Source organism: Anguilla anguilla, chromosome 2 (genome assembly GCF_013347855.1).
Source record: "Anguilla anguilla isolate fAngAng1 chromosome 2, fAngAng1.pri, whole genome shotgun sequence".
Classification (NCBI taxonomy): Eukaryota; Metazoa; Chordata; class Actinopteri; order Anguilliformes; family Anguillidae; genus Anguilla; species Anguilla anguilla.
In genome coordinates, this window is record NC_049202.1 from 25,899,086 (window position 1) to 26,043,264 (window position 144,179).

Here is a 144,179-nt window from a genome sequence, read left to right on the forward strand (position 1 = left end):
CCGCCGAGACGGAATTGAGCCCATAGGTACACCTGCTGATAAATATTCTCTTCACGTCTGTGGCTGCAGAAGCATCTCTGTGTAAACAGCAATAGTATTAAGTTACTCAACAACAAAAAAATGGTTGCCTTTACTTCATAATTTTTTTATTGTTGTACATTAAAAATTATGTATAATAGTTTCTCTGGATTATTAAGAATATGTGGCGTGTACTTAATGAACTGAAGTCACATGGCCTACTCAACAATATTGCGTCCAACGATTTATTTTGTTTTGGGTGTATGTTATGTTTTAAAGGCTTATGTTATATGTTTTGAATGTGTTTTAGCTGGTGTTACAATGTTTTATTTGTACTGTCAAGAGCACAAGTGCAAGTCGTGGATCTCAGTGTGTTTATTGTCAAGGTAGAAGCAAACGAAATCGATTGCATGTTAACGCACAACTTCTTTCTTGCTGACTTTAGCAAGCCTAGTGCGCTCACATGACAATACAAGTTGAAATACAATGTTGGATCATTTTGTTATTCGTGTACACGTGCTGTAAAGGTAGGTACGTAGGCTATGTGCTATCAGTCGTAGTTGCATTGTGTATGAATAATTGTGCTTTTTAAAGATATGTGCTTATGTGTAGCCTATGCGAATTCTTCCACATTCTTGCGGTTATCGTCAAGTCAGTGGTAAACACTGGTCGCAAAACATTAGCCGCTTTCTTTTTTTGTCTGGAGTTCATTAACAAAACATATTTTCCCATTTCCCCCGCAAACGACTGTATTTGCATGGGTTCTTGAGCGTTTTAGGCCACCCCCATTACGCCCCTCGATACCACCTGGTTTAATTAAATATCACTAGGCCTACCTTACATTATTTCGTAAGTGAATGTTTTTATAGTTTTAATTGGCACGACGACTAGATATTCATGATGTAACTTCTTCAGTAAGAGTAGGTGTAATGACAATAAGACATTAATTCTTAGGAGTAACTGGTGTATTTAATAACCATCCCTTACCGTTCTACGCTAGTTTACAGTGCGTGCACTTGCATAACGTAAGACGTAAACCGTTTAGAAGGAAAATTTATCGGTGTGAGTGTAGCTACTATCTCGGGTACATGGGTGTTTGAAAGACGTGAAATTTTTGTGTTCGCCCCATCATTTCGAGAGGTTGACGTCCTTCTTTGCGCGGCAAGAATATTCAACAATCCACGCCCAGCGGAACGCTGTAGCGTCTGATCTCTGCCAGTCAGCGCTACCGGAGAACTGTTCCACTAATAGCACGAGGGGCAGCGACTAACATCAGCAGTCTTCAGGCATACAGCGAATGGGCACAGTTGGGACACATTTCGCTTTGTAATCATGGCACATCAGGACCATTCAATCTACTAGTGTGAGTATTCCATGTCTCTTCTGATGCTCTCTCACGCTGTTATATTGTTATCGTATGGTCAAGGAATTTAGCCTACATGAGTGCGTATGTGAAAATGCAGAGGCTGACGTTTCACGAGATGCTCCGTGTATACAGCCATGTTGTGCTGTTCGCAGTAATAGTTAATAAATAAATAAATAAAATAAAACGAGGACAGGGATATATTTTTGAGAGGCATGTATGGACGGCGGGCCGTGATGTGATGTCAGGTTCATATGACCCTTCTCTTAGTTATCTGAGTGTCGACGTTCTGTTTGATAAATGCAATCGCGGATCTGGTTAGACTGTTCTTGTACAAAGCTGAAGCATCTCCTTAAAGGGGACGTGTGGGGTTTGATAACGTCAGCACCTCCGCGCTGGAGTTGCAAAGCCTAGCCGCAGAAATCGACGAACTTAAGAGTGTAGGCTACCTAGTCCATGGTTTATTTTGTTCTTGTAAAACAAGCATTTAACAATTTAGGTATATATTAAGGCAGGAAAAAACGAGGCTCTTCATTAATTTAAAACACTCGTATTTGTATCCAATTGCAATGTACTTTTAATTAGCTATGTATTGTTTAAGAAAAAGCCCGTAAATGGTAGCCGACTGCGTTCAGTAGGCTACTTGAAACAGTAGGCTATAAATGACCACCATTTCGTTTAACGATGAACAAAGCAGAGCTGTTTCGTGTTGCTACTCATTTAGTTCAACCAAGCACTTCTCTCTCTTGTCATCAGCGCTGCAGAAACAGAGAATTTGAAAATGACTAAATGTGCTAACAGAAGATATAAAATTTAGAGGTCTCGGCTGCAGAGTGCAGACCTCGCCGGCCAGCAAGTCAGTAATTCATTGTAGCCTACATTGATCGGTTCCAAACGTCAGCTCTGGCCATCAGCAACAACACATTCAGCACCTTTGGCTTTAACCCAGAAACTGACCAGTGTCACTCGGAAAGGGGACAACGGGTAAAATGGAGACCTTGTTCTGTGATGAGCGTATGCAGATTGACGTACCACGATTTTTATGAACTTACTTGCACTTTTTCCGATGCTACCTTTGTTCATCAGTGATAACTATCGGCATTTCTTCTAGTTATGTTAACTGCTGAATTTCAGATTTGACGTCGTGCCATCCAAATGCTTCTTGATAAATGCATGGTTTCTTCAGGATGAAGTGTGGTTTTACTGGCTTTGACGTTAGTGTTTTCTGGTAATTTGACTGAATGATTCACAGCTTGTTTCAAAAATGAATTTACTGAAGAGGCAAAAACCTGTCAATCCGAGTACAGTGCATACTGGCTGGTTCTTTATAGCTGTTCATTGCGACCATTTGTATTTGATGGGGCCATTTGATAGTCTCATCGCACTGTAACGTCTGTGTGAATGCTCTCACCCAACAGTAAGTTGTCCTCTAGAGAGCCTGGATTTTTTGTGTTGACAGTGTCAGTTCATACGGTCTTCAATGGTAGCTTTGTGTCGTCAGGCATGGTGTTGGGACTGATAGCGAATGTTGGACAGCTCCCTGGTTCTGAAATGCCTTTGAATCACTGGGCAGAAAGTTGGAATTGGGTAGCACACAGTTACAGTACAGGGACCTAAAGCCTGGTTCTAAGTGTTCTAATAGTAGATGCCTGCAATTAGGACTTTTTTTTGGAAAAAGCCATTGACAGAGCAGCACGGAAATTAGGATATGACACTCAACTCTTAATATTTGCAAAATTAATGAGAACTTTTACACTCAGTCCTCAGCCATGTGAGTTACCTATCCTGTGGGTCTATGAGACGTCTTTGAAAATGCCAGCTTTGTTCATCGCAACGTCCCCTGCCACTTTTTTCCTAACCATACTTTATTTAGCTTATATATCTACTTTTATGTTTTGGGCAGATTTCCATTACTGTCTTCTAGTGCATTTTGAAAATGTGTCATACAGTTATGAATCCTGGAAGAGGGATTCAGATTACCTTCCTAGGGGTAGAGTGGGTAGAGTTGCAGACCCTTTGCCTGCCCACACACCATAACCCAGTCCCACACAAGGGTGCAGAATGCGGTGATATCAGAGAAGAAGTGTTCGGAGAGCAGCTTGTTCATGCCTTCCAGTTGATTGGTCAAAACCTCTGCCATTCTGCTTATTGGCTGTTGTTCCAAATTTGGTTGATCCAAAATTCTTTGGTATTTCCATGGGGAGTGTGGAGCAGAATCAATATTCATGTAAGGTATGGCTGCTTTTGTAAAATGCTGAATGAAAAAAAAAACATAGGGTAGTAGTTTGATATAAGAAAATGAGCCAACTTCTTGAAACAGTTTTAGGTAGCAATTTTAGGAAAGTATTCCTTATTATGTCTGTATTTTTGAAAATTTGATTCAAACAGGGAAAGCAGACAGGGATGCAAACAGATTATATCACAGAGTAGTAGTGCCATGGGGGAATCAAACCCATGCTTGCACCAGGGATTAGTATACTGACTGACAGTCAGCCACCCTACTGACTGCACCACATGGCCCCCTATTTCATTGCATTAAACAGAGCAACAAACTAACAAAAAAGGCTGAATACATTTTAGTTTGATAGACTTTTTAAAGAAAGATAAACAACGGGAAAATGCACTGAAGCTGCACATCTGTTTTTGTCTAGTTTGTCTGTTTTTTTTGTCAAAGTAGTCCTCAACTGCTGATTTTGTCTCACAGATCAGTGTGTCAAAAATAAATAAAAGCAACTGAGCTCAGGCTTTACCTGCAAACACTAATATCAAGTTTCCACGTACAATGAAATACACCTGCATATGATATAAAAGAATGCTTTGCGACTTGCAAACGAGTCAATATAAAAATGTACATTGTACTTGTAAAATGTTCTTTCCTTATCAGTATAATTTGATTTTCCTTTTCTCTAGTTTGCAGCATAAGCCTAGTTGTTGCATTTAGCAGATACTCTTATCAACTTACAAGTCTACTTACACTGCTTATATTTTTACACAGCACCAATTTATGCAGCTAGATATACAGTGCTGTATACTGAAGCAATTTCAGGTTAAGTGCCGTGCTCAAGTGTACAATAGCAGTGCTTTACCTGGGCTTCAAATCCCCAACCTCTGGGCTATAAGCGCAGGTATTTTAGTACAGTTCTTCAGCCTCACTTGAGGAGATCTTGAGTGCGTCCCATTACTTTTCACTCCTCACCTCCTTTCCTGCACTCCCCCACTACCACTCATTTTCTACCTGGAAGTATGTGGAGGAAAGGAGGGGAGGAAATGCGTGGGGGAAAAGACAGAATGAGGAGGCATGAAGAAAACTGGGACAGCTTATCTGCTTCTCTGTCATCAAAGCCTACAGTATGTACACTCTTGATGAAATAGCCCCATCATAAACATTTTATTTATACTGTTACAGCCTATATTCTATGGCATCCACATTCGAAGCATCTCACATAAGCTAATTTAGAAACATTTTTGTAGATTAGGGAAACATCCCGTTGCTTCATATTTTATCTGAGTTATTGTTTCCCAATGTTCAGTGTTCACATACATAAACACATTTATTTCTCACTGTAATTTGTGAAATCTGATTTGTTCATAGTAAATACAGTCTTTGGAAATGGTTGAATAAATGAATCCATGCATACTATTCACATATTGAACTAATGAGAGTTGCCCTGCTTTATGTTTAGTCACATTAATTTAATCAACATGCATACAAGCAAATAAAAAACTGCTTCCCCATCTTCAATTGCCAAATTTGTGTGTTAGATTAGAACTACAAATATAATGGACATTTTGTTATCCATTATATATGATCTATCTTTTGGGTAGGATGCTATGTGTGATAATAACCCTCTGAACCATACATAAATGTGGCTAATATCTTCATAATTTGAGAAATTCAAGTTCTCAGCCCTCTCTGCTTACCAAAGTTTGGATAGTGTCAGATTCTGTGGGATGGTCTTTCAATCTCTGTTGGTGTGAGCTTGATGATGTCACATAGACATGTGAAAAGACTTCCGCGGTAGCATACATCAATGTATCCTTCACCGGGAGGAGACAAGGAGCCGAGTTTACTGCTTTACTTGTCTCCTCCAATATTGGGACACTGGCGGGAGAGAGTACACAAAGATCAGTCTCTGGAGCCCGGAGGAGACGAGGTAGTAGTGGAGGAAAGGAGGATACTTTTTTTTATTATTGGGATGCACCACTGCTGTTTCACACACATTTTCAGAACAGGGCCTTCGGTGCCTATTCTCCCTAGTTCCTTCAAAGATGATGTACTCAGTCAATTTTGTACATGAAAACAGATTAGCTTATGTGCTGACAACCTTCGCTCACATTGGTTTGCAGAACCAGGAGGTATAAGGCGTCCCAACCAGAGTGTATAACATTTTTGAAATATGTGCTCTGTGGTCCTTTCATTAGCTTCACCATCAGCACAGTGCTCATCCAGTATTCCATTTTAAGCATTCTCCATTCCTTTTTTATGACTTCAACATTGCTTCAGTGGCTGCCAATGAGCATGAAACAGGAGAGGTGGGGACTTTACCTTTAAATGGATTATCGACCTAGATCTTTTTCTGTATTGTTTTTTTTTTTTTTTTTACTGCAGATCTATTATACCTTAAAACCAACCAGGTGTTTTTTGTTTTACAGTAGCTAAAGGATTTTTCATGAAATGCAAAAGGATTTGCTATTACATGAGATGCAGTCTAACCAGCTGCTGGCTTGGTATGCTTGTCACTTTTGTAAAACATTCACATTTGAAATCAGGAAAATTATTATATGAAGCTTAGTTTTCTTCCTCCCTAAGTTCACCAGCTGCCATCTCAGTGAATCTATTTGTGATAAGTTTCCTGTAGCCTATTAGTTGAGTAATATGTCTGTCTCATTCTCACCAAACGAAGAAACACCATAGGGTCATACATGTCAGCTCAGAAAAGCACTGAATGACTGTGGTCCCCCTCCCCTCTTCTACTTATAGGCTACTTCATTTTTATTAGCACTTATCTCCCTCAACATAATCTCCACAGTTTTCACAAGCTTTGTGATTAGGGGATATTAAAAAGTGCTTTGATGTCACTTTGGTCACTTTGATGGCACTTATGTTTGATGTTTTGAAATGTAATTCTAATACTCTCCCTTCCTCTTGCTGTCAGAATCTGCCTCATCATCCTGTCTTCTGAAATTACCACTGTTACTTTCGTAACATTCTTTCCTAACATTCACATAACATGTACCACACAGCTCTCAATATAAAAAATGTGGAAAATGGAAACTATTCATCTAAAACTATGCATCTGAGAGTTTTGTGATTGTTGAAGCAAAGTTACAAAAAAAAGGAAAAAGTGAGAACGAAACCCTACCAAGGACAATCAGAATATTTGCTGTTAAATGCTACTGACTCTTCATTTGAACTCTTTGCTTTTCATGAGATTGCCCTTGAATGGTAGAAGGTTTTATATGGAATAGAAAATAGGCGATGTCCAATAAATGTGTGGCAGTCAGCAATGTCTTCACAGCTAATGCTGTTCTTATTGCACAGCCCACTTATGCAGACTCACTTACTTTTACTGTGCCAGCTGCTCAGGGTCATGTCAAGGACTTTCTATTGACATAAGATTTTAAACTGGCCTGTGAGGGCAATATTTTATGGAATATGAGACCTTTACTTAACAAAGGCAGCTTTTAACAGGGACACTGACCGCTAGTTGCTCTCCATGGCAGCTGAACCATACATGGCAACAAATGTAGCCTATTTAATATAGTGTGCCTACCCAGGTCTACTGCATACAGCATTCAGATATCTTAGGTAGCATAAGTACAAGGCTCATTGTTTTCCATTTTTATTAAAATAAATAAATAAATAAAAAATAAAAAAATCTGTGAATTTATTGGTGTTAATTTTCAATATTACAAAAACGGGCGAACATTGGTTGAAAAAATAGCCTAATGCAAACATCTGGGTGAAAATCAGATCATAAAAATAACAATGCAAAGATCAAGTTAGATTTTAATTACAGACATTGATAACTTACTGCTTTTCATCACATTATCAGCAGCTTGTTTGCTCCTTCTCCCCATTTTTCTCTTCACTTTCTATTTCAGGAAGCTTGTTCCAAGCTGTCCTGCATGTTGGCTTTGTAGTATATGGGGCTAGGCAGTCCATTACTATGTTGTGCTCTAACAGCCAATCAGAATAGCTTTGGGGTTGAAGGTCAAGTATGACGTAAATGAGTGGAAGCAGTATGTTTGTTACGGGCCCGCGTGCGCTGTTGTATGTTATGTCTGCCGAAGAACGACCTACATAAATGGTTTATAAAATAATGTCTGGTATCCTTTGTCTGGCAAATTCCCACAGTGTGTCATAGAACTCTACATGGTGTCAGAAGCGGAGAAGCAAACGGATATTTATTGTCAAAAAACGGACACAACGGAAGGAACATTTCCAGTGTTAGCTACCGGCGTTAGCTGCACGAGTGAGACCACGGACTTCACCAGCAGGCTACAGCAATGACTGGATTTTCTGATAACATTGGCGTGAGTTAAACAAAAGACATTGACATTGCTGACAATCGAGTTTGGATTATACCGATGCAGTCGTTCACACCACCGTAACCGTTAACACTGACGGGAAACTTCGCAGAAAATTGGCGAAAATAGGATCAAAGACTGAACCTGTATCTTGTAGCCAGCGGGCTAAATGGTAAACCGGAAGCAAGGAAGATCGCTGTGTTGCTGCACTGCATTGGTGAGGACGCGTTAGAGATCTACAACACGCTGGAGATTCCTTGTGTAGATCCTGAGAACAGGAAACTGGAGGAGGTGATGAAGGTGTTTGAGAACTACTGTGCACCACGACGGAATACTGTTTTTGAGAGTCATCAGTTTTGGGCGCACCAGTTTAATGAACAGGCAGGTAATGACAAGTTTGTCACTAAACTGAGGCAGAGAGCACGCAACTGTGAGTTCAAAGAGACTGAGGACCTAATGCTAAGGGACAAAATTGTATTCAGTGTAACAGATGGAAGAGTGAGAGAAAAGTTACTTACCATTTCAGATTTGACCCTAGCTGAGGCCATTGATGTATGCCGTGCGAAAGAAGTCACATCAGCTTAGGCTAAAGTTATGTCAGCTAGCAGTGGTGCAGAACAGTTTGTTCACGCTGTAGAGAAAAATGCCCACCATGTTCTGCCATCAAGAACTCAGTCTCCTAAGCAAGGCATGCACTCAACCAGTGAGCAGCAGGCAAAGACTTGTAACAGATGTGGAAAAACACACAAACCCAGAAACTGTCCCGCATTTAATGTTGAGTGCAGAAAATGTGGTAAGAGAAACCACTTTGTAGCAGTGTGTCGGTCAGGAGCAGGTGTTGCACCTATTGAGACAGAGGCCATGGGTGTAGACACACTGTTTATAGGCACAGTCACACAACTGCAGGCTCGCCCAAAAGACACTAGCTGACACACAACCCTGCGTATAGGGGGACAAATGGTCAACTTTAAGTTAGACACAGGCTGAAGTTAATGGACTCCCACTAGCAATAGCAGACGAACTCCCAAAACAAGGCAAAGTGACAAAGACAGCGCCTGTACTCATAGCCTTTGGAGGCACCCGCATCACGCCCAAGGGTGTGATGTCATTGCTAGTGCACACCCAGCACAAACAGGCCCACTTGCAGTTTTATGTCCCAGACGCATCCGACACACCACTGCAGGTGGCAGGGAGGCCTGTGTGCAGCTTGACCTCATTAGAAAAGTAGGAACATTAGCACACCAAGCGCCACCCCACACCAAAGAGGAGCTGCTCAAGCGCTACGCTGCTGTGTTCAAAGGGCTCTGCGAATTTCCAGGCGTGCACCACATCTACAGGAAAATTGTTCAGGAAAATTCCTTTTGCGGTGTTGGACAGACTGAAAGAGACATTGGACAATCAAGAACGGAGAGGGGTGTGTCGTAAAGTAACAAAACCGACGCCATGGGTGAGCAGCCTAGTAATAACTGAAAATAAAATGGCACTCTAGGGGTGTGCTTGGAGCCTAGGGACCTAAACAAAGCAGTGCAGTGCCAACACTACTCCATACCGACACCTGAGGATGTGCAGTGCAGCCTAGCAGGCAAGAAAATATTCACAATCCTCGATGAAAAGGACGGCTATTGGCAGATAAAATTAGACGATAAGTCAGCTGATCTGTGCACATTCAACACCCCGTGGGGGAGGTACCAGTTTACACGCTTGTCTTTTGGCATCAAAAGTACCAGTGAGGTGTTCCAACGGATCAACTCAGAGAGCTTTGGTGACATTAGTGGATTGCAGATGACATGATCATAGCAGCAGCTACAAAGGAGGAGCATGACCACATCCTACAGCAGGTGATGGACAGAGCGATCAGGCTGAATGTGAAGTTCAATGCTGACAGGATACAATACATGGTGAGTGAAGTGACATACATGGGGCACATCATCAGCGCAGGCGGGGTCAGAGCAGATGACTCCAAGGTGACAGCGATCACACAGATGCCCCCACCAGAGGACAAAAAGGGTCTACAGAGGACACGATTCCTAGCCCAGTACATCCCAGACGAGGCCACGCTCACTGTACCACTGAGAACGCTGCTCAGAAAGGACATAATATGGCAATGGCACCCAGAGCACCAAGCAGCACTGGACAGGCTGAGAACAGCGATCTCTCATGTAATGGTTCGGTCTCACTGAAGATGTCAAGATGATGGTTGAATCATGCCCTTCATGTCAAGAAAAGTTGCCCAGCAATCAAAAGGAACCTCTCCTTCCTCGCGGTGCCTGATACACCATGGAAGAAATTAACTGCTGACATCTTTGAATTCCAGGGACGCCCATTCCTGCTGATAGTGGATTACTTCTCCAAATATCTAGAGGTACTGAGGCCTAAAGCTGTTTTTGCGAGACATGGCATACCTACTGAGCTGATTGCAGATCATGTCCCCTCTGCTAGTGCTGAAATGTCTCAGTTTGCTAAGGAGTGGGGCTTTAAGGTAACACATTCCATCCCAGCCTTTCCTCAGTCAAATGGATTAGCTGAGAGAACCATTCAGTCTGTAAAGAACATGCTCAAGTCCACAGCACAGACAGGTGTTGACCCTCACATGGCTCTCCTGCACCTGAGAAACACACCAGTCACAGGGCTGCGATACTCACCTGCACAACTACTCATGGGACGTGTCCTCTGCTCTGACCTCCCTGCAAGCAAAGCGGCCCTTAAACCAGCGACACCAGAGAATGTCCAGCAGGGTCTGAGACAAAGACAGCTTCAGCAAAAGAAGAGCTACGACAAGTCCGTGTCACCGCTTCCTTCATTCAGGAAGGGCGAGAGAGTGTGCATGGAGACAGCAAAAGGATTGCATCCAGCAACAGTGGAGTCAGGGATGAGCCAAGATCGTATGACATCATCACACCTGCAGGAGCTCGGTACAGGAGGAACAGGAAGCATCTCAGATCTGAAAGAGTGGCTAGGTACAGAGACAATTATGAAATCACTGACATGGAGTCTGATTCTGACCAGGAGATTGGGCAAGCACAAAACATTCCAAATGGCAGAGCAGAACCAGAGCTGGTCACAGAGACTCAAGAGTGCCAGACAACCTGAGCAGGCAGGAGCACAAAACTGCCAGCTAGGCTACAGGACTATGTACTTGAGTAAACCAGTGGTACAGCCAGGTATTTTTTGAGTGTTGCTAGGGTCACAGTTCAGCATGACTCTACAGCGGTGTTATTACCGTGTGAGTGAATGTTGTTCATGTTTACAGGTCTACAAAGAAAAGTGAAAGTGTTTCGTTTGTTAGTATACTCTGGCTAAGAGGGGGGATGTAGTATATGGGACTAGGCAGTCCATTACTACATTGTACTCTAACAGCCAATCACAATAGCTTTGGGGTTGAAGGTCAAGTATGACGTAAATGAGCAGAAGCAGTATGTTTGTTATGGGCCCGTGTGCATTGTTGTATGTTATGTCTGCTGAAGAACAACCTACATAAAGGGTTTATAAAAGAATGTCTGGTATCCATGCGTCATAGAACTCTACAGGCCTCTTGATTAGCTTGCTGAATCAGAGCGCCCCTGTGCATAGCAATCAATGCTAACCACCACAAAGTCCATTTCGAAATTATTAACTTCTATGAGGATTGTAGCTAAATTGAGGAGTTGTAGCGAGCTTTTCTGTATATACTAACTAAAATTTAAAATGTCACATAGATTATAATGAATGTAAATATTATGTTCAGTAAAATTGTTAGCTAGTTACCCAACAAAGCACAGATAGCTAACTTTTCCTCATTACATATAAATTTCATCGCCAACTATGGATTATTGCCATACTCATATCTGTGAAAGCAGCTTGAAATACAGGATTTTTATTATAGTAGAATGAAAGAGGCAACCTTGACTATGGAGCACCATTAACATTAGGCTAGCCTACTTAATGTGACATTAGGAGAAAAACAGCCTAACGTTGCGCAACTCTGATCTCTAAGGTGGTGGGAGCACAAATAGAAAGAAACAATGATGACACAAAAAATAATTTGATTTGATTACCTGGAAACATTAGTTAGTCACGTGGATACAGAGTCAACTGGTCGGCCATAGTAAGTATGGTAAGCATTGGTGGAATACAGTAATGGTAGCCTCCGTTAGGCTACTTAGTCAGGAAAATAAAAAATTCTTCAAGATGACTGTGAAATAAAATAAATGCAGTGCACTGTGACATACCTGGGAGTTGCTTGATTAATGAGGGATAGTCTGTGTTCAGTCTGATAAAGGTAAGATGATGCATATAACTGACAGGTCCTCTCAATGGGTGTTTCCGAAGCAAAAGCTTGACGGAATTAGCAACAGTAACTAAGGAGTGAGGGACTTGGGCAGGGCTTGACAAAGGGTGAAGTTTGTCACAAGAGGACGCTATATAATCTTACACAAAGAGGAACAACTTTTTTGATGTGTGCAAACATAAAATCCAGATGGAAATTGGTTTAAACCGATCAGCTTCTTTAAAAAAAAATCCCCATATTTTTTGGTGAAAATTGGTAAAAAACCAAAAACAATTAGCCTTACATGGGTAGTACATTGTGGATTGGTCATTTTGAATCTCAGGCAAAAATCAATTACAGTCTGGGAATCAGTTTTCATATTTTGAAAATTCTATTTCATTCATTAATGTTTACACACATACACACACACTCCAGGAGAGAGAATGTATAATGCAATGCTATGTATGATGAGCTTTGTTAAGTGAAAAGGTGGTTGACTCCCAGACCAGCTTTCTGTTAGATTCAAGCATAGGACTTTATGCATTTGCTCACATTATAAGTTTATACTTGGTCCAATTTTAAGATTTTTCTAATTCATCCCAATGTGTTTTATTTGTAATGAAATTGCAGTTGTACTATCTTTCCGGTGTTAATCAATGCTTTTTGCCCTCACACTGCATGTAACCATTTGATGTTCAGCATTGCTGATTTCAACTTATGAGGTAAACAATTCAATTTTAGGATGTTTGCTAAGTAAATCTTTCCAGAAGTGGTCATTTAAGTAATCTCCTCCCACAAGATCTACTCCCCCTGTTAAACCATTGATAAGACTTTCAGCTTCATCTAGTCCAGAAGTGTTGTTTATGTCAGTTATGTCAGTAATGAAGGCCAGGCAGCTCAATCAGACAATTTACTGCCACACCTACAGAAATTTGCCTGTGGTGTGAAGCAATATTTTCTATCCCAAATACTTTTGTTTCACAATCAGTCATTTTTGAAATGTTGTCTGCTTTTTGCATCCCATTCAGAATGAGTTCCTGAAATTCATAGCAGTTCTGCCCACAAATTTGTGCATGCTGTGTCACTGTCATAAGCCTGACACGTCCTTACCATTCTGCTTCATCAACTGAAGTGGAGAGCTAAATTTGGTGAATGGCAGCCTCTCAGCAAAATCATAAAACATTTGACTCTGAGTTTCTAAAATTTTTATGACAGTTTTCAGAGGACTCTAAGCCCAAAAAAGGGGGTCTCTTTTTGGGAAGCATTGTCAAATAAGCAGTCAGGAATTTTCAATGGCAGTCTAGATTTTACTGCAGTTGTTTGGGTTGTTGTATAGCAGAACTCATGAAACATGGGATGTCCTAACAAAAAACACTTTTGAATCTGTCGTGTCTAAAATGTATGCAAGCATAATGGACAAAGACAATTGACTGTGGATATGGAGACTATTTATTCTTAGCGCTAGACCAAGTATGAATCTGTGTTGCCAATGTTCAAGCTTACAGTTACAGTTAGGCAGGTTACAGAAGCTACATAATACAACATAGTCAGAAGGTTACAAAAGTTTTGTGTGTGTGTGTGTGTGTGTGTGTGGCGGGGGGTGGGAGGGGGGTAGGGGGGTTTGAGTTTGCAATTGCAAACTGAGGGGTGGGGGGTTGAGAGTGTGTTTGCAGACCTCCTACAGTACCTTTGCGTTAAAAACCCAGGGTCTAAATCTTCAAAATATACTGTACTATATCTATATGAACTATATATAAATATATTCTAAATTCAGTAGTTTTGTAGAAATTTTATTTAAATTGAATGGTAAACAGAAATTAAAATAGGTATTTTAACACCTTATCTGTGTTTTTAATAACACCCTACTGACAAGCACCCTCAATGACAACCCTTCAATGGCCCTGCATTCAGTCAATCACTGCTCGGTGTTGGCTCTGAATCTCACAACATCATGCTCGAAAAGGGAAAACATGGGAGAGTACAAGAAGAGTATCACCATTATAAACATTGGTATCACACTAGGGTTGAAGAGTTTGCGTATGGACCATTTTCAATTTCTGGTCATTTTGAAAATCCTGATTCCTGAAATTTATGTACAAACTGGAAGCTGCAACAAGAACAGTTAGAGATCAAAAAATATTCTAACTGATTTGTATTTGAACAAATAACAATGGTCATAACAATAATTATAATTATTTTATTCTTCAAAAAATAAAAAGTATCGCGCAACTAAGTCTGCTCGGCTTGCTTATCTCAATAATAAATAACCGTAACCAACCAGATAATAAATGGGTATGTGTAGCCTATTCGAGAAACATATTTAAATCTCATGTACAACCTGTAAAATGAGGATTTAAATAAAGTGTCAGCTTCTGTCATTAAAAAAATCTAGTTATTAAACAGTACTTTATCATTAAGCTGCCTATTAAGACAAATCTCTTCATCACCTATTCTAATAGCCTACTGCAACCTAGTTAAAAATTGCAAGTGCCTGCAAAAAATGTACACTGACTAAAATAAGGATATTCACTTTGGACATGATTGTATTTTTCATGACATCATGCATGGAACCAAAAGAAAGAAACTGGCCTATTTTAACCCCAAATGTATGCATAGGAAAACTAATGCCCAGCCGTTTAAATGTAGTTTGTATGAGTGGAAATTTCACACGCATTTTAACAAAAATGTATTGTGTCTATTTATTTGTTACATATGCATTGCATGTTAAATTAGATTTCTCCCACTTTCAGGAATGTAAAAATATCTGGTTCTCCTGTTAATTTTCTTGGGGAACCAGACGGGGAATCCCATGATCCCGGATCTGAAGATCCAACCCTATATCACACTTTGTTTTTATGTAATCATCTTCAATATAATTATGACACTCAGGGTGGTGATATCAACATTAAATCATTGCCGTGAAATTGTTCAAAAGAAACATATTACACATTATGAATAAACATATTTCAGAATGTTTTCTACCATCAGGTTATCAAGGAAAAATGCTATTTTTCCATTTTATGCTGTCTATTTTTATTCATTTTGAAGACGCTCTGGCATTCAGCACTTCTGGGACTCATTGGTTAATAGGACCTCTGTTCAATTATACGGTTAATGAAAATCTGTTAACTGGTGACCCCCAGTGCCAGGATTGAGAGTCCATTATCTATGGAAATGCAGGCCCCTTGGTCTGAAATGTGTAGGGAATTCATGGCAGGCTTTGAAGTGTGGAATTCTGTGGTCCTCCTCTCATTACACCTATTTACTAATGGTCATGACTTGATGGCTGTGCACTTAATTTGCCGTGCTGTTGTCCAAGCCCAAGAGGACTACCAGCCAGTTCTAATTTCAGGGGTTGATGCACAGGAGTGAATCACATCTTTCAGTGTTCCTGCTAATCACAAGTCACAAGCCAGTTTCATGTGGGTGCACTTTACTACTTTGAAGCCACTTCTTGTTTCTTGCACAAATAGAATTTGCAAAGGCTTTGACCTCTGTTGGCTGTTGCGGACAGAGGGAGTACAATAGTACAACAATGAATAAGAAAACCTGACAGTGGCATCTTAGATGGTCAATTAGGAGCCACTTAGAAAGAATACTGTACCATACTTTATAGGAAAAAAAGACTGAATGTTTTTGTATGTGGACACAAAGAGTTTGTTTATATTTGTTATACTAAGGGTCTGTTTCATTAGAACTGTTGCCTTAGGCTTGCTTTTGTGTGTGTGTGTGGGGGGGTTAGGCTGTAAAGCGTTTGTGACAAATGTTTAGTGAAGTGCAATTTTGAATGTACAATGTTATACAGGGGAAATACTGAGTTTTGCCTGTGAATTTGCCTTTCAATTTACAGTACAATTACACATATCCAACCCTGTTAGGAGCAAAGGTATGTTGAATAACTCAAGTGCTTTGTTTTGGCTGCCCTGTTTGCAATGAAAAACAAGCAGGACTCCCTAAACAGATTGGGATACTGAATGTGTGATTTATTAAATGCAGTAAAACATATAACAAACATTTGGAAACATTTTGGTGAAGAATTATTAAACGTAAATACCCGGAGGTGGATTTTACATGTGACAGATGTAAGGCTGCCCAACCTCTTTTCAGGAATTCAGGAATTTAGGAATTCTTCCAACAGTTATAGTGTAGCCATAGCTGGTAATGTGATTACCTTGCACATCAGATTTTGCACTCATGGCTGTAATTATTTAGCATTTCATGTTTGTTAAACAATTCATTTTTTAGCTGTGACTGCTGCTCTATAGCTCTGTCTGTCGGTCGGTCGGTCGGTCGGTTGGTTGGTCGGTTGGTCCACAAAAGTGTCCCACCCCGTAGCGGCCACAGTTTTCGCCCCAGGAGGCTGAAATTTGGCATGGACATTGGTCGTGACCGAAGGTAGAGCTGCGTAACTTTCAGGTCGTGGCCTATCACAAAAAGGCACATAACTCCCGAATGGATTCACAGATTTGCACAAGATTTTGTGGAAAGGTTGGTCATGAGCCAAAGAAGAGGTCACTTGTTTGTGCGAGGGTGTGTGCGTGGATGCATGCACGCAAGGATGCATGCACGTGTGCGGTCGCAGCTATTGCGGATTTGCGCTTGTTTCACGCTGATGCTATCACGTGCCATTTAAACCATGTTTTTTAGTTTGTCTTGCAGTGTAGACTTTGTCTTATACAATATGTTAATACATCAGCTCAATTATTTATATCTAGACATTAAGAACTCATATTTCAGAGTAGGCATTAATAGTATTAATAACATGTATCCAGATGAGCTCTGTACTGACCAATGCATTTACACGGGCTTATTCATACACATTATGTTCTTTAAGTGTTATAAGTCCTGAGAGCTGGGAAAATGTTTGTCTCATGTCTGCAATACAGCTACATGACAAAAGGAACAGGGGAGCTGCCTCTCCTGCTCACACCCATTGGATGGCAAACATTATACCAAGTTGTTGTTAAGTTTGTGAAAAAGTTATACCTCCTCTGAGGGACAGTTATTTCAGAATACAGTAGTTGTGTATCAGAGCAGGTGGTGGTCAGAGAAATTCTGTTGTGTGTAAATTGGCAAATTTCACAAACAAAATCAGAACTTTCTAATGACCTAATAATACCTTTTGCAACTTAACTCAGTATAGCTAATGACAAGGATACAGTGTTCCAAGAGCGCACTATTTCACCTCACCTTTAGTGTTCAGCACACTACTAGAAGAGGGGTGAAATCCACTATTCCTTCTACAGAAGGGCGATTATGTGTTATTTTTTATTCAGTTTTCACAAACTGTATTCACAGACATTGTCAGTGTAATGTTTTGCCGGTTACTAAGTGGTTTTTGTTTAGTCTGCATAGGCATTAATAAGCGTTTCAATTTGGTCCCTTTGACCTTTTTTTTTTTTTTTTTTTTTAAGCAGTGTCCCTACTTTTTTTTTGGGGACATTTTATCACAAGACTTGCCTCATTGCTTAGACAATTTAAAATGTGGGCAAAGGAAATTTGAGTAACAGCACTGTAATTTGAAAGTGATGTCCCCATGTTTACTCCATTGTCTTTACACAGGCATTGCTGTTTGTTCTGTTACTCTACGATAGAGAATACACACAACAAATTACATCGGATAATCTGCTATTTTGGAGGCTTCGTGGAGGCTTTCAGGATGTAACCCTGTGATTTTATTAAATTAAGCAATTCACGTATTCTTCTCTCATCAGAGATCTCCAGGGATCATTGTCTCTTTCTCTTTGACAGCGTGTTCATTTCTCTGATTTTCAGTACACCATGTAACAAGTCTGAGCTCATCTGTACAAACAGAAAGAAATGCCATTTATAGCTAAAATGGGACTGTGCTGAAAGTTGCCTACTTTACAGAGGGAAGACTATTAGTCTTATCAGGCAGTGGTGCCATATGTTGCTACTAGTACATTCCTTGCATGGCTCTTGCACACTAGATGTGTGCACATCATGTGGGCCGTGAAATATTTCTAGGTTGGTTCCAAAAATATTGAATAGAATTTGAATTAATGTGCAAGGTCCATTTGAATCAGTTTTATTAGGAACAAGCTTTTTGACTAAACTCTAAAATGGACAACAAAGAAGTGTCCAGTTATTCATTTTGTTTAAACACAATGCTTAGACTTTTAAAAATATTAATTATTTGTTAGTCGGTATCTCCACAAGGTTTCTTCTTAATCCTATGCGAGATGTAGGCTAGGTTAATCAATATGATTGCTGACTGAACTGTCGTGTCCTGGGATTTGGAACCTTATTACAGGTGCCCTCATCACTATTGTCATCCAGAAGCCTCAGCAACAGATACTGAAGGCTTTTTAATTATGTGGGCACTGCATACTCAACAATGAAATGGCATGGATCAGTAACTGAATTTTTTCAAAATCTAGATGTGTTTTTATGACCTTCTTGAAACAATACATTGAGTACATTCTTGAAAACATGGGTGATAGATAGGCTTCATGACTAATTATACAGTGTGAAATTAATTTAGTATTTCTTCTATTCTTTCTCCTGCTATATTCTTCCATCCATACAAAATTAATATAAGTGCACATTTATGTAAGCCACTTCCACTTTGACAAATTTAGCTGATTAGGAGCAAGAACCTTGATGCACCACAAGCTCTCTAGCCCTGGCAGGCAAAATCCCATGCTGTTGATTATTCATGAGCAGCTTTGTGAGTCACGAGGGGCATTTAGATGTTCTGAGTGCTTGGTACAAGTGACATGAATTCTACTTTTTTATTTCTGGTTTTAGGAGTTGTCAGACAGTTGTGTAGTGAGACAGAAGCAGCTGTTTTTCTGGTTTTCTTCAAATAGAAGTGTGAAGACACAACAATAATAAACAAGTCATAATAGAGTCCGGCTTCAAATTTAATCATTTTTAGGGCAAGGCCACCTTGGCCTTGGCAAAGAAGAAATTTCATCAGTCCAAAATGGGACCAAGCCCAGATCAGAAAGCAGTAGGCTAAGCCTTCAAATTTAAGCTCAAAATTAAATTTAATGTGAGGGCATCAATGCCAAAAAGCACACTGTAAAATCGCTTAAATTCTATTCAATCAGTCACAAGTCACAAGAAATAAGTATACTCACGAGGAGCAGAAAAACTGTTTATACCATAAAAATAGCAGGTACTAGTAAGTGCACATATTCTTTTTTAAACCAGCCCTTTCTATACCATAAAGCAAAAACATGGCAGGTACTACAAAGTTCTCAATGTATGTAGAGTGGATGCACATCCTCTATGTGTATCCTCTTTCATTGTATTGTATATGCAATGTAGTCTGTAAGTATTTGGACAGTGACACAATTTTTGTTGTTTTGGCTCTGTATGCCAGCATGTTGTATTTGAAATGAAGCACTGAACACGAGGTTAAAGTGCAGACTGTCATGTTTAAAAAAGTCTGAAATACTCAGGTCATCCTATATAGATGTAAATACCCTCTAAGCTGACAGCCTGCTCTTTAACCTCATATTCATTGTTTTATTCCAAATCCAATTTGCTGGAGTACAAAGCCAAAACAAAAAAAATTGTGCATCACTTATTATAAATGTACCATTTACACTGTAATATTTTGTTCTCTGATTCTCTTAACCGAAACTAAAATATGCAATTACCTGTAACTTTTCAGATTGCGTATGAATGGCTGTATATTTCTACATATATTTATACAAATATTTGTCCTGCTAATCCCTGCCTAGCTTGCTAAATTGGTCCTAACGTAATGCCTGGTAGTTAGCTGAGGATTATTGATAGCTTAATTGATCATTGAAGAAGCACTAATCATTTTATGAATAAACAGTTATTGGTTATTATTAAAATTTGCTATAGCTACAGCCAGCTAAGTAAAATTTGTGATGTTTTATTTGGTTTTTCATTTAACAAATTAACTTTCCTATAAAAATGCATATTGAGTTTTCACACTTAAAGAGAAAGATGGAATCCACTTAGGCCAGTGTTCTATTTTCTGCTGACAAATGCTGACATACTGTTGTAGCTCTTGCCAGAGGGCAGATCAGTGCATTTGACTTAGCTGAACATGATAACTCAGCCAGTTTTAATGAAGAAGTATCTCATATACTTCAAAGCATTGGTTCTTAGAATGCCAGAACAGTCTGGCATTCAAGTAATACAGTATTCAGATTCCTTAGTTAATTTATTTTTGGCTGGACCGCAACAGCAATGTTTGTGACTGAGTGACTGACTGAGTGACTGAGTGAGTGATGAAGTTACACCATTGGTCGGCCGAGTTATGAAGGTACACCATTGGTCGGCCGGATCACGTGTGTTAGGTCCAGCCATATACTAGGTTTTGACCTGGTCTTGTTTGTGAATTTAAGGATAGCAGAATGTATTGTTGTCCCTTGTATCTTTTCCAGGGCAAAGGCCTTGGTCAGGAGCCCAGTTTCCCATTAACTCAGTTGATAACAAACCCACAGCCCTGGCCAATACTGATGCACATTGCAAAGGTGGCAGTTCCTCTATCCATTCTAAGTTTCTGTCTCCTTAAGGTGGGCTCGTCCCCAAGATGTCCCAGGGCTGAGCTCTGCTTCTGAACATCATACTTGATGTGAATGTTAAACATAATTTTCTTTAGCCTTTTGATCCTTTTCTCTGTTGGTGCCCATTCTGAGTATGAACAACCCAAGATCTATCTGAATAGTCAGTGTTGATGAGTACTGTGACAATGACGACCATCAAACCTCAATCTTTCTTGCATTTTTGATGTAACTATATGACTGTGCTGTCAAACATACCGCAGGAAAGTATGACAGTATATTTAGGGGGCTTCTGATGTCTGGGGTCGTAGAGCAGTCCCAGTTAGATGGTTGATTATGTGATGAGGAGTGATGTAACCATTCTGTGATGGCACTCACTGCCCACTCAACCTCACAAGGCTCCAAGCGTTCTGTGGAGGCGTAATGCAATATAAGCGGTAGAAGAGATGCAAATGTAAATGTAAATGTCAATGTGTTATTGTCTGATGGTATATGTTGAGAGGAAAAGAAGGGGTACATAACTTTCACTTATAAGTGGGACTGATTGTGTGTATTAACAAAGGAAAGGAGAGTGCATCTGTGTGGGAATGAGGATTTAGTGTGTGTGTGTGTGTGTGTGTGTGGTTCTTCCTTGGTATTCATGCTGTGCCCCTTTGAGCTCCCAATGTGTCGGCCCAGGAAACCAGGTTAGCCACTTGCCTCACTTCCAGTGGCGGACTGCCAAATTCCCCCAGGTGTCCCTATAAATAACATCTGCTGCTAAGAGGCTGTCTTCACAACGCAGCTGCATTCCACTGTGCTACTGAACCAGAACCCTGTAGCAGTACAGTCATTAGTGTAATGACTAGTACTCTAAACATGCAGCACACCTACTAACTCTGCAGTCAGTACTTCCATTGTTTATTAATGGAATATTACTGTGTTGAGATATCAGCCTGTCTTGTTCAGAAGATCTCAGGTCATTAAGAAGCTGGTAAACGGAGCCATAATTATAGTCAGATTTTAGAAGTACTGCGCATGTTGTTTGTGAATGAGTCATCTCTGCTGTAACAAGGATGATGATGTCATTAGCTGAGTAAAGCTAGATTATAAGCGGTGCAGCTATGCCACCTTAATGCTGTGAAAGCATTGCAAGATAGGTGGGACCAAGGTGGAGAAATAAATCTTTTTATGTGGTAATTTAACCAATGCTTTTAGCCAATGTGATGTTTTTTACTTATCACCTTTGACCATTTTTGCTATTTTACTCTCTTCTTTAGTACGTAAGATTTTGATTAACTCTTGTTTTGATTGTGTCTCTGTGTTTTATCATTCTGTTTTCATTTATTTGTATTATTTCTTCATTCTTGTTTCAGTCTTCTTTGTGCATTTTTACTTTTATTCTGTCTCATGAAGTACTTTGTTACTTTGTTTTGAAAGGTGCTATATGAACAAAGATTGTTATTATTATTATTATTATTATTATCATTTCATGTGCTAAGCAAACACCAGACAAGCTAGAGATATGCGCAGTTACGATCAACCGCCATCTTCAAAGTGCACTCTCAGAACAGCAATAAGGTACAGTGAATAAATTTTCCAAATGTACCCTGAAAGCGCAATGTTTTATTTGTGTAAAAATTGGTAATTCACAAACAAAAAAGGTGAAAATGAATTATGCATGTCTGGCAAGGGGTATAGGTTTTTGTACCTATAAAGTGACAACTCAGTTACAAGAAATTTTTTCTGAGAGTGTGCAAGCCTCAAGACCTACGGGAGAAAATAGTTTTTTAAATATTTAATATTCAATATAAGCACTGATGTGTTGTCTGAAAAGGGGAGTTTTTAGATGCCTGCTGAAGATACCCAGTGGATGAGTCCCTCTGATTGTAGAAGGTCGTTCCACCACTGGGAAAAAAAGGGCAGAGAAGAGCTGGGGCTGAGTGGAGCAGCTGTCTGGCTCTTGGAAGAGATGGATCAGCCTGTTGGCGAGAGGATGCTGAACAGAGAGCTTTGAACGGAGAGTATGGTGTAGCCGTTATCTGAAGATAGGAAAGGGTAGTACTATTCGCAGCTTGGTGTGCCAGCATGAGACATTTTAATGCTTGGCAGCCACCGTAAGCCAGCAGAATGGTGTGGCATGTTTGAATTTGGGCAGGCTGGAGACCAGGTGGGCAGCAGCAGTCCACCTGCACTGGCCTGATTGCACAGTCCACATATGAGATTACAAGGGCATTTAAGGGTCACGATGAACATCTGTCTGCACAACAGTGGCCACTCAACACAAGTTCCAGTAAAATCAGTTCCATTAATTCATGGCTGTGGTATTCTCTAAGTATCATTATTATTATAAACTCACTGGGCCTCATTTATCAAAATGTTCAAAGAAAGGTGTATATTTTGAGTTCATAAGAAAAAGTAATACTGAATTAATAAACACCTCAATTTTGTTCTTATTCATGTTCATGTTCATCAATCCCAAATGTAAATGAGGTGTGCCTGCACATTATTTATAATTGGCATAAGTACTCATCCTACGAAAGCCATTTAAGGATGAACGTTCCCGGTCCAATTATGCAGAAATGGCAGGTTACAGCAAAAGGGCAAAAATAGGAAATTGCAAAAAATAAATAGACAAATCAGAATATTATTAAAACTTGAAGCTTCAATGACATTCTGACATTACAGACCTGTAAGAGATTTCCCATCTTATTCAATGGGTCAATGAACAATGAAGTTCAAAAAATTATACCAGACATGTTAAAACAACATTTTGAGTGAATAACGTCCGTGTTTTACAGCTGAAAAAATAGCTATTTAAACACTGCTTAAGTAATTAATGAGTCCTATTAGGCTACTTATTTTAAAATAGGTACATGCTTTTAAAATGGTAATTGAATAAACCTCTGTCAATATTATTATTATTATTATTATTAGTAGTAGTAGTAGTAGTAGTAGTATAGTAGTACTAGTAGTACAATCCAAATATTAATTGAATAAAGCAGATAGTTAAAAAAATAAGGCCAATAAGAAAAAAGTACAAAAATACAAAAGCAATCAGACAGTTTTTGAAGGGTAAGATGTACTTTAGTGCCACTGATGAACAGAATGGTAACAATGATGCTAACAAAGTACTGCTGAAAATGTAATGAAAGTGTGACTGTGCATTAGTTAGATTTGAAAGTGCCAATGTTCTGACACTATCAGATTTACTGTGGTATGATAAGTTATAATAAGATGCAAGTTATGTGTAATTTCTCACAATCACCAAAAGCTCACCATCTGAGAAAGTTTCTGGCTATCATTTAGAGATGAAACATACTTGTTTTTTCTTGGATATATGAAAAAAATAAATTGTTGATATTAAAGCCATGAATAAATAAGAAATATTTCTGAGAATATTGTACACAATTATGTTATTGTTCAGAATAGTTCAGAAAGACAAATTAATTTAAAAAATTGAAGACAAATTTTGTCAGATTTTGGTCTTTCTTTTGATTATGAGTTTTTTGTACATGCTTTGTGCCTGGTGTTAATATAAACTGGAATGTTGTACTGGATTGCTGATGATCCTGTCCACACTATATAATCAAGTTAGATTATTGCGTACAAAATACATATCCAGAACATAATCGTGTGAATGCATAAGAACTGCCGGCAAAGCAGGGATGCTGCTCTGTAATATTTCATTTATGCTTCTGAGTAGACCTCTGTGCTGTGAAGAGGTAAAGGTGGGGGACAATGATGGTCCAATGAGAGCCAATGAGCATGCAGGTGTTTGTTGTCAAGGGTAACCCTCGCTCAGCTGGTAATAGCTGCAGGCCAATTATTCAATTCTAATTTGTAGATTCGACCACAGTAAAACTTCCCTGTAGTGACACAGAATTTAGCTGTCAATCATAAGCTTTTCAATAAATTTAGCTAAAATCTCTTAATTGGAAAAGTTAAATAACTTAGAAAGTGGTATGAAACTTGGTTAATTCCTTAGTAATTTGGTATGAAATCCCAATTGATGTTGTAGCCATTGGTGTAGTATACAGTTTAGGTTTAGATTTAGAGCTTGCATCAACAAATAATGCAACATGATTAATCAGTGGGACCATTTTTGTGTAAAGGGCTCTGAAAATATTATTGTATCACACATTGAAGTCCAGATGACTAATATTGAAATTTTGTAATTATTACAATTCCCATTGCTTCTAAAAAACAAAAAGCAAAAAAAAAAAAAAGAAAAGAAAATGGAAATCAAAATCTAAAGCTTTACTGTCTATAACGAGGAAAACATCTAAGCAGTGAAATCAGCATGTGAAAGTGTGATAACATTACTCTCAGTGATGGCGTGTGCATAATTAGTGGTTATGGATGTAGATCATGGGGGAGAGGCAGTGTGATAATTGACTGAAAAGACCTCTATCGACCTCTAGCTGAGGGATGACTGAAATGTAGGAGAGATTTCCCAAGATAAACCTACATCTCAGGTTAAAAATAAAAATGAGTAAGCTTGTGTTTTATATTGCATTAAATAACATTTTATTTGGCAGATGCTTTTATACAAAGCAACACGCAAGTGCATATCAAAGGTCATTGGAACAATTACAAAACACAGGTTAGATGAAATACAATTCTCATAAAGTACAACCATGCATAACCATGAAAATTAAGTCTAGCGCATACAGTAAAGCACTAACTATACTGTAAAGCAATAGAGTTATGGCTGTGTTAAGCTAGAGGTGAGCCAGGTCATCGCTGTAAATGAGATTCCAGTCTTAATTTACCTTCTTGGTAAAATAAAGGAAAATAAAAAAAAACTAAAATAAAATGTACACAAGATATATGATAAAGAACTTCAGCATTGCACTGCTTGAAGATCAAGATCCAAGATCCAAGTGTTGATTGAGTGTCATACTTGACTGGGGGTGGCCCTGCAGAGGGGTGTAGTGTTAGTCAAGGTAGAGTCTGAAGAGACCATGGTGGAAAATGGGCAGTGACTGAGCGCTTCATATAGGAATGGGGGGTTTGTTCCACCACTGGGAAGCTATAGGTGGAACAAACATTTAAAAACATTTTAGGTTTTATTGTGTACAGTCTAAAAGGTATATTGCAATTGTGCGATTGGATTTTTTTTCTTGATTTGGCTCTGTACTCCACAATTTGTAATCAAACAATTCACGTGTGGCGAAAGCGCAGCGGCCACAGTAATGCAAAGGGCATTGTATCAGATGGTGGTGGGGAAGAAGGAACTGAGCCGAAAGGCAAAGCTCTGAATTAACCAGTTGATCTTCATCCCTACTTTCATCTATGGTCACGAGGTATGAGTAGTGACCAGAAGAGTGAGATTGCGAATACAAGTGGCCAAAATGGGGTTTCTTCATAGGGTTACAAAATATTTCTTCGCAGGGCTTACTCTCCTTGAGAGGAGCTCAGCTGTCCGGGAGGACATCAAAGTAGAGTAGCTGCTCCTTCGTATTGAAAGGAGTCGTTGAGGTGGTTCGGGCATCTGATAAGGATGCCTCCTGGGCGCCTCCCCCTTGTCTGGGCTGCTCTGCTTGCCCAGTTGCCACTGCGACCCTGATCTGGATCCAGCGGTTAGAGAATGGATGGATGGATGGACAGTTCATGTGTGGTGAAAGTGCAGTTTCACAGGTTTATTAAAGGCTATTTTATACATATTGGTTTCACCTTGTAGAAATTAAAGCACTATAATGTTAGAGGCAAATGGCTTCCCAGGTATTACTGATTAGTGCAGGTATAAGAGAGCTTTCTGTATCTACTCTTGATTCTAGGCTTTTCATTGCCTTTGGAGTCTGTTATTGGCATTTCTCAACATGAGGACCAGAATTGTGCCAATTAAGTCAAGGTAGCCATTATGACGCCACAAAATATACATAGGTCAAACCATATGCTTACAAAAATCAACTGTTTGCAACACCATTAAGAAGAAAGAGAACATGTAAGGCCTGGTAGATGACCAAATAATTCTCACCATAATGAAGGAAAAAAAATGGAAACACCTGTCAGACAGATCCGAAACACTCTTCAGAAGGCAGGCATGGATGTGTCAGACTTCACAAACAGAGGCTACACTGCAAGATGGCAACCACAACACAAATCCTGTTAGTGCTATCTGAGAAGTATGCAAACTGTTGAAGAGAAATTATTGATTGTATCAATGCCTTATTTGTTAGAAGACATAAAAGTAGAAAGAAGGGATGAAGTGTAACTACTATGAATCATTAAAAATGAGAACAGCCCCTTTCTTTAATAAATCCGTAATGATCTTACCAAAACAGGATTTTATATGACTGCCAGAGATGATATGTAAATAAAATAACACCTGTAAAATATGACTGCCTCTTGACTGGTAAATATTTTTTTCATAATGTTAATCTTTTGTACTATTATTATTTCATAATTTATTTTTATTTTGTATCTCTCTCTCTCATCTCTAACCCCCTCCCCATTTCCTGGAATTGTTCTCCCCTTTCCACCTTTCTATTAATTACACTTTCCTCCTTTCTCTTCCTTTCTCTTTTCTTTCATTATTGCCTTTGCTAATGCATTTGGATCTTAGATAAAAAGATGAACAGGAACGTACAGGAAATTGGCTTTTTATTTCATGGGAGGAGTTGTCTAAGTTTTTACTGTTTCTGTAAAATAAATATATACGCATGTAAATACCACATGATAAAAGCTGATTGTCTGTACTTTGGTCTCGTATACATCTTTTGATCTCAAATCTAAATGACTTATGCAAACAAACCAAAATGACTTTCACACTACCGTTGCCATAATTTTGAAGTCACAGTATGTGAACTGTGTCTGAATAGTAGGAATTGCAAAACATAATGTAGATGACTTATGGATAACACAATAAAGTATTAAACAAATAAAATGACTGCCTTTAAATTTGGATGGAATTATATAGGTATATGGTTATAGAGAACATTTCTATTTTAAATATTTAAAATACAGCAAATATACTGCAGTATTGAACATCTGGGAGCAGACCCTGCAACAGTATCTCTTATTTACAAAGGGTTTTGAATTATTGGCTTGTTTACAATAGTTTTTGCTTTTTCATTTCAAAACAGGGAATATGCAGTATACCAATTCATATGAGCAAAAATCAGAGCTCTCAATTTTTTCAAGTTTTTGATTATTAAACATATTAAACATCCATTGTCTAAGTGATTGTAGTAAGGAAACCCAGTAATTAAATTTGTGGTCGTCACAGATGCACTGCCTTGTATAATAAACTAAGTATAATAACCTGATTCTTATCCCATGTCATTTCCCATTCTCTCTCTCTCTTGTTCTCTCTCTCTCTATATATATAGGCTATATACATATAACTAATACATATTCCTTGTATTATTTTGTTAAATAAAGGTATTCTGGAACAAAAGTAGGTAATGGAAAAAATGACTTTTTATTCTGAAATAAAAATTTAAGCCTTCCTAGAACATTTTTTAAATTATATTTATTCTACCCACAAGAATGAGTAGCTAAATTTGGTATTAGGGATTTTGGTATGTACTAAGTGTCTTGGCAAAAAATCTCCCTGAGGAGTGCGCAGGCCAGCATAGCCTGTGGGATGAACACATCTTTAGCCCACCATTTCGAACACAGCTCTTATTGCTTAAGCAAGAATGATTATTCAGTATAGTTTGTTGTTATTTTGAAGAGAAAGTCCAACACTTTGAGCCACTTCAGCCTGATGTACATACACATTGGAAGCAAGAGTAATTATCTTTTTGATATATGATAATTAGTGTGATTAGTTTAAAGAATAGTGCTTTCAGTTAGCAGAGTGTTAGCTAGTATAGGACCTCTGTGGGGAATATATAACAACATGAAGTGTCATATGTGAATAATTGTAATTGATCACATTTCTGGCCCTGAGCCAGGGACAGAGGCTGTTGGCATTTAGTTAATGGGAACTTCTGAGGGAGTCCGGCTTATCTAACCAATGCTAACTGTTTGTACAATGCCCACAACTCTGAGCTAACTGCTTGATGTCTTTCACTGCAAGATCACAGTTTCTGCTCTTAAATACTTTGATTAATGCATGGTAGGTCCATTCAAACCGTAACCTATTTCTTGCTGTGAAACCACTTATAGATTACTGTATTAGCAGAGATCATGTTGTAGAGTCCATGTTAATATAGTACTACAGCATATCCAACCGGTAAATACTAATTTTTACATGTCCTTAGTGATCTCTCTCCCATGTTCTGCTAAAAGCTCAAGGTGACCCTTACTTTAGGCAGGTTAAGAGACAATTACCCTCTTCCTCTCACCTCTGCCATTTTCCTGTATGGTGAAGCTGTCTCACTTCTATGTGTCCACCTATATTATAATAATTAACTTATATAATGCATAGAACTGTAGTTGATTCAACAGAGTTCAAAAGACTCCAGAAAGTAGACTTATTTGGCCCCAGTGTGATCAGAGTCTCTCTGATAGGCTAGTCCTGGGTGTAGTGTCTTGCTGTCTCTGCCTCTGTAAGAGGTTCAGGTTGCAATGCCAGAGGAGGGATCAGTGGAAGGGACAGTCTTGAGTCTGGAGAGGTGTGTGTGTATGTGTGGGTAGTGCGATAGAGACTTAGGGGCCTATTTTTGCAACAAGGCGCTGCCGAATTTAGCATATCCAACTGGATTTCAGTAATTTTATGATTAGAGACTGCCGCGCACCTGCAGCACGGTTATAAGAGAGGATTGTGAAAAAAATGACCTGCGGTTATGGTGGAGGTTTGAACTCATTGTGGCCAAACAATCTGTCAGGTCTGTTTCTGATATGCTTGTTTGGGAGATACACGAGTCATCACATGCATTTTTGGCACTTCAAAAAAGCCTTCTAGAGCAAATGATGGTGTCAAATAGGCTGGAAACTGGCTTTTTTTCATCTCAGCTGGATATAATGCTAAAGTATTGTTTTTTTATTTGTAATTTTTTCCTTTTTATTATAATTTGTAACAGTAAACTTATTTATAGATTGTACATTTTTAGTTTACCAGACACAATGCTTCTCTGCAGGAGAATGGGTCCATTGCAGTCACCAATCAAGTAATAAAAATGAGGTAGCATATGCCTTATAAAACTCATACAAAAAGTATTAAACTGATATATATATATATATAAATCCTTTTAATTTATAAGAAACCTAAACCCTATGAAAATTAGACAGGGCACTATTGCCTAAGAATACAGTTTTTGTAAAATAAGGTGTTTGACAAAAAAATTATTATGTTGGAATACAAGACAGACTAAAAAGAGTCAGAGCTATGTTCAGCAGAGTGGCAGATTAGAGGAATTCTGCATTTTCGGGTCACGTCACTGCAACTGGAGTTTTTAGCAAGTAGAATGATGAAAACAGCACTGATTACAGTTGGTTTGATTATTGCTTAATTTAAATGGATGGTAAATGGACTGCATTTACATAGCGCTTTTATCCAAAGCGCTTTACAATTGATGCCTCTCATTCACCAGAGCAGTTGGGGGTTAGGTGTCTTGCTCAGGGACACTTCGACACGCCCAGGGCGGGGATCGAACCGGCAACCCTTCGACTGCCAGACAACCGCTCTTACCTCCTTAGCTATGTCGCCCCATTTAGACTAAGGTCTATTTAAAAGTAATGTAACAGAAATGTAAGTAGCATTTAAAATCCAAATCTTTTAAATGAGCTTTCTTTCATTTTGAGTGGAATGCATATATTAGACAATTTGACAAGTATAGAGTCTATCTCTGTCAACTAGTCTTGTGTTTTCCTTTTGCGCAGGATGAAATTTGCTATTACACTGGCACCCAGGCCTACTTGCACTACCACTGTCACCAATCCAGCCCTTCATGTACGTGTGTATTTGTGTGTGCGTGTGTGCGTGTGTGCGTGTGTGTGTGTATGTGCGGTGTGATTATGTCTGTGCTTGTTTTTAGAGAGTAAGTGAGTGCCGGTGCATGTGTACATTTACATAAAGATAAAAGTGTATGTGAGCATTGTTGCGTTTCTCCAAACTGTGTTCTGTGCTCACTTTCTGTGTCAAAACAAGCCAAAGTCTCTGTCTGTTTGCCTCTCTTTCTTTCTATCACCCTGTGTTCCCTGTTTCCCCCCAAACGCCCGCCCTCTTTCCACCTCCCAGAAGCCTGAGTGTTGCGTGATAGGTGCCCACCTGGGCCTCCTAGATAGGAACTTGTCAGCGTTTGCCTGTCTCTGCCTGCAGCTGTGTCCCTCTGCCTCTGAACGCATGTGTGGCTGGGTGTCCGTGCACACTCGCTTGCATGCCTGCATGCTCAGGTCCCTTAGAGAGGATCCTGGCTTTGTCCACAGCTGAGGTTTCCGGGTTGTGGATGTGTCACTCGTCCGTGTCTGCTTCAGTCACCCGTCAACCCCCCGCACTGCATCTGAGAAAATGCTAGCCCTCAAGGACATCTCCCTACTCCCTTCCCCCTTTCTCTCCTGCCCCTCCCTCTCTGCCAATCCCCCTCCTTTTTTGGAGGGGAGCATTTAGGGCTACACTGAGGCAGTGGAGAGATGACCTTGCCAAGGACACTTGTGCTCTGCATTCATTCCTTTGAATGGAAAACAAACAATACTGCCACATATATGTAACATACAGCATGCTGTCACACAAATCTTATTCTAAAAGATGGAATACCACGTATATACTGTATGTGCATACTCAGCAGCAATTCATGCAATTCATGTACACAGCAACATGGACAGTTTTCACTGGATATCTGTATCTGTGATATAACCTAGTAAGGAATATTGATATTAGTGCATAGATAATCAGAATTATTCTTTGCAATCAGATGTGCAGTGTTCTCAGAGCAGTCAGAACAGATGTACTGAAATGAATGTTGTAGGAAGTAGTCATGTCTATGCTGAAAAAGTAGTGCGGGGTTTGCCTGGGTCAGCCATTGAGAAACAACGCGTAGCCTCTGATATTTAGGGCTCGGAAGCATTAATATATGAATTAGCCATGTGACATAAACATATGGACACCCTGGGGTGAAGCTATTCTGCATTGCTGCTTCCTCCGTGCTGTAGTCACTTCAGCATCGCAGTCGCCGTTACATTCTCATCTCTTTTCTGCTCATCATTTCCAAATGTTTTTCTTAATGTGTGGGCTGTACACGCTGTTCTCTCGCAACTGCCGGGCTGAATTCACAGAGATTATTAGGACCAGTAAACATTGCAAAGAGGATATTGTATAAATTTGGTGCTGAGTCACCAGGTGTTCGGGAAGAGGGTGGAAGAAGTTGGGGTTTATATGGAAACTGGAGTAGGCTGCGTTCACGTTGCAGGCTGCAAATGCTGGATTTGGAGCAGCAGGCGGGAGAATGTAGACAGTGTTCCTCCTTCCTTGGTGTTGCTAGGTACCTCGGAATCAGAACCCAGTTGGCTGCTTGTGTGTGGTGGGTGTGATGAGAAAGGGCGTTCACAATAGGAGGGGAGGGGGAGGGGCTTGAGAGCCTCCAGGAGGAAAACGCATCTCCGGAGGGGGAGAAGGCGCAGGATATTGTCCCCATAAATCGCCCCTGTGACGGCCCGAGGCCTTGTCGCCCCCTGCTCACGGTGCGTGAATTGGTGCTGAATAACCCCTGCAGCGCCAGACCGCCGGACTGGGGCTGCGGCGCACGTCCGCAGCGTCGTCCTGGGATAAGCCCTCACCCCCGTTCCTCAGTCCCCCGTCCGTCTTGACTGATGGAATGTCACTGCACCACTGCAGTGTTTAACTCTGAGACATAAATAATGAGCCATTTCCACTAGCCTGGATACCCACACTTTTCCTGACATGGCATTTCTTGATGATTGCATTTCCAAGCAGTTGAAGACCCGGACCAATCTCTCTGTCCTGCTTTCCATCCTTCATTTTGAGCATAAGCCAATCCCTTTTGCTATCCACAGCCATCTTTGGCACGGTCAGATCTGAGTTCTGGACTGTGAGGCACACCAGTGCATCTTGAATTTGTGCTTGGCTGGACATGCCACATGCTCATGCCATTTTCATACAATTCACAAAGAGGCTGAGAGCAGGTAGGTTTATTGACCCCATGTGTAATGAAGAACTGTTGGAACTTGCCTCTCATAGGGCTGTATTAAAGAAGGGTCTTCGAGGCCTGCTGGATGGCTCATCCAGTTAAGGCCCATGTAGTGGTGCAAGGATGAGCCCCACTGTCTCAGATCGTATCTCAGCTGTGCTTATGCTGGCTATAGCCAGTAGTAGATGTGCGGCATTTTATGATTTTTGCGAAACGATTACAAGCTGATTTGTCCTTAGATTCCCTCCAGTACTCTTTTATAGCTGTCCTTACATTCCCTACAGTACTCTTTTATAATTGCTAGAGAATGCAGTGTTCCTTTGAGGTATATTAACATTTACATAGATGCTAATACCTGATTTTAGGGCATCTTTACTGACAAACTCGTAAAGGTTTTATAATTGCTATCATGAAACTACTATTTGTAGTATTGTTGAACTACACTTAAATGCAAAGATGGCAGAAATGGTGAAATGTAAGAATGTGAATGAACAGTCACATAATAGTCACAAAGCAAGAGTGATAGAGCTGTAACATTACCATAACAAACCTTTTTCATGATACGTAAAAAACATTAAAAACAATTTACAGAATGTAAGAAATACTAAGGCTATTTGTGGTATGCAAAGCCTTCTCACATACTGACAAATTACCCAGAAAATGTTCTTCTTCCCCCTTGATGTACTGCCCATGAAGAGCTGTCTGCCCCAAGCGTGGCTTTCACTGCCCCCCTCCCCCATTTGTAACCTGGCAATATTGCCCTCACCATGCTGAAAATTCCAGCTAAGACCAGCTGGGATTCTAACCTGGTTTAAGAGTTAGTTTAAGCTGTGTTTTGCCACTTATAGTTGGTCATAGCTGGTCTGTGACTGGTCAAAGCTGGTCTTCAGCTGGTGGTCCAACTGGTTTCCTAGCTGACTATATAGGCTGGTTAGCTGATGAACAGCTGGTTGACCAGCTAAACCTGTCAAAAACACAGCTAAAACCAGCTTGACCAGGGGAGTATTTAAATAAGCTGGCTAAGAAAATCCAGGCTTAAAATAAACTAGACATGAATTAGTCTATGGGTTACATAGCCTGGATCGGTTCCCTTTCACAAACCTAGATTGCTACTCCAGAGATGAAGCTAGTTCAAGCCTAATGAAAGCCAGGTTTGGGCACTTAAGTTTTGTGCGCGTTCATGGGCTATTTATACAATCCGAGTCAGTGAATGTCGATTGAAACAACATGTCGATCAGAGTAAAAGGGCAAAAAAAGTGTGGTATTGTTTACAGTAGGGGAGCTGGTACTCATTATGGGGTTTTATGAAGATTATAAGTCAAAAAAGGCAACTCCACAGTAATTAATAAAACGAAAGATGCAGCCTAGGAACCGATTGCCGAGCACATAAATACTTTAGGTAGTCCTATTGCATCAGTGCTAAAGTTGAGGCCAAAAGTTTACATACACCTAGGCTAAAGACATTCAAACGCAATTTTTCACGACTCCACATATTTCATGTTACCATACATTTCCTGTGTTAAGTCAATTAGGGTATTTACTTTATTTCCGTAAGAAGAAATTTCTAACTAGGCTAATAGCTAAGAGAGATTTATTTCAGTTTTTATGTTCTATATCAGATTTTCAGTGGGTCAAAAGTTTACATACACTTTGTTAGTATTTGGTGGCATTGCCTTTTAATTGCTTGGGGTAGCCTTCCACAAGCTTCTCACAATACTTTTCCAGAATTTTTGCCGATTCCTACATAATCGGGTCCATTTGGTCCCATATTTTTATTAACGACAATCTACATCATATTGAGAATATGTCTATGTTGTAGGCACACAGACCCCTATACCTGGTTTACAACTCTAAAGAATAACAGAATGTCCTATAATTAAAAACCAGTCAAAAACATTAATTTTAATTTCAAGCTTCAAACACGTTAGCCTGCTCCAGACCAGGCTAGCCCCAATGCATATGTTGCCTTAGCGACAAAACTGGCATCTTGTCAAGTTTGCTTCATGAAACAGAGTTATCGAGAATCTATACAGATTGCTGAAATAAGCAAGGTTTACAGAATAATCACGCTCTGTGAAATACCCCCCTGCTTAGGCTGGATTAAACTGGACTTTTCAGCATTGGCCATCATGCCTCTCTCCACCAAATTACTGGTCCACCCATCCCAGTAACTGCTAGACATAAATAAGTGATACAAAATCTGGGTTGCAGCATTAAACAAACTGTCTGCAAGCATTTTGTTACGTAACCTCTCATTTCCAGCTAAAAAAAGTTGTGGCTTTTAGTCAAAGCATCGGAGTATAAATGGAATAAGATCGGGACAGCATCGCTTGCCCATTAGTAGGCGACAGAAAGCACTCTGCTTCCAGATCCCCACACGTTTCCTGTGTGCTACAAAAGCCACTGCTGACTCCAGCGGGCCTGCAGCATCTTTGGCGCGTTGCTACAACATTGTAGCAACTTGAAGGAAACGTTCTGTGGCTCCTCGATCCCCCAGCCTCTCAATAAGTGAACTGCCTGATTAGCAACAAAGCTGCTTCCAGCTCCGGCAGTTCTCTTTCATTTATTCCTGCTTTATCAGGCCAATGTCATGTGATGCAGGCTCTCCAAGAAATCCGAAGGATTACAGGCGGTGGAACATTGGCCAGTGATTACTGGGGAGATGAGAACCACAGCTGCAACAGAAGAGCAGAGGAGAGGACTAGGGGATCAAAGAGAGAGCCTCAGGATCTCCGAGATGCCAAGATTGAAGATTAATGGAAATTTTATTTCAGTATGTGTGTGTGTGTAGGTGTGTGTATGTGCATTTCTGGCATCCCAATCACCTGACAAAAACAAAACTTGACAGGGAGTGCGAGCGATCATAATAACAGATTCCTATTTTTTCCCACGGTGTGTGTGCTTGAGATGAATGGCCAGCTCACGTCTTAAGCTATGTGAAGAGGACAACGGCTCTCATGCTTTTGAAAAAGGTCCTCACTGCTTTGTGCCATGCCACTGCAGCTCTGACACCAAAGTGCCTGCTCTTCCAGATGGTGTCCGGCCCCCCAGGCCCTTTGTGGGTTACGGTGTGATGTGACAGGCTGGGTGCACTGTGCTGAGAGCAGCCGCCCCTGACTGTGCATTTCTGCACCGTGCTTATATTCTTTCTTAACTGGGCTTTGGGATCTTTAAGTGGCTGTCTCCCTCCGAACTTCGCTGAGCTCAAGGTCGCAAGACCTACATGCATAGCGTGTTATAACAGTGAATATTGAGCACAGGACTCACCTATGGAATCTGGGTTCATGCAGTGTTATAGGCAGGTTTGTATATTGAACTGGAGCTGTCTTCTGTTCATGCAATCTAGAATTACACAAGTTTGTATCATCTCTTGTCTCCGGGCTTTAGGCTTTTCGGTTTCCTTTTCCCATCACTGAGTAGAACACTGTACACTGTTTACAAAATTACAAAATTTACATATATTATGGATCAACTGTATTTTTGTTTCTGAGATTTTTAGTTTCCTATGTCACATAACACAGTTGATGTAAAACTGGAAATGAACACATGAAAGCATGTTAGGTAGGCTGTGCACCCATGGTAACAGCCAGGCCTGATAAGAGCCATGCAGGAGAGCGTGTGAGGCAGCTGGGCCTGCTTGCTCAGGCAGTGGGCGCACATGACGCTACAGCACCTCGCTGCCTGGTCCTGGCATCGCTGACATGCTCCCCTAATGTGCTTGTTAATGGGCTCCCAGCACGGGTGCCAGAGCCTGGCTCAAATCCTCTCAGCCTTACCAGCGCACGCTGCGGGCAAAACAGGTGCAGCGACGGGGCCAGGAGGCAGGCCGGGAGGGGGCGTCGGCCTCTCGGAAACCTCGGCCTGTTGGTCCGTCGTCGTCCCCTTTCACACGTGCATCTGAACCCGTAAACGTTCGGGCAGGCTTCCATGTTGGCGTCATGTGTGAACAGGGCCAGAGACGATTTTCCGTGTAAAGCGTTCCTTCAATTTGTGGGGTAGGGACCTGGTAATATTCTTGGAAATATTCCTCCATCGCACTAGTGTGAAAAGAAGCAGCAACATTTCCTGATGCACAAAATTACTATTTATTTAATGAATACTTTACAGAATCTGCACTCCCAACAATTCCTGCGCAAATTGTTTTCCAATTGAAAAAAATCACAGACACCTGTCATTAAAAACAAGCTAATTATAAAACACATTATGCTAGAATAGCTATAAACATGTAAGACTCTTTCAAATGTGCAATTTATCACAAAAGCAATGAAAGAATTTGAGAAGGCTATGTCATAATGCTTTTATTTGTGGCCACTTCTTTGATGTGTGGTTCAATATATAGTTATCCCATGTTTTCTTTTGTTGGTTCCATAAACAGTGATATTAGTCATATTTAAAGCAGATAGATTTCTGTTACTCTTAGGCGCCACGTTTGAGTAATTCTAAAATGTTGTTTGGAACTTGATATGAATATCCATGGACATGGTACAGTAATCCAAAAACCTGTGCTGAATTCTGGAACAGTGAGTAGAGCGATTGTTCTGCTCAATAATGTCAAACATAAATCATAATCACAGCCCTGTCAGCTCCTCAAAATGTGTTTGGAAACATCATTTATGCATTTCTGGCAGAACCAAGAGCAAGGAGAGCTTCCAGGAAATATGTCCACGTGACGTGACTGTTTGCATTAATATAGCAGCTCTCATTTTCTGATCCTAAGGCTCTACTGTGAAAGGGAGATGACTCACCTCCATCATTCACCAACATTGTGTAGCACCAAGCTTGGTGATGCATAGCAACCATTTTGCGTCAGAACACTTGTCAGACATTAGTGAGTTGGGAGAGGGAGGGATTAATTAGCCAGTTATGTTGGAGGATTATTAGATGACCATAACCGGGCTAGTAAGTTTGGCTGGGGCCCCAAGAATCCCCTTACTTATGTGATGTGGGAATCTATAGTGGTCACACACTGAGCCAGGAACTCATCTTCGTATTGGGACACTGTTCGGTTGGGAACTCACAAATGCATTAATAACAATAATGTTGGTATTGTCAGTTTGAGCCATATTTTAACCATGGTGAATTAGTTGCAAGTATTTTGGCCTTGATTTACATTGTATGTCATGTTGCCCTCAGAAGGCTATTCATTATGATTCTTCTACAATTAACCATTGTATTCAGTAATGGATTCTGCAAAACACTGCAAAGTGTACACTGTTGCTTTTGCATTGTGTGTAGACGGACAGCTCAAGGCAAATTTCTCACTGTCACATTCCAGGCAAAGATTTACATTGTTCTCACTTCCATACATAATGTTATATTTTATATCTAACTACAGGCAAATAACTCAGAAACACCGTGTGAACTTCCTGGTTGTATATTGAAAGGGGAGCATCAGTGTTTCGTATTGGTACATCAGACACGTTGCTTTACAGTGGATGCAGTCATTTATGTGAAAGGTCAGATGGTCTTTCACATAAGACAGCAAGCAGTATTATACATACAGTATTATGCACATGCTTTATTTCATGGCATATGCAAGTCTTACGTATATATGAATACAATATGACACATGAAATATAAGTATACAGATACTGCAATGTCATATTAAATTGTAATGTGACCTTTATATTATGTATTGGGATGGCAGGTATGCCATCCAGCCAAGTTACGCCTTATCTATACAGCACTGAGAGTTTGGCACTTTTCAGGGTTCCCCACAGAAATAACCGCAACAGCCACAGACACTCAGACCTTAAAAACATTAATTTTCTGTACATTCTGACCCCATTTCAATAGACAGAATTCATAAACAACTTCACATGTCCACACTAGGGCTGTCAAAAAATATTCGAAGTTCGAAAACTATTCGAAAATCTTTCTCTTTTTAAAGTTCGAACCTAAATTTGAGCATTCGAAAATTAGTTTTGGATCCCGCGTATTGTAATTAACATGCAGGCTTTAATTGCATGCGGCGAATCATGTTCACGCACGCAAATTTCACTTCCTGTGCTTACGTTCCTTCCTCTGTCAACAAAAAACGTTCTGCCCTGGACCCAGAGCAAGTGGATCGTCTGGTTTTCCTTGCCAATAACCTCCGGTGATACGTTCAGCTCCATGGACACCTAACGTTACTGGTCAGCTAGCTTCGTGAGCCAGTCTCTTTTTCACTTAGTTCAACAGATCTGGTCAGCTAACAATTTAGGTTAAATAATGTTCCCATGGCAGGCTATGTTTCCTTTCTTTTCTGAAGATTTTGATAAATTTGGATGATGAAAGAAGTTAAACAAACTAAACAGAGTAAGTAATTAATGTTGTTTTAGGCTACAGGTATTAGCCGTTTGAATAGTTTTTGTGTTAAGAAATAAACAGATTTCCTATAAACAATCATTTCCCTATGATTAATAAATGCCGATTTGTGGCAAATTACATCCACGAGAAAGTGCTTTATTCATTTGCGCAGGCTATAGAAACTGAAGGGGGCTCATTTATAAAAATGAACTTGCGTGCATACGTCAAGTGAAGACCTGACGTAGAGCCACGACCGTTTCCACGGTCAAATCGAGTCATGTTGAAATTTTATAAATCACTACTTTGACGTGATTTTCTACGCACGCGCCACACTGTTGATCTAAAATACGTTTTATAAATGAGGCCTCAGATGTAATAACCTAGTATTAAAGTTCACGCATGTCCTCTGTTCTACTGCCCGCTTGTGGAAAATAACGCATGGGCCAGTTTAGAGGGAGCGTCACGTGCATATTGTGCCCGACAATAAGCAGCTTATTTTTGTGAATTATAGGCAAATGATATTCAAATATATTCGAACTCTAACTAATTACCAAAGCTAATATTCAAACTCAATTTCATGGCACTTTTGACAGCCTTAGTCCACACAATAAAGCCCCAAACTTAGGGGATTTTGCTTTTTTTCTTTCTTCTTCTTCTTCTTCTTCTTCTCTTTCCTGCCAGAAATGCCCCTAGCCCACAAAGAATATGTTTCCCCATTGGACATTTTACCGACACCAGCCAATCAAAATCTCACATACACACGCAAAATGGACATATCTTTTTACCAAAAAAAATTTCCAGCTCTCCACAGCTAGTCCGTTTGTGGCTCAATGGTAAATGTGAAGCCTGAAGTAAATTTCTTAAAGGTGCTTTTTTCCTCACTAATAATTGTCTATTACTTCTCAACTATTGCATTTGCACCACATCTACCCAGCATTCTCCGAAGACTGCATTATGACATACCATCTACATGTTCAGTTATCTGGCTGCAATATCACCAGGCCATATGGATTCAACTGGAGCTTAGTGGTGCTTACTGGCCTGTCTTCTTCTTTAAAACATGGTGGCACAACGCCAATGTTACTGACTGGGAAGCGCAAGGTTGGATGATCGAATCCCTCCTCCCGCTCTCAGGCAAATCTTACACTTATATTTGCTAACTAATAATTGTCAACTGCTTTTGAACTATTCTGCCGTCCGAAGGCTAACCGCAGTAACTACATTTTTGGTCGAAATTGAGTTATAACTAAAAATGAACTTCTTGATATCTGTTTTATCTTGTGACAAAGTTTCAGAGTTCAATTTTGCTTTGTTTTAGAGAAAAAACTGTATATAAATTGCAGTAACTACAAAATCCGACTCAAAACTATGGCAGACCGCAGTAAGTGAAGTTACTGCGGTCTGCTTTGGGATCCTACCGGCCGATTTCACGCTCTACCCATCTAAGTTAGCCTACCTCACGCAACTGCTTTGGGATTCTACACCAGCCGATTTCACCCATCTAATCTCACACAACAACTCTGTTTGAGATGGCACTATCCAGGGGAAAGAGGATGGTGGAACTGGCGTTAAAAAGAAAATACCCAGGTAGGCTAAGTAACGATGACATTAAGCGTTGAGAAACTAGCAATCACAATATAAAATACCTGTCAGCCTCGCTATATATGCTGACTGACAGGCAATGTTTAGTTAGTTAGCGTTAGCTTACCTGCTCCCTGAAAGCTGTAACATTATCATCTGTAAATTGACATCATCGCCAATGCCATGTCATGCACTTCAAGATTGTTTACAATCTAGCCTACGCATTGCGGATATTTGCCATGAATACGAGTGCGGAGAAAGAAGTGCATGTATCCGCAAATAATGTCGATTAAAATGTGCGCAATTTCGTACTGCAAATGAAAATAAATGTAGGCTATAAGGCCTAGACTACTCGCTAAAACTACCTATTTGGGGAGAGCTGGCTATATATGATAGTATTGAGTAGCCTATTTTGTGGATTAATTGTATTGATACCGAAGGAAAATCAGGGGAAGTTTCTGCCACTGCTTAGTATTTAAAACAGATTTTTCTAAATCGCATTTATCATTTAATCTCCCTAACACAATGCGAAGAAGCTGTGTGTCACTTTCCAATTGATTAGTCAGATCATTTGCATGCTTGTTATCACTGAAAATTAATTCGTTTGAGATCAATGATTAGTTTAAAGGAAGGTTTTGCGCCCCACCAATTTTCTGCTCACCAGTCGCCGCTGTTTAAAACATGTAATATAATAAACAAATTTTACTGTGATTCAGTGTAGCCTTGTATTTATTCATTGTGTTAAATAATAAAGACAAGAATAATGGAAATTATTAATGTGATTGTCATCAAGGCAACAACAGTGGTGGCGGTGACAACGATGATGAAAATGAAGATGATGATGCAAAGTTTAATTGATAGGAAAATTATTATCTAGATAGGTGAATAAGTAAAAAAGTGAAATGAAATGATATTAAGACTAAAATATGACGTCTAAAATTCTCAGTTTGTCCAGACTTAATTAAACATGCACAAATCCATAAGTATAGTTGTTAAATACTGTTAAATACAATTATAACAAAAAAAAACACAATGTAAAAACTGAAAGGAAACAACAACATTGTAGTTACTGCACTTTGCTTTTGCATTGCTATTAGAACCATTTAAGGCAATGCAAAGGCAGAGTGCAGTAACTACATTTTTGGGGTCAAAGGTCAAATCAGCCATCATGATTTTTGGGCATTAAAATTACCTCATGAATACATGTACAATTAGTGCAATATCACTGATATACCTATAACCCATTTGGCTGGCCAGTTAAAACACTTCAAAGCCATTTTTCTCAGTTTTATCCTTTCCGTAGTTACTGAATTTAGGCTTTGTAGGGCAGTATTGCTTTTGCACTTATCAGAATATCAGAATCTTCAATGCATACGTTTACCCAAAGTCACTCACGGCCAGCCATATGCATTTCATGATGGAAAATGTATTGATTTTATTAAAAAATTACACCAGTTAACCACTGTGCCATTTCTACTAACTATATTTCTTCACTTGGCTACCGTACAAAACCTTCTTATCAGCAAACGCCATGTTTCTACATTCATGTTACCTCGCCCCGTTCTACCCCGTTGTACCCACATACAAACAATTACTACGTATATACTATCTGCCCACCGCATTAAAACATTGCATTTAAAATAATGACTCAATCGTAATTGTAAATACTAGTAATGAACATGAGAAAAGTAAATTTTTACAACAGTTTTCCTACGCAATGTCACACATTACTTCACCAACCATCTTAACAAGTAATTTTTAATACCGTCTGTTTTATATACCGTTCAATAAGGAAACTCATCTCCCTCATGGTCACTTAATTGTTTTTTGCACTATAGTCTGTGATCATGTCAAACTTCACCTACATGCCCATTTTTCTAAAACATATTTTCAACTACTCAGTTTTATAATTTATCCTCATTTCTCTCATACTATTGTTATTGTCTGATCTGCAAAGATTGCTGGGACATATGTCTGTGCTGCTATTCTCCACTGTTCTGTTCTACTTCTCGAATTCTCACGTAAGGTCTGTGATCTAGCTAAGCAAAACCGCAAAGAGGAGTCCTGCCTACAGCTAAGCATATCAAAATACCTTATAAACCATAGAAACACTAAAAGTGCATCTCGACTAAATAACAGAAAACGGAGCAGGACAGAAGGGTACACAATTTGCGATCTACGGAGATCAAATTCTAGGAGCTTGCTGATAATTCTGTCAGTGAAGGCTCGTTGAATGGCTGTGAAATCAGTGAGTACATACACTGGGGACATCTGTGTTGCTTTTCTCATGGTGCAAGCTTCTTTTATACTTATGCTACTGCACCCTTTATCACAACCATTGTTTTATCCGGTACTGCCTAAGCTGTATGTGTGTTTGCGTGTATGTACGTGTACGCATACTTCTCATAGTCCACATTTATATGCATTATTGTTCTCACTTTCTCATAACACTTTGCATAAAGAAATGATATCTCATAAAAAACACGTTTTCAACGTACAAAAGGCGACATAGCTCAGGAGGTAAGAGTGCTTGTCTGGCAGTCGGAGGGTTGCCAGTTCGATCCCCCGCCCTGGGCATGTTGAAGTTTCCTTGAGCAAGACACCTGACCCCTAATTGCTCTGGTGAATGCGAGGCATCAATTGTAAAGCGCTATATGAATGCAGTCCATTTACCATTTACAAAAATGCCAAATTATTACTCATCCACACATAGGTTTGGCCTATTCATGTACTAGGCCTATATGCTTATATACACAGGGCCAAGTGACTTTAAACAATTTAGGAAACATTGGGTAGCATTGCTTTGGAATACAGCTTCTTTCATTTCGGTGAGGCAAGATAGCCTATATTGTTTGTAGTACAGCAACTTGGTGTCATATTGATATCAATACTTTTAATAGCAGGCGTAAATTTTGCCAGTTTGAATAAATGAGTTATAGACAGTGCTTTGTATGTGTGAGTAACTTGCCATGTTTGTACGTTGAAAACATGTTTTTTATGAGATGGTATATACTGTATGGGTTATTATCTGAAAGGAAAAAACATTGCACATCTCTGATACCGAATAAGATTAATTGGTTTTAGCACAAGTGCTTCTAATTCAGCTCAAGTAGTGGATTGCTCCTGAAAACCTGATTGTATGGCACGAAGCAATCTTTTATGAAAGGACACTTACAGGTTCTATTTTTAAGTACCCTTTCATTTTCAACAGTGGTTGTAATGTAGGCTACTGCTTGTAGTGGGTCCTAGTACTTTAACAGCAGGAAATGGAAAATGTGCCCTTTGGTAAAGAGAAATGGAAAGGCAAAGTATCGATGTTACCTTCTGAAAAGGAAACTAGATCTGGCTCTGTTGGCTTTTACCTCACCCTGGAACAAATGGCATCCTGGTCTGACTCTGATGAAACACTGAGAGCAATAATATTGTGAGCCCTGTGGAGGGCATGGTGCTTTAAACCTGACACAGAGAACACGGAACTGCACGCTGAGTCTGCAGCTGCAGTTAACTCTAACCCTGGGCAGGTTTACAGACACTCACAGTATCCGGATGGGATGGCACAGAGAATTAGACAAACTGTCTGGTTGATTTACAGATCTGTGGAGCTCTGCAAGCCCTGCCCAGCATCGATCCAGGTGAATTACAGCGAGAGAGAGAGAGAGAGTAAGAGAGAGAGAGAGAGTCATTTTATTCCCCGGCATGCTCTCTGCTTGTGTACTTATGGCTGCAGGAGTGTATTTCCTTCATAGGTGGCTCATTGACAGAGGATGTGTACATGCCAAGTTTATGGTTTACTGTTTGTTGACAGTAAAACTAAAACTGCAAATTTCAGCTGTGGGCAGGCTTTTAAACCCTCTGTCAATTTATTCTTGTACAATAATAGCACCTAATTTGTGTGTATGTGTGTGTATTTCTGTGTGTGTGCGTATGTGTGGATGTGGGTGTTTTTCTAATTTTCTGAAGGCCAGCTGACAAGAAGAAAATTCTGAGATTAGTCTGGGTTCTTTGTTTAAATGCAATGGCAATGAAGATGGGAGAAGAGGGACCTGTGGGCTGTCAAAAACTGCTCACTGGGGAATAGTCTGACACATAAAGCTGCAATGGAAAATTCCACTCCATTCCACTTCAGCCAAGCTGAAACGATGAGGAGGAACATCCGCTTATTTTGCATGATTCCTTTTATTTTTAGATTGCTTGAGGTGTTCCACTCAGGGCTTTCAGTCAGCTTTGACACGACTATTGCGTCTTGTACTGAAGGTATCCTAGTACATGTACATGTACATGTACATTTACATACATGTACACTGTGCATCTACACAAGTGTGTTCAGTGATTATGGAAATTGAGTCGTAGGAAGGTCAGTTTTTTTTGCAACCCTAAAGCAGATTTGACCTTGGAAACAAAACTGAACTCGTTGTAAACAGTGGCATGGATGGGGCTTGTTATGAAGTCTGTGGAAAAGCAGTTCACCTCACTTCCCTTTGTCACTGCTGAATATTTTACATCCTCCAAGCTGGAGGAGTCTGGAGGGTCCTCGTGGACCCCAATCAACCCTGCTAGCACACAATGTTCTTGTCACGTTACAAAAATGTTTCAACATCATTCATGACATGATGCATTCAAATCTAGCTGGGGAGTCTGCTGCAGCCGGTGAGGTGTGCTGGACTTCGGGGAAGCTGAGTGGTCGCAGCTGTGGATGCGCTGGGCCGCAGCCGTACCGCTCAGCCATACAAGAGGAACAACAGACTGGGGAGAAAGTCCCAAGCCAGGCTGTCGCGTACAACGATTGAGCTCCTCATCCAGACTACTCATCTAGTGCTGAGAAAAATGCCTACAGACCATCTCTCATAGCCCCCTTTTGCAACCTCTTCTTTTGGGAAACTCAAAAAGAAAAGGACGTGAAACACTGCATCTTAACGTTGAAATGTTGTTGCACTATTATACTGATTTAGGAGCACTGGAAAGGTAACGGCTCTGTAGGACTACACGCTGCGTTAGAGTTACTTGAAATGTATTTTCTTGCTTTAAACCACAAACTTGTGAATGCCGCTATACCAGCCATTATGAAGCACACAGGTTGTCAGAAACTGTAAGTATCTAAAAAATAAAATATATGAACGTGGCATATTCCCTCAGTAATAAAAACATAATATTGCACATTTGTTTGCTTTTTTCAGTGAGTGCAATGGATATTCATAAGCTTTTTGTTCTGAAGGTGACCAATAACAGGGATCCCCTATAGGTCAAGATGCAAGAACAAAAAAATATAATATATAGCCTACACTCACCGGCCACATCATTAGGTGACAGAAGTGGCACCCGGTGTGGTCTTCTGCTGCTGTAGCCCATCTGCTTCAAGGTTTGACGTGGTGTGTGTTGAGAGATGCTCTTCTGCATACCTCGGTTGTAACGAGTGGTTATTTGAGTTACTGTTGCCTTTCTATCAGCTCAAACCAGTCTGGCCATTCTCCTCTGACCTCTACCATCAACAAGGCATTTTCGCCCAGAGAACTGCCACTCTCTGGATATTTTCTCTTTTTCGGACCATTCTCTGTAAACCCTAGAGATGGTTGTACATGAAAATCCCAGTAGATCAGCAGTTTCTGAAATACTCAAACCAGCCGGTCTGGCACCAACAACCATGCCATGTTCAAAGTCACTTAAATCACCTTTCTTCCCCATTCTGATGCTTGGTTTGAACTTCAGCAGATTGTCCTGACCATGTCTACATGCCTAAATGCATTGAGTTGCTGCCATGCGATTGGCTGATTAGATATTTGCGTTAACGGGTGCAGTTTGCAGTTGAACAGGTGTACCTATTGAAGTAACCGGTGAGTGTACATATGAACCATGAGTGCTTTAAAGTGTTTGTAGCAAAAATGAATACTCACCATCTTAATTTAAAGCCATCTGGTCAATACATTTAATTAAATGAATGTAGCTAAATATTTATGCAGTCGTTCTGTTTTGATTCACTGCTCAGTTAGTTTACATAAATGCAGAGGGCAATAAGGAAACCATGCCTGGAAGGGTGCTTTTTACGTATAATTAGGTAAATATTTCTTGATGCAATAATGACGTGGTGAATGTAGATTAATGTCCCATCTGTGACAAGTTTGCAGGTTAAGATTAAAACAAATAACATTGGGAAAGGTAATGAAGACCAACAACATTTTATTTGGAGGCAGAAATAATGTATGACCTACTGTACCAGCTTATTCCATGCGCCCTTCAATTTATTGGCCTCTCTACCACTGTTGTCAGGATACTGGGGGGTTAGGACCCAAACGCAGAGTGAGGGGGAAAACACAAAACTCCAAACGGTGATAGGAAACAAGGACTTTACTTACAACACAGGAACAAAAGCAGGGAACAAAAGGCCTCACAGGGCAACTCTCAAAAAGCAAAGGAAAACTTCAAAAACACAGGAAACAAAGAAAATCCAAAAATCCAAAAGCACGTGGAAAACAGAACATGGGCAGGAACACACGGGGCAGAAACATGATCAGAGGCACCCATCAACAAACACAACCAAGGATCCAGCACCTGAGTCAGGGAGAAAGGGAACTTAAATAAACACGACACTGACGAGACACAGGAGGGCACAATGAACAATCAGGCCACAGAGAGGGAAGGGAAAACGAGACAACCAAAAACCAAATAATTGAACAATTGAAAACAATAATACAATTAAACAGGGTACAAGCAGGAGTCAAAACAGAAGTGCCGCCATCTGGCGGCCCAACAAGGGAAACACAGACAAACCACAGAACATGACAACTGTGTCTCTTTTCAAAACCACTCCCAAGTCTTTTAGGTAAAAGCAAGGAATGGAACATTTGTCATGGTTGTGCCTCCTCTGTTCCCGCCTGTGCCTCCTCGGTTCCCGCCTCCCCGTAGTTTTGTCCTGTCTTGCATCCCTTAGTTTGGTCTGTCTATGTATGTCTGGTTATTGTTAATTGTTGTGGTATGGGATAATTGTGTGATCACATTCCAGACATGTCGTTTCCTGTGTTCATTCAATCAGTGTGTTCACCTGTTGTCTCGTTTAACCTTCATGTATTTAAGTCCTGTTTCCCTGCTTCCCCTTACGGGTTGCTACTGTTGTACTCCCTTGCTGTTTGTTCCCTGTGTTTAGAGTATTTTCAAGTTCCATTGTGTTTCGAGCCTTTCTAGTGTTTTGAATCCCTCTACGTGTTGTATTTGTTTACGAGTATATTTGAGTTTTTTGGAATTGCCCGTTGTGGCCTCTTTTTTTTTTTTTTTTATTCCCTGCTTTGTTACTGGTAGTAGTAAAGTCTTTTGTTTGAAACCTACATTTTGAGCCTCCCGTGTTTTTACTCTGCGCTTGGGTCCTACCACAACACAACCCTGACAACATTTTGATCTTTACAGAGGTCCTGTGATTTCTGTAGCTAGATTGAGTAACCTGCAGTTCTGTTATAATCCACAATGTTTTTCTATAGCAGCTTTTATTGAGTACATACGTAGTAGGTAACTGGCTGTGCGAAATACTCTAAGATTAACAGTGATGAACCATAATGGGGTTTGTACAGTCCAACAAAGGATACAGGCTGAATGGATTATAAATGGATAATTTTGAAAAAAGACATCTAAAAGACATCCATCTCAGAAATCATATTTTCATTTTGCTTTGTATATGTGCTTTCTGAAATATTTTCCCACACGTCAGGCTGGACACAAAGGAACTGGATATTAAAACATTACAATGCATGCTGAATGAAATACATAATCTGAACATTTTAAATGTTAAAAAACTGCAAATATGAAAGGTACAATTTCACAGTAACACAGTAAGCTGAACTGAGGCAATGTAATTATTAATTACGGATTAAGACACATTTTCATAAAAGTATTCATTGTGCAATAAGCTTAATTTGAAAACTTGCCTCTGCTGCCAATCTCTGAAGCATTTAGCTTCTGAGTCCTTGTGGATTGTAGGATAGGAAGAAAAAGCTTTCAGAGATAAAGATAAAGGTTCACTTGCCTCAGTTAAAATTGGCTATCACCAGACCTGGCGCTAGAGCTAGCCGAGTCGTGCTCTTTTTACTTGCATAGTTTTCTCCTTTTCATTTTTACTATATACTCTACATTGTAGGGTCATGGTGCGGCTAACAAATTTGTGAAAAATAAGTCTTAAAATAAATGCTATATTTGCCGTGATCATGAGCTTGCAGGCAATTTCACATAATTGGTACAAATTAAATCTGTAATTGAAATGATTCAGGTCAGAAAAAATTGATGAGTCACAAAGATGGATCAACTGGTGGATTAACGAGGAGGATATATTTCAGGCTGTTGTATCACTGCCAAAACACTGGGCCTTACCTCTATGCTCGATGGAAATTTGAAAAAATTAATAACACGTTTCACTCTGTAGCAGTAGAGAATATTGACAAAAACAAAAATAAATAATAAAATAAAATAAACAAATAAACTTTTATTAAACTGAAAGGACTTCATGTTGTAATATTCTCAGTATAAGAAGCAGAGGCAGTGGATTCCAAAGAAAAACCTTGTACTGAAATACATGTAGTGTTTTACTTATGTCACAGGTAAATGTGCTGTCATATTTTGGATTATGTTCTTGAACTAAGTTCAGGATGTAACAGGTTAAATAAGACAAATCTTCATTTACATACTTTTGAAAAGGTTTGCATCTTATAGATGAAGGTACTAATTTGTTGTGTTTTTGATTCTTACCCCTTTTATATGAAAGATTGGTGGTTCTTTAAAGCCCTTCTTTTCTTCTCAATGTCTCACCAGGAAACAGAATATGTTTTTTAAATTATTTTAAAATTTTTTACTTATTTTTATTTTTTTGGCGAGGGTAAAAAACTGTATGTGAACATGAGAACATGAGAATATTTCATCTTAGATTTGTCAGATGTCTCCATTAATGTGTCTCTATTCATATCAAAGGCCTTCTTTATAGCCTCCTCAATCTGCTTTCTTTGATTCCCTCTTGTTTTCAATTTTCAATGAACTCTACAGCTTTAAAGTAATCTTAAAACAATGATGTTCCTGGAAGCCTATAAATGTGAATAAGGAATACTGCACTGTGGTGTGGGGATGGCTGGTTTAAGCAGCCACACCTGCCCTGGGTCAAGCTAATTAGACCTGGCCAATTGGATAATTGGTTAAGAATGAGATAATTGGCCAGGCTAATTGGACCCAGGAACAGGAGTGGCTGCACCTGTGCGTAGTGAGGTAATCACTGCGTACAGGTTAAATCTGCCATCCCCACTCACACGGGGAGCTCTCTGTCATGACAGGGTTTAAGATCTGCTCATTTGGCTGTACCACCTTGCCAAACCCTCGTAAAATAAATCTGGACTGTTGGAACATCATCTCCCTGTGTCTCTGTGCTGGAGGGCCCCAAGGAAAGCCACTTCGGTGGCCTGTGGCAGGCGTGTTTGCCACACGCACTTACTAGGTACTGGAAGGAAGGTACTCGCTTTCAGCAAAGTATCGAAGTATCTTATCAGTAGGCTAAATAGTACATCAAAATAAATAATAGATTCATAATTAAATTTGATTTCAATAAACAAACTAGGTCTCCAGTTGTTAATGTATACACTTGACCTGTAAAATGTCTCATTACAATCACTGCTGAAAATGAACAATATGTTGTCTACTGTATATGGTAGCCCCAAAACTTGAAGGCAAAAAGAAAATAATTCTGATTCAATATTACTTCAGCAAGTTGGGTTACTGGTTAAAGTCAGACTCATATCATTAGATGAAAGAAAATACAATGTTTCCAAACCACCCTTGTGTGCCATATTACTGTACTAGGAACTCCATTGTTGCTATAATTTATTTCACTGTGACAAATGTATCCTGACATTTCTTTCATGTGTATGTTCGTATATACAAGTCAATTTATATGAAAATCAATTTTTAAAAAGTAGATAACCATTGTAAGAGAACCATTACTTGATAAAATGGGCCTATGTGGTGGATTTGTGTATTTTGGGGGAATCATAAAGAACAGGTACACATGAATTTATAAAATCAATGCAGGGGCCCCTTTTGGTATGAATGTGGAACTGGATTTCTAAACCTTTTCTCTTATCATGAATTAGACCAAATGGGATTATATTTCATTTTAGTAATTATAATAGATATTCATTATATTTAGCTTCAATGTTTATTCATAAATTGTGACAAAAGTGACAAAATACGCTAACAGCAACACACACACATGCACACACACGCATGCACGCAAGCACACACACACACACACACACACACACACACACACTCACTAAATGTGCATCTGAACCTCCACGAAGTATTTCAAAGTATGTACTGTACTGCAAACAAAGTTTTGTCCTGTTTCATTAACTCACATTCATGCTGAATAAGAAATTTCCTTTTTTATATTGAGTTTTATATTGAATCTAAAAATCATCTATTGATAAAACACAGAAAGCCAACAGAAAGTATGGGGTATTGTGAATTTGCTGCCATTGCTGTGTGTTCTTTCTATTTAAATCTGGATATGGAAATTGCCTCCAGAACACCCAGACATGTTACCTTGTCTGAGGAGCGGAGCATTGGGATGATATTGACATTCAGAGTAGGCTTCTTCATGACAAGCCCGCAAGTTTGAGCTGTTCAACTATACAAATAAGGTCATCATGTATATATACTGTACGTTACAGCCAACCCCTACCTACAAGGATCACTGACAGGGGTGAGCCTAATTATTACTAAAAGTAGATGAATGGAACTATGTGGAGTGTACAATGCAAGTATTACAAACAAAACTAAAACAAGTCTGCCAACCTCATGGATCTTCCAGTGCACAACTAGTCTTCTGAATTTCTGGTGAGGTCGGTGCCAAGTTGGCATTACATCCGTTTTTATTTATTTTAGGTCACTTTTATCTATTTTAAAAAGCACAATTACTGTAATTTTATATATAAATAATAAAACATAAACACCTCCAAAACACCAATGGCATCCTACCTGAATGACATAGCCAAACATCATGCATTTTACCAACCTTGCCTCCACCTTCAAACTCCAAAAATTCTCAAAACCACCATATTCATTCTCCTGTCTAGGGTTTCCCCTGGATCTGAGCTCTGAGAAGGGACTGGCTCAGCTCATCATTTGACAAATATAGCATACCAACATAAAATAATGTGTTTGTTTTGTTTTCCAAACCATTTCCTAACAATGAACATTGGCACTCTATATAAAGATTAACAATCAGATGTATAAACAATAAACAATACAGGTAATGAGAAATGCACTACATTTCCAAAAGTATGTAGACACCTAAACATCACACCCATACTGTATGTACTTGTTGAACATCTCATTCCAAAACCATGGGCATTAATATGGAGTTGGACCCCCTAATTGCTGCTGTAACAGCCTCCACTCTTCTGGGAAGACTTTCCCATAGATTTGCTTCCATTCAGCCACAAGAGTATTAGTGAGGTTGGGCACTGATGTTGGGCATAAGGCCTGGCTCGCAGTCAGCATTCCAATTCATTCCAAAGGTGTTTGACGGGGTAGAGGTCAGGTCTGTGCAGGCCAATCAAGTTCTTCCCCTCAAAACTCAGCAAACCATTTCTTTATGGACCTTGCTTTGTGCATGGGGGCATTCTCTTGCTGAAACAGGGAAGGGCCTTCCTTCAAACTGTTGCCATAAAGTTGGAAGCAGACAATTCTCTAGAATGTCATTGTATGTTGTAGCATTATGATTTCCCTTTACTAGAACTGAGGGGCCTAGCCCAACCATGAAAAACAGCCCCAGACCATTATTCTTCCTCCACCAAGCTTTACAGTTGGCACTATTCGGGCCAGTACAGTTGGCACGGTGCATTCCGCCAAACCCAGATTTGTCCATCAGACTGCCAGATAGTGAAGCGTGATTCATCACTCCAGAGAACGCTTTCAACTGGTCCAATGGCGGTGTGCTTTACACCACTCTAACCGACGGTTAGCATTGAGCACGGTGATCTTAGGCTTGTGTACGGCTGCTCGGCCTTGGAAACCTTTCATGAAGCTCTAGACGAACAGTTTTTGTGCTGACGTTTCCAGAGGTAGTTTGGAACACTGTAGTGAGTGTTGCCACCAAGGAGAGGTGATTTTTATGAGCTACACACTTCAGCACTCGGCGTTCCTGTTCTGTGATCTTGTGAGGTCTACCGTTTTGTGGCTGAGCTGTTGTTTCTCCGATATGTTTCCACTTCACAATAACAGAGCTATACAGTTGCCTGGGGCAGCTCTAGCTGGGCAGAAATATGACAAACTGACTTGTTGGAAAGGTGGCATTGAAAGTCATGTTGAATGTCACTGAGCTCTTCAGTATGACCCATTCTACTGCCAATGTTTGTCAATGGAGATTGCATGGCTGTATGCTTGATTTCATGCACCTGTTAGCAATTGGTGTGGCTGAAATGGCCAAAACCACAAATGAGAGGGGACTTTAGGAAATGTAGTGTACTTCCTAAATGGGTAGGTGTCAAAATGATTAGCGACCCTGTTTTCAGTACTTTGCATGCCCTCCCTTCACAAGGATAAGCATACTGTTGTCTACTGTTGTGTTTTATGAGATCATATTGGGGGAACTTTGACCTTTTCTCCATGCAGAATCTTTCAATGTCCTCCACCCTCTTCAGTCCACACTTTTGTTTTGCCCTTTTCAATTCAAACCACACATTTTCAGCCGGGTTCATGTCTGGCCAGAGACAAGATGGCCATAAAAAGGGAATTTTGTGGTCAGTTAATTGTCTGATCTTTCTGAAAGATTCCAGCATAGCCAAGTTTTGAATTCCTGGAGGGATACCAGGTTTGCGGCCAAACGTCTTGGTCCTTGCTCATGATTGACATTAACAAGAACTCTAGGATCCACAGATGCAAAGCAACCCAAAACATGAACATGAGATCTTCAGCAATGTGCATACCCAGGAACCTGAACACAGGGACCCTTTCCACACAGTCCCTGTTGATGTATAGTGGATCGGGGTCTGCACTATTCTTCTGGAAGTCTATTATGAGTTATTTCGTTTTTGAGGGGTTCAGGATGAGATTGTTCTCTGAACACCACGCTGCCAGTCCTTGGACTTCATCCCTGTAGGCTGTCTTGTCTCCTCCTGAGATAAGTCCAACCACAGTCGTATCGTCCGTGAACTTGATGCTGGTGTTGGTGGTATGGGTGGGGGAACAGTCATGAGTGTAGAGGGCATAGAGAAGGGGGCTCAACACACAGCCCTGTGGGGCGCCGGTGCTGAGTGTAAGGGTGGAGGAGAGGTGGGGGCCTAGTCTAACAGTCTGGGCAGGTGGGTTGGGAAAGTCCTAAGTGAGTAAGTTTAGTGACCAGTCTGCCCAGGATGACGATGTTAAAGGCAGAGCTGAAGTCTATGAAAAGCATCCTTACATAGCTCCCCTGGTGTTCAAGGTGGGTCAGTGCAGTGTGAAGAGCAGTGGTGATTGTATCTTCTGTAGACCTAATCGCTCTGTAGGCAAACTGGTATGGGTCGAAGGTGGGTGGGAGGCTGGCTTTGAAGTGCTGCAGGCTCAGCCTCTCGAAGCACTTTATGATGACCGGCGTAGGTGCAACTGGACGGTAGTCGTTGAGGCCGCTGATGACAGTCTTTTTTGGCAGTGGGACACTTGTGGCAGACTTCAGGCAAGGTGGGATGATGGATTTAGACAGGGACAGGTTGAAGATCTTTGTGAAGACCTCGGAGAGCTGGTCTGCACATTCCTTCAGCGCCCTTTCTGTGACACCATCTGGGACGGTAGCTTTCCTCAGGTTCACCGCTCTGAGCAAACGCCTCACATCATGCTCCTGCACAGTGAGGATGTGGCTGTTGGAGGTGTCGTGTCTGTCTTCGCTGCTTTCACCTCATAGTGAGCAAAGAAACAATTAAGATCCTCTGCCAGTGAGGCGTCACTGTCGACAGTCGTGCGGTTGCTGGTCTTGTAGTTGGTGATGTGCTGGATGCCCTGCCATACCTGCCGTGGGTCGTTGTTGGTGAAGTGGTCTTCAATCTTCCTCTTGTAGGCTGCTTTAGCCTCCCTGATGCCTCTTTTCAGGTTAGCTCTAGCAGTGCTGTATAGGGCTCTGCCGCCGGACCTAAAGGCGGTGTTACGGTCCTTGAGGAGAGTTTTGACCTCCTTTGTCATCTAGGGCTTCTGATTGGGGTACACCCGGATGTGTTTGTCGACGGTACCATTGTCAACACAGTTCTGTATGTAGCAGAGCACAGTTGATGTATACTCCTCCAAGTCCTGATCCTCAAAAATGTCCCAATTAGTCCTTTCAAAGCAATCCTGCAGCTGCAAGGAAGCTCCTTCAGGCCATGTCTTAACAGTCTTTGTGGTGGGTTGAGCTTTTCTCCAGAGGGGGGTGTATTCTGGGGTTAAGAGTATGGATAGGTGATCTGACTGGCCTAAGTGTGGTAGTGGTGTTCACCTAAAACCATTCCTAATGTTTGAATAAACCTTGTCTAGTGTATTTTTCCCCCTGGTAGCACATTTCGGGAGGACTGCCTTTAAATCTGCATGGTTAAAATCACCGGCTATGATATGGGCTGCTTCGGGATAGGTGCTCTGTTGTGAGTTTATAGCATTGAGCAGGTAGCCTAAAGCTATGCTAGCGTTAGCATCCGGTGGAATGTACACAGCTGTGACTATAACAACGGTAAGCTCACGTGGAAGGTAAATAGGCCTGCATTTGACTGTCAGGTACTCCAGATTGGAAGAACAGTGTCTGTCTATGATTTTGGTATTAGTGCACCAGTTGTTCTGTGCGTAAATGCATAACCCCCCTCCCTTGCTCTTACCAGAGTCTTTGTTTCTATCCCAGCGAAATGTTGTGTGGTCTGCTAGCTCAATAGCTACGTCTGGGATAAGTGAGTGTAGCCACGTCTCTGTTATTAACAGAATACAACAGTCCTTTATGAGTTTGTTCGCGGAGATCCCTTAAATTCAGTTTGTCAATTTTGTTGGTGAGGGATCTGGCGTTGGTGAGAAAAATGCTGGGTAGCGGTGGTTTGTGTGGTTGTCTCCTTAGCCTAGCAAGTAGGCCGGACCGGCATCCATGCCTTTGCTTCCTGTGTCTCCTCCGCCTCCGACGTCTGCTGGAGCCGACAACGATCCACGGAGAGCCTGGTGTCCTGGCTATCTCCTCCCGTATATTGTGTGAGTGCAGAAATTCACTCGTAAAGGCCTGGTTAAGCTGTAATCCTATGATCAGAAGATCTTGCCGGCTGTAGGTGGAATTCGCACGACTAAACTTAACATTGGCAAATAGACATATAAACAAAAACACACATAAAGAGTACAGAAAAGGAGATCGTCTAGCCGCTGCGTCTGTGAGCGCCGCCATCTTGGTCTTGCTCCTTATTCAATAGCTGCCTTATTCACCTATGTGAGTGCAAGTACTTAAATACATCAACAGTATATGTATGCACAATGATTAAAGAAACATTATTGAATATTAGGCAATTTAGAAGGATTAATATAGAGATAAAATGTACCCAAATAAAACTATGTTCCTTTATCTTACCCCCAATTTTCTCAGTAATTCCAAGCAACAAAATGCTAATATATTTGTTTTCTGATTTCTATATTTATATGATATGCATATATTCCCCATGTTGAAATTCATATTGTAAAGTAAGCCAAGAAACCAACCGTGTTTGGGCTTAGCTAAAAAAAAGAAGATAAATAACGGAAGAGGTAAAAATAGGGATAACTCATTTCCAACTACTGTGATTACATCTGTAATCAACTTCAGACAGCAAACCAAAGGCAAGGGACTTAAATTATAAATCAGATTTTTCAAGACTAGTGTCAAGGGAGGGTGCAAGGAAATAAAATATGAGAACAATTAGTGCTTTTTTTGGCTTTGTGTCAGAAATAAAAAATCAGGGATGTGTACTGTACAATTCATTGAGTGTGGCTGTAGCTAAATAACTGAGAACAGAAATAATTTTTAATGATGCTTGTATTATTTTAGTTCCTGGTGTCTACATCTTACTCAGTGTGCTCACTAAGAGACACAGCTGTGTGTCATTATATCTTAAAGCAGTATTTGTATTTAAATTTATAAAGATAAACTGATCACCAGTAGCAATTAGAAGTAGTCATAACCAGAAGTCTGTACAAGCCTACACAATATTACCTTGCTCATCTTGCTAGGGGTAGTTTCATTTTTTGCTGTGTGAGGGCATGCAGTTACTTTCACACCCACAACATCAAATCAATGTACACATTCACACTTAAACCTAAAAATCAAGTAATACATACATACATCAGGGTTGCATATGGGCCTTGGAATTTGTATACACATGTATGGACTTGTTTTTGTACAATGAACATTATTAAGTGCATAACAATATGTATCATATCTCGATATGTTATATTGTGATACTTATCATATTATGAGGAACATAGAGATACACAACAGTTAAAATACACAACCCTAAATAAAACATGATGGTATTTATCCTGTTGGTGAATACTGTATATAATGAATTCTGACATAAAGCATATTTTTTCACTACATTCAGCACCATTATCTTTCATTTTGTGAATAATTCCTCACAAATATTTCATTTGGTTATTGAATGTTCTGTCAGTTTTTATTTGAATGTCTATTCCATAGTTGAGTGACTTTGCAGACGATGTTGAGTATTGCACTGTGCATTTATCCTATACATATGCACGTTGGGTGACCCTGCTCTGTCCCTCTTTCCCTGTCCCTGCAGGCTGAGTGATGGAGTCTCTCTTTGGGGGTGAGCTGGGCCTGCTGGGTGGGGGCGATGGGCTGAAGGAGGACGGGTGCGGGGTGAACTGGCCGAGCGCCCCCCTCCCGGATGACATGTACTCTGCCTCCCACTTCGCCCTTATCACTGCCTACCATGACATCAAGACCCGGCTCACTGGCCTGGAGCGGGAGAACAGCAGCATCAAGAGGAAGCTGAAAATCTACGAGATAAAGGTTTGGGAGAGCTATGTCCATTGACAAGGGAAGCTGGGTGGGGGCTGGTCTCAACCGATGGTTATTTTTTTACAGTGTTTCCATCATATACAGATTCAAGGCCCTTTGTATAGAACAGGCAGACTGTTTAGTCACTTGAGGCCTAGGACCTTAAGAGGTCTCAGTGTCCTGAGATCCAAGTTAAATACCATGTGTTTTAATGTGATTCATTAGCTATTTATAGATAAAATCACACATTAAAAATAACCATTCTGGGGGCAGGAAGTAGAGTGATTCATTTCAGCTGTGTATCCAGTGATACTGTTTTCAAGGCAGTACACCCACCTGGGTGTCCAATTTGTATGCTAGGAGTGGTATTTTTTCTCACAGAAGGCCTATTGCAATAAAAGTCAGTTATTTACCAGCATTTGTCAGTGTCTGATAGTGTTACATAACAAAAGAATGTTTGAAACCTGCATATTATGTGGGACCCAGCTACAGCATGACAGAACTCCAAGTGCACAGGGAAGTAGGCACAGACACATACGTGGTTGTACAAGATTATGTTAACCCACGTCATGAAGTGTTGATATTTCTGCGCTGCGTGTGTGTGCGTGAGTGTTTGTGTATGTGTGTGCGTGTGTGTATGTGTTCATCTTTGTGTATGTGCATGAGCACGTGTCTGTGTGTATGTGTTTATGTTTGTGTGTGTGTATGTGTGTGTGTATGTGTTTGTCTTAGTGTGCATGTGTGTGTGTGTGTGTGCAGGCCAGTTCATATAATATCCCTTGATTGTGCATCACTGAACGCAAGGGACTAGCATTGCTGTACTGTATGTGTACTGGTAACTATTACAATGTGGAAAAACATACTGTTTGGGAGTCCCATGCCTCATCTCACTGCACAGCACAAATTGCACATCAGCACATATGACAGGTTCTCATAGGTTCTATCTTCCAGTCCAGTTGACCCAATAAAATCACCGATGACTGAATATATGACTGAAGAGGTCTCAGGTTAGATAAAATACAGAAAGGAGTGTCTGATAGCTCGTTTTTAGATTATCGCCTTCAAGAGAGAGACAGTATAATTTGTATAATTTGTTATATAGAAATCTGGGGTGTGAAGGTATCTCCTCTCCTGGAGGGCTTTATTATTTCTGAAAAAACACAGAACACCAGAACTGTTGGGGATCAGAGCCACAGTGTGGCCACAGAATACCATAAGGATCACGGTTTGCCAATCTATGACATCCAATTGAAATCTTCAGTTGAAAATCTTAATGTTTATGTAGATAATGGTTGTTGAGGCTGGTCAGATTGGAATTTATATTTTTAGTGTTTGTTCCAGTTTCAAGTGGAGGTCACCATGGCACGACCTTATTTGTGGCCTTGTCACATGACTCACATGGATAATATTTTGCCTGAAGATGTAGGTTGCACTACAATTATTGTTAACAACCATCACCTCTGTTGTTAAGAACAGAAGAAAATTTATACTGCAATAGCTGGGCTGAATTACATCATAACATATTCATATTTAGAATGAGGCTAAATCCATGAATCTTTTGATTATAATATCAGGGTGCTTAGCCCTGTCTCGAACAATGTAACACCACTTTAATAAATTCATTTTCAGCTTAAAGCTAGACCTTTTCTGACCTCCCTTCCACACTTTAACTCGGCCTCCCCCAATCAGCCATGCATCTTCCCCTGATCATTAAGTATGCATGGGCCAGGAGAAGAGGGGGTGTCACTCCTTCTCTTTCAACTACATAAAAAGTGGGTTTGGCTTTACTTTTTGGGCTGATATTTTGGGGCCTCTAAACCATACATCTGGATCTGGTATTTTTGATGTTGTATCTTGCATGGGGCCTTAATTTATTATTTGAACAGCTTTTCCCTGGCTTTCTGGAATATTCTGTTTTTGGTTTGTGAACTTTGGTCTTGGTATTCATTGGATGGCTTCTACCAAACCATAGCTTGGGAGAAACAAGCTGTGGTTTGGTATCTTCTTTCATTTGATATCTTCTTTAATTTCTTTTGTGACTATAACATGTCCATGACTATAACCTTCATTGCTCCTTAAGGTAGTGGAACCTTTAGGTCTTTAGATTAGACCTTCAATAGTCACTTGTAACTTAATAAGTCTCTTAGTCTTAATTTTAAGTATTTTAGAGCACCCACGTTGTCTTCTGACCCTGTCCATTTTACACTAACAAACAGCCCTCTCAAAGTCACCACTCTGATCAGCCTGGAGTAAGCATTGTTGTTAAATTCTCAATTTCTTCCAGTTGGTAAATCAGGTAACACTTTTAGGGTGATGTTAAATCTGCACTACCGGTGATCAGTTTATCTCAAATTCTGGAATGCAGCTGTAATAGGGGAATGATGGCACTCTATACTTCGATGACTCAAGCCACATTGAAAAGCAGATCCAGAAATATGTACGTAGCATTTATTAGTGTCAATCATCACAGCAACTGTTGAGAGGCTGGCTTTCATTTTCCCTGAGCTGTGTATTGAGCACCTGTGTAATTAGACAATAATTTACTCATGGGTTTAAACCTCAAAGCTACGGAGCTGTAATCTATCCAAGTATTGGTCTTGATTATTGAATGAGATGAGATTATATGTGATAACAAAGGTAGGCAATCTGCCGTCATCATTTTCATGCTGTCCAGTGTATGGCCTATCCAAGACGCCTTCCTTCCTCTCAAAGCCCTGTTCTGCTTTTCCCTCAGTTCCCCATGATCAGTGAATTTGGAGAGGAGAGGAACTCCTACTGCTCCTTTGAGCCCAAGGAGACAGCCCTGCTGCAGTCGGAGAATGACAGCCTGCAGCAGAGAGTCAACACACTGACGCACGAGGTGAGAGGGAGGGAGCGAGGGAGAGAGGTGGTGAGCAATGGAGGGAAGTAGAGAGGGTGGGAGAGAGAAAAGTAAAAGAGAATGGAGGACAGGCTGAATGAGGACAGAAGATGAGAAAAGGGCATGGGCGGAAAAGGAACAGGAAAGAGAAACAGAAAGAGGACAACCAAAGGCTGAGATGAACAGAAAGGAGAAGATCCTCATGATCTTCAGACTGTAAGAGATAGGGTGTTTTCACATATAGGTATTTAGAAATGAACCAAGCTCAATTGTTTTACAGTAAAGTGAACCAAAAAGGGAACCAACTGCAAATGAACTCAAATGAGTCTTTTTTATATTCACATTGTAAGTCAACTTGAATGAGGACTTAGCTCTCTTTCTGGTCCACTTAAGCATTGATGAGATCTCAGACCACTTGTTCTACACACAACAGCTCCTTAAGAACTGATACCTCACTGCTGTAACATTGAATTATGGGCAGGGGTTGACATAAGTGGTACACAAGTATACATTAATGGCAAAAGATTAAAATGCATGGCAATTTTACGTAGTGACAGAATGTGTACCTAAAATAAATAGACCATTAAGACATTACTGTGTACTGCTTTCAATCCCTGATTATGGGTAATTTTCTTCAAGATGGCCTCTGCTGACGTGTTTATCATTTGGTTGTACTGCATTTTGAGGAAGTGTGGTGCAAGAAGAATACAGGTTTCTTCTGACCACACAATCCCTCAAACACCACCAGAAGCCATTCTGCTATTTCCTTTTAGCTGGGTACATTCAGAAAACACTACAGCTGCAAAGAATCAATGTATGGCAAGTATCGCGGTATGAAAGTGTATGGCAATAAGCAAAGTGGACTGGGGCCACTTTGTGTTCACAGTACACAAATTAAGTGGACCTTGAGAAGAACCGTGCTGAGAGTTTTGTTTGTTTCAGAGGGTTCTGAGTTCATTTGGTGTGTCCCCATATGCACGAAATATGCTGAGTCATTGGTCCACTTGAGACGGTCCACTTGAAACAAAAATGAAAGTGTGAAAACACCCATAGATACATAGAGAGGCAGAGGGACATTTATTATTTAAGTATCATGAAAAATAAACAAATAAATAAAGGTGTTTGTAGTTGCTAACAGCCAATGCCCAAAATGCACTTTTGACTACAGATCACAGTGACACAGTGAACGCAATCATTGACCAGTCAAAGCACTGCCTATATGTGCATGATCTAGAGCATTTCTGAAAGGAGTGATCTGCTGTACCGTGCAATGTGTTTTAGTAAACTCTGCTCCCCAAACAACCCGCCACTGCTTCTCTTAGTCATGCTGAGTGTTTCCATGTCTTATTGATTGCAACATGTTACCATAGCTGCATGCCAGCCTACTCTGTTCACGCAGTACATGTGCTGTCATCCCACTTTGTCATCTGTTTCTCTCTCTCCCCTGCTCCTCCCTCAGGTCTCCATCTGTTAGTACGCTCATGTTCTGTTGTTCACACCTTCTCCTTCTCTCTTGGTCTTCCCCTCTTGAGGGTTCACCTTGAAAGTCTCCTTTGTCCTTCCTTATATTCCTCTTCCCCCACTTCCCTCTGTAAATTGCTTCCATGTCACGTCCCGATAGTTCCCAATCAAATCAGCGCTGCCAAGACCGCGGTGTTGGCAGAGCACTTAAGTGAGGTTTCACCAACTGTGCTTGAGTCATATTTCACTGTCAATCAGGGTTTTTCTTTCTGTGACCTTATGAAAGCCTTTCCCTCACCTAGGAGAGTATCCCATCAGCTGTCCTCTGGTCTTCTTTACCTCTTTCCTCCCTGGAATTACTCTGTTCTCAGTTCTGGACATACAGTGACGTGTGCAACAGGGACCTTCGTGTAGCCAGTGTAGTATGTGACCCAAACCTGCAGCAGTAAAACATTTCAGCAAATTATGCAATCATGTGGCACACAATTCAGACAATCCTGCTTTTAGTTATATTGTTCACTTCATGGGTGAGGGGTATTGTGGAATACTGTCATATGAAGAGTAAAAATTGTTACTCTCTTGATTATTATAATTATAATTATTTTATTCATGTTTTTTTATTTATTTGTTTAAGTAAATAATTCTAGTCTTCTTAAATTCCTTCCTATTCTGCTACAACCACTTCCTCAGCTCCAGAAGAGTAAGGAACGTGAGGAGCAATTAGAGGATGTGATCCAGGCCTATGAGAAGATCCATATGGAGAAGAGTAACCTCCAGAGGGACCTTGACAAGATGGTGAGTGTTAGCACCCACTCTGGAAGGACCACCTGCAATTAAAAACCATGGCAACAGCAATGTGAACTGTAGACTGGGGTAATGTTAAATCGACATTACGGTGGACTCACATCCATCACGGTTATGATGGATATAGTAAATGGATGACCTTTTTAAACATGTTAAGATTAACATAGATGCACCATAATCCTAAACCAATGGAATTGTTGTGGCTGCTCTCTGTATGTAACTATGACGTGATGTGCGTATTCGCTGTCAGACCACCCTTGCGGAGAAGCACATGGAACGGATCCGAAACTTAGAGGCGGCACTGCGGCAGAGGGACAGCTCCCTGCAGAAGCTGAACACACAGCTCCACAGCAAGGACATGCAGTATCTGCAGCTCCATGCCAGCCCAGAGGTCTCCCACAGTGAGTTCACTAGTGCACGCTAGCTTTTCCACAACTTTCTCCTGCCTGAACGTACTCTCTGTCTGTGTATGTCTCAAATACAAGTTATAACCAAGTGTTAATGGGCTGACAAATGCAGCTGTGTTGCCAAAGCACAGTAAGAAAGCAAAAGAAAAAATTGGTCACTCACAGTTCTCCAGGGTGTGGTAGGATGATATATCTTACTTGCCAGATGAATAGATTTTTCATCCTTTCCCAACTGGGTGGAGAAAAACAATTCTATATTGGGATGAATGGTTGAATTTTGAAGTTGTGTTTTCAAATTGCGGTAAATATTTGTTACAGTACATGCTATTTTATATTGTGAGCAGGATAATTGGAAACACATTTAATCTTTGTTTCTATTTCAAGACTGGTCACTGAATTTATATACAATGTAGTAATGCAGTTCTGAGGTATACACCTGCAACCCACTCATATGCATGCACGTGTACACACCCCCTCTTATGCCCCTGACACACATACACACACTCCACCCGCTAATGCACATTCTCTCTCTCACACACACATACATATACACACACACACATACACTATGTTGGCATGTTCCCCTGTCCTGTTTACTGCTGTGTTATATCATTACCACATCCTCCATACCTCAGTTAGAAGGCCAGGTGATGCATCATGTCTCTTCGACAGAAAGTGGTTCCACTCTGGCTGTCTTCTGTTTCCTATTCAGGATTGAAAGGCCTCAAAGAAGTGGCCTTTGTGTCATCTTCAGCTTTTGTCAGCTGGCTAAAATCCATGTGTGGGTGTTCTTCTGTTCTGTTCTGAGTATGGGGAAAAATCACGGGAAAAAAGAAAATCAAGAACCAAGTATAAGCTCATACCCTAATTCAAGCCTTGGAAAAAGAGAACAGAGTGGGTGGCTGGGTTTCTTAAAACATGTAAGCATATCACGGACTTCATAGATATCCTAATCTTGGATGACTTTCATCTCTCATTCTTTAAATAGCACTGGTTTTTACAGTTTTAGGTTTTTCTGAAGCAGTTCAAGTGCGTACAACACTAGGGATCCAGTTGCCACCAGTATCATGTGTTCTAATCCAGTGCCTAAACCTCTTTTCAGCACCGTTTGGATGAAATGGCACACAGCTAACTCACAAACACTTGACTTGTTAGCCTTGTGTCACAGTGCTGATGACAAGCTCACCCATGATGATGTCACAGCTGTTGCAGAGGGTGACCACAAGGTGGTAGTACTTAGCTGCTCAATAAGCCTGGAAAAGTACCTGCTAAAACTTTACATTTTAAACCAAAATGCCGTTGTTGAGCTTTCAGCTCAATTTCAGTGTCCCCTTAGTATATCTGTGTGTAATGACTTCAGATAGACAGACATTTTTAGGAATTTGCTTCATCCACAGTAACTCTCATTATTAGCATTCTTTTACTTTGTTTATGCCTGAATTAAAGAAATCTTTTTTTGTGTTGTCACACATCATTAAACAGCTATAAGTGAATTAATGTACCACAATAAATGCTTCAGTGGCAGTACAGCCAGTGTAATTAGACTCCCTAAAACTTGATTTTCGCAATGAAATTACTGCTTCAAATTAAAGAATGAAAAAAACTATTTAAGGAACACAATTTCAGTTGCACCCAGTATTCCAAGCACTAGTATGGATTGTACTTTTAAAGGGCATGTGTTGATTGGATTTTGAAGATTTTTTTTCATGAGTATCTGAGTGGCATTCTGGTCAATGTGTGTGTGGGTGTATGTGCATATGCGTATGTGAAGACTGATATGAGATGGAGAGAACTGCTTTTGAGCTACCACAATACAAACAGACTCAAGGTTGTCTTTTTGTGTGCTTCTCAATCATGAAACCCACGCATGTTCTGACACTCTCTTCTCAAAAGAACTATTAGCCCTGGTGGGAACAGAATTCATTTGTTTTGCAGGGATTCATTTATTCTTGTTCCATACTTCATCAAAATACTAAATGTCAGCACAAAGGATGTCACACCAGCTAACAAATATGTCACTCTGCAATGATATCTGTTTTAAGGGAATGCAATTAACAGCACTTTGACTACTCTACCACGTGAGAGAAAAAATGTTGAATACGAGGACTTAGTTAAAAGGGGACAGATGTTGGGGTAGTTGTTTGGGTGCTGGATTTGTGATTAGATTCTAGATGCTTCTATTCATATGTCCGGGAATGGAACTGCTGGTCAGTTATAGAGCATGGCGTCTTGCTTGCAACGCTATGTTGTTTGAATTGAAAAGGTGTTATGAGTATTTATTTCACGAGATAAATCAACTGTACTTCTGCCAGTCCCGGTTGCACACCACTGAATTGCAGGTACAGCACAGTAATACCCAAACTTGTTAACATTACACATAATTCAAAGACAAAATGCAGAATGCTACTGAATTCTTTTATTTTCAAAGCAAATTCATAAAACCATATCTTAGCAGCAATGTTAAGTTGCTCAGAAGAAAATGGCCTGAATTCACTCAGAATTTCACCTTTCACTTTAAAAGTCAAATGCACGGCTTTCATATTTTCTTCACAAACACAAGTGGCTAGTTCAGCAATCACCAAAGTTTGCTTTTTAATCTTATGTGTTTGTGAGGCACAAGTGAGTCAAAGTTCAGGACAAAATGTTGACTGAATCCAAGTAAATGAAGCTCTCTGTTTCAGAATGTTATAAGGCTGCCAGACATTTATCATTCATGATGTACCTGGGAATATCTCTCGAACAACAGCACACCAGAAGTCTGCCGGGGTTTTCTTGTTCTGTGGCAGCAAGAGTTGCTTTTCCGTAAAAACAAGCACGGCCAAAGTAGCAGGTGCCACTCGCAGTTTGGCACTAAAACTTTCCCCTGGCATCCAATAGATGGAAAAGCTGGCACAAGCAGGGGCATAGGGACTCACCTGGACCCAACCCAGAGGACACAGTGGCATGCTGCCATCCGTATTCTGTGACCTCGGAGGTCATCCTGTGACACAGCACAAATGCATTGATGTTTTTCACCTGCATGAAAAACAACACATTTTCCTCTTTAATCTAGTTTTAATCCACTGCAGAGAATTGTATGTTTTACAACATTGCAGTCCTGGGTCAAATACATATTTGTTTTAGATTCAAATACTTTTCTGTGAACTATTGATCTTGCCTGGTGTAATTGAGCCTGCCAATATGACTGGAATATGGCGGGGTTTTCACTTTTTGAGAGTATTTTATTGGTTTCAATACACTAGGCAAGATCAGTAAAGCATAGAAAAGTTTTGAGTCCAAAAAAAATACATATTTGACCCAGGTCTGAAACATTGTCATATCAGAGATGCTATGCAACAACAGTTGGCAGTCCCACTCCTAGTGTTCCAGAGATATTTCACTTCAACCCACATTGCACACTTGTATTATGATTATTAGGCCTCATCATCTGTGTCTATGTACTGACAGTGTGCAATACCACCATTTAGGCTCACACTTAATTCCTCAAAGTGTGGCATCACTTTTATCAAATTATGCAATTATGCATCAAATTATTTTCAAAATATTCCAATATTCCCTCCCCGTTTTCATTACTTTGCACACGCTCCATTAGCAAGGATATCGCATAAGTAATTCAGAGATTGGTGAGTATATTGGGGGATTTTTGACAATTCTTCCATACAAATATTCTTCATATCCTTTGGTCTGCTCTTGTGGACTGCTGTCTTTATGTCAAACCACAAATGATTGATTTGTTTCAAGTCTGGGGACTGAGAAAGAATTTAGTGGTGAAATAACCAATTTGTTGATTCTGAGGTATACTTGGGATTATTGTCTTGCTGTGAGATCCATTTGTGGCCAGGTTTGAGCTTACAGGCATAGGGTTTTTGGACAGGATTTACTTGCTTCAGGTGGTAATTTCATCGAACTTAACAAGATCTCTGGGACCAGTTTGTGGTCCTCTTCCATCACTACACCCACTGCTGATGTGCGTGGCCAAAAAGCTCATCTGACAATATTGCTTAGTTCCAATCAAAGCTCCAATGCCATTTAGAAAACTCGAGATGTTTATTTTATCTACCTCTAAACAGAGGCAGATTTGGAAGTTTTGCGTCCCCAAGATGCGACCAAGTTTTGTCACACCAGCAAACACTATATAATGTGAATACATTTTTAAAAATGCTTGAAAACACATGTTGCTTTTTCATGAGGGAAATGAACAGCAGCCTGGAGATATCGTCCATGTGCGCTTAATTTTTTTCAGAGAATATAGGTCTTACTTGTATGACGCTCAATTATGACTTCTCTGATTAAGTCTGAAATTTAAGAAGGTGAATGAAGTGAAAAAGTGATATGGAAGTATGATATGGAAGACTGTGACTAACCAATGGCTTTTGCCGCAGTGCTGGACTGCCCGGCGCTGACCCTGCAGAGCTCGCGCAGCCTTGATGCCCTGTCCGACCTGAAACTGCAGCGGCTGGAGGCGGAGCTGGAGGGGGCGCGGCATGAGGCACAGGGGGCGTGTCAGCGGGAGGAGGAGCTGAAGGGGGAGTGTGAGCGGCTTCAGGAGGAGCTGAGACAGCTGCAGGAGACACAGAGGCAGCAGGTCAGACACACACACACACACACACACGCACACACACACAGTCCCACACACACACACACACACACACACACTCCCACACTAAAAAACAATATCTAATCCAATGACTGTGGGCAGATCCCAGCACATAATGCTAATAAAGGACAGATTGGCAGGGCAGCATGTTGTGGTTGGATTGGTCAACACAGGTCAGGCTGGCACACCCACATTTAGTGCAGGAAAATTCACACCAACAGCAGATAAAAACATGCCCACAGTTTGAATTCAGACATAGACACGGAGAGTCAAACACAAACAGAAAGATACAGATAGGAGTCCATGCACACTGACTGTAAACACTCACCCTCCGACAACATACAAAGAAAACACGCCCTCCACAAACACACCGACATTAACATGAACAGGCCCAACAAAACTCCTCTTGTCTCATATCATGTTATCAAATGCACTTCTTGTTGATGACACTGCTGTAATGGTAAAACTGCCTCTTCTAGAATGAGGCCAGAAGTTATTCAGTCTTATTTTATTTATTTATTTATTTATTTATATTAATTTGAGTGAGACTTCATTTGTTTTCCAGTGAGAACCTTACTTAATGCCAGATTTACTCAGGATTTTAGTATATTAATTCCACAGAGCCAATATTTTCACATATTTTTTTGGTCAAAAAAGTGTGTAAAATCCTTCTGCATGTGATAAATCCTTTAGCATACCATAAGTATTTGGACAGTGACACAATTTTGTTGCTTGGCTCTGTACTCCAGCATATTGGATTTTAAATGAAACAACGAAGAGGTTATTGCAGAGGGAAGAGGGGAATTGCAGTCTTTTTTTACACATAGCCCCCCCCCCCCCCCCCCTCTCCATTTTAACAGAGCACAAGTTATTGGACAATTGGCTGCTCAGTAGTTTCTTGGCCAGCTGCATGGTGTTGCATGTTTAGTTTATGCTCAAGAAAGCTACCAAAAGGTCTACAGTTGATTTTTAGGCGTGGCATTTGCATGTAGTCTTTCTGTCTGAGTCTGTTGCTATTGTCTGACAACATGAAGATCAAAGAAGTGTCAATACCAGTAAAGTAGGCCATCATGGGGTTGAAAAATCTGAATAAATCAGGGACAGAGCCAAAACATTGGGTGTGTCAAAATCAACTGTTTGACATTGATAAGAAGCAAGCATGCACTGCTGAGCTCAGCAATAGCAAACCTGGCAGACAATATTAAACCACTTTAGTGGATGACCAAAGAATACTTTCAGTTGTGAAGAAATACTCCTTTTCTACTGTTGAACAGATCAAGAACACTCCAGGATGTAGGCATAGATGTGACAAAGACTAAAATAAAGAGAAGACTACGTCAGCATAACCTCAGTGGGTTCACTACAGGATGCAAACCATTGCATGTCTCAAGAGCAGAACGGCCAGGTTAGAGGTAGAGAATTCTTATGGAAGATGGGTATTAACCCATATCAAAGTGATGGAAAGAGAAAAGTGTGTAGAAAGAAAGGAACTGCTCTTGATCCCAAAAATTCCATTTCATCTTTGAAACTTGGTGGAGGTAGTGTTATGGCTTCGGCATGTATGGCTGCTGCTGGAACTGGCTCACATGTTTTTTACTGATGATGTGACTGCTGGCGGGAGCAGCAGGATGAATTCTGAAGTTTAAAGAAACATATTATCTGTGCAGATCCAACCAGATGCCTCAAAACCTGTTGGATGGCACACCCCCTTTCAGCCGGAAAATTACCCCAAACACACGGCTAAAGTAATAAGGAGTTGTTCCGGGCCAAATATTGGAATCTTCTTGACTGGCCAATTCAGTGATTCAACCTGAATCCAATTTAATGTACTTTATGAAGACAAAAGACTGAAGGCAAAAAAATCCAAAACCAAAAGGAACTGAAGACAGGCCTGGTAGAGCATCACCAGAGAAGATACCCAGCATCTGGTGAAGTCTGTGGGTCACAGGCTTTGGGCAGTCATTGAATGCAATGGATTTACAGCCTTAGTGCTAAATATGACAAAAAATCTTTTAATCAGAAAAAGGATTTTGTTAATTTGTATAATTACCTTTGGTCCCCAAAAATGGGGGAACTGTGCTTAAAAATGGCTGTAATTCCTACGTGGGTCACTGGATAAGGATGTAAATACCCTTAACACTAGACTGGCCAGATCTGATGGCATCGGGCATTTGGACTTTGAAGTTGAAATTACTCAAACACCGCAAATGCAATATCCCCCTCCTTCCATGACAAAAAATTGTACTAAAGAAATGCAGACAGTTTGTGCCATTTTCTTCACAAAACCCCACCCCTGCTCGACAATAGGCAACAGGTGCTCTCCCCTTTGACACGCTATTCAGAAATTGAATGACAGACACTTTTATGTACAAATTGCTTGATGAAGCACTATTGAAACTAATTTCACACACATAATCACACAAATTTAATTAATTAATTCGTTGCACTATTTTAATGATTGATTTCAACGTGGGGGTCAATAATTGTGGGCTTTGTAGTTATTGAAATGACAGGTTTATAACTCCATGGCGATAACGCCTCCTTCATACTTTGTTTTTTGCTGAAATTCCAACTTTGGCTGAAGACAGCTGTGTGGAATGTGATTGATATGTGTATGGTCCCTGCTCACACAAACAACCAAAGCTGTCCATTGCATGTGGAATTGAGAGAGAGAATGTACTGTATGTAAAAGCACACTCCATTTAGTGGGAGCAATGGAAGGGAGAAGTGAGCTGAATTTGTTATGACTGAACAAATTACTTCTTAAAAAAAAATTGCGCTTTATATTTCTTTTGCTGGTTTTTCCATTTTGTTTTTTGAGCATGTTTCTCAGTGTGCATACATAAAGGCCATTTGATGCCACAGGTAGTGCTCAGTGAGTTTCAAATGGGAGATTTGCTATCGTGTTTCACTGGGTCCCTGCAAGAGCCATCCCTAGGTATAACAGTTAATCCTTCGTGAACTTTTCCTTTCAGGAAATGTCTGCTTCCTGTGAGCAGTGTGATGTGGAGTGGATAAAGAAGGCAGGAGATGAACAGTAAGTTGCCAATTTGTCATTTCAAATAACAAATACAAACCCCTGCTGATGTAAACTACAGTTTTATAAGATTCAGGATTATTGCAGTGAATAATTTTCAGAATGCCCCAAATCTGGTATATATAGAGGCCCATAACAGCATTTGATGTAGGTATTAAGTCAATGTTGTTCATTAGAAGCAAAAGCAGACCATACTGTGACCCTTGTATAATTTAGTACATTGACCAGTAAAATTGAGGGAGGGGAAAAATTAGATGTAGGTTTTGTTTGTACTTTCAGAAATAAATGCATCTGCACTGTTAGATATTGGGTGCTATTCTGAGCAGCTTCTGAGAACTTGCTAGTGAGAACCGGAAGGTCCCATGGGTCAGGAAGTGGCTGCTGTTCTCAAGGGAAGCACCAGCTGCCATCACCTCCGGGGAAGCAGTTATCCAAACTTGTGTGCCCCTTGTTAGGAGGTATCGCACAGCTCTCCTGGGTAAAGGGTGGGGGCAGACCTGAATGCACTGCCTGGTGCAGAACATTTTCAGCTGAAACAAACTGAAATTTGCATCAACACAGTGAATCTATGAGGAGTGAGTCGATAAGAAAGTGAGAGGATCAACCTGCAACCACAGGAGTTTCCAGACCTGACTCACCTGTTTTCGCCTTAGCCAGTCGCCCCCCGCTCTCCTTTTTTCTTATTTTCTGTCTGACTTGCTGATTCTTGTAAGTTATGTCTTTTAGAATAAGCCAATTCTTTTTTATGAAAAGTATGTTTTCTTTAGTTTGAAAGTCATACCGTTGTGCTTTTCTCCTGGAACCTGTTTCAACACAGCTTTTCTGCTTGCCTTTTTTAGGCAATTCTGCACTTTAAAACATTACATGACACTTTCTGCTTTTGTCCTCATTTTGACTTTATTTTGAAGTTTCTTGAAGCACCAGCACTGTGTAGTGCATAACAACAAAGGTTCAATTTCTAAAAGAAACAGCAGAAAAAATAAAATGAGGTTACAAGTTTAAAACATACTAAACATTAAAAACATACACATTGAAAGTATGCACTAAAACTGAAATATCAAAAAGCCCTAGAAAGTAAACTATCCCTTTAAAATGACCTTAGAATTCTGTCCTGATTTCAAATTTAAATAACCTGTTTCCCTGTTGTATAGTATCATTTCTGTGCGACACAGAAAAGAGGTGAATAGACACTATAAAATGAATCTGCTTATATGTATGGTCTCTTTGAAGGCATAACAAGTACAAGGTGCTCTGGAGTTACATGAAATGTGTTATTTTGTTTTTAACCAAGAACCCACAACCATTATAAGGTCAATAGTTAGTCATAAACTTATAGAAATATCTAAAATATCCTGCATCACAGACAAACTATAAGGGCCAATCAAAAACAGAATTAAAAATAAAACTCATCTACATGCAGATGGTATGGTCAGATTTACGCTTGAATCCATGCCAATCCTGCCCTGTGTCAAGGGTGAAGGCTGTATTACATATCAAGAAGGATCTTTCTTGCAGGCATCACTGCCGCTAAGAAAACAATACTCAAAAGTTGGCTCGAGCCCTTAATAAATTTCAGTGCTGTGTGTCGAAGTTACCTTCTGGACATAATTCTTTTGGAAACAACTACGCCAAGACTTAACGGGTCATCTAATGCAACTCTTAGGGCCTGGGAGACAGCAGCTGGACTAGCATTATTTGCTTGTATATGTATGGAGTGTTTTAAGTACATGTCCCCTTTTTGTCGCCCCCATGTAAATGGTTCATAATAAAAAATTATTCAAAAAAAAAAAAAAAAAAGAAAAGGGTGAAGGCTGGTGGTGGTATAATGGTGTGAGGAATATTTTTTTGGCACAAAAATACATATTTTTCGCTCACATTTTGAAACTCAATTTTTAATTGTAATAGAATCATAATTTAATCATAATACTGGTTACATTTTCTGTATTTATTGGTATTTTACAATTGCCCCCATTTATTTAGTTATTTACTGTTATTGTTCTTATAAAAGACCGTACTTTATGGCATATCTAAACCACTCATTGCTCACCTGACCTCATCACTCAGTGTCATTCTGTGTATGGCTTCTCTCCACAGAGCTGTATAAGAACTACAGAAGCAATTGCCTTCTCAGCACAGCGCTTTTTCCTCAGCTCATGGTTTATTCTCTGATTGGCCAGTGTTATGTGACACACAAAGGTGGTCAGTTTGCCACTTTTGCACAGTGAAATGGCCACTGTCACTGTTAGCTTGTAGCCACAACTTCTGAGTTACACTAAGTTACTTTGTTAGCCAGCTAAGTTAGGTAACCTAGTGAAGTAAGCTAAGCTAGCTAGTGCTGTCACTTTTTCCAAAAAATTGTGTTTGAACGAACCTCATAAATAAGAATTTGTTTGAATTTGTTAAAAATTATTTTCTGTCAAAATTCCAATAAAATGTTCAATAAACATTCATCATTTATTAAGAACCATTTTAAATTTCCCATTAAGCCCATAGCTAAATGGCTTAAATGTGCTGTGCTAAAACTAAGAAAAAATGTACATGAACAGTACATGAAAGTTTTATTGAACAAAATAAACCAGGGAAGACCATAACAACACCAATGATCCTAGTCACAGCAATAAAATAATTTGGTATCAACTGTAGCTCAAACGAAAGAAAAAATATATAACACATAAGCCCATTATTAATTCACAAAAATGGCATAGTTAAACTAAACTTAACTGACCAATCTGCTTTGGAGGGAAAAACAGTGTCAGCCTTTGGAGGGTTGGAGGGCAGTTGCTGCTTGCATACATTGCAGGCCACTTTCGCCTTGGTTATTATTTTGTTTCCAATGTTACAGAATACATTTGGCATAGGATTTTTAAATAGCACTCCTGAGGTGCGGTGGAGTTACAGTTTTTCTTAGCTTCTCCGTTTGGAATGTATAGCCTATATGCTATTTGAATAGCGTGACCCACACATTAACTTTATTTTTTGGCTACCTAACCTATACCCCGCAGACAAAACAATAACATGGCTTGTTGTTTATCAGTCTCTTTGTTATTGAGCACTACCAGATGATGTTAAATTATCTTTGGAGGAAATACAGTTGAAATCGGAAGTTTACATGCACTTAGGTTGAAGTCATTAAAACTAATTTTTAACTTTTTTTCCTGGTCTGATGAAACAAAAATTGAACTGTTTGGCCATAATGACCATCGTTATGTTTGGCGGAAAAAGGGTGAGGCTTGCAAGCCAAAGAACACCATCCCAACCGTGAAGCACGGGGGTGGCAGCATCATGTTGTCGGGGTGCTTTGCTGCAGGAGGGACTGGTGCACTTCATAAAATAGATGGCATCATGAGGAAGGAAAATTATGTGGATATATTGAAGCAACATCTCAAGACATCAGCCAGGAAGTTAAAGCTTGGTCGCAAATGGCTCTTCCAAATGGACAATGACCCAAAGCATACTTCCAAAGTTGTGGCAAAATGGCTTAAGGACAACAAAGTCAAGGTATTGGAGTGGCCATCACAAAGTCCTGACCTCAATCCAATCGAAAATTTGTGGGCAGAACTGAAAAAGCGTGTGCGAGCAAGGAGGCCTACAAACCTGACTCAGTTACACCAGTTCTGTCAGGAGGAATGGGCCAAAGTTCCAGAAACTTATTGTGAGAAGCTTGTGGAAGGCTACCCGAAATGTTTGACCCAAGTTAAAAAAATTTAAAGGCAATGCTACCAAATACTAACAGAGTGTATGTAAACTTCTGACCCACTGGGAATGTGATGAAAGATATAAAAGCTGAAATAAATCATTGTCTCTACTATTACGCTGACATTTCACATTCTTAAAATAAAGTCGTGATCCTAACTGACCTAAGACAGGGAATGTTTACTAGGATTCAATGTTAGGAATTGTGAAAAACTGAGTTTAAATGGATTTGGCTAAGGTGTATGTAAAATTTTGACTTCAACTGAAACTACTGCAGTTAATGTGTGGACCTTCCATATAGCTATCATTTTAACTACTGGCACATAATTAAAATTAACAGATTTTTCAAGTTCAAGTTTCGTTTATTGTAAGCTTGTCAATAGAGATGGGCGTAAAAAAAAGAAAGGAGTATGGTAAGACAGGGACCACAGTGCAGCATTAGAGCAGCCATAAGCAATTAAAAACATAAATAAACAGGAATTAATATTATAAAAAAGTTAAAAGACAATGAACAATAAATACAAAGCATGCATTTTTCCTGCTTGGGGGATTTTTATCAAAGTCAAATGGGACAGTACATGAGCCACAAAAATGCTTGGTTGTCTTTTGAATAGCTTATGATCATGCATGCATGTATTGGGAAAAGCCCCAAAATTAGCAATTTGCTGTACACTGGGCTGTGATTAGCGCCAAAGACCTAGTTGAACCAGGTGGGTGGTGCAAGCACAAATTGCAGACTACTCTGACACCAAAATTGCAGTGTGCTGATTGATCTTCATTGACACACCCCCAACCATGCCACTCTTCTCGCTTTGGTGCACGGCAAGTCTCCACATTACTCAACAGGCTCAAACATGTCAATATCCATAACAAAAATGCCACTTTCCATTGCAATGGCTTTGCCACATGCCATGCGCTGACAACAGAACCTAGTGATGGAGAACAGAAATGAGAGGAGCCTTTCAAAGGCTCACTCTTCTGCAGTTTCCTCCCTATCTCCTCTTTGACAGACAGATGGTTTTCCACTAGCTAGATGGACACACTCAACAGGGTTTTACAGTAAGCTTTTTGCCACTGGTACTCCTGATTTGGAACATTTTGGAGCTCCTACAAACTACATAAGCAATTTGTTTGTTTATTTTTTCCAATGACAGATAACTGTTAAAAATTTCCAATAATAAAAGTTAAAATGTTTTATTCAACAAAACAATTGTCCTTTTTAGAATACTGTATGCAGTGCCCAGGTTATCAGTGCATGGCAGGGGGTTCCCAACTGTTTCACCACTCTAAATTAGATTTCCTCCTTATGTGTACCAGTGTTTGTTTTCTTCTGCATAGTAAAATGTCCAGTGTTAATTCAACTCTCAATAGATAACATTTGGTCCCACATTCCAGTGGGGTTCCACATAACACTGTTGGAATTGATTAACACTGTTGAATTAACACTGGACATTTTCCTGTGTGGGGATTGTTCTCCATCGTATTTCACCTGACAAAAAGACCTTTTACTGTTCTTAATTTGGAGAAAGCAAGCTTAAAGCGAGCGATGAGCGGTGCCACACTTACCTTGACTGAGTTCTAAAACATTTAACATGTAACATGGCCCCTCATCATCTCATCATTAATACTGATGAGCTTGATTTTATTCACTGGCTCTCACCAGAGCCAGCTCATATTTATTTTGTGGCTCATAATGCCATGGACAATACTGTGTAAAAAGTCCATGCAAGTTCATGACTCAAAAAGAGACATAGATGGTGCCTAAGCACAGCCGGTCTGGCTGTGCCATTGCAACTAACACCTATATAAGCTTCTATTACGATGTTATGCTTTGATAAACAACAGTTTTTGACATACCCTGGCATAACACTTTCCTAGTTTATGCATTCTTTAGCTTTTTAAATTAAATTTTATTGATTTTTTCATGACTAAGAGAACCAGAGAAAGTATATGAATTTGGCAGTATTAAGTCATCACTATTTGTTCCCAGTATATAAGGATCTTGTGGCTTAGATCATACTTTAAGTCCATTAAAGACGATTGTCATTGCCTTCACAATTATTAAGGCCATGATACATAGACACCATTTTGAGGTAATTCAGGTGCTTGCTAGGTAGTTCATCAACTCACATTCAAAGCTAGCAAGCTAGGCAGTTTATTAAATATTCTGTGTAGGCCTAACACTGGTATTACTAAGTAGAAATAGTGTGAATACATGGCAGATCTCATATTCAAAAGATGAAACATACCACTATTAGGTATTTTCCATAGTTATACCACAGTTGAGCAATAACAGAGTTAAATCTGTTGTGTACAGAAACATTATGCATTATTGGTGTTTGTTTGGGCGCGACAATAGCAGTGTTGAATTGCATTACATGTCTGGTTTGTTAATAACTATTATGTGTATTTTACACATAGGTTAAATTAGCCAAAATGCAAAATGATCATGACCAGAATTTTGAAAATGAAGATTTTTGAAAGCTAGTGCATATGACTGATGCTATTATGGATCAAACTTCATAATGTCTTACTATTCTTCCTGACATCCTACCTGAATATTTTTAATCATTTAGAAAAATTCATGGAGAATGTTTTGCATTTAACATAGTATGTATTTGATATTATCTTTTGTATTGCCGGATCACAGAACTACTTTATGTTACTGTTTGCTCCATATATCTGTGCCATCCTGTGTTGTTTCAAGTAACATAGGTGAACACTGTAGGTTTTACAAGCTTCATTAGTCAGAATTTATTCTCCTATTATTTGTGTCACGAGCACACTGGTCAGTCACTCTTCCCTAGTGTGACATTCTGTTCCATCTAAAAAACCCATTTCAGGGGTTGTGTCACTCCTTCAGAGAGGCTCTGTAGCTGTGGCTTCAGATCAGTTGGCATTGAGGCAGCAGACATGTGGGAGTGAAGCCAGCTCAGCGATGCAGTGGCTGTCTGCATCAGATCAGTTGGCACTGAGGCAGCAGACATGTGGGAGTGAAGCCAGCTCAGCGATGCGGTGGCCGTCTGCACAGGCAGGGTTTCAGGCTGGCAATGTGGTTGAGCCGCTGCTCTTGCTTTGCCTCAGCTTGGGTGGATTTTGATAGATCTCTGTGCTGTCACATTTCCCCGTTGCCCAAGCCTGTAAGCACACTCAGTGCGTTTACATGCATAGTTGAAATCGATTTACAGTGGCAAGAAAAAATAAGTGAACCCTTTGGAATTACCTGCATTTATGCATGAATTTGTCTTAAAATATGGTATGATCTTCATCTGAGTTACAATAATGAACAAACACAATCCGTTTTAACTAATAACACACAAATTATTGTATTGTTCTTGTCCATATTGAATACATCATTCAAACATTCACAGTGTAGGTTGGAAAAAGTATGTGAACCCCTAGACTTCAACAAAAGCTAATTGGAGTCAGGAGTTAGCAAACATGGAGTCCAATCAATGAAACGAGATTGGAGGTGTGGGTTAGAGCTACTTTGACTTATAAAAATCACTCAAACATTTTGAGTTTGCTATTCACAAGAAGCATCTGCTGATGTGAACCATGCCTTGCAAAAAAAAGATCTCAGAAGACCTACGATCAAGAATTGGGAAACTGGGAAAATGTTTTGTGGACTGATGAAACTAAGGCTGAATTATTCGGGAAGAACACGCTGCACTACGTATGGCGTAAAAAGGGCACCGCATACCAACATGAAAACATCATCCCAACGGTGAAGTACGGTGGAGGGAGCATCATGATTTGGGGCTGCTTTGCTGCCTCGAGGTCTGGACAGCTTGCCATCATTGAGGGAAAAATGAATTCCCACGTTTATCAAGATATCCTACTGGATAATGTCAGGGTGGCTTTCCGCCAGCTGAAGCTCAGTAGAAGTTTGGTGATGCAGCAGAACAATGACCCTAAACATCGAAGTAAATCTACTACAGAATGGCTTCAAAAAAATAAAATCCACCTTTTGGAGTGGCCCTGTCAGAGCCCAGACCTTAACCCAATAGAGATGCTGTGGAATAACCTCAAGAGAGACGTTCACACCAGACATCCCAAGAATATAGCTGAGTTGAATCAGTTCTGTAAAGAAGAATGGTCCAAAATTCCTCCTGAACGTTGTGCAGGTCTGATCCGCAGCTACCGGAAGCACTTGTTTGAGGTTATTGCTGCCAACGGGGGTTTGACCAGTTATTAAATCCAAGGGCTCACTTACTTTTTCCACCAGCACTGCAACTGTTTAATGAGTGTGTTCAATAAAGACATGAAAGATTATAATTATTTGTGTGTTATTAGCTTAAGCACATTGGGTTTGTCTATAGTTGTGACTTAGATGATCAGATCACATTTTATGACCAATTATTGCAGAAAACCAGGTATTTCCAAATGGTTCACATACTTTTTCTTGCCACTGTATATTAATAGCTTCATTTGGCCAAAGATGAGATTTTATTGGACTATTTTCGTTGTCCGATATACATGACTCGGAAGGAATCGATTTATTGACCGAGGTGTGTCTGACGAAGACTTTCTTCCGGTTGACCTTTTGCGTCACATAGTGGAACCAAAACAGGTAGCTAGTAGCAAGCGGTGCCCTCATCGAAGCTATCTTTTGTTGGTTTTGTCTGTCTATGTTGTCTGTGCCTGGACTATTAAAGACAAAAAATTGACAACTTTACAGGGCTGTACATTTTGTATGTTCTATACGCTTTAGTTTTGGTACAGATGAGATGAGGTGCTTCTACCGTACACAGATCTGCTCAGGGCTTCTTATAAATCCTGCTTCCTCCAATTTTGTCGCAACCTTTTTGAATAGTTCGCCATTCCGTGTTTTTCTTCCATCCATGTATTTTAGGATATTTAACTCTTTTAGTTGCAATAGCATGATGTTGGTCTCCTCGTCCGTCCAGAAATGTGTTTTTTTCGCCAGGACAGAACTTGGGCAGGGCAGAACACAAGAAAGAGCGTGGGCGGAAACACACAGACGGAAACACGGAGTCAGAAACACAGTGGCAGAAACACATGCGGAAACACAAGGAACCAGCACCCGAGTCAGGGAAGCAAAGAACTTAAATAGACATGGAAACTGATCAGACAAAGGTGAGCACAATTCACAATAACACCAGACAGGGAAGGGATAACGAGACGCAGAGAAAAACAATGATAGAATAATAGAAAACAATGATCCAATTAACACAAGGGAAACTAAAGAGGGAGCGAACAGAAATACAAACTGAAGTGCCTCCATCTAGCAGCCCAAAAAGGAAAAACAGAAACAGAGCCGAATCCTGACATGCGCGATATTTAAAAAAAATACATAATGGTTAGTCATAATATTTATCAGAATTAGCTGTTATGTTACTTCAAGAAGACAGCTGATAGGAATTGGAAGGCACTATCAGAAGAGGGATTTAGCTGCTGCTGACCATGTTAGCTAGCAAGGACCATGTTGGCTAGCGAGGCATGCTATAGCCTGTAGTCAGTGTTATTGTATTGCAGGTCAGTTAATGATTTCACATTTCTTCAATAATAATGTGACAATTGCAGTAGTGTGACGTAGATACACTTGCACCAGCAGTAATTCTGTTGATCTCAAAGTTTACGCCTCTTTTCCATTAAATCAGTGGAACTTCAGTGTTGACTTTCTCCCTCTACAAAAACAGTGGAATTTTTTAAAGCTGGATTGGTTCACTGTCAGCTTGAAGATATAGGCAGTGAATTAATGAACATTCAGGCTAATTCAGGCTAATTCAGACATTGTGAAAGCAATCATTAGATGCACACACACACACAAACACACACACACACACACACACACTCACACATGCACATGCACACACACACAAAGCATTATTTTTATTCTCCTTATCTCTTTGTAGTAAACACACACACTGATTGAGCGCTGATTAGGCCAGCCAAAGCTTGTTGCCTCCTCAGAAGTAAAGGCAGCCATTTAATGTTTGTAACACTCTGAGAAAAGTGGTTTTCACACATGCACTGGTGCAGGCTAGTCAGAGCTGCAGCTTTCTATGTACCACCTATAAGGGAAACAAGGCGAGTCCACAGGCGAAGCTGTGAAAAGTGTGCAGGCATGTGTGAAAAGGAAGAATTGACAGACAAGGTAAGACAATGGTCAATAAATACCAAGAGCCTTTTGAAGAGAAGTGTCACTCCCCCAGAGCCTTGAACTGGGAGCATGCGCACTTACACACACTGGCACCACACACACTCCTTCTCTCAGACAGACAGACAGACAGAGTGGGATTCTGAGCTCTCCTGCTCTGCTTCTCGGGCTTATGCACTCGTTATTGCTCCTCCACTGGCAATGGTACCCCCGCTTTTGTAAGTATAAACCTTTAAAGTAAAAAGTCTGGGGGGAAGCTTGTACTGGCTGTGGGGTCCGAGACTGGGATTGTCCTGTCTGGAGTAGTGAAATTAACCTGTGATGTGTGGGTCAGTGAACAGAGTAGGCCTCAGAGAGCCTGTTGGGCTACAGCAGTAATGACAGACAGTGTAGCAGAGTGATGTCCATTTGTGTAGTACTCTGAATGTGTCAGCAGCTGTTTTAAAGCTTTTTTCACTGGGCAAGGGAAGTTTTGGATGACCGAAACTTTTCTGATAAAAATACCAAGTGCACTGATGCCAGTGTGCGTATTGCAGGCAGTCCCCGGGTTACGAACGTCCGACTTACGGACAACTCCTACTTACGAATGGACTGCCATAAAGCCTATTATATTAAAAATTAGAGTTAAATACAATGGTTTGTAATAACGAACGCACACACTACTTTGTGACGCTCATGAAAACATTGCAAGTTGTATTTGAAAATGTTTCTTAAGTGTTTTATATGCATAGAAAGGTAAAATATATACTATATACTAAGACAAACATTTGACTAACTGGCACTATATAACAACCGTATGTACCTGTTCCGACTTACCTACAAATCCGACTTAAAGACAGACTTAGGAACGGATCTCGTTCGTAACCCGAGGGCTGCCTGTATTTGAAAAGCTGGAGGTTTCATTGAACGTATTACGATCAATTGTATTAAAACATAGTCTAACTGGTTTGGCACTCAAATTGTTTAGGATATTTGAAGATGCATATTCATCCCTGTCTATAACTGTTGTTATATGTTTTGTCTAATGCATTTTTATCCTTAAATATTTGAAAAGTGTAAAACATGATTTCAAATATATTGAGACTATTTCACATATTTGTCTTGAGTGTGTTACATTTCAATTAGAATGCATTTCTATTTTTTTTGCTTTTCTGTTCATCTGGCTGTCTATCTGTCTGTTCACATCACAAAGTCGCAGTAATGATATTTTACCACTAGAGGTCAAGGTTGCATTAAAGGGGTCATGGTCAGCAGCCTGCAATTATACTTCTTAAAAAGTGTGAAAATTAATTTTGACCTATGTTCATAAGGAAAAGGTCGCATGAGGCCACACGTGGTTACTGCACAGCTGCTCTGTTGTGAGGGGGTGAGGGAACAGCTGCATAGCCAGAGGTGGATGTGGCTAATGCATGCACATTGTTTTGAAAACTGCGCAGCTAATTATCTCCGCCAGGCAAGAGCCTGGAGGGGATTATGCGTTTGGTCACGTGTGTGTTTGTTTGTGTATCTGTCCGCAGCTAATCTCGCATACTACTGGGCCAATCAGCCTAATACTTGTTGTGCATGGCAGCAGGCCAAGGACCTGAATTCTCGAATATTTTGCAAATCGGTCAACGACAAGTATTTTATTTGAATGAATTTCCATCATTGTCCATTGAAATACATTAAGTTCCAACTCCTCACTCCTCCTAACCGGCTGGTAGGGGCCGCAAGTGATCAACAACTGCTTCCGTTTGGAATTAAAAACCACCACTGTAAAATGTCAATTTCTATGTTAAAATGCCAACAAAATAATCCGCCAACTAATGGGGTACGTTAATGTTTAAATCTGTGGCAATTATTTTGTTGCCATTTTCACGTTGAAATTTATAATTTACATCGCTGGTCTTTTGGAATTGTTCCTGTCCAGATTGTTCCTGTCCAGATTTGAAACGAAAGTGCCAGACTATAACATCAACGTTAGCTCTGTCACATCATGGGTGATATGAATGACATTAGCTAACATGTCACCAACTTTAGCGTTCACTGAATCGCCGTTTTTGGGATTCTCAGTGGCACATTGTAAAAACTTTATATTGTATTTGTCTGGTTGCATTGATTGTGTAGCCTCTATTGTTGCATCAGCAAAGCTAACACGCCTGGCTGAGATCTGCACGTTACTGAGTGCACTCTTCTAGTTCAAAGTTCTGTTTTGTCTCCACAAAACTCTGATCCGTCTTGGACATGATCCACCTTGAGTCTGTTGAATATTGGATGTTGAAACTTGCGATTTTAATTTGAATTCACATTAAAATATGTGTTGCTTTTATATTATTTTCATGTTTTAGAACCAGCTGTATGTAGAATGTCAAAACATATACATCTGATGCACATTGATGTGTCTGTTTTGACATTCTACATACAGCTAATATTAACAAAATTGTAAATCTATAGATACCTTAGTACAGTACAAATGATTTTCTCTGAGAATGCATCCCTGGATTAATTGCATCGTCTGCTTGAGTCATATTGGTGTAATAGTGTATTCTCTGTGGAACAAAGAGATACATTGCTGCAATTGCAATGGATATTTCCATATTTGTTGTATTAAGGTTCTCTGCCAAACAGTTGTAGATTTACAGTTGTATGGTCTACAGTTTTGGACTTAAGTCAGGTTTTCATATCTCACTCTGTTATGATAGATCAGGAATCACATTACTGGTTTTAAAAATATTTTTCTTAATTAAAATGAAAAACAAGGTATGAGTACTTCTTTTTGTGAGTCCTTACCTTTCCATATATATGATAATATATTGTTCTTATATATATATATAGTACTGTGAAAAAGTACTGTGAAAAAGGTAAGATGCTTTCAAAAATAATGAATTGAAATGTTATAAATATCGAAAAAAATAATATAAAGAGCAGTAAATAGTTAAAAACTAAATAAAATCAATTTTTGGTGTGACCCCGCTTCGCCTTTAAAACTACATCAATTCTCTTAGGTACACTGTCCTGCAGTTTTATAAGAAAATCGGCTGGTAAGTTGTTCGAAGCATTTTGGAGAAAACTTGCCACAGTTCTTCTGCAGATTTTGGCTGTTTTGCTTGCTTCTGGCTCTCCAGGTAATCCCAGAGACCCTTGATCAAGTTTTTATCTGAAAAGTAGTCTGTTACTTAAAATATTACTTTATTTAGCAAAATACAAAAATGTATCTGTAAAATTTCATTTTTTGGAAAATTCATGTTTGGAAATCTCAAATTTGCTCTTTTATACTGACACACTAATGCAGAAAACAAAAAAGAAACATCTAAGACCAAATATATACTATATATTATATTTAAAAATCTAGGGTGCCTAAGACTTTTGCACAGTACTGTATATATATATATATATATATATATATATGCCTGTTTGGTATTGCTGTTTTTGACTGTGTAACTAAATTTTCTTTATTTAATTTAAAGCTGCAACAAAACTTGTACGGCAGTGTATTGTAGTTGCAAACACAGGGGAAAAGGATGGCTGATGAAACTGCCAAGTAGCTAACTTGTCTTCATACACAAATTTTAAAACTATTTTATTTCAAATGTCAGGAAGAATTTATGTTGCTGTTGTGGAGTACCTGCTACATGTAATTATAAATACAATTCACTATATTTGTATCTGTATGAATGGATTTAGAAACTTCATTAATTTGAGTCATTTGCTGAGTGCTTTTGGTTTCTGTGTGACTTCTGTTTTCAAAATGTATTATAAATGTAGTGATAAGGTATTTATAAATGTGAAATATTTAATTGTGAACTACATAAGGACGTGCTTAAATAAGACAAATCAGAAGAGCAAACATCTAGGTCACTGCATTTAAAAATGGTAAACGTTTGGCCCATAACAAAATGTAAATTCCATGACCTCTGCCAGACGGAATTTATCAATGTGCTTCATTGAATTGTAATTTAGTTACCAGTAAGCATGTCAAGGGCTGTCTTATTTTTCAGGTCTTGTAAATTCAAAATGTAGAGCTAAAAACAATTTGCGATGTCCAGCTGAGACAATAGAATAACATGTTTCACTGATGTGTAGAATAACGGCTTAATATTTAAATACTATTCTTTTTAGAAGATATTTAAGAAGAAGCAATTCAGTATTTTCAAGGCTGAAACCCTTTGTATTCTGACTTCATGTTTGTGTCAGAAGGAGTCATGTTATTATTCCTCAGAGTGTTATTTAGCAGCTGTAATTCTGAAGAAAGAAACTTACACAGGCCATGCCACCCTTGTGGTTCTGTATCCTGTCTTTCATAGCTGGAAGGGGAAGATAACAGTGGGTGGTTAGTGACTCAGCCCAGAGAGCACACAAGAAAGTCCAACATTGTAATGCTGCATTGCTTCTTTCAGAATGTGTCACATAGCAATAGTTGCCAAGGTGGAACTTTGAGGTCTTGTTCTATCTTGGCCTTGAACAATGGCAAACTGAAATGTACACATTGGGCTGTCATGTTTAGTGACTTTTTGCAGAAAAGTATCAATTCCATTTAAAAAACAATTTATGTTGTTTTTCAAGCTCACACACACAGCTGTATTTTTCATGCATGATGCTTTATGTAATCTGTATGCAATCGGCATGACTGAATTGTGACTTGCTTGTGTTTTGCTAATTCTCCTAGTCCATAAATTATGTGAACAAAGTTTCAAGCAAATATGGATGGACAGTGGATTAAGAGGCACTTCTTTAAAATAAAAAAAACATACACATATCCCAGGCTTTTTGTCGGTGCTGGTGTTATAGGGGAATTTAGATGTAAAAAGGAGAAAAACTTTTCACCTGTCATTTTCTCTTAGATTATTTATCTTTGACCACTGACAAGCTTTTGTTGAACAGCTTTCTTGCTAGGTAATGTTGAGCTAGAAAAAATATACAGTAGCAAGACAAGCAGTCTTGAACATTGAAGTGTGATAAGGATTTCTTATGTTTTTATGCATAAATACAAACTAATTAATGTCAAAGGTAGTGCAGTTTCCTAAGCATTCAGTTTTCTTTGTTCTTCTTGGAAATCAATGTCATTTGAAAAATGTCACCAGATTTAAGCAATAAGCTACACAGATTGGCTTTCAGCCTCTGCTTGATCTTTGTTTTGGAGTTTATTTATTTATTTATTTATTTATTTATTTATTTATTTATTTATTTAAAGGCCTCTGTGAAGCACTTTGTGAATTTTACATCAAAACAAAATGTGAAGTTTTCCTCCCCTCCAACAGCAAGACATTTAGTTCTGTATTCATTTATTCATTTAATAGTAAATGTATTCATTGATATCTTCCTGTAGTCATTACACTTTCACTCTGCTTCAGGAAAAAAAACAGTGAGAATGCATGAAAGATTTAATCAACAAGAATCAGCAAGAAGCTGCTTTACCCATACAAAAGCATGTGCATACAGGGCCCCTGTTGAGACTGACTCCACATTACACTGGGCACAGTTTGTCAACCAGTCCTGTAAAGTAACTGTCCTACTTACTTCACTGGCTACCAAAAGCATGTATCTATTTTAAAACCTTGTTACTAGCCTACAGGGCAGTTATTCCAATCAAACTTGAAGCCTGACAGCCTGGCCAGATCTCACTCCCGAACTATCTTGTTCCACCTCAGGGCAACTGGCTCTCCCGTCCCTCTGTCGGTTCTCCTAGTCAGGATGCCTATTTGGATTCAATGGCAGTGGCGGAATGAACCCCCCTATGGTGATCAGGACAGCAGAATCATTGGCCATCTTCGTACACAAACTAAACACCCCCCACTTCCTAGCACTCTAACCTTCTGTACCAAAACATTATATACTGTAGTATTTTTGTGGGTTATAGAGATACTCTGTATGTATTCAGGATTTGTATTTTAGTCCTTGTTTAGCATAGATAATTTGCATTAGTGCTTTAGTGCTATTTCAAATACATTCACTGGTCTAGGAATGTCGTTAGTCAGGTCTGGTGCTATTGATCGTATTAATCAGGTGAATGCACTTATTTTCTTCTACACTGGAAGTTTCTCCAGATTAAAACATTGCCTAAATGATTGCAATGTAATGTAAATGGCATTAAGCTGCCACTAAATTTATTACAAGTGAACTGTAAAACAAAAACTATTCAGCAGTTGTCTTCAGGTGTAGACCCAGATTCCACTTGCACAGAGAAGAGGGCCTTAAATAATTTATGCCACATACAATTTATATTGTGGATATATGAATGATTTCAAATAAAGTGTTCAGCTATCAGGATAAAACTACTGTTCTTATTTTTGTGTTGACATTCGTTTACTGGTCACTTAGCCTTGCGAGCCAGTCTCTTTTTTCACTTCGTTCAACAGAGCCTGGCCGATGCCTTGATGTTCTAGGCATAAACGAAGGAGGCAACCTTCCCCGGATAGTTGTATTTTCCCAACCAATCAGAGTGTTTTGGCCAGGCGTGGTCTGAAACGTGCACCGGAAAACATTAGCGGAGGCAAACTTTTCCACAGACCCGCATCAGTTCGCCACTATTTGGGGAAATGATTGTATTGATTGTAACGGGCAAACAATCAAAACCATTGCTTCTTCTGGCCATTATTTATTTGATAGCAGACTGCATACTGTAGGCCACGCTTGAAAAAATTAAACTTTTGCCAAATCCTGTAGGCAAACAAGCGAGTACATCTCTGTTCGATAACAGCGAATCCAAACATACATGCTGAAGGTCCTTCAACGAAGTCACGCCTTGTATTTGGCAAGTCTGTGATATAACTGAATTAAAATCTTCTTCGAATTTGTCCATAATTCTGTTTTTAGCAGATAGTCAGGTGCCTGTGTGTCTGAATTGATCTATCAAGATAAGCATTTCTTTAAAGTGCCAACCATTTGTTATTCCTCTACTTGGCTGAAAGGTTGTGTTTCACATCCTTTTGCAAAGCTATATCATGCAACACCATTGTGCCTGATTATTCAGTGTACAGACACTTTCAATTTGCTTATTCAGAACGCATTATCATCAGTGCTTAGTTATCCTAAGTCTAAGCATTTACTGGGGAGAAATACCAGTGGTTGTGTGGTACAGATAACAGTAGCTTATTTGTATGATCCACGGCTTTGCTAACCTCAAAGGTTCAACTGATTTGAGTCAAGTTATGATAAACAGAAGTGTATTTTCTGAAACTGGTAATAATCCATCAGATAAGGCATCAGACTTGAGTTATCAGATTTTGTCTGTTTTTCCATACACACACACACACAGACACACACACTCTCTCTCTCTCTCTCTCTCTCTCTCTCTCTCTCTCTCTCTCTTCATTTCTCTCCATCTCTGTTGTACAACTTATTCATCAAACCCTTATTTTGTGACACACTACCAACCCCCGATGTTGGTGATGTCATTGGTAGTTAAAGACAAAGAGGGCATGCACATTTTAAGGGAAGGTATACAGTTCTTTAGAGGGCTTTTTTGGAAAGACTAATTGAGAGAGCAGTGTGGGATTGTTCTTTGAGCTATGACAAAATAGCTTGTTTCCCATGCTGATAGACAGTCTGACTTGGTGGGAAGGGGTAAAAGCATAATGAGTTCATCTGTGGACATTGTATTACACCCTGAAAACTTGGGGAGGTGTGCTGGATGATCACATGGAAGTGATCCTCTCTCAGATGGAGGGTACTTATTTTAAATAGTTTGGTTGCACCTTCACCGTGGAACAGGTCAGCAGTCTTGATGGCCCTTTTGGTCCTTGATATAGTTTTTCTGATGTACTTTGTAGCTGCTAATATCACTCACTCATCCCTGTCACACTGGCAGGCACAAATGGCAGCAGGTTTCTAATATACCAGTGGTCATTAATGATGAGCACATACACAAATTCACAAAGCCCAATGAACAAGGCAGATGATCCATACACTGTAGAATGCAATTATGCTTAGTTTTCAGTTGATGAAATGTTTTAAAGAGTGCTGCCTGTACATTGAAACCTGGTGGATATCATGACATGGTCTGCTGAACGAGTGTGTTTCATCATTGTTAAGCTGCTGATCATGTTTCTGAAAAGTTTAACAGGCTCTGGGAGCGAGGAAAAACAGAATAGCACCTATCATTTGCCCTTATATTTTATTGTCTTTCATGCCTGTGTAAACCACTTTAAATTACCACTGTGTTTGAAAGGTACTACATAAATAATTGTGCCTTGTCTTAAGCTACACGTTCAGTTTGGTGCTTTGGGGGCACATCATAAAGGCCAAAGGCATCAGTCAATAAGCATGGCTCATAACCAGTGCTTGGAACCCACTTTATATTTGATAGAGTGTGAGGTACTGTATAGGGACAGAGCAGGGGTATGTCTGTCGAAGCTCCCTATAATTCCACAATGGAATTCATTAACATCCTAACCTCGGTGAGGCTTGCTGAACAGAACTATGTGGTTTCCATAGTATAGCAGCTGTACTTGTGTTCATTTCAACATGCCTTAAACAGAGGTAGAAGTTCAAAGTGTCCTGAATCAGTTTCATATTAAACTTTTGTGTGGCTTCTTGAATGTCAGGAAGTCCTTGCTCTGATTTGAAACATTCATGTCTGACTATTCCCTGGCGTCAGTCATCCAAGTAGTGATAATTGCAGTGCTTGCATTTGCACATGATGTAAATGCTTTCATTCCATCTTGAAGATTAGCTTTCTCTATAGAGAGTCAGTTATTTCTCTTAGTAACCAGGTACAGAAATGAAGGGCTCTATGTATTGAGGACCAGATTGGCGACTAGGTTGCAGACTGGAAGTGTGATAGTATGGTTGTATACAGTGTTACGTCCCAAATCCACAGTACAACAACAAAGAGAGCAAGAATTGGAATGCAACACAAAGTCTCTTGTGCCCAAAACAAAGTTCAAAAGAAATTTCCCTAACATACTATAAACAAACTTTTATTATAAGACACATGACAATTAAACACAAAAAACCAATATATATATATATATATATATAAACATTCGGAGGTGTTGGACAAAACAGGTCAGGCCAAAGCAGGGCCAACATAAGACTACCAACCCTAGACTACTACAAGTAGTTATCTTTCTCCCAATCGAAACAAAAATGGTGAGTCTTCTGCAGGTTTCCTACTTCTACGTAAAACAAAAATGTGCGCATAAAATAAAAAAGCAAAAGCATCTCCTCTTCTTCAGCTGCAGCAGGTCTATGAAGAGCCACAGGCAGGTGAAGCCAATCAGGTAATCAGCAGCTCATTAAGGGAGAGGTGAGAAGCACAGGGGGGTTAGATTAAATCACCAGCACGTAACATATGGTTTGATCTATATCTTATATTATTATTTTTAATAGTATATATATATATATATATATATATATATATATATATACACACACACATATATTCCATAATGTTATTCTGGCACATAAGACAGCCATGTTGTCTCTACTACTGAGTATACAACACAGACTGTATGTCTCAGCTTTTACACAGCAGAGTACATTAGAAAGCAACAGGACGTAAATCTAGAAGTGTGAGCCATCATGATAACGCAATGTGTGCAGGGCTTGGTCTAAGGAGTGGAAATCAGGGCAACCTGAGACCACACGTACTGGTTAAGTTGGCACATGCACCAGACCTGCGTTAGTTAATCAACCCAACCTTTAAAAGTGTGCTTTCGACAGTATTTGTCTGAGACTGGATGGACATGCGGAAGGAGTGAGAGCAGAAACTGAGCTTAAAGGCTGTCCTGGTTTATTTTGTCTTTGTAATTTCAATTTATTATGTTTGACAGGATCCTGTGAGGATGAACTGTGAAGATTTGCATTTGTTTTATTTATGTGTTAAAGAACTCACTCTCTCTCTAATGAAACACCAATGCATGCACAAATTACCACATCTCTCTGGGTCTAGATATTCTTTCCCTCCCAGGAGTGTTACTCGGCATGTGAAAGTGGTTTCCAAACTTTCTGAGCCCATGAACCCACTTAATGAACCAAAGCATTTTCTGAGACTTACCCCCGATTAACACATGTTCAAACAATGGGAAACTCACTGATATATTGAATTGTACGGTTGAGACCAAACGTTTACATACTCCTACGCTAAAGACATTCAAACTCAATTTTCCACAACTCCACACATTTCATGTTACCATACATTTCCTGCGTTAAGTCAATTAGGATATCTACTTAATTTCCATAAGTAGTAATTTTAAAATAATAGCCAAGAGACAGATTTATTTCAGCTTTTATGTACTAAATCAGATTTTCAGTGGATCAAAAGTTTACATACACTTTGTTAGTATTTGGTGGCATTTCCATTTAATTGCTTAACTTGAATCAAGCCTTCCACAAGCTTCTCACAATACTTTGCCAGAATTTTTGCCCATTCCTCCTGACAGAACTGGTGTAACTCAGTCAGGTTTGTGGGCCTTCTTGCTCTGACACGCTTTTTCAGTTCAGTCCACAAATTTTCTATGGGATTCTGGTCAGGGCTTTGTGATAGCCGCTCAGATACTTTCACTTTGTTTTCTTTAAGCCATTTTGTTACATCTTTGGAGGTATGCTTAGGATCATTGTCCTGCTGGACGACCCAGTTTCAACCAAGTTTTACTGTAACTTTCTAGCTGATGTCTTGAGGTGTTGCTTCAGTATTTCTAGATAAACCTCCTTCCTCATGATTCCACCTATTTTCTGAAGTGCACCAATCCCTTTTCCAGAAAAACACCCCCACAACATGATGCTGACACCCCCATGCTTCACAGTTTTGATGGTGTTCTTCAGATGAAAAGCCTCACTCTTTTTCCTTCATACAAAGCACTGATCACTATGGCCAAACAGTTCAATTTTTTTGTTTCATCTGACGCAAGAACACTCCTCCAAAAGGCTAGGTCTTCATCCTGGTGATCACCTGCAAACTTCATTCTGGCTTTTTTATGCCGGTTTTAGAGTAGGGGCTTCTTCCTTGCGTGACAGCCTTTCAGGCTATGGCGATGTAGGATTTTCTTAATGGTGGATGTAGATACTTTGGTACCTGATGCCTCCGACTACTTCACCAGTTCCTTTGTTGTTGTCTTGGGGTTCAGTTTCAGACCAAAGTTTGTTCAGCCCTGGGTGCCTCCTTCCTGATGAATACAGTGTGGTCCCAAGATTTTTATATTTGTATACAATTGTTTGTACAGATGCTTGCGGTACCTGTTTGGAAATTTCTCCTAAGGAGGAACTGGACTTGTGGAGGTCCACAGTTTTTTTTCTGAGGTCTTGGCTGAATTGCTTGGATTTTCCCATAGTATCAAGAGCAAAAAATGTAGTGGCTCTAAAGGTAGGCCCTTAAATACAGCCACAGGTGCCAATTAACTCCCAATTAACTCCTAATTACGACAATTGGCTAATCAGAAGCTTCTAAAAAGTCATCACATCAATTTCTGGAATCTTGCAGACTGTTTAAAGAGACAGACTTGGTGTATGTAAACTTTTGACCCACTGGGTCAAAGCTGAAATAAATCTGTCTCTAATGGATTGTTTTAAAATTACCTCTGATGTGAACAAAGTAGATGCCCTAATTGACTTGCCAAATGAATTGTATGGTAACATAAAATGTGCGGATTGTGAAAAACTGAGTTTGAATATCTTTAGCCTAGGTGTATGTGAAATTTGGGCCTCAACTGGATATTGTATATTGAATAGATTGGTGGTATTTTATAAAACATGCTGCCAGTGTCATGTGACCCAAATAGACTGCTATGCAAGTAATTCTCAACATATACTTAACCAAACATCTGATAATAATAAGCCAACCAAGCTATAAACTCCTAATATTTACCAGAAAGTTTTTGCTTCTTATATTTACCAGCGAGTTGTTGTACATTTGTATATCAGTTTTTTATCTGATTTTTTTTTTACATTTATGGGTAACTTTGCATTTAGACTAGCAGGTGTACTCTAAGCGTGCAACAGGGTGTCATGTGTGCTGTACATGTAGAAGTTTTTCAGTTACATTCATACTACACCAAAAATTGAATTCTAACCCCTTTCATGACTATGGCCAAGATTCAATCAAAATTTGTTTGATTCACAAAACTTTGATTCATAATTAAGAACACACATTGGAGTTCTCAGCACAAACTTGCCAATCTGTCTGCATAAAAAGGAAACACTTAAATTTAATGGCAAGTCAGAGTTTATGATTGATGTTGATGTTGATTGAATCAACATCAACATTGATTCACAACTTATACCCCAGTGACAATGAATTGAAAAGTATATTTTCCTGGAAAATGTGTGAAAATGTTCTGATATAGTTTGTATTTTATTCATAGGTTGTATTTTTGTATCCGTACAGTACAACCAAGTGTCCTGAATAATTATATTCTTAAAAGTGATTTATTATTATAAGTGTGCATACAGATGAATGGAATGAATTTGTGTAATGAAAATGTATTCATAAATTTCAGCGATGTTTTGTAAAAATAAATAATACCAGTGAACAACGACATGCTTGTTTTTGACACTAAGGGCTTTATTTTCAGAATCAGTGTTGCATGGCACAGTGTGTGGGTGCACTGGGTGTAGCTAGTGGATGTTGGTATTTTTGTGGCCAGAGGCAAGCAGCATAGAGCTCCAAGAGAGCGGCGCACCTGGAAAATGGGCTGGATTGTATAGAATATATTACCAGTGAGTGTGGTGCAAATGGATTAATTAATAGCCAATCAAATAACTTTGTTTCATTCCATTTTAAGAGCTATCTGCATTGTGCTTGGCGTACTGTCAATTTCCATAGTCGATGACTGCAATCGATGATAAGGATAAGGATATCCTAATCAGATGTTTCTTTTGCGGGAGGTGCAGAGTTGGGCTGTCACTTCCTTCAGAAATTGAGTTAGAATGAATCTCATCTGATTCTGGACTGCTCAATTATGTTGGTATAGGAATTTCGGATGATTATTACTGGTTTGACTCCAATTATTAACACCTATTATTCATACATTTTTGTTTTATGTTGATATTATGTTTATTACATATTGCATTTATTATGCCAGAAAGAGAGATTGTTGCAAAATATGACATTAATTGTCAAGACATTAATTTATAAATGCAGTCTAATCATAATTTATGCCAGTACGGTGGCTGTCAATGTAACTACAGTCAATTAAAATGAAAAGATTGTTCAAGTTGTGTTTATAGTCATTCTCCTCAATACAAATAGATGTAAGAAAAAGAATGAAAGAATAAAATACAGTACCCCAGGGACACACAATGCAATATAAACACAGCCATAAACTCTTTAACATTGAAGTAAATGCAGGAATTAAAATGATCAAAAAAGAACAAAAAGACAATGAACAATAAATGCAAAGTATGCATTTTTCCTGATTCTGGGATTTATGTCAAAATCAAATTGGACAGCATATGATACATTGATTGGCTTTTGAGTGGGCTGTGATCATGCACACATTGCATGGGAAAGCCATGAAATTAGCAACCTGCCCTATGCTGGTCTGTGATTTATGCTGTAGACTTGGTCTGAGCGGTTGGATGGCGAGGGCTCAAATCTCACACCAGGCAGCCCACTTCTCGATCTTGACTGACACACCACCAGCAGTGATTCTCCCCCCACTTTGGGGCATGGTGAGTCAGGGAATTACCAAACGGCTCTGGTGTGTCAAATTCCATGACGTAATTTCACCAGTGAGACGGCTCGCAGCACCCTACGCGCCGAATGGAAAATAGAGCCCTAAATATAATATTTATAGTCCTGTACAGGACACTTCTGTAAATAGTTTTTTTGGGGAAAGATTTACAGTGCACCAACCAATGTACTGGGGAGGAATTTGTTTCACTTTCCAATCAGTCTGTCTTCTGTTCTTAGATGATGCATAACTAAGTTAGTTTTGTAGTTTTTTTTGTAGCTGAAACAAATGCAATGACTCTTGGGTAACCAAAATATGACCCATGCTTGCCCCATACTGCCCTTTTAAGACTAGTGACAATTAATTCCAGTGTTCAATCTTTCCTCCTATCACATTTTGAATGATATTTTAAGTTTGTCAATAACATAGACATATTCCATTTAAAAAGTTTTTGAAACATTAATATTTCAAGGACACTGTTATTTTATGAAGAAACTTGAGTGCTTTGTACAGGCTTGATGTGTCCAACCAAAGACCTCTCCTACATTCACTAGTTTTTTATAGTTCACTGGGGGGTTAAGTACATTTCCTGTTCCATCCACTGGCTGATTGTGATAATCCAAGGCGCTGTTGCTGTGTGTGACCTTCCCTCAGGGTAAACCTGGCGCTGGCCTACACAGAGCTGACTGAGGAGCTGTCTCGCCTGCAGGCCCTGAGCTCCAAGCAGACGGAGATCCTGAGGAAGATGTCCCAGGAGCAGGCTAGCCCAGGTTTGCCTGGAAACACGTCCAGACCCTCTGCTCTTACGCTACAGTATTTAGCTGATTAGCATTGCATTACATTATTCAGCTGATTAGCAGTACAGTACATTACTCAACTGATAAGCAGTCTATGTTGTTATTTCATTGCTTGCATTTGGCCCTCAGGATTTGACCCTTAAACCCACTTAATAATATTATTTTTGAAATGATTATCCATGGTTTATTGATCTTTACTTAAGTATACAGATAGGCTAGAATACTCAACACGGTGAAAAGGAGACAAATTAATTAACAAGGATGCTACTTTTTATGTACAGATGCCAACAATATGGAAATTGCAAATAATCACCATTAGATGCTCTTCACTTGGACTATGGCACTTTTTGCATGTCTGGTTACTGCAGCCGTTCCTCATTTGAAGAGTAGTAGGCAAATACAAAAAGAAAGGCAGAATTTCCTAAATTACAGGAAAATTAAAATGAGCGCTAATTTTTAATGTGAAGAACACTTCTGTTTGAATATATCACAGAAAGGAAAGACGGGAGCCCACACTCTTAATGAATAGATATAGATTATGAATGTCTACGCAACAAAATCATTTTCATTTTTATTCCTATTTGGACAAAGAGACAGACATGTTTCGGCCTAAGCCATTCTCAGTGTCTTAAAGTTCTTCTGACAAACAGGAAATATAAAACCAGAATAAACAAGACATCATAATAGCCAATTATTTATGTAAATTAGCTTCTAAATGATTGAATAATTATATAATCATATAATCAATAATGACCAAAACCTGTCTTAGGCCAATGTGTATGACAATAAGGCTAGTAAGGCTAATAAGAAAAATAAGAAAAACACAGGTTGCAGCAACAACCATATTGTTTTGAAAGGGATACAAGATAGATTCAAAAACAGATACATGGAATGAAGTGTAAGATCCACGAAAACAGTGTTTAATTAATGATGGTTCAGAAGTTGGGCCATGCAAACCCCTGCAGGCCAAAGACAATGAGGGGATCTATAAAAAACACGATAATTCAAAATCCTCATTCATCCCCGAACACCTTGTATCTAATGTAAATTGCCAATAAGCCTCTCTCCTTAGGATATGTTTATTTAAATCTCCGCCCCTTCTGCTCATTTGGATTTTCTCTATGCCGATGCATCGCAGCGTTTGTACTGTATGTTTATGTTCTAAAAAGTGTCTTGCAACTGGCGAATTCACATCTCCCCTTCTAATTGCGCTTTTGTGTTCACTGATGCGGGTTTTAAGGAATTTTGTTGTGTAGACATTCATAATCTATATCTGTTCATTAAGAGTGCGGGCCCCCGTCTTTCGTTTCTATGCTTATCTATGAGAAGCCAACGCACCATTCATTTGTTATATAGCCTAGTTTGTTAAAAACTTCTTTGAGCGCATGGGTTGGTAATTCTTTGTTTGAATATATCACCACATCGTGACTTTAGTTTGTGCTTTGCATGTTCATGTGACCGGTTTTGCAGGATGCACACAGAAAACCAAGGTACAATATTAGGCTGCATGTACTCATAGTTTCTGTTTGAAGCCAGAGAGCATAAACAACACACCCCCTATCTCTTAACACTTGCCTACTCAACCACACAACCACAAACAATGTTTCCCCTTTGAAATTGGAAACAGCAAAATGCAGAACCAGAAGCTGCTGATTCGTAGATGCAGAGGTCTTTTTTCTCTAAATTACTGATCGCTATCTTCTGATTTCAGGAAGCACAGCATACTGTATGCTCAATCTATATGATTGTTGTCTCTGGGATATGTTAAAAAGGCCTTTTGACTGTATTTTTATTTTCTCTTTTCTTAGAAAGAGACATTTGCCAGTTTTAGATGTGAGAGTAAAGAAATGGAATGGCTTCCAATCAAATTCAGCGCAGACCTTTGTGTTTAGTGTGAAGGAGAAAAAAAACACTTCACTGGGCAGTTTTTTAGCAGTCCATTTAAAGTCATTTGTGCGTTTGCAAAAAAAAAAAAAGCAGCTGCATTGTATATGAAGTTCCTGTTAAGTGCATGACTGTTCACAAAAGCTGTAAGGCCATCTTTAATGGGCGTCAGTGTTTTAAAACTCGGCAGAGCACACACCATTTTCAGGTCACAGTCAGCACCACTACTGTGCATTTAGAATGCGTCATCAATTATTATATTTTCAAATGCATTACAATAATTATACTGATTCTAACATTAATTTGTACATTTATGAGATTTCAATCTCTAGATGAGGATCACCAACCTGAGTGTTTTATACTAATCTTTTTATATGAATCTCTATTTGTAGTAAAATAATTGCAAAAAAGCATGTTAAAATACATCTGAATTATTGTATTGACCAAATACATATGACAGTAAATATGACTGCTCAGTCCAGAAATTCTGTGAATAGAAATTAAAGGTCACCAATTAAGTTTAAGGGCATTGTGTCCTTACCTGTTTCTTTACATCGAAAGAAGCCACTTTACATAAATCAGTTTCTTCCATGCATCAGAAACCATGCAAGAGGAAAAAGCACCACACTAAAAAAAATGTCAGTGTCATGTGAATCATTCACGGAGCTGACAGACACTTCCCTTCGATCACTGAACGGATGCGTTTCACAGAGGCATCACATCGAGTACCAGGGGCAACAAAAACAGTTTGTAGTCTCAACCCCAGCTGGACAACTGAGTGCACAATACAGTGTTGTGAAAAAGTATTTACCCCATTCCTGATTTCCTCAATGATTTAGCAACTGACTTTTAAAATTATTTCATTAATTTAATGAAAAAATCTATCAAACATCCATATCACCCATATGAAACAGGCCCCCTTAAATACTCAATCAACCCAATTAACCAAATTTAATTTTTAATTAGATTCAGCTGATTAAACACAACCAGGCTTGATTGCAGTCATTCTTGTTGAATCTAAACCCCTCTCATATTGAAACTTACCATCAGAGTAGTCACCACGGAGGTCAAGAGAAGAAAAGCATGGCCTCACAGAGCTCTGCGACCAGGGAGTTTTATACTTACTGCGAAGTTAGTGAGTCGATAACGAGACTCGGTCGCTCTTTGCTGGAGGGACAAAATGGAGTGCGAAATGGTAGAAGGAGGAAATAAGAAAAGGAAAAAAGAAATTGAAAATGAAAATAAGGATGAGAAATATGTAGTAGGAATGAAGGTGGATGTGAAGCCCGGGTCTGGATGGGAAGCAAATGGCGTTTTTAATGAAGTCCATGAAATAGGGAGACTGGTGAAGAAGGAGATTGGGGAAGCTAGAGCAGTGAGGGTAACCAGGGGGGAATTATAATCATGGAGTGTCAGTCGAAAAGACTGAGGGATAAAGCTCTTAAAACTAAAAGATTTGGTTCGACAAAAGTTGTCTGTTTTTAATGAGGGAAAGAGCGCTACGGAGGGGGGTGATTAGTGGGGTCCCGGTGTCGGTAGATGCTGATTGTTTCTTGGAGGTGGAGGGAGTTTTCGGGGTGAGGCAAATGAAAAGTTATAGGGAGGGGAATGAACAAGAAAGTGGTTCTGCTAGAATTTGAGGGAGAACTACCGGAGAGGATTTATTCAGATTACGTTAGTTACAGGGTGAGGGCATATGAGAGGGTTCCACTGAGGTGTTATTGGTGTCAGGACTATGGACACGTGGCAGCAGTTTGTAGGAAAAGGGATCACAGGTGTAGAAGGTGTGGGAAAGATGGGTGTTCAGATGAGGATTGTAGGCTGTCTAAAGACCAGACAATATGTTTTCACTGTGGGGGAAATCATGAAGTGAGGGCAAAGCAATGTGAAAGAAGGAAGAGAGAAAGTGAGATAGAAAGAACACGAGTGCAGAACAAAATAACATATGCAGAAGCAACGAAGAGAGTGAGGTCAGAAACGGGAACTGTGAGGAAGGAACAGAATAGAACTGAAACAGAGGCAAAAGATCAAGTGAGATGTGACAGAGAAATTATGTATATGGATAGAAGAAGATTCTTGGCATTTATGTTGATGGTGATCAATTGTGCTAGTGAAATAGAAACAAAATCAGAGAGGATCAAGATGGTGGTGGACGCAGCGAAAGAGATTTTGGGAATAACGGATGTGAAGGGGGACGAAATACAGAGAATTTTGGCGAAAGGGTTTGGAGGGAGTCAGACGCCAGGGATATAGGGAAATAGTGAAGAATCGCAAGTCAGATATGGGAGGGTTGGGCTGTTGTTATTTATTTTTTGAGAGAATTAAACCAGATAGCAATGCATACAGTAGGTGGCGGTAATACACTAATTTTAGTTTGCCAACCATCATTAAAACCAAAGAAGAAGAAGAAGAGTAGTCACCACAAAATTTCTACAAGCACACTATGCCACGATTAAAGGAAATTCCATTAGAGATGAGAAAAAATGTTGTTGAAAAATAACTGTCTGGAAAGGGTTGCAAAGCAATTTGTAGGGCTCTGGGACTCCACTGAATCACAGTGAGAGCCATTATTTCCAAATTGCGAATATTTGTTTGGAATAGTGGCCAGGCTGCCAAAATTTCTCCAAGGGCACAGTGACAACTACTGGAAGTCACAATAGATCCCAGGAGAACATCCACAGAACTGCACACCTTTGTAGCCTCTGCTAAAGTCAGCGTTCATGACTCCACAATAGGAAAGAGACTTGGCAAAATGGTATTCATGGGATAATGGCAAAGCGGAATTCACTGCTAACCAAGAGTAACATCAATGCTGGTCTCACATTTCCAAAGTATTGTGGGACTAGCGGGAGATTGTCTGCACATTAGCTGCTACGCAACTCCAATCATACGCCGCAATTAAGTTTGCATATACTTGACCTGCAGCTTAATTGACATTAGTGCGGTAATTTGGAAAACCATCTTAATACAGTGCTGAGCTCTTGAAAATGAAGGAACACTGCAGTCCACCCAGTGCAACTTTTAAGGCGAAATAAAACTTCCCGGATGGAATTTTGATACTCTATTTACCATTCTTTCGTTTCTTATTATGAGTAGATCGGGGGGAAAATTTTCATTTTTAAGATGTATTACTGTAAGTTATTCTATTTATTTTCCCCAATATATCACGTATTGAGTGCCAAGGCACAGAAAGTAAATAAACTACATTTTGCTTCATTCTCTTTACCCCTCTGGCCTGAACTGGTCATCCGATTTGGCAAAGGTTGAGTAAATAAGCTCCCACCTACAGTGGTGAAAAAAGTAATCTTGCTTTAAAAGAAAGAAGGAATGTGTCACGTTTAACTTTGTACCATTTAGAGATCAGGTTAGCTTCTCTCCACTTAGATATTAATTGTAAAAGGCATTTTGACCAGGCGTGCCCACATTTTTGCACCCCACTGTATATTTAATTTTGGTGAGAAGCTATATCAAAAAATTACAGCAATCCTAGCTTGCTTACTCATGATGTACCTACTGTATCCACATATTCACGTCTTACAATTAGCTTTCCAACTCCACTGTATCCACCTTGTTTCCACTATCCAGAATACTACAAGCCACTTTTCTTCGATCTGACTGGCTTGCCAACAGGACATTAAGTTAGTGTTAGGTTGTATTATTTTTCAAATTCCTATCAAATCTTGAAATATTGAGGTAGGTATTGCGCCAAATTCAGTTTAACCGGTTGGTTTCCCCCAAAAGATCATGTTCCCGCTGTAGGGCACTTTACAAAATGTTCAGCTTTCAACTGATTAGTCTGCTTTTTTACATGCTCAGATTAAAAAATCATCAACCTGAAATCAGCCTGGGTGAGGTGATTATTATCTGTATGATGCCAGAGAGGAGATCTTGTCTAAGCCCATGTGCTGACACGTCACCGCTGTCTCCACAGTCCAGCATCACTCCCACCAGCGCCACTCGCCGATCCCACAGCGGCATTCTCCCATCCCCCAGAGGCACTCTCCCGTCCCCCAGCGCCGCTCCCCAGTGCTGCAGCGCCTCTCCCCGGACATGCACCGCCACTCGCCCCTGCCAGAGATGAGCGATGGCCCTGCCTCCTACTCCTGCCGCCCCGCCAGCCACCACCTGCGGGCCAGCTTCCAGGGCCGACGCAGTTACTCCGAGGTGGCCGACCCCTCCGCCTACCAGCGGCCGCCCCGCTTCACGCTGGACCCCGTCTCCACCCTGCCCAAGCCCCGTCCGTACGGGGAGGGATACCTGAAGCAGCAACGCGGGGAGTCCCCGCCGGGGGCACAGGGGGGCGCGGGGGGCAGCCTGGTTGGGAGTCCCCGGCACGCCCGCGAGCTGCCCTTCCCCCTCTCGGAGGTGCCCCACCTGCGCTTCGAGCCCCCGCCCGTCCCCCCGGCACCCCTGCAGCCGCCGCAGTCCTCTGAGGACGAGGAGGAGTGGGCCTGCCCCCACCCGACCAGCCCGCCGCGCACGCTGGGGGTGTCCTCGGCCGCCACCGCCTCCATCATACGGGGTCCTGCCTCTTGCTCCGCCTTCCCCATCCCGGTTGGGCCCAGCACCCTCAGCTGCCACCCACCCGGCTACCTGCACGCTGACCACGCTCAGTCCTGGCCGTCCATCAATGTGAGTACAGCCAAGCTCATTTTCAATCCAGTCTGTACCCAGGTGGGCCTGAGTAATGGAACATTGTTTAATGTTGGGGTTTTTGTTGTTGAATGATAGGTATGACTGCACAGATGACAAAATTCACACTAACTTGTAAGGGGTGTCTGTTCACGTTTCCCTTGTCCCATCATTAAATAATTAAAATATTGTCTGCCATAGTTTGCTGTGACCATATATGAAATGATAGATGGATAGATTTATCTTAAATGCATATCTTTTGTGGATTTTGTGTTTACTGTAATTAAATGCACACCTATTGAGGACTTTGGGTGTGATTTACTAAAACCATTTAGCACATGCAAAACCAATAACATGCCTTGTGATTGGCCATGGTATTTGTTTTGCACCAATCCTTAGTTGTATTATTAGTATTGTGTGTGCTAAAAGGTTTTGCCTGTGCTAAAGGTCCCAGTAAATCATTCCCTTCATGTTAATGTAATAATGCTGCTCAAGAGTTCAATGTGCCCTCTATCAGGGACTGCATTCCTATGGAAAATTAACAGACTTCAATGTTAAAAGCAGCATTTCATTGGTTTCAGCTGTGGATGGAAACAGAGGAAAATGACATCAGGAGCTGCCCCCTATGTCAACTTATCTTCCCAATCGGCTACCCCGACGACGCCCTGATCAAACACATCGACTCGCACCTGGAGAACAGCAAGATCTGACGACTGCAGCAGGGCCACACCGGCCTGCCGTCGCTCCAGCCTTACCGAACCTTTTTAATAATATTGTGCCAACGAGATGAGTCCCATCAGAACGGCATTGTGGGAGAAAAGACTCTTAACGACCATGATGGAAGACACATGGAAATCACGACAAGTTGCTTCGTTGATATGTGACACAGACAGACCACTGGTCAGTCTTTGCCCCAGTTTTGTTTTACTCAGTCAATGTTCAGGGTTGTTTCCATCTGGGAACTTTCAGGGTTGACCCGTGCTCTTTCTACTCAAACAGATATTGTGTATGCTCTTGTAATGCGACGAAAGTACCACACGCTTCTCTGCTGTCGATAGCTGCCAGCACCTGGGGAGCAGCCTGCTGATGAATCACATGCGGTTACCATCTTTTTTGGGGAGGGACTAGATTGATAGAAGAGTACACAACTGTTCTTTTCCCAATGGAACTGGTGATGTCACTCATCCTGTAGTGCATCAGAAGTTTCATTCAATACACAACACCTCTCGCTTGAGCCTGACAAGCACCACAGTGAATTGTTGGGTAAAGCCACTGATCTCCATGTAAATAGGGTGGTGTGATATTGATGCAAAATGTCACTTTTAAAAAGTTGATTGACTCTTTCCACTACAATGTATGTATTATTTGTTACATTTTATTAAATCCTTGACACTATTATAATTCATAATAAAATTGAATGATCCCTCCAAAAGTCATGAAGTAGCATATTGCAGATCATTTTGGCCTGCTAGCTAGATTGCAAAATATAAGTAGTGAACTGCTAGCTAGCTTGCTTTACAACGAAATGCTAGTCAATCAGCTTGCTAGGTAAGATAGCCAAAAGTTGAGTTGACAGTTGTATTATAACGAACTTGGTTTTATTAAAAAAAAAACCTGATGACTTCCTAATTTGGTCATTATTATGGATGGGTACATTTTAGATTAGTTGTTTTGCTACCAGACTAATTTGGTTTGTGGTTAGCAGTTGTCACTGATGTGTTCAATCGAGCAGTGCTCACATTTGTTGATGGTGCAGTAGTCACAGCAACTATCTAAAAATTATTCCAGCTACGCTTTTCCCCATCCCCATCCCCATTTGCACCCTGCATCTTGTAACCAGCCCTGTGATAGCGTGTCCTTCTATATACCCCCTCTATTACAGAGTCCCGGGTTGAGTTCTCTCTCACTAAATTTGGTTAAATGGGCAGCTAACTGTGTGAATATTGGTCCCCTGAAAGAATGGGCAAGGTCCATTGTAGCACGTGTGAGAATATGATCTGCCGTTCCAAATCCTTCGTTATGGACGTCTGACCATTTTGGCCATTCAGCACTCAAGAGCATAGCAAAACAATTCCACTGATTCAAATTATTTTTTTAATCTTTCAGTCTTTTTATGGGATATCTCGCCTTTCTTAAATTGTGATCTCCGAGTTACAAAAGGTTATGAACAGTTCAAGGAAGTCATGTCCTATTTGCGGTTACATTAAGCAGGGTTGCTAACTGTCACGCTTTTGGTGAGACACACGTTTTCAGGCCCTGTCTCGTGTTCTTACACTTTCTAAACACATCTCAGACCAAAAAAAAGACTGCAACTAAAAACAATATTGTGCTGCGAGCTAATACATAATTTCTTTAATTATGTATTAGCTCGCTGCAAAATATTAGATCTCAAAATTGGCAACCCTGTATTAGGAAAATTGAATTTTGAAGGTATGTTTATTGTGCAAATTAGAAAATGCATATGGTCTGTGTAATTTCAAAACAGGCTGCTTTTCTGTTAGTAAGTCTTCCAGATGCTTTTATGATATTAATAGAGCTTTTATTTTAAGATGCCTACAGAGGTTGCTCAGACTGCACCATCTCATAGCTAGCATTGATATTTAGTCATTCTTGCATCTTCTTTTGAGAAGGGAATGTCCTTTTCTAGGGGCTCAGTCCAATATCAATTAAATTTGTGTGTGTGTGTGTGTGTGTGTGTGTGTGTGTACTGTTAGTGTTTCCTTGCTTCAGTCACAACTTTAAGGCTGGTAAAGAAACACAAACAGTTTCAGTGCTGACCACTTTGATCGCTGACCGCTTGGTCCCTGCCGAGCAGTGATGTACAGAGGGGTAGCTCACACCCAGCCAGCTTGTAATGTGAAGCGCTTTTGCATGGAGCATTGATGGAGTCTAGCAATCCACAACATCTACTGCCCAGTGGAATCACTGTCTGGAAGAGAACCAGCTATGCCACCTCTAAAGTCCATAATACCGAGCCTCTAGGCATTGGAGACTGTTCATAGCCTCAACTGCCAAAGGGCCAGAGAAAATCATGGGAAACCATTTTAGCCACATATATGTAAACATTAGTTTTAGTCCTTGGTTGGCCACCAGGAGCACCTGGTACATTCATTGTACATACATCTAGATGTAGGGTTAGCATGATTATTCTGTATGGTGAACTATTAAGCGAATGCAGTGGCTATACAGTTCAGAGATACATTGCTAAAGTCCACCTTGTAATAGAGTGTGACCTACACACTTGGTAAATGGTAAATGGACTGCATTTATATAGCGCTTTTATCCAAAGCGCTTTACAATTGATGCCTCTCATTCGCCAGAGCAGTTAGGGGTTAGGTGTCTTGCTCAAGGACACTTCGACATGCCCAGGGCGGGGTTTGAACCGGCAACCCTCCGACTGCCAGACAATCGGTCTTACCTCCTCAGCTATGTCGCCCCACATTACACTTCAACACAAACAAACCCTGATTGCAAAAATACTTAACAGACAAAAACAAATATTAATAGCTATTCCAGACCTCTTTAACTGAAAGAGAAAGGGGTATTGTTCAATGGGAATTAATGCATATAGCTCATAGTAAGAACCAGCAATTATGTTACGTGATACCTTGTAAAGATTATGAGGGAGAATTATCTGCGTTTTGGAGAATAACAAATCCCTGAAAAAGCAATTAATCAGATGTACTGAAAGCTGCCCTGGATTGGACCCTCATTTTGAGACCAACCTCTGCCATAATTTCTTGATTTGACAAAGCTAGCTCTACCTTGTGGCCAACCAAAGATAAGACCTGGATTTAATTATTGGTGGCTTTGGTGTATACTGCCTTTCTGTACCTAGCACCAATTAAGTACCTCATGTTCAAAATCAGCAGAGCAGAAGTTAAATAGGCAACATTCATATAGCCACATATAATAGTCACATGCGCATATACACGTATGCACGCACTTGTGCGTGCACACACACACACACACACAGTGCAATCTGCAAGTGCTTGTACACAGACACAATTTTTGATGTTTTGATTCTGCACTCTAGCACATTGGATTCCAAATTAAACAAAAGGGCATTTACATCCACATCCGGTGAACCATATAGGAATTACCCCCCCCCCCCCATTTTAGGGGACCAAAAGTAATTGGACAAATGAACATAATCTTAAATAAAGTTGTCATTTAAGATTATTTGCTTTTGATGACTTCCTGAAGTCCGTCAACTATCACCAGACCCTGGGTATATTCCCTTGTGATGCTCTATCAGGCCTGTACTGCAGCTATTTTCAGTTCCTGTTTGTGTGGAGAATATTTTTGCCTTCACTCTTGTCTTCAGCAAGTGAAATACATGTTTAATTGAATTCAGGTCAGATGATGGACTTTGCCAGACAAGAACATTTCACTTTTTGGCCCTGAAAATGATTTGGTTGCTTTGGCTGTGTGTTTGGTTGTTGTCATGGTCCTGTTGCAAGGTGAAGCACCATTCAATGAGCTTTGAGCATTTAGTTGATGTGAGCAAATGTTTCTGAACACTTAAGCAGTCACATCATCAATGAAGACACGTGAGCCAGTTCCAGTGGCACCCATGCATGCCCAAACCATAACACTACCTCCACCATGTTTCCAAGATGGGGGGGGGGGGGGGGGGGAGGTGTGTGCTTTGGATCATGAGCAATTCCTTTCTTTCTCCACACCTTTCCCATTCCATCACTTTGGTACAGGTTGATACTCACTTATTTGTCCATAAGAGTTTGTTTCAGAACTAGTTTTCTAATGTACTTTTTAGCAAACTCTAAACTGCTTGTTCAGTTCTTGAAGCTTACCAGTGGTTTCTATATTTACATTACATTACATTTATTTGGCAGACGCTTTTATCCAAAGCGACATACAAAAAGTGCATTTCATGTTCATGGACAACTACAAAACACAGGTTCAATAAGATACAATACTTATTTTGTACAGCTATTTCTAGCCAAGAACACAGTTTAATTCACACAGTGAACACTATTCTGACCTAACCTCCGCAAAGCCAACTAGGCAGAAGAATAAGCTACAGTATTAGGGCAAATACAAATTACGAAAAAGTGCTGGGGGGGGGGGGGGGGGGGGTTGATTTAGAATGAAATGTACAGAGTGGTGGTAGTTAGTCCAGGTATAGTCTGAAGAGATGAGTCTTCAGACCACGGCGGAAGATGGGCAGTGGACACTCTAAGGTTATGTTAGTGTAGTATTCTCTTTATTTTAGACTTTGATATATCCATGGTTACATCCTGGAGCGTGTGCTTGCTGTCTTTGACAGTTTAAAAGGGGATATTTTTTCACAATTTAAGGCATTCTTCGGTCATCCGTAGAGTCGTCTTCCGTGGTCTACCAGGCTGTTTGCAATTGCTGAGCCCAACAGTGCTTTCTTGCAGTTGATTTTGACACGCCCAATGTTTTGAATATGTCTCTGATCGATTTATTCAGATTTTTACATCCAATAATGACCTTTTTTACTTGCATTGACACTTCTCTGGTCCTCATGTTGAGAGACAACAGCAGCAGACTCCAATTGCAAATTCCACACCAAAAATCAACTCGACCTTTTATTAGCTTTCTTGTGCATGTCCAAGTGACTAACACGCTGCTGGCCAAGAAACAGCTGAGCAGCCAATTGTCCAATTACTTTTGGGGTGATTATGTATAAAAAGGGTGGCAACTCCTACATGGTTCACCCGATGTGAATGTAAGTACCCGTACATTAAAGCTGACAGTCCACACTTGCATATCAAATCTGATGTGCAGAGCCAAAATGACAAAAAATACTTTCCAAATACCTACACACTGCATATGTGCGTGTGTGTATCAATCATTTCCACCCTCATTTCATATGAATGCAAAATGCGGATTAAAATTCACTTCATTGTTTATCAAATATTTTCTGTGCTTACCAATTGTATAATTGTATAACATTATTGTGATTTATTGTTCAGAGAAAGTAAATTCAGTATCTTAAAAGGATGTATCACAATTATTGACACACTATTATTGATATAAGGTGGAAGAACATATAGCAAGAGATCTAATACCATTCCTCCATGCAGAATCCAAAGTTGATTAATTAAGGAAGGTGAATTAAAGTTCCAATGATGATCAGCAAACTCCCAACGCTTACATTTCATGACAGTAGAGGCTTTCTTCTGGCAAGCCAAATAGCTTGTTGGCATGGAGGTGGCATGAAATTACAAGTTTGAAGACTTGGGTGACCACAAGATACAACCAACATTAGCAATTATTTGATCCTTGAAGGTTGGCATTTTCAGGTTTTTGGTTGTTTTTAATAGCTATTGCTTGATTTATGATTTATGATCAACATTTTCATTTCAAAAAGTTCTCAGACCCTATGCTGATGAATGACAAAGGAAGTTTAGAATTTGAGATGAGCTTTAAAGTAAATTAAAATATAAAATATAAATGGCAATATTAAAATTGTTCATAAGAATTTCTCGGGGGGGGGGGGGGGGTGCAATAATTGTCTTGTGTTTCTGAGAAGAACACTATTTCTTGATGAAGAAATTTTTTCTTTCAATAATTTTACCTCAATCAAAGGTTAGATTTCTCGATAATTTGGGTGCCAACTAATCCGGAAGGCACTGTATATACACTGTAACAAGTTATTTGTGCATCAGTGGCAACCACAATCATTACATTGCACAGTATATCACCCCAGCCATAATTCACAAAGAGTTACCTCAGGAGTTATTTAAAGATCTGTAGCTTATGTTTGAACCCTCCTACTTTACAAAAGCTACTGATGACATTGTCAAAGCCACTTTGGCATTGCTTGCTGTTTCTGTCAGCTTGCAGTAGCTTCATGAGTATCCTATGATTTAAAAAAAAAATCATCTTAAATAACTCAGGCGACAAAGCTTTGTGAATATGGCTCCTTTCTTGGACACTCAAACCCCCCACAGGGAATATATGATGACTTGCCAAAATTTTCGAAGAGCTGAGGTTATACTGCGGAGGAATAACATTTTAAGTATTTTGTAACACTGGTCAGTTTCAGAACTTCAAAAAAATAGAAGAAAAAAGAATTGTATAAAGCTGTAATTTCTCCTGTTGTCTTTTTTTGTAAATATTGTGAAAAATAAACTGCAACTTGCACTGAGAGGCTTGGTTCATCCCTGTATCCTGTTTCTGAGTTGGTCATTTGTTCAAGTAACTGGTGTATACAGAGACTTATTGTCTCAGTAGTCTTATTGATGTGTGCTGGTATGTGAAGCTTAGGTTCACTACTTGGATACAGATCTTGAAAAGATATAGCATTAGATCTAAAGATTATAAGCATTAGATAACATTCTTATAGAATGAATTCATACCATGATAATTTCATGATTGTCTAATAATAGTTGTTATGTTGAAGTTTATTGTAATAATATAATTATTAAATAAATTATACTGGATATGATGGTACATTCAAAGCATATAGGCTGCCTCTGTAGACATAGACTGTTGGTGTGAATCTTTTCCTCTCAGAAGATTCGATACGCATCTTGATACACGGGGCTCATTCCAATTGCATATTTTATCCGTCCTTGTCTCCTCGGTCCTTGCCTGACCCAGAAATAGATCAAGGTCCGCCATCTTTAAGGACATTCCAACCCGTTGAATACTCCATGAAGGAGGAGGCTCCTGAAGGATGCTTGAGCAAGAAAACACGAGTGCATTCTTTTTTTCTGAATATGTGACCTGTATAAATAATCGACCTGCAGATCCACCTCTCCCCATCTGCCACGTCTGTATTGACATAGTTTCAAAGTGATGCTTGACTGAACAAGGACATTCCATTTGCCTAATACATGTTTCTTTGATTCTTCCATCCTCGTGTCCTTTCCTTGCATCCTACAATGGGTGGAGCTAAGGAGCGAGTGAAGGATCTAAGAGGTAAAATAAATAGGCAACTGGAATAAGACCATGATCTACAATATGACTGATACAAGAAAGATAGTTGAATGTAACGATTCAATACAATTTGATCCAATTCAGCTCTGATTCAATTTAGCTCTGATTCAGTTAAATTTTAACTCCTAAACAATTCAGTTAAGCTATGATACAATTCAGTTTAATTTAACATTGATGATGTCAACAGAAATTCTTTATTCTAAATCAGAGGTTCCGAAACCTCTCCTTGGGTATTCCCAGCTGGATCCAGGTATTTGATGTGTTCCACCTCAAGCACGCTTGATACAACTAATCTAGCCCTAGATTAGTGCTTGCGGTTGAGGTGGAACCCATCAAATACTTTTGAACCACTTTTATAGATCATGAAATCAAAGTCAAATATTGCGTTAGAATAGTGCTATTAAGAATTCATATTGAAGAAATATTGATTGGTAGGCTAGTATTTAATAATTGCTAATTTTTTAAATCTTTTTTTTTTCTTAAAACAAAGGTGTTACTTTGTTTTAAAAGATTGCCCATCAAACTGTGTTAAAAATAATTTTGTATTCAAATATTATATTTGATAACAAATCTAATTTTCACATTTTTTTCCTTGAATTTACAGTGTTTTTTTCAGTCTCAGTCAAGTTATTTTTGGCCCCCTGTTCACATGGGGGTGGGTTCTCAGTGACAGCTGACCTAGAGCAAAAAGAAGAATTCAACTGAAATTGCTGGCTATACTGGTTGATTGTTATGGTTATTGCTAATCAATGTTACTTTGTGGCTAAATTTAGCCTCATTTTAAAATAAAATAAATATTCCTATTAATTCTGGCTGCTGGCTAGTCTCAACTTTGTGTGTGTTCCTCTGTCTCCCTTTCCTCCTGTTTTCACACAGCTGGGATGCTGTGAAAATGCATTTCTGCTTTTGATCCACTCCTATGACCACACACGTGCAGTTGCCAGAAAAAGTTTCGGAACCCTTTGCAATTACCTGGATTTCTGCTTTAATTACTCATTAAATGTGGTCTGATATTCATCTAAGTCACAATAATAGACTACCACAATGTCAATACTGAATGCACAGTCTAAGTTGGGAAAAGTATGTGAACCTCTAGGCCAGTGGTGTCAAACTCGTGCCATGGAGGGCCGTGTGTATGCAGGTTTTCATTCCAGCCTCAGATCTTGATTATATAATTAGTTAAATTATTTGCTGAATTAGGGATGCAGGTTTGTGCACAATGGTGACCCGACGTCTATGGTGACCCGCATTGTCAAAATAAAAATTTTCTTATATTCTGTGCTTCAATGCAGTTAAATGCATATGGCTGAATGAGTAATTGGACTCAATTAAGGCAGCATTAATTGGTTGGAATGAAAACCTGCATACACACGGCCCTCCATGGCACGAGTTTGACACCACTGCTCTAGGCTAATGACTTATCCAAAACCTAATTGGAGTCAGGTGTTCCAATCAATGCGATGAGATTGGAGGTGTGGGTTGAAGGTGCCCTGCACTATAAAAAAAGGCATAGTTCGGTTATTGACCAAGTCTGCTCTTCTCAGAAAACATCTGTTCATGTGAACCATGCCCTGAACAAACTATTTTCAGAGGACCTTAGAAGAAGATGCAAAAACATGGAAAAAGCTACAAAAGCATTTGTAAAGGCCTGGATGTTCATCAATCCACGATAAAACAAGTTGTCTACAATGAAGGAAATTCAGTATTGTTGGTACTCTCCCTAGTAGTGGGCACCTTGCAAAGATCACGCCAAGAGGGAAGTGTGCAATGCAGGTCAAAAAGAACTCTAGTGTAACAGTAAAGAACCTGAAGAAATCTCTTGAAGTGTCCACTACAAGAAAAACACTAAACAAGAATGGTATTTATGGGAAGACACTATGGAAGGAATCACTGCTCTCCAAAAAACATGGCTTCATGTTTCAAGTTTGCAAAAGATCCCCTGGGTGTTCCACAATCATGGTGGGACAATGTTCTATGTGAAACAAAAGTTGAAGTTTTTGGCAGAAATGCACAATGCTATTTTTGGAGAAAAAAGGTACTGCTCACCAATACCAAAACCTCATCCCAACTGTAAATAATGGAGGGAGCATCATAGTTTGGGGCTGCTTTGCTGCCTCAGGGCCTAAGCAGCTTTCAATCATTGAGGGAACGACAAATTCAAAATTATACCAATAAATTTTACAGGAGAATGTCAGGGTAGCGGTAAGTCACCTGAAGCTTAATAGAAGTTGGGTAATGCCCCAAACCACAAAGTAATCAACAATAGAATAGTTTAAATGGAAGAAAATGTTTTGGAATGGCCCAGTCAGAGTCCAGACCTTAACCCAACTGCGATGTTATGGCATAGCCTCAAGAGGGCTGTTCAGGCAAGAAATCGAAAAAAATATCAAAGAACTGAAGCAGTTTTGTAAGGAGGTCTAAAATTCCTCCTAACCATTGTGCAAGTCTGACGGCAACTATAGAAAATATTTGTTGGAGTTTATTGCTGCTAAAGAGGTCCTAGATACGCGGGTTTGCTTACTTTTTCCAGCCTGACCTGTCAATGTTTGGACAATGTGTTCAATAAAGACATGAAAAGTGCAACTGATTGTGTGTTATTAGTTTAAGCAGAATGTGATATTATTGTGATTAATGTGAAGATCAGACCACATTTAATGAGTAATTAATGCATAAATCCAGGTAATTCCAAAGGGTTCACAAACTTGTTCTTGCACCTGTCTATGCCGACTGATGCCATACGCCCCATACCCACATAATGTTAGGCCTATTCATGCATGGTATTTCCCTGCTGTTTCTGATGAGGTACTTTATTCAGCACTAAATATTAACTGGAAAGTAGCCTTTTCTTCACTCTGAGAGGGTGCTGTTGTTATAGCAGTGGATGCATCTTTGGGGTGAAAATCTCTTCTTGTAGCTGTATGGGCGAATGAGCTGGAGTATCATTTCTACATCTTCTGTGGTGTCATGCATTGTGACAAGCATTATAATTCTTCGCTCTGTCTTTGTGGATAGTGATATTAGCATTACCCTGCACTGCATTGTGACACTGCTGTGTTGTGAGGGAAAAATAAAATTTTTCTTGTAGCTTGATTCTTGGTTCGAGGAAAAACTTCTTGCTGTGAGGCAACAGTGCTACCCACTGCACCACCGTGCCACCCAATTATGCCCTATGACCTATGAAGTAGACTAACCTTAGTTAGCATATTTCACTTTGAACATTCTATTTATTTCAGTTTTATTTAATTAAATTTCAACACCTGGAAAAAAAGCAAAAATAAAAATATGTCTGTCCACCAGGGACAGTGGTGGTAAAAGTACTCAAATATCATACTTGAGTTAAAGTAAAGATACAGCCATAAAATAATTACTCAAGTAGAAGTGCAAGTCACCTTTTTAAAGAATGAAAAAAAAAAAACACTTGCATAAAAGCCTCCAAGTATCTGAGTTTTAATGTACTCATGTTTTCAAGAGTACAATTTGAAAAAACATTTTGCAATGAAACAAAACCTACTATTTTATACAACATCTAACATCTCTATATAGTGTAATGAAGTAAGGTGCCAAAAATGGGGCAGGCATGTTTGAATTTTCTAGTGCCTTCTTTGTTTACCCCGAGATGGGAAATAAGTGCCTTCACTTCCAGTACTGTAGTAGGTAATGCCCCAGGCTCTGCTCTCTATAGCTGCATGTGAGTAACAACACACCAATACAATTGTATTGTAAATGTAAGTATGCCTAATAAAAGTAAACTTAGTTTCCTAGTTTTTTGTAAGGGGAGTCATATTTCAAAAAGGAAATTATCTAAACTCAATGATAAATGATTTAACAAGATAAACTCATCATAGCTAAATGAATTGGTATGACTGTCATGCGTGTCCGGCCTTTGCCACTCTTCATGTGCCCTCCAACAAGGTTAGGCGGGTTGCAGCAACATTATCTTTCATTCCTTTATTGAGTCCATGCCAATGTAATGTTAACTTAATGTTAGCTAGCTAATGGTAGTCGAGATTGCCTGGTGTCGACACAAAACAGTGCAAACATTAACTAGCTAAATGTTAAGTTAAAGAAACATATGGTTATCAAGGAATGTGCAGCACATCAAATTTCATGGCGCGTATTTCCCTGAGTCGTGGCAAACAAACTCATTGTTTGAGTCATTTTGTACTCCAACAAAGGTTAACATTTCTTTTAAATAAGGCCATAGATGGACGTTAGTAAACTGGCACTGGCGCCCTAACCACACCACCCCTCCACATACCCTCACCGGTGACTATCAATAACTATCACTTAGTCAAAGGCAAAGCGTAAAGTATCATCCCGAGACTGCTCGAGTGGAAAGTCCTCCTGGAGCTGTATGCTGGAAGTCAGAGAAGCTCACGCGAGAGCTTCTCCCGACCTTGCCTCTCCCTCAACAGTGTCAGACGACCTTGCGTCAACACTGACCACATCACAAAGCTCAGAGATCCCTATCGATCCTAATCGCTTCCCCATGTAACTTCTCATTTCATTAGTAAACCCCAGCTAATCACTAACTAATAAAAGGGGATGCAACAGGTGGGAGCTAACCGGAACCTTTGCTCTATGCTCTCCCTCCCCCATGTCGAATTTCCACTGACACCACTGGGTAATCGTGAATATCCCCAAGCACACATCTTATATGGGGCAACATTGCTCAGGAGGTAAGAGCGGTTGTCTGGCAGTCGGAGGGTTGCCGATTCGATCCCCCCCCGGGCATGTCGAAGTGTCCGTGGCAGCCTTTCACCGTTGATGTGTGAGTGTGTGTGTGAATGGGTGAATGAGAGGGGTCAATTGTAAAGCGCTTTGGATAAAAGCTGGCATAAAAGCGCTATATAAAATGCAGTCTATTATTGACACCCACAATGCTTCCACCAATGCCTTGGGCTGAACCAAGCTTTGATGAATCATGGTTTGTTTACACCCTGAATCCAACAAAGCCTGGTGTGTAACCCCTTGGATCCTTAACGGTATCCGGTACATCCCCTCCAGACAAGGGGAGGGGGCTGGCAACCCAGTGACCCGCACCACTTTCCCCACCTCCATCAGGGGACAGTCCCTGTGGACGTGGCCGGGACGCCCACAATACCAGCACTCATGCCCAGGCGCTTGAGTAAGTCTCTGGGTGGCTGGCGCCGCAAACCAGGGACTGGGGGAACACGGAAGTGGTTGTGGGGAGCTTGCGTATTAAGGAAAGGAGCAAAGGATGTTTCTCCGCTACCGACAAGAGCCCCCGTGGTGGCCTTCTCCTGGGTGCCGGAACTGGACGAGAAGACCGGGGTTCCCTCGGGGCAGGGCCAGGTGGTGAGCGAGGTTGGAGGATGCTGAGGTCATCCTCTGCTAGGGCAATGGCGGCATCCAGTGAGGTTAGTCTATGGCAGCGCACCCAGTCAGCAGTGGCTGTTAGCAGGTTTAACACAAACTGCTCAAGCGCCACCTGCTCAACATCCTTCACCGCCGAGTGCACTGTGGGCTAGAGCCACTGGTTAGCGGCGTCTCGGAGCTGCTGAGCCAGAGCAAAGGGGTGTCCTCATATTGAAGAGACCTGAAGTAGTGACGTTGGTTCTCGGTAGTTTTACCTACTCGGTCTAAAATCGCCCGCTTCAGGTCTTCATAGATTGTTCTCGAGGACGCCGGCAGGCTGTGCACTGCTTGTTGAGCCTCCCCAGTGAGAAGGGGAAGCAAACGCACAGCCCACTCTTCTGTGGGCCACCCACAGGCAGCCGCTGTACCCTCGAACGTGGCCAGGTACGTGTTAGCCATTTGTGGAATCTGCAGTCCGGCGTACCTGCCAGTTGGGGTTGTCAGCAGCAGCTGTCCTGTCGGGTTCCGCTGCAGCATACTTCGCAGGAGAGACCGTCCGCCTGCCCCTGAGCCAGCTCCAAACGGGCAGGGGTCTGCCCCTCCTGCAATGCTGCTAGATGTTTCAGCAGCAAATCCATCACACTCGCTCCTGCTTGTCCTTCCATGGCTTGTACTGTCTCCTCTCCTCCCTGTACAGGCCACCACTGGAGCAAGGTCTGGTTGTTCCTCTCCGCACAAACGACACAGTTCTCGGTTTAGACGCACACAAGCTTTATTGTGCGTTCAACAGGTACATACATACAAACAAACAAACAAACAAACATCACATGATAGGAGAAGGGAATACACAATATAGCTCCCACGTGCATCTCATTCCAGACCCTGGTCTCGCTGCTGACAGAAGCAGATAAAGAGTTAGCAACATCGCCACTGCTACAGAACTAGGACTCGGATTTCGCACCTAATGCCTGGAAACCTGTTCTCTCCAGGACCCAACCAAAAACACTGGAGACAACAACATGCATGGCAGAATATCAGTAAGACTGACTACACATCCCAGGCAATAGCGTCAGGAGGTAGCCTGACAGCTGTGCCGGATTCACTGGGGGATTGATTATTGGAGTCTGGGTGCACATGCAGATCGGGGCGTAAGCCGATTCGCCGGTCGCGGGAGTTGGGGGCGTGGCGCAGCTGTTTCGTGTTTGTCCTAACAAGCTTGCAGGGATAAGGAGGCAGGTGAGAGGGAGAACGCGAGAGATGCCGGGGTGGATGTTTGGTTCTTCAGATGAGGATTTTTTCTTTTTTTTTTTTTTTTTTAAAAGCTTTAAGTTAGTTTAGTTTTTGTTGAGGGTGGGTTTTTGTTTCTTTTGTTATTGTTATTTCTGTTTCTCTTTGTTTGTTTGAGCTGTCTCCCGTCCTGGTGGTGGGCTGGCAGTCCCGGACGCTGCACTGGTGCCAGGGTGAGGTCTCCCCCCTCCGGAAGCGGGGCTGAGGCGCAGGGGGGCCAGAGTGGGTACACTGTTTTTTTGCTGAGTGTGGGCACATGTGAGGGGAACCCTAGCGGCTTAAAAGTGTGTGGCGTGTGAGGGGTGTCGCTCCTACCTGCGTCGGGGCTCCGTGGAAGGGAAGGGGAGAGCCAGAGTGGGAGAGTGCTAGAGGAAGCCGGGGGGAAGAAGGAAGGGCGGGGTTGGTGCGAGATTGTGGCGTGCTCTGTTTTTTATGAATTAACTGTTAAATAAAGGTTTCCCTTTTACCTGCCTTGTCCTGATCTCCTGGTGGTGGGTGGGTTCCTGGGGGAAAAAAAAAACATTGTTAGGTGGCGGGAGGCAGCGCGGGGCTGCTCCTGACTCCCAACAATAGCATTTTAGCTTGTCTGTCTTGAAGTTAATGTGTGTTTCCATTTTGTCCATTAAAATTACTTATGTAACCGGTAGAATACAACCACACACGTGGTCTTTCTCTCTCCCTCTCTTTCTCCCCGACTAACTTTCCAACCCTAACCACACCACACTCATAGGATAGTTGGTAGTGGAGGAATAACTAGCTTGGTTGCATTTATGGCTTAAGAGCTGAGGTTACACTTCGCTCTCCAGCACTACCAGGAGCAGTACTCTTTCGTAGCTGAGCTGTTATTTAGTCACACCGGTTACACTATTCCTTACATGTACCCCACACATACGTGAACAACCCGCCATTTGCCCTTCCCCCTTTCTCCACAAAGGGACATGTGCACTCACACACACACACACACACTCACCCCCTCTTACCTTCCATATTTAGCATAGTTCTCCCCATTTAGATTAGTTTGTGTATGCTCTGTCTGTACGTTTAATTATTTTATTAAACCTGTCTGTTTTCATGTTGCCAGAACATGAGAATGAGTCAAAATAGCCTATCCAAGCCCTAATCCTTCCAGTTATCTCTTAAATTTTTGATTTAATTATTTGATTCTTAATATTTGTAATTTTGATTAACTGAAGTTCCAAATTTATGGTTGGATAGTGTAGATAACTGTAATTTTATGAGACTGATTTTTAATTATGCAGTTACACTGCTTCGCCTACGTAAGTGGTGCCTCGTGTAAGGTTATATTGTAATTTCCTCGACATTTATAAACAACTACTAATTATATATATATATATATATATATATATAGCCATGGACAGAATGATTAGACATGAGGGATCACCGTGCCCTCTGTATAAGGCAAGGCATCACAGGGGACCTTCAGGGGGCGCCAGAGGCTGTGGCCCAATTCCATGTTTTCCTCCTTCCTCCGTTGTTGCAGCGGCTACAGGTTTCTGCAAGGGTGTTGCAAAAAGTGGCCATAATAATTGAAGAGGCCTCACAGAATGACTCAAATGGATTTATACTGTCTCAAACCAGAGACATCTTCATCCCAACACACTGGAAAATCGAACTCCCAAAATTCACTGACAAGCAACTCAGTAGTCAATTCACAATAGGAATTAATCATCAAATCTCTTACAGAAACAGGCACTTTTTCCAAGGAAATGTTGCCAATGTTTTCATTTGTTAAGTAACTGGCCCTGAAATACAGCAAAAGACAAATGATTTTTGGCAACAATAAGGGACTGTTGGCAATGATGGTTGCTGAGACATCCAAAGCAATGCACCATTAACATAATACAAATCAGAAAACATATTAACAAATAACAAAACACAAATACAAATATGAAAACACAAAGACATAAAACAAATACAAATACAAAAGTTTGGAATATAAATCTCTGAAGTGCAATGAAACAAAAAAATCATAACAAATTGAAAGCACAGTGGCATTACAGAAACACGCTATATTTCAGAAAAATGACAATGGAAGTATTTGCTTATGATCAAAATACACATGGCACCAGACCATGAATTGGTACCACCATTAATTGCTATATACTAATGATTTAATGACCAACTAATGACCAACGCTTCCCTCCCTCTGTAGATACGCTTTGGGCAATGGCTCGCCAGTGTCATGGTTCTGTCTTTTTGTTTCTATTTTTTCCTTTTTGGGCCACCAGTGGGGCCACTTCTCAGTTTTTGTATTTCTGTTCATTCCCTCAGTTTTCCCGTGTTAATTGTATTATTGTTTTCCATTATTTGTCTCGTTATTTAATCATCATCCCCACCTGCCTCTCGTTATCCCTTCCCTTTCGTTTGATTATATATTGAGTTCACCTGTGTCTTGTCTATTTAAGTTCTTTGTCCCCTTGACTCAGGTGCTGGTTCCTTGTGTTTGTTCCTGACTTGAATGTATCTTCTAGCATTTCATTTTTGTTTCTGACTGTGTTCCTGCCTGCTTTTGAACCTGCCTGTGTTCTGCCCTGTTTCGGTTCCCTGTGTCTGCTATGCTTTGAGTGTTTTGAGTTCCTTTACGTGTTTCCTGATTTTTTTTAGTTTTCTTTTGGAATTGCCCCTCGTGGCCTTTTGTTTGTTATGTTTTGTTTTGTTAGTAAAGTCTTTATTTGTGTCTACATTTTTGAGTTTCATGTTTTTTCCCACTCTGCGCCTGGGTCCTAACCCCTGTACCGTGACAGCCAGCCTGACATCTGCAGCAGCTCCAGGAGGGTTGGGCAGTAGCAGAATGAAGGCGAAATACAGATCCAAGGGACAGTTCTCACCATAGCCACACAAAAAAAAAACCCAGCCAAGGAAAATGTTGTTTTCCCTTCTCTTTCGCTTGATGTAAGTTACCGCAACTTCACAACGAACTTTGAGATGGTGATTCTTGTGGAATGTCCGTTCTTTTTAAATGCTTGACCGCAAGGTTATCGTTGTTAACAAGTCTTAGGTTAATATATTCTCAGCACATTTCTAGCTGAACGATCTAATGGCAGTTTTGCATATGCAGCAGGTTGTGACTAGGCAAGCAGGCTAAGCCAATGTTGCTAGCAAAAATAAACGATTCGATAAGAGAGCAATTATAATTCACTCGTCGTCAATCCAACTCGCAATTGTTCCACAACCGATAATGAGTATCTTCAAAGTATTTCTATTCAATAAATTCACTTTTCTCCATAAATTAGCTATTCTAGCTCATGCAACGAAGGCTTTCCACTGCTTGTAAAACATGTCCAATCTCAACTTGTTGAAAGGTCGAAAAGAATGATCCTCACAGGATTCTTCACCATTAACTTTTTTTGACGTTGCTCTGACTAATCGCTATGCGATCAAAATTCTGCCTGGCCACTGAGCGATTACGTAATGCAATAGAAGCTTCCAGAATAAAATGAGATACTGCTGACTCGCAATGGACCATTACGATCCAATAATTAATAACCCCTTTTTTTTCCAAGAATCACCATTTCAAAGCTCTTGCATGCAATTTGATATTGAGCAATATGTTACATCTCTTTATAGATTATTTTATCTCTGACTATCTCATTTTCACCATGCTTCACCGTTTCTTCTATCATTTAATAATCTGTGCTGATTATTATATTAAATAAAACACTTATTTCAACCAAAGTAATTTAGTTAATGACGTAGCCATTAAGCTGGGTTACATCCTCCCCTCTTGAAGGTGTGTATGTCCCGTTACACCTACATGGCTGTCTGGTCACAGCTACGTGACACTTCCTTGGACTCACTTCAGTGTAACTAAAACCTTGTAAGGTGTCTGTAAAGGCTAAAGTTAAGCCATGGAAAAGTGACTGAACAATGGACACAAGGGGGTTCCCTAATTGTTTGTAATGCAATCTGTCAGGGGAGGTTCGTTGTCTAGTGGAGTGTCTGTGTGGGTTATCTTGTCTATCTTCCTCATCTTCAGCAGTGTCGAGATTTGCAACTTCGGCCTGTATTCCTTCTGGTCCTTCATCGCCGTTTTGGCGAGTCTCCATTTCTCCAGATATCTGCCTTTTTAACAGTTCACTGCTTTGTGCTTCGTTAGCTGTAGTCACTGCCACTTCCAAGTGTTCAGCAATGGGTTCTTGTGATGAATCGCTCTGTTTCATGTCTTTCACAAGTTCAGCTCCAGCAGTTGTCCGATTGTGTCTTTCGGGTAAGTCCACTTCAGATAAGTAATGTTCAGGTACCTGAGTTTCAGGTAGGCTGACCTCCTCAATAGTGCTGCTTTCAGGTAAGTCTGTCTTCTCAGGGCCTTCATGAGACCTAGATGAATTTCCCAGTTTGATGGCTTCAGATTCATGCTTGTCCATGCTTTCTGCATGTACTTCTGCCAGAGAGTCAGCAACATGAGAGACTTGTTCAACTGGAGGTTCGGATGGATGAGTTTCAGTGGAGCTCCTGTTTTGTCCTTCCACATTTGCATGATGGTTACGCCCATTTGGCCTAAATTTGTGGTAGACTATGCACCTGGGATGTTCCACAGGAGTGGGGATTGCCTTCCAGTACACTGGGACATCTTTCTCGGATTCATATTGAGTTACATCTTCGTCCACATCATCCACAGCAGGACATATTCTGGGGTGTTGGACTGGTTCAGGTGAGATGGGTCATGCTTCCATTGCAGTGAGGAATCCACAAGGTAGCAAAATATCTCTGTGTAATGTTCGTAGGGGACCATCTTTGTTTTCAGGTCTCACGGTGTAGACCGGAAGGTCACCAGCACGACTCGTCACCACATGAATTGCAGGTTCCCACTTGTCAGCTAATTTGTGTTTTCCCCTTAGACGGACGTTCCGAACACGATCGCAAACTTAGCAGCATTGCTGGTTGCCAGTTTGTAGCTCTCCTCCAAATGAAATCTTAGATTTTGTACATATTGTGAATGTGAGGTTTATGGAAGTTCTTTCACAGGGATGCCGTAGGCAAGGTCAATGGGTAGCCGCCGTTGCCTCCCAAACATCAATTCATATGGGCTGAACCCAGTGCCATCATTCTTGGTGCAGTTATAGGCGTGCACCAATGGCTGTACAAAATCATGCCAATGTACTTTGTCTTGATCTTTCAATATTCCCAGCATGCTCAAAAGTGTCCAATTGAACCGTTCAACAGGATTCCCCCCTGGGGTGATATGGTGTTGTCCTCAAATTCAAATTCCTGCCAGTTCACACAGCTAATTAATTGTCTTGGTTTCAAAGTCAGGCCGTTGATCACTGAGCAAGCGCTCCAGAATGCCGTAATGTATGAGAGTTTTCCCAAAGGCATTTGGCTACAGTACAAGCCTTCTGGTTGGGCGTAGGTACAGCTACTGCATACTTGGTATAATGGTAGGTTATCCCCCAATACGTTGGTGGTGTTGCTTCTGTCAGGTTCGATTGATAGGAAGTCCATACAAACTAATTCCAATGGACGGGTGACTTGAATGTTAAGTGGCACAGCCTTTTGAGGTGGGGCCTTCCTTCGTATTCAGCGATCACACGGCTTCACCTTCTCCTCCACTTCAGCAGCCATTCTAGGCCAATAAAACCGTGATCGCAGGAGATTGACAGTTCGCTCTATCCATGATGACCCATGTCGTCATGTAAGCTTGTCATAGCTATAGATCTGAACTCTCTGGGCAGCACTAGCTGGAAGGTGGTGTGTTCCCCTTCTTTTCGCCTTCGATACAGGATTCCATCTTTTAGTTCCAAGCGGAGCCATTCTCTTAACAATAAAGGAAGTTCAGGGAGCTCTTTTCGCACGGTTAGTGGAGGCTTCTGTCTCATCTCCAGCTGGAATATGACTTCCCTAAGGTTGGGGTCAGCTCTCTGCTTTGGATAGATGAGGGATGGTGGGGATTCCCCCAGCGTTCTCTTCCAGCTCAAAGGTAGCTGAAATAGCCTCTGGGTGCAGAGCAGGGGATTCCACTAGTGTGATGTAAGGGTCACGGGATTCTGTCTCCGGAACTTGGCAGAGTAGATGACTTCCGCAGGCAGCTTGGACCACTTCTGGTGCAACAAGAGTGAAGTTCTCTCCATCAAGGGGATGGTGTAAGGTGAATTGGTGAATCCGTTCACGTTCTTTTTGTGATTACATTACATTACATTACAGGCATTTAGCAGACGCTCTTATCCAGAGCGACTTACACAACATTTTTACATTGTATCCATTTATACAGCTGGATATATACTGAAGCAATTTCGGTTAAGTACCTTGCTCAAGGGTACAACGGCAGTGTCCTACCCGGGAATCGAACCTGCGACCTTTCGGTTACAAGTCCAGTTCCTTACCCACTGTGCTACACTCCGTCCGTCCAGTGATGTGAGATCATTCAACAGTTTGCCATGGGGGTGTCTCGACAGACCGTCGGCATCTAAGTTTTGTTTCCCTGCACGGTATTGAAGTGTGAACGAGAAGGTAGAGAGGGCAGACAGCCATCGGTAGCTGGTAGCATCCAACTTAGCTGAAGTGAATATGTAAGTTAATCGATTGCTGTCAGTGACGACAGTGAACTGACTTCCACAGAAATAATCACTGAACTTTTCTGTCACACTCCATTTGAGGGCTAAAGATTCAAGTTTGTGAGCGGGATAGCGAGATTCGCTGTGTGATAACCTTCTGCTGGCGAATGAAATTGGTCGCATTTGTCCATCTTGCTCTTGATAAATAGCAGCACCTAATCCAGTAGTGCTCGCATCAGTGTGTAGGATATACGGTAGTTTGGGGTTAGCAAAACCCAGGACAGGTGCTGTGGTAAGCTTGTTGATGATTGCCTCAAAGGCATTCTGACATGCAGGAGTCCAGCGGTCGTTGAATGGCTCTTTCGGGTGGTAATACATCTCGATCCTCTCTTTTGTTCTCTTGGTATTTCGTAGCGGCGGGTAGCCAGCAGTTAAATCAGTTAGAGGCTTGACTACTTTGGAATACTCCTGAATAAATCTTTGGTAGTAGCCAGAGAATCCTAAAAAGGACCTCAACTCCTTCAGGGTCTTTGGACTTGGCCAGGTTTTTAAGGGTTTGATCTTTTCAGGATCCGTTTCAACACCTTCTCTGGAAACGATGTGTCCCAAATACTTGACAGTGGTTTGGAAGAACTTGCACTTCTCAGGCGATAACTTCAACCTGTACTCCTTAAGGCAGCCAAGAACTCGCAACAGTCTTGTCTCATGTTCCTCCAAGGTATCTGAGAATATGATGATGTCATCTAAGAAAACAATAACCTCCTTCAAATTCATGTCTCTCATGCACCTCTCCATGAACCTTTGAAAAGTACTGGGAGCATTTGTGATCCTTTGAGGCGTGCGTTGAAACTCCCAAAACCCTAACGGGAATACGAAATCAGTCTTGTGCTTGTCTGCTTCCTCCATTTCTATTTGGTAGTATCCTGACTTGAGGTCTAATACTGAGAACCATTAAGACCCATGTAATGCTGTGAAAGTCTCTTCCAAATTTGGCAAGGCATATGCATATTTTACTGTTTGAGTGTTTAACTTCCTGTAATTGATGCAAAGGTATACCTCACCATTCTTTTTCCGGACTACTACGATAGGGGAAGAGAAAGAAGACTCAGATTCCTGGATAATGCTGCCATCCAGCAGCTCCTGGGGGTGCTTATGGACAGCTTCGATGTCCTGGGGATGTATGGGGTGAGCTCTGTGTTTGAAAGTGGTTCCATCCTGGAGGTTGATGTGGTGCTTCACCTTATCTGTTCTCCCAAAGTTTAAGTCGTGCTGTGAGAACACCGCTGGCATGGCCCATAAATTATGTTCCACTCTCTTTCTCCATTTCTCAGGTAGGTAGGAGTCTGCAAAGTTGAAGGTAAGGTTATGAGCTTGAATTGGAGTTGACTGTTCAGCTGATTGATCTTTTGTCTTGACTTCTCCAGCTCCAGGAAGTACTTGCTGTAGCACATTGAGTTCTGCTAAGATGCTCCTAGCTGGGATCACAATGTCGTGCTGGGTGTCATTAGTCAGAATGACAGGAAATCGGCAGGGTGCTCTGGTTAAAAGGGTAAGTAGACAACTGGTTACCATTACGCCACCAGGAAGGGAATAGGAAGATAGAGGCTCCATTACTGCCCACTTCTCATAGTGCAAGCCACGTGTATTAATTGAATGCCTTATTGTTATTTATTTATTTCTATGTGCATTCTTTTTGGAAAATTGTTAATAAGGACCAAAATAAATGGCTACTACTACTACTTCTCCCTCCATCACCACTCTCTGTTCATCAAAGACGAAAGAAATGCTTGAAAATCTCCATCCCAGGGCCCCACATTGACCAGATTCTGTCAAGAGGAAGGTCAAATCAGGCAGGAAGAACCCCACAGTCTGCAGAGTATCAGTACCCTACGGGATGTAGAAGAAGTTTCAGGCACAAGAAACAGTCTAAGACACAACCAGGCACATCGTAAAGTGGAGAACATGCAAGGACGTAAGCCGTTAGTGAAATTGCCAAAGTCTAACAGCAAGAAGTGGGAAACCATCAATGCAGATGTGAGTCTGATCTTAAGTGGCAATCAAGGGATCAGCAGAAAAGAAGTTGGAGAAGATGGGCGACCTAGTCTACAGCTACGGAACGGAGAAATGTGGAGTGAAGGAACAAGTCAGCAGGAAAGATATGCCTCCTCCCCCAAATCCTGTCGTCTCCAGGAAATCCAATGACTAGTTAAAGAAAGAAGAGGCCTGAGGAAGTTGTGTAAAAAAGCAACAGCAGAAGAAAGGGAGGGCATCAACCTCCTTCAAGAGGACCTAAAACAGAGGCTCTCGAAGTTGCGCAGAGCAGAGAATTTAAGGAAACGACGCAAAAAGAAGGAAAAAGCAAGAACAGACTTCTGCAAAGATCCCTTTAAATTTGTTAAAGGCATTTTAACGAAAGAGAAAAGCGGATCCCGTTGGAAGTAGGCATCATGGCGGGGTGCACCATCTCCCCATTGACATTCACTATGGCAATGGAGCTCATTGTCACAGCCTCAAAATGGGTTGTGGGAGGAAAACGGCTACAGTTTGGTCAGTTCTTACCACCGATACAAGCCTATATGGACGATATAACAACACTAACAACAACTGTCCCCTGCACCAAGAGACTTCTGGAAAAGCTTCCTCAAAACGTCACATGGGCAAGGATGAAGATCAAGTCCAGCAAGTGCAGAAGCATCTCCATTGTCAAAGGTAAAGTCACGGATCAAAGATTTCATATTGATGGCACACCTGTCCCAACTGTTTCAGAAATGCCAGTGAAAAGCTTGGGCCGATGGTATGATGCAAAGCTCAAGGACACCGAGCAGTTTGAACAACTCAAAAAGGATACCATCACGTACATAATTTGCATCAACAAGACCTTGCTGCCAGGAAAACTCAAGCTGTGGTGCTTGGCATACTCCCAAGACTCATGTGGCCTTTAACTGTGTATGAAATCCCCATCAACAAAGTGGAAAAGCTGGAAAGAGTGATCAGCACACGTGAAACAGTGACTTGGACTTCCACGATGCTTAAATCCTGTCGGACTGTACGGGAACGGCAAATTGGAATTACCAATTACAAGTCTTGTGGAAGAATTAAAATGCACCTAAGCAAGGTTAGTCATGACCCTCACTGAATCTGAAGATACTGTTATTTGAACAGCGGACCCCCGTGTGGCAACGGGGAGTAAGTGGACCCTATCTGAAGCCATTCAGAGTGCTAAGTCTGCTCTTCACTTCAGGGATGTGGTTGGCTAAGTCCAACATGGGAGAGCCGGTCTCGGGCTTGTCCCAAAAGCTCCTCAATGGAACGAGGCAACATCATTATTACACCATAGTAAAAAATGTTTGTGTTTACATCTACAGCATCTACCTACCTGTCTAGTAAACAGTCTCATCAGTTCAAATTATATGACTGTATAACTCTCATTGTTGCACTTGATGACGTAGACACAACCAATTACTGAAAGCAAATACAGTACCTTCAGAAAGTATTCAGACCCCTTCAGTTTTTCCATATTGTGTTATATTAAAGCCTTATTATAAAATTCATTTTTATTCTCATCAGTCAACACACAATACCCCACAATGACAAAGCAAAAACAGGTTTAGAAATTTTAGCAAATTTATTTAAAATAAAAAACTGAACACATTTACATAAGTATTCAGGCCCTTTACTCAGTACTTTGTTGAGGCACTTTTGGCAGCGATTACAGCCTAGAGTCTTCTCGGATATGACGCTACAAGCTTGGCACACCTGTATTTGGAGTATTTCTCCCATTCTTCTCTACAGATCCTCTCAAGCTCTGTCAGGTTGAATGGGGAGCGTTGCTGCACAGCTATTTTCAGGTCTCTCCAGAGATGTTCGATCGGGTTCAAGTTTGGGCTCTGGCTGGGCCACTCAAGGACATTCACAGACTTGTCCCAAAGCCTCTCCTGTGTTGTCTTGGTTGTGTGCTTAAGGTTGTTGTCCTGTTGGAAGGTGAACCTTTGCCCCAGTCTGAGGTCCTGAGCGCTCTGGCGCAGGTTTTCTTCAGGGATCTCTCTGTACTTTGCTCTGTTCATCTTTCCTTTGATCGTGACTAGTCTTCCAGTTCCTGCCGCTGAAAAACATCCCCACGGCATGATACTGCCATCACCATGTTTCACAGTAGGGATGGTATTGGTCATGTGATGAGAGGTGCCTGGGTTCCTCCAGATGTGACACTTGGAATTGAGACCAAAGAGTTCAATCTTGGTTTCATCAGACCAGAAAATCTGGTTAGGTGCCTTTTGGTAAACTCCAAGCGGGCTGTCGTGCCTTTTACTGAAGAGTGGCTTGCGTCTGGCCACTCTACCATAAAGGCCTGATTGGTGGAGTGCTGCAGAGATGGTTGTCCTTCTGGAAGGTTCTCCCATCTCCACAGAGGAACTCTGCAGCCCTGTCAAAGTGGCCATCGGGTTCTTGGTTACCTCCCTGACTAAGGGCCTTCTCCCCAGATTGCTCAGTTTGGCAAGGCGGCCAGCTCTAGGAAGAGTCCTGGTGGTTCCAAACTTCTTCCATTTAAGAATAATGGAGGCCACTGTGTTCTTTGGGACCTTCAATGCTGCAGAAATGTTTTTGTACCCTTCCCCAGATCTTGACACAATCCTGTCTACGGACAATTCTTTCAACTTCATGGCTTGGTTTTTGCTTTGACATGCACTGCCAACTGTGGGACCTTATATAGGCAGGTGTGTGCCTTTGCAAATCATGTCCAAACAATTGACTTTACCACAGGTGGACTCCAATAAAGTTGTAGAAACGTCTCAAGAATGATCAATGGAAACAGGATGCACCTGAACTCAATTTTAAGTGCAATAGCAAAGGGTCTGAATACTAATGTAAGTGTGATATTTCAGTTTTTTATTTTTAATAAATTTGCAAAAAAAATTTAAAAACCAGTTTTTGCTTTGTCATTATGGGGTATTGTGTGTAGATTGATGAGAATAAAAATGAATTTAATCAATTTTATAATAAGGCTGTAACATAACAAAATGTGTAAAAACTGAAGGGGTCGGGGTCTGCATACTTTCAGAAGGCACGGTATCATAACAAAATGATGCAGTGGCTACCAGCGGAAAAGTCTGATAGTTTAATGCATATTCTCCACCCTGGGGGGATACAGAGCTGTTTCTGCCTCTGTCTCTTTTCTTTTCACTCCCTTCCCTCTTTGTTTTCTGGGACGTTCCGAGCTCTGGCAGGTGCGAAACTTGCAAGTGAAATAAAGTGTGACAGAACTGACAGTTTGTAGAGCGTCTCACAGATGAGGGGTGTTAATACAAATCACCTCGTCAGGATAATTAGTTGGGTTTAATTAGCGGGGGACTCCAGTTCCACAGTTCCATGCCACCATCCACCCTCTGCATGCACAGTCAGAATGCTGAACACTGCATACAGAAGATGAGCGAGCTTGATTTGAACTTTGGGACCTTTGGTTTCAATAGACCAGACATATGGTGCAGTTGTGTTGTTTCTGCAACAACAAGTGATGGGTGCAGAAAGCTTGCTGTCACCACACCTACTGTTGTTCAGGGTCACGTCAGGGTCAAACCTTCTGTAAAGCTTTTAGTCAAATGTGACTGGTATTGCTTTTAGAGCAGTCTTCACAGTTAATTACATCTGACTCCTGAATGTATCATCTGGTTTTTGATTAGAACTCTTATCACCATTTTTTACCTCACCCTGCATCATAGTGAAAAGTTTCAGACAGTATACTGTCAGTAGAGTTTAGTGAGAACATCTCCTGCTTTAAGAGTTACCCCTAAAAACATATTTAAAGTATTACATTTTTAAAATAATGCAGATACCCCTCCATTATTTTAACTAGTATATTACAGTACATTTAACAAATTTACAACTTTCTTTATACCTAAATTGTGCTGTAAGAGAAAAATCAGTCTATAACAGGAGGTAAACTCTGTGGCAGGTGGCTTTGGGAAGTTATATTGGGGTTAGAACAAAAACTGTAGAAAAAATGTGGACAAAATGAGTTTGATGTAACCCATCGACTTTCCTTGGGTTTGTGAAAAGTGTTTTGAAACTGAGGAAGTCCAGTTTTCATCCTGCCACTGGAGGCAGAGACTGCACAGTACAGAAAAATCTGGACCATTATATGGTCATAAAGTCGGGGCTGGTTTTGGGCATGTGAGATACGATGACATGCAGAGATGCAAATTGTCCCTGATTTGTCCACAAAATATTATAATATTGTCCAAATGACTCAATAACGTAATAAACTGGCACATCGAGGGAGGGGGACAATAGACAAGTAAAAAACACATATTCCAACTGCATGTTCTTGTGGGAAAAAATTATTGACTTCATATTTTCACTGTATTGGTGCCATAGACTTGCACTGAAAAAGGTGGCTGAAAGATATACACTGAAGCCAACCGTACTGGCACTAGAGAGCAATCTGTCTCAACAAGATCAGGAAGTGAGCTTCAAAAATGAAGCCAGCTTTTGGCCGCTTGGGTTAGAACAGCGTATTGCTACATGGTAGCGCAGCCTCTGATGTCAGCAGCCACAAATCATAGCTCATTTTTTGAAGTAACATCCATTCCACATGAATTCTTGAGAAGAGTAAACATGCAACATAATCAGACCTTTATATGTGCATGTGTCAAAATCCCTTCCTGCAACTAAAGTATTTCCATTTTGAAATATGAAAAATCGGAAAAAGATTCCAGTATTAACTTTAGAGTAAGACAACATCGTAGCTCCACCACGATCCACTTCATTTGATTATATTCACGACTACATTATCATGTTGCTTAATCAGCTAATTAACCTGAGTGTTGAAAGTATATCAGTGTATGAACATCTCACTGCTGGCTTATTGATAAAAGATTTAGCTCTTTGAAGTAATATTTGAAAATAATGCAGGAAGAACAAGAGGTATGGTTATTTGTTGCTGGGAAATAAAATAGGCTACAATAAATTAATATTTTAACTTTAATTTGTGAATTTATGAATGATTTACGAATCTTAAAAGATCTTTTCAGCTGGCACAGTTGTTCTTGTCTTTGTCCTGTGTGTGATTTTTCACAGCTTAGATTGCTGAAACAGAAAGTGGGTGTTTTAGAGAAGAGGACGCATTACCAGTCATGGTTTGATGGCACTTTTAGACAAGTGATTTTCTGAAATCACATGACTTATGTACATAAACTGAATAATTACTAAGGGGGCCTCCTACACTGTGGGTATGACTGTCTACTCCTTTATCTTTATTTTTTTTATTATAAACAAATCAATACATAATTGATAGAAAATAATTATGTACATATGTATGTGTTTGTATATACCCTATGTACCTACAGTATATACCTCAGGGGTCTGACTTCTAAACACTTGATAAATGTTAGCATAAGAAAATTTAATTAAATACATTTTTTAAAGCACCAACGTTATTAAAATTATTTAAAATAATTGCCTTTACAGTGTCCTATTTTCAGAGTGATTGTCAGACTTTTTTCCTGATCTGGTGGCAGTTTTGACAGGTTGTGATATGAACTTGGTAAAAATGATCCTTGATAAGCAGATTTCAGAAAATGAGGACAAATGTCAACATTGCCACAATGAGCTAATATACTCCGACAGCACTGGAACAATGCAAAATCATGTAAGAAAGAAATACTTTTCAGTGCTGTGAGTGACGAGCTGTGTAGCATCCACACTACCAGCTTGAGCCCGACCTCATTTAATTCTCAGCAAACATGACAGCTTCATTTTGAAAAGGAGTAACAAACTTAAGCAGGAAAAACATGACCAGCAGTGTTCCTGTTCTTATTAAAGGCAAACTTTCTTAACTTTTTCTTTGTTGTTTCTTAACATATTAATTTCATATTTAGCCTGTTTTTTATTTTATAGAATATAAAACAAATATATATATTTTTTTTTCTATATCAGATATATCTTTTTTTGTAGTAAACCATTTGAAGTTCTTTGCTCTTTGAAGTTCTGCTTTGCTCTTTTTTTTTTTTTTGCTCTGTGTTTAGCAGTTTTGGCCATCTCTCTCTCTCTCACACACACACACATACACACACACACACACACACACACACGCAAAAATCTTTTTGTAATTTTTCTTTTTTTAAAGTGAGGACAAATGCCAGGAGGCAGGTTAAAAAACTGGCCGATTGGAGACCCTAAAGTGCCCATTGGTATGAGTGTGTGAGTGAATGGTGTGTGTGCCCTACGATAGATTGGCGGCCTGTCCAGGGTGTATTCCTGCCTCTCGCCCAATGCAGGCTGGGATAGGCTCCAGCACCCCCGCGACCCTGCTCAGGATAAACGGGTAGATATAGATAATGGATGGATGGATGGATAATAATCTTTTCCCCTCTTAATTACATATACTTAAAATGCCAATGATGTGGATCATTAATACTTTCAATATGTTTCTTAATACAACTTATTCCAGAACATTTCACGCCACGCCGCTCTGTGAAGGACCATGTGCCACAAGATGCAAGTTAAAGTCTGCAATGGCTCCTTTCTGAGCCATGCAAATAAATGCATTTAGCCTCTCCTGCTTTTTTGTACAATACAGAAAATGAATTGCACAATTGCAGAGAAGAAAATCTAAGAACACTGTTGCTGACACAGGCAAATGCAAGACAACCAAAGCACACAAGCTTTGTCTGTTGTAATTCAAAGAAGCTAAAACAGATGAAGGGGAATTTGCTGACTACAGAATATTGTAAATCTTTAACATGTACATAGTAAATACAATTGTTTTACTTTTTCCGTGTACTTTTTGTCATCAACCCAGTGCCCCTGACCCCCGCCTTCTGTTGCTAACCTGGAGCTGAACCTTACAAAGACATACAAGTGCTCAGAGAACCCACCCATCCTGTCTTCAAAAGCTCAGGGTCATATTTCGGCTGCACTTCTTTTGAAAGGCTTGATGTTCTTAGGAATTGGCCTCATCTCCACCTCCCTCATTCTCTTTTGCACCACAAGCCAGGGAGTGGCCAAGCATGTATGCCTATTATTAGAAAAGAACACAGCGGCATTGTTCTCAATGTAACAGAAATCTAGATCCCCCACCACAAACACAAACATACACAAACACACGTGCACAATTTTTAGAATCACACATACCCCAGTAGTCATGCAGAGCACTTTGTCTGTTTTATAGCCTCCATATTACAGAAATACCTTATTCAACATGAATTAACTGTTTGTCCATCAACAATTTTGTCCAGGAAAAATATATAATCTGAATTGTTGAGTTTAGAAGGACCATTGTGATAAGGCACATCCTATTACATGCAGTAAAATAAAATAAAATAAAACAAAAATCAGCAATGAACTTGTTATCAGTAGAAATATTCAGATCAATTTCCAATGCATGGTCACCCTTTTTTTAGTGGGGAAACAGAAAACTAGCATGACAAAACCAAATAAGTTTAAAGAAATTGGTTGCGCAATGACGTTGTGGCAAGACGAGTGCCACCCCTCTGAACTTCCAGCACACAGAAACACGGGAAAACACAAGTCCTTTCCGCACTTACGTGCTCTTTTATTTCTGCCGATCTGGCTTTTTTAAAATACATACACAGGACACGGTTTTTCTCTCCATTGTCCTTTTGTATATAACGAACATATGTCTTTTTCTGCATACAACCGATGCAGGTCCTTTCTCCGGCCGGCAGCTTCCTTCTTTTAAGGGTCCTGGTCTCCGCTTTTAAAACCCCAGACTTACTGTGGAACAATCAGAGGCAATCAGCGCAATCGAACAATTAGCAATTATCGGCACTGATTACCTCCACCTGACAGCTGTGACGTTGGATCTGAGAGCCGCTCCTGTCACTCTCTTTCTGCAGCCGACACCAAACCACGCCCACCCTACCACATACCCCCACCGCCCGACTTAGGCCGGGGAGCCATCCGGCCGATGAACAACCCCCCCTCTCGGGGCGGGAGAGGAAGTCAGCCACGACCAGATACCAGATACCACCGAGTGATCCGGGCGTTGGTATCCTTCATGTGGTGGAGCCATTGGAGGGGGGCATGGTCTGAACAGAGGGTGAATGGGTGACCCAGAAGGTAATAACGGAGGGCCCCGACCGCCCACTGAATGGCAAGACACTCTTTTTCCACCATGCTCTACTTTGCCTCTCGTTGCGACAGTTTTCGGCTAATGTACAGCACAGGGCGGTCGACTCCCTCCACCTGCTGGGTCAAAACAGCCCCCAGCCCTCTGTCCGACACATCGGTCTGCAAAACAAAAGGAAGAGAGAAGTTAAGTGCGAACAACAGCAGCACGGTAGATAAGCATCAAACCGTGACACTTCATTTACTTTCCTATAATCCACACAGAAGCGAATAGACTCATCAGGCTTACCTACCAGCACAATGGGACTACTCCAGGGACTGTGGGATTCCTCTATTACCCCCAGCTCTAGCATTGCCTTTATCTCTGCCTGAACCAATTTCTTTTTGTGTTCAGGCAACCTATAGGGGCGGGTCCGCATCATCACCCCCGGGGAAGTTTCAATGTGGTGATGTATGAGGTGCGTGTGTCCTGGTATGGGGGAAAACACATCAGCAAAACACTTTTGCAACAAGGCAAGGTCTGCTCTCTGATTCGGTGAGAGATGGTCATCTAAAAGGGGTGAGATTTGATTGGACGAATTTGGTACCTCCGGCCCCAGCTCATCTCTCTCCTTATCCACCATAACCAGAGAGACAACCACCACCTCCGTCCACGCTTTTAGGAGACTGAGGTGATACATCTGTTTTGCTCCCTCTCTATCAGAATGCTCTACCTCATAGTCCACCTCCCCAACCCGCCGTGTGACCACAAAGGGTCCTTGCCACTTGGCGAGTAATTTAGAACTAGAGGTAGGGAGTAACACAAGAACTTTGAAAATTGTGGTAGTTTAGTTCCTCTGTCGTAGTGCTGCTGCTGACGTGCCTGTGCCTCGAGCAAATTCTCCCGTGACAACCTACCCAGTGTATGGAGTTTTGCTCGTAGGTCCATCACATACTGTAATTCATTTTTACTGGGACTCGGACCCTCCTCCCAGTTTTCCTTAACCAGGTCCAATATCCCCCGGGGTTTCCTACCGAATAGTAGTTAAAAGGGAGAAAATCCTGTGGAGGCCTGGGGGGAACCTCCCGCACTGCAAACAACAGAGGAGATAACCACTTATCCCAATTACGGCTATCTTCGTGAACAAACTTCCGGATCATGGACTTCAAGGTTCTATTAAAACGCCCAACGAGTCCATCCGTTTGGGGATGATACATGCTGGTTCTAATAGATTGAATGCCCAATAACCCGTACAGCTCGCGTAGAGTGCGTGACATAAACTGCGTGTCCTGGTCAGTCAGAATCTCTTCCGGGATTCCCACTCGAGAGATTATTTGAAACAATGTCTGTGCAACACTTTTTGCCAAAATGCTGCGCAAAGGAACTGCTTCTGGATACTGTGTTGTGTAATCCACCAGAACTAACACAAAGCTGTATCCCTGTGTGCTCTGATCAAATGGCCCGATGAGGTCCATGCCCACTCTATCAAAAGGGACCTCTATTGACGGAAGGGGGCGCAACAGCGCTTTTGGGATGGCCGGGGAATTGATTAGTTGGCACTCAGGGCACGACGCGCACCACCGATGCATGTCGGCCCAAATGCCTGGCCAATAGAAACGAGCCATTATCCGGTTTAGTGTTTTTTCATACCCTAAATGCCCAGCCATGGGGTTAAAATGAACCATCTGGAAAACCATTTCCCAAGAGCTTTTAGGCACCAGCAACTGGGTGATTTCCTCATCGGTCTGAGTGTCACGACACACACTGTATAACCGGTCCCTAATTATTACAAATAAGGGTGAGTGAGCGTTGTCTCAGGGCACACCTGCTGACCATCAATGGACATCACGCGGTCAAAGACAAAGCGTAGGGTGTCGTCCCGACTGCTTGAGTGGGAAATCCTCCATGGCGCGAAACACCGATACCTGAGGAGTCTCCACCTGAGTCTCCCCTGGGACCGACTCCCCCTCTGCCGCGTCGGGCGACCCCGCATCACCACTGACAGCAGCACACACATCACACAGCTCTACCCGTCGTGAATGCACCCCCTCTATTTTACCAGCTGCCTGGTGAAACCCTGCCTAATCAGTGCCTAAAATCAGAGGGTGCGAAAGACGGGAGCTAACCGCAGCGTTTATTTTATGCTTTTTTCCTTGAAAACGGATTTCTATGGATACTATGGGGTATTCATGTAAATCCCCATGCACACACCTTATAGACACCCATGGTGCTTCTAACAATGCCTCGGGTCGAACCAGGCTCTGTTGAATCATGGTCTGCATAGCCCCTGAGTCCAACAGCGCCTAGTCTTCACTCCCTTGAATCCTTACCGGAATACAGTACGCTCCGTCTAGGTCGGGAGCGGAGGTGGGCAGACCGACAACACAAACCACCTGCCCCACCTCCATGAGTGGGCACTCGCGGCGCAGGTGACCCGGTTGTCCGCACCGCCAACACCCCGGTCCAGGCGTCTGAGGAGCCCTCTGTGGGTCAGACCCCCCCACCACTGAGCCTGGGGCTGGGGAAACAGAAAAAAAACGGGTTGTTCCGGGAAAAGGAGGGGGTTTGGGCATGGGGAAGGGAGGAAGAGAAAGGGGCCGGAAGGGAACGAGGAGGGTCTCTCCTGCGCAGAGCAGTTTCTGCCCGCCCCTGCTGCTGTTGCTGCTGCGACTGGCTGCGGGCGGTGGTCCTCTGCCAGGGTGACGGCGGCCGCCAATCCGGTCGGTCGGTGGCACCTCACCCATTTCGCAGTCTCCCCCGGGAGGCCATCTAGGAACCTCTCCAGGGTCATCAACTCCATCACCCCGTCTGCTGAGCGGAGTTGCGGACGCAGCCACTGCCGCGCCATGTCCAGCAGCCTCTGCGCATACGCGAACGGCCAGTCCTCTCCTGTCAGGGTCGTCTCTCGGAACCGTCTCCGGTTGTTCCTCCGGACTATATTCCAGGCGGTCCAGGACCACCTTTCTCAGGGTCGGGTAATCGGCCCTCGCTGTTGGTGGCAGGCTGTGTGCTGCCTGTTGCGCTTCCCCTGTTAAGAGGGGCAGGAGCGGACGGCCTACTCCTCCTCCGGCCATCGACACACCCTCACTGCCACCTCAAAACTATCCAAAAATGCCTCGGCATCGTCATCCTGGGTCATTTTTGGAAGATGGACTTGGGGCCGTGTCTGTTGCTCTCGGGGGCTAGTTTCTCCCGCAGCAGCCAGTTGCAGCAGCGCCTGAGTCTGGAGGGAGGACTGGGCATGCAGAGTCTCCATTTGCTCCGCGTGTACCACAGCCTGCCTCTCTTGCATGGCTGCCATCCCCTCCAGCATCCTGGCCAGCGCTACCACAGGTTGTGGGGTTTCGCCATGCTCCGGGCTGTGTTCCATTTTATGCTGTGTTGGAAGTTTCTCTCACGCCCCCCGCACGGGCCACCACTGTGGCAAGACGAGTGCCACCCCTCTGAACTTCCAACACACAGAAACACGGGAAACCACAAGTCCCTTCTGCACTTACGTGCTCTTTTATTTCTGCAGATCTGGCTTTTTTTAAATACATACACAGGACACGGTTTTTCTCTCTGCTGTCCTTTTTTATATAACGAACATATGTCTTTTTCTGCATACAACCGATGCAGGTCCTTTCTTCAGCCGGCAGCTTCCTTCTTTTAAGGGTCCTGGTCTCCGCTTTTAAAACCCCAGGCTCACTGTTGAACAGTCAGAGGCAATCAGCGCAATCAAACAATTATCAATTATCGGCGCCGATTACCTCCACCTGACAGCTGTGACGTTGGATCCGAGAGCCGCTCCTGTCACTCTCTCTCTGCAGCCGACGCCAAACCACGCCCACCCTACCACAGACGTTTTTACACATTTGCATGTAACTGTGATTGTGTTCTACTCTTGTCATCTTGTCCACTGTCCTCGTGCAAGGACTGTGCTGTATCACTCTTGCAGTGGCAAGTGCCTCCGTCACAGCCAGGAGCGCAGTCTCTGTTGAGTGCCCAGATCGGAAGCCAGACTGGTGAGGGTCTAGCAGGTTGTTCTGATGGAGAAAAGAGGTTAGTTGTTTAAGAACTGCTCGTTCAAGGGTTTTGGAAAGAAAGGGTAGAAGCGATACGGGTCGATAATTCATTACATCGGAGGGGTCTGAGGTGGGTTTCTTGAGGAGTGGGGTAACACAAGCCATCTTAAAATCAGAGGGAACATGACCAGAGGCAAGAGAGGAATTAACAATGGAGGACAGATAGGGAAGGATCTCGCTGGAGATAGATTGGAGAACTGTAGATCGGATGGGGTCAAGTGGACAGGTGGCTGCACGATGAGAGGTGATGAGTTATAGTACATCTCAAAGGAGGTCAGTGTGGCTGTAGGTTTGTCCCCAGGGGTTGGGGGGGTTACTGGATGGGCAAAGGAGTTCCAAAAAATACATGTGTGGATATGTGTGGCGTTACCAAAGCTTCTTAAAAAAAACTAGGCCATGGCACCACATTGACAAGGAAAAAAATATGAATCAAATTGTCAAGGAAATAATCCATTCTGAGTTTAGAAGGTCCACTGTGATAAGGCACTCTTTATTATATGCAGCATGGAGAGAATTAACAATACATCTGTACAGTGCTTTCTCTGAAACAGAGCAAGAAGCTCTCTGATATATATGCTCTGTGTTTTATTACATTCTACATTGATCCAGCCTTGTACATATTCTTATAGTTGCTGTATCCGCTCTTAAGCAAAACTTCTTCAGCATATGGCTGGGCAAAACATTATCTAACTGCTGATGAACAAACAAACACATGCCTACATGTGACTACTTAGAAATGATATCCTAAGGGTACACAGTCTTCTATAATCAGTATCACTAAGAAAAATCACCAAACTTGACAATTTAGAATTTGGTGATTAAGGACCGGAATGCAAGTCCTGGTGTTTAGCTGTGCCTACATTTTGTACGCAATAATATCTAAATAAATATTATGCAAATACTCTGGTAAAGTACATGTAATCCCTCTTAGACTCCTTCTCTTTTAGGGTTAAAATAACACTGATCATTTTTCTGTGCAGTACAACACGTGTAATTAACTCACACCATGTGCACTAACTCTGAAGGCAATTCGACAGCCTTTCCCACGCAACAGACTTGTTGTCATCATCATTGTGCAGTGTAGGAATGAATTTCACACATTATGAATGAAACCAATAACATCATATAAATTAACTGTAGTCTTATGTGCCACTGTTATGGCATTGCTGTGCTGTTTGGAGACATTAAACTTGTTCAGCTAAAGCTGGAGTAAGACCTGCAGCATACTCTCCAAATTTGTAATGTATGGCAGCAACCAGATTACCGTATACATTGCAAAGTTATGGCAGAGCAGTACAAAATATTAGCTTGACAATGATGCCCTCATGTTGATTAGCCTATGTTCTTGGTATTTCCCAGCCAGATGGCAGCTACAGCAGTTGTCTGTATGGTAAACTATTTACCTGAAGTATCCTTGCTAAAATATTTATCTTTTATTACCATTCACAACAACCAGGTGAATCTGTAAATAACTGTGTTTTTATGCAACAACTGCAATTACCTCACTGTAACTTAGTAACGAAAATGACTTGAAATACGCAATAATTCTGATTACTTGGAAAAAGCATTTAAAGTTGGTATTAAAATTGATTATGCAGCTGAGAATATGTTAGCACCCTGTTGTGAGTTTATTCTTTGTAACAAAATCCTTGTCAGTCAAACAGGTTAATGGTGAGTTGAAAGGTGATATTACCACTTCCTTGACTTTAGGCACACAAGCCACTACTTACATATATATATATATATATATATATATATATATATATATATATATATATATCCTTTATTTAACCAGGTAAAAGTCTCATTGAGATTAAAATTTATTTTTCAAGAGTGACCTGGCCAAGAAAGCAGCATAAAAATTGTTACAACAATAACACAAGAATACAAACAGACAAATACAACTGTCATACAATACAAATAAGGGTCTGTAAAGTCTTTAAAGTGTATTTGCTAGTAACAAACTTGCAGTTGCCATTTTCCCCTCCAGCACCTACGCTGTTAAAATAGCAAACGACCTTGCACCCATGTGGATGGGTTGGTCTTAAAATGAGGTGTGGTCATGTTGGCATATTGCTATTTTGATGCCTCTGAAATTTATGTTATGACCAACTAAAACCTGGTATTAAGTCATGTTGCAGTTTTATTGCTATTTTATGGGTGTACTATTAAGATAGTAATATTAGTAATGCACATAGACTGTCCTCTGTTACACACAGGGGTCGGCATTAACATGCATATAAACATAAAGATTACAGTGTGAAATCTTTTTCAGGCTCATGATGGCTTCCTTGACTTTCATTGGCACAACTATGGTCCTCATGTTGACAAAGCCAATAATAGACTGTGAAGGCAATCTAAAGCCTGAGATCAAAACTAGATACTAAAAGCTCTCTTATATCTGCACCAAGGAACCAATTAAACACACCTGACTAATTAGAAACATACCTGAAGCTACAGTATTTAATAACATGACGCCCTTGTTACTTCCCCAGCCTCTGCTTGCCTGGGTAGTGCAGGTGGAGGTAATACCCAATTGCTTAATTGCTTGATTGCCTCCACCTGCCTGTGGCCCAATATAAGCCCTGCAGTATGAAGCTGGGGAGAATTCTTCTTTGGGGTTTCTTTTGTGTGGTTTGCGTTTGGTAGGTTTTTGTGAAGCCCCATTATTTTGTGAACTTTGAGAGTTTTTGTTTGTTTTAGTTGGGTTTTAGATAAATAAATGTCTGAGTTTGTGTTTTTAGATCAGTTTCTGTCTTGTTTTTGGTGATTTGGACTTTGTTTGTTGCGACCCTTCGAGCCGGCCGTAACAAAATGGGGGCTCGTCCAGGATCTGCCATCCCACTTCTGACACCACGGACACTCAGACACTTCCCTGCGGCGTGCGCGCGCAGACCTTCCTGCGGCGGCGACGACGCACGCAGATTTCCCTGCGGCGTGCGTGCGCATACCTTCCTACGGCGGCGACGACGCGCGCAGACTTCCCTGCGGCGTGCGTGCGCACACTTCCTTGGACATTCGGTCATTTGCAGTTTTTGTTTGTATAAAAAACAAAAAAAAAACAAAAGGACCAATGTACCTTTATAGTTTTTCTTCTTTTTTTTTTGTCTTTTGGGTGGGAGATCAGCCTGAGATCAAAACTAGATACTAAAAGCTCTCATATCTGCACCAAGGAAGCAATTAAACACACCTGACTAATCAGAAACATACCTGAAGCTACAGTATTTAATAACATTATGACGCCCTTGTTACGTCCCCAGCCTCTGCTTGCCTGGGTAGTGCAGGTGGAGGTAATACCCAATTGCTTGATTGCCTCCACCTGCCTGTGGCCCAATATAAGCCCTGCAGTATGAAGCTGGGGAGAATTCTTCTATGGGGTTTCTTTTGTGTGGTTTGCGTTTGGTAGGTTTTTGTGAAGCCCCATTATTTTGTGAACTTTGAGAGTTTTAGTTGTGTTTTAGATAAATAAATGTCTGAGTTTGTGTTTTTAGATCAGCTTCTGTCTTGTTTTTGGTGATTTGGACTTTGTTTGTTGCGACCCTTCGAGCCGGCCGTAACAGCCCTGAAATGGGGGCCTATTTAGCTGTAAATTATACATGATGAACCCGAAATGTATAAAAATACCCTTAAATAAAATCTGAGAATGCACACTTCAACCGCATGTGAACAGAGTACAGAGCCAAATAAATGCACCCTTCAACCACATGTGAACAGAGTACAGAGCCAAATAAATAATATAAAAATAAAAAAATGCCCTTGTCCCAAACATTTTGGCAATTACTGTATGTCACTATATGATTGGGCATTCCAAATTGGGGAGAAAATGGGAGGAACAGCATGAAGTTATTTTTTTCATACCATCACCCTTCACACTTTGTTCTTTTTGTTCACAGTAGTGCAAAAACAGAAAATGTAGAACTTTGCTGCACTGTTATTGAAGACAATGCACTGCTAAAATACTAATTCTTCATTCCACACAGTGGCATGCATATGCTTGCCACATTAGCCTCATTTCAGAAAGAAAGCCAACAGAAGCAGGAAATGCAACATAGCTTATGACCACACTAATGTATGGTACAGCTGAATCTGTGCCAGTGAAAATCACAGCAAACCTGAAAATTATTCATCATTTGTCACAGCATTGCATAACTGCATCAGCAGAATTTCCCTGCTGCATGAAAGTGTTAGAATATCTCATTTAGGTGTTAAAATCTACCTGCAGCACTGAAAACAGAAGCTGGCATGATTACTTTTGGGCTCAGCTGAAAACAGAAAACCTATCCAAAATGTTCTGTGGTTCAGGCTAGAAATACATTTCTGTCAAAAAAGCAACCTGCTTTGAGACCATTTCCTTAAAGCAAAGAATAAATGAGAATTTGAAAGAGGTTGACACCTAGGAGTTGACGCTATTGCATTTCCTCTTAGTGTTGTGGGCTTTCAGTTTTAAAGCTGTGTTTTCCCCCACCACAAAGCTTAGGTGATACTGAGAGAACAGTCTTAACCACAACCCTGTTAAGATTCAGCATGGGGAGAGAAGCACCTTACCTCTTCTAGAGGGGGTTCAGTCAGAAAGTCAACCTAGTCAGTCATTTATACACACTAAGCATGCCCATGACAAACAAGCGCGTTTCCTAATTCAAGCAATGCTCTTGTAATGTACTAGCAATGTTGTAATAATGTTACAGATGCATTTTGAGAATCAATCAATCAATTCAATCAATTTTTATTTGTATAGCGCTTTTAACAAAGCAGCTTTACAGAGAACTGGCCCCCCAAGAGTAAGCCTAAGGCAACAGTGGCAAGGAAAAACTCCCTGACTGATAGCAGGAAGAAACCTTGAGCAGAATCGGACCCATTTGAATATGTTTTGTTGAACCGGTATATCTGATTTCATAACTTCTGCCACATTACAGCAACATACATATAATAGATTATATATAGATATTTACTTGTGTGACAACTAGTGTATGCACAACAGAGGCTACAAAGGTTTACAAGCAACAAATTATGTATAATTCAATATAGCACAGTCAGTGGAACCAAAGCCCCTTTCGGAGGCCTAGATTACAGGCAATGAGAGGAGCCAAGATGGCCTGAATTTTCTGTATTTTTAATTACATCACTTGGGGCTAATAATGGCTGATATATAGTAGTCAGGGATGTAGGCTTGTGTACAAATATACAAATATATCATTACTAATATTTAATATACAGTCAATATATTGTAATATTAATTAATATAAATGCATAGGTACTGATACAAATTACAGCAATTCATTATTTGTCCCATATTGTGCTAAAATGTCATGTTATGAATTTAAATAGATAGATGTGTAAATTTCAGAAGTTACTGCAACTTAAAAAAGCAAGCAAAGTGATGATTACCAGGCAGTTCTTTGCCTTCTCTGAACTTTTAACGATCTAGTTATTCTTGGTCAAGTAAAAAAATTCAGTGGCAGACTTCTCTGCAAGTTGCAACAGAAACAGTGAGAGAGAGGCAGTCTACTTTGACACGTTCCTTCACAGGGTTTCACCTCTGCCAATATGTTCAAAGTTATTCAGGCATAACCGTTAATTAATTGCAACCCAAGAAATCAAAGTCATAAAGATATTAGTCTATTTTTGTGAGGAGACAAAAACGTAACAGACAGTTATTCTTCATCCAATGTCAAGAACACAACCTGAGTTAATTTAGACAAAAAAAAAACTTTAAAAAAATAATACAGATATTTTTGACCAGATAACTAATTTTCAATATTAAAATTGTGTTCAGTTTTGAGGAAACAAATCATTCTAAAGGGAGAATATATTTTGTGATATTCCAATGTGAATTGTTACACATTTATGTCAAAATTGATTTTTCTTACATCCTCAAGCTGAAAACCCTGGCAGTTTTGTTTCCTTGGTATAGCTGTAGTGTGATCCACCTCAGATGTACATTATGTTAATACTAGCAAATAGTAAAACTTTTCAAAAATACTTCAAATGCTTAAATAAAAAGTTAATGATGTGTCTGAGATTTGCATTATTATAACTTGCTCAAGTGCAGAATATTAGTTTACAATCTCCAAAAGAAGATAGTGCTCAGATTTTCATCATATTAATAACCATACACAGTACTAATCCAGACAATGAATCCAGCCATGAAGCCTCAAAATAAAACAAAGCCCACAACAGAGGCCTGTCAACAAATTATGAGTTGCATGGTAGCAGTTAAGTTGTGATTTACAATAAAATATGAGGCAAAAAGGCATTTGTTTTATTTTACATGTTGATTTTTGTGTCACCTACGCTTTGCTTAGAAAATGCAGCCTTCTTTGAACACAACAGCACAGCACTCAAACAGCACTGTCCTTCATTCACACTGTCATGTGACGTTTTTGACCATATATGAAAGTAATAGCTCTAATCTGCAAAGTCACAGAAGCTCTCTAAACAAACCAAAATGAACTCAGATGCGTAGATCATAGAGCAAACTTGTGGTGCTGAACAGCATGTTAGTTGATGGAACAGGTGATGCACTATGTCAATGTTATCCTGCACACCTCCCCAGGTCAGGAAGAAGGGCCTACATCTTCAGTAATGTCTCACGACAATGGCCACATTTCCTCCGGTGGTCTCATTTCACTGCAGATTACCTAACCAGTCACTACTTGTCTCCCCTCTGCTGAATCAATTTTCTCAGCCACCATCCTCCTTGAGAGCTCCCCCTCCAATCCACACAACCTTTTTTCTTCTAAACTAGTCAAATATCAGAAGGCCACAACCAAGCATGTGCTTTGGCTTTTGGGTCTAATTACATCATGCTTTGCTTTTGCTTTGAAAAGTAGTGCTCAGCACTGAATACATAATATAGCATATCTGATTTTGCTCCTTGTTTCCTGCTTTCCCATCAATCCTCTCATTTGGGTGTTCTTGCATATCTCTCCACTAGGTGGCCAGCCAGACCAAAAAAACTCTCTCTGGGCACAGCAACATCAAGTACAGTAGAGTGGATCAGAGATACCACAATACAAAAATGTAATAATAATAATAATAATAATAATAATAAAGCAATTATTATCAGCATAATATAAGCAGTAATGCCATATTAAGTGAAGTTATATTAGTTATTTGCACATTCAAAATACGACACATTTGTTAGCTTAGATAGATACAATAAACCATAATATCTTTTTTATATTAAATAAAACAAAATAAAAACTTAATACAACCATTTTTTATCTCACACTGCCTATAATTGCTGGAATATCTCACCATGCAAAATCATGTTTAGTAACACATGTATCCATGAATTAGCATGCAGGATTGCCTCTGATTATTAGTAAACATCCCCCTGTAGCCTAAAAGCACAAAGGGCATACTGCCTGAAGGTCTTATAGGCATGACAATAATAATCTCAAATAAGGCACTTTACATGTGAATTTACTTAGTGAACTTTCACTATATCACCAGGGTCAAGTCTCTTCCTGTCACAGTGGACCACAGATTTGTTCTCACACATAAAGTCTGTAGAAAGCATTAGCTAACTGAGCACTTTGAGCAGAATTTCTTAATTGCGAGGCTGAACGTA

The 144,179-nt window shown here is 40.6% G+C and overlaps 1 protein-coding gene across 2 annotated transcripts; it reads left to right on the top strand.

The window, feature by feature from the left end:
* The first annotated feature begins 907 nt into the window (after positions 1–907).
* On the top strand, positions 908–102,821 carry tbkbp1 (TBK1 binding protein 1). 2 transcript variants are annotated; one of them, XM_035403778.1, is made up of 11 exons: positions 908–1,381; positions 55,622–55,749; positions 57,321–57,553; positions 60,276–60,401; positions 62,553–62,657; positions 62,917–63,067; positions 67,456–67,658; positions 70,646–70,707; positions 94,768–94,883; positions 100,726–101,426; positions 102,008–102,821. In XM_035403778.1, the coding sequence occupies exons 3-11, from the start codon at positions 57,329–57,331 to the stop codon at positions 102,134–102,136; spliced, it is 1,818 nt and encodes a 605-aa protein (XP_035259669.1). In that variant the 5' UTR covers positions 908–1,381; positions 55,622–55,749; positions 57,321–57,328; the 3' UTR covers positions 102,137–102,821. The 2 variants fall into 2 exon arrangements, with proteins under 2 accessions (XP_035259669.1, XP_035259668.1); XM_035403777.1 differs by lacking the exon at positions 55,622–55,749 and having other exon boundaries at positions 909–1,381.
* Positions 102,822–144,179: the final 41,358 nt, after the last annotated feature.

Bases quoted from the DNA above. Each gene is read 5' to 3' on its own strand.
- tbkbp1 (XM_035403778.1), top strand. From the start codon at position 57,329: ATGGAGTCTCTCTTTGGGGGTGAGCTGGGCCTGCTGGGTGGGGGCGAT. The intron at 63,068-67,455 runs GTGAGTTCACTA...CTTTTGCCGCAG, and splicing joins CAGCCCAGAGGTCTCCCACA to TGCTGGACTGCCCGGCGCTG. The intron at 70,708-94,767 runs GTAAGTTGCCAA...ACCTTCCCTCAG, and splicing joins AAGAAGGCAGGAGATGAACA to GGTAAACCTGGCGCTGGCCT.